This window comes from Parasteatoda tepidariorum, chromosome 8 (assembly GCF_982258835.1).
Source record: "Parasteatoda tepidariorum strain Cologne lab strain chromosome 8, Ptep-v5.0, whole genome shotgun sequence".
Taxonomy (NCBI): Eukaryota; Metazoa; Arthropoda; class Arachnida; order Araneae; family Theridiidae; genus Parasteatoda; species Parasteatoda tepidariorum.
In genome coordinates, this window is record NC_141762.1 from 100544005 (window position 1) to 100665900 (window position 121896).

Consider the following 121896-nt stretch of genomic DNA (forward strand, 5'->3'; position numbering starts at 1 on the left):
GTGAGGCTAAACCTGGTAAGGTTTTATGGTTTTCCTCTCCATGTTACGCAATTGTGGGTTAGTTCTATCAAAAAGTCCTCCTACGGCAATTGTCTCCCAATACTTCATCCAGGAGCTCCCTTGTCTTCTGGATTGGGTTCAAAATGACAAGTCTACGGAGTTGAACAGTAGTAGTCGTAAACCCGAAAAATTGTGTCGGCTATTCAACGACGGTTATAAAATAAATTAAAACAAATTTTGATGCTTCATATACTCAACTGTGAATATGAAATTTCGATTTTCTTTGGTTCAATACTAACTTGTGACCTACAGTATGAATGCTCTTTTCGTTTTAATTTTTGATAAGGATTCTAGAAATACATAGTAACAACGGTATTTTCGTGACGCCCTGCATCTTTTGAAGCTTAAGAATCATGCGTATTAAATTCGTTGGATGTACTGGAAAAAAGTTTGGAGCGCAAACAACAACTGGATGTGCAATCCCTCGAAATTAATCACCCAATTCAAGAAATTTTTATTCAGTGTTTTCAAAAACTAGGAAAACATCTAAAAAAAAATACGCTTTGGATCAATGTTATAAAAATAAATGCATTCAAATCAACCTCTGAAGTCAGTCAACTTAGAAAACCTTAATTTTTTTAATTGCAAATTTGAATTCCACAGAAGAAACTTTTGAAGCATTATTTAAAGGAATTTTGGGAGCATAACGTTATCTGACGACAATTAACAAGAGCAATTAATTTTCTCTACACAAAAGGGAAAATTCTTAATGTAGCACACAAAAAAGAAACACCTGATAACATCCTTAAAAAATGAAAACGACAATTAATACACTGGTTTAAAAAATTAGGAGACTTTGCAGACTGGGTGTCGATTATCTCTAGAACTACTGGAACGATTTTAATGAAATTTAATACATACCTACTTTGATACAATGCAAAATAATAATACAATTGAAACAATACAAATAACCATTCACCAATTGTAATACACACGCATCATCGTGCGTAACATTGCAGAATAAACAAAGAAATGGGTTAATAGGGGACCTCTCTTACAGATATACAGGCCTTACAGCGTGATTTCATACTTGAAATAAGGCAGTTTATCGTTTCCTGTGAAAATTGGATTGAATTGTCCTTTAGCAATTTCATACCTTCCTACTCAATTGAGTGTTACACACGATCATACTTGTGTATTACAATTGTTGAATCTGTTTTGTATTCTATCAATGTATTTACACATCAAATTTCATTAAAATCGGTCCAGTAGTTCTAGAGATAATCGACACCCAGTCTGCAAATTCTATTAATCTCCTACGCCAGTGTATTACATTATGAAAACATTTTTTAACTAAAGCAATTTAGTATTTTGCTACCATAAAAAGCAACCTACGAATTAGCGATATTATTTTAACAAAAAAATAGATTTAAAGTAAGTATTTATTTGTCCATCCTTAAAATAATTTGCAAGCACTTTCTTAAATTTTTTTAAAAATATTTCTGTAAGAAAACGCCATTTTTCTCACTCCTGCTATAAAGAATTGTCAAAAAAAAAAAAAATTAAAAGTACGCAACTCCGATTGTTTAAGATAATCTGATGTTCTAAAATTCAATTAGAAAAAGTATCATACCATTACTTTTATATAAATGGAATAGTATATATAATATAAATATCAATAGCTGCGTTTAAAGTACCTACCATTTGCTCTTTCAGGTGAATGACAAAAAAAAATTTCTTAAATTGGAGATGTTTCAATAAATACACATTGAACCGCGATGGTTCAGGGAATAGAGCGTTCGCCTTCCAATGAGGCGAACCGGGTTCGAATCCCAGTCGATATGAATTCCGGCTTGCACCGACCACAATGCTGACGTGAAATATCTTCAGTGGTAGACGGATCATGGGTTAGAGTCCCCTTGCCGTCAGGCTAACCGTAGGAGTGTAAATAAAAATAAAATTTTTTCCCAGTTTATAATTCAGAAAACGCAGCAATTGCATTTTTCAACTAGAGGCCTTAAACTAGCTTACGTTAAATTGATTCATTTTAAATAAATAAATTTACATTTATATTATTGTTATTATAAATTGTGTTTTTACCAACTAAATAAATTTAGTAAAATTGCAGTTATAATAAATCTTTAAAAACTGTGAAAAAATAATTTCTTCGTCGGCATTTTTCTGAAAATATTGTATTACGAAGTAATAATGTTAAAATATTTTTGTATTCTCATGTATTTTATGGGTCTAGTATAGATCCGTTTCTTATAAATTTATTTTGCACTATTTTATTTTTTCTCGTCGATTTATCATTCATGCAATATCAATTCATTTTCAAAACAAAGACTTAATGGTCTAAATTTTCAATATCTATACAAATATTATAGCAAGGAGCAAAGCTGGATTTTTTTACTACTAAATATTTTCTGTTTTATTTGGGTGTTACAGCAAAGAAAAACAAAAATAAACTTTTTTTTTTACCCATTGACAAAATGGGTATTGTTTTGGGTTTGATGGCGTGCACACTTTATTTGGACGTCATCACACTTTTCAACTGTGTTCAGAGTAATAGTAAACAGTGCGCATGCGTCGTCATTGATACATGCCTTGCTATGGCGATCGCTGCTGTTTGATAATTTTTTTAGAATTCTTTTTTTCACTTTTAATTTTGTTAAGTTGGTGAGTTTATTTTTGAGATATAAGACCAGAGAGATCCCATAAATACTTCTTGAGTTGTGAATAAAAGAGAATTTCATCATTTGAACGGTACTTTTTGTTTTTCATTGTTTTAATTTAGAATCAGAAATTCTAACCTACAGTTGAAACTGGATCGTTTTCAATACTAATTCAGGTGAATATCACAAATAAAGAGGGTAAATAAAAAATAAAATATTTCTAATTGTTATTATTATGAATTTGTTTTTTATTACTTTGCAGGCCATCAGTGTTTGTATATTGTTCGAGCAGCGAGATTAAGTTCATTTTACAAATTATCATTTAGGTTTAAATATCGAAGTTGGTACATTGTTGACTAGGTAAGAAGTGTTTTCTTCACAATTCTTTTTCTTTTCTTCGAACAATTTATTTTCTTAACACTTGAAAAGAAAATACTGAAAGCATTAACGTTAATCGTAATGCGTTCTCCTAATCTTACATCTTGCAAGCGTTTATGGAATCGAAATATATAAAAATAGAACATACTCAGATTTCGCGAGAGTTACTTCATTACGCAAACACAAATGAATAAAAAATAAATGCATTAAAGGCGGAATCTTTGGAGTGGAAAAAAACAGATCCAATTTAGATAAATGAGAAAATTAAGGGAGACATTAGCGAATGTAGGTTATCACACATACCATTTAATCCACATTCAATCCGTCGTTGAACAACCGACCCAATTTTGGGTATACGACTACTAATGTTCAACTCCGTAGCCTTGTAATTTTGAACCCAATCCAGAAGACAAGTAAACTCCTGGATCAGTACCCCCAGAGGTATTGATTTGTTATGTGAACATGAAGGACTTTACAACTCGACAGATTTAACGTGCATCAGTCACCATTTACTACACGGGGAGTCTTCGGCCGGCGGGGATCGAACCCACGAACTCTTGGACATGGGTCCTGTACCCTACCAACCAGGCTATTCCGGCCCTTACATTCATTCACTTGACAAAAATACTTAATTGAGCTGCGATGGTACAGAGGGTAGAGCTTTCGCCTTCCAATAAGGTGAATCGGGTTAAAATCCCAGCGATGGCTGGTCGATACGAATCCGTATCCGGCTTACACCGACCATCAGGCTGACGTGAAATATCCTCAGTGGTAGACGGATCATGGGTTAGAGTCCCTTTGCCGTCAGGCTAACTCTGAGATGTTCTCGTGGTCTTCCTCTCCACGTAACGCAAATGCGGGTTAGTTCCATCAATAGTCCTCTCCAACTGCAAAATTTCTCTCACTACTTGATCCAGGAGTTCCCTTGTCTTCTGGATTGGGTTCAAAATGACAAGGCTACGGCGTTGAATATTAGTAGTCGTAAGCCCAAAAATTGGGTCCGATGTTCAACGACTGTTATTAAAAAAAAAATACTTACTTCAATTGAAGTGTGATGTCTTCTACAGATGGCAACCTAGACAGCAGCCTTCCAGCATTGCAAGCTCTACGCAGACTGCAATCATCTCTTTTGAAATGCGAAGATCTTACACCGTGATGCCACAATCTCTCAGAATGATCTTTCGTAGAAGGTTTTTGATTACCGTTGATTGATCTCTTACGCCGTATGAAGTTGGCTTGATATTTTTGGCCGCGAAGAAAACTTGGCTTATTCCTGTGGCTGCTCAATAAATAGTTTGGGTCATTTATTTCTCGCAGTGGTCGCAAGACGCGTTTGAGGATGCGGTACTTAATAAAATCTTTCAATGCTTGGCGTACTTTTAGAGTGAGCACAAAGTTCTGCATTCCGTCGAAGAGATCCTTGTCTATCAGAGAAGTGAGGTCAATGCCGTTTTCTTTTTCTTCGAAATGTTCCCCGTCTCTTTTATGTCGGCTTTTCAATGCCAACTTATGATTTGCTCTCTCGTCCACTTTTTCCTCTCCCCCAGGAAACACGTATTCCAAGAAAAGATCTAACCAATTATCATTTTCAAGTTCTCCCGCCTCTTTCTTCAACTGATTCATGGATGGCAAGCCGTTACCATCTTTGGATACTTTTGAAAAATCGGCGGATCTGCGCATGCGCTCGACGGACGTGAGGATTGGAAGCTCAGACGGGTTGAATTCGAATGAACCATCAGCTGATCTCCACTTATCCTCTTCGTCTTTGCCAGCAAACATCTTTTCAATTATTTTATCCACGAACTGATCCACCACCATGCGAACCATTTTCATAAACATTGCTTCCCAAGGTGCATCTTCGACCATGCTTTTTATGAATTTTACCATCTTCACGGGTAGCACATCGTGCACAGAAAGTTTTTCATCGACTTCTTTCTGTAAATATGGCACAAATTGTCTGGCAGTTTCTTGTAGATTCTTTCTCAAGCGCTGCTCGCTTGTTAAGAAAGTTCTAGAAAGCTTCTTGCTTTCTAGAAGACTTTTGGAATGTTTGTTAGCATCTCTTATTTCTTCGTCACCGTACGAAAGTTCGTCCGATGAAACACGAATCTCAGTTGTAGTGTCGTTTAATAACTGTCTTTGGTTGAAATTGTTTTCATTGTGGAGCAAAGTCGAATTTCTAACATCAGCAAAACAAAATGTTCCACAGCTCAAAAGCAGTAAAAATGTCGCAGTCAAGTGGACAAACATATTTGGTTATTCCTGTAAATAAAATGATAAATCCTATTAGCAACACATGAATAGGTAGCTACCCTAGATAATGAATTCAAACAAAACGTTTTCTTAATAAAGATAGGATTTTTGAAGAAATAAATTTCAAATGCATGTTTTCTGTTCTCTCGAACTTAGAAACTAAAGAACTCGAGAAACTAAAACATGAAATATCAATAACTAAATTTTGGTGAAAATTTTTTTTATATTCGGCTCATTTTGTATCAAAAGCTTAGAACATTAATATGCAAGATTTTAAGATTTAAATAACATTATGTAAGTGTTAAAAATGTGTTTGAGCAACATAACTACATTTTATAAAAATTTTCAGGATATAATAATAGTTTTGCGTTAATTACTATTTATAAATGTGTATACTTTATAATGCGTAGATATTAAGTGTTTTTTAAAGGCATAATACTTTTTTTTAAATATTTTTTTTCATATCCGTCGTTGAACAACCGACCCAGTTTTGAGTCTTTGGGGATCGAACCCATGACCTTATAGACATGAGCCCAGTGCCCTACCATCCAGGCTATCCCGGCCTTCATAATACTTTTTTGTAACATAGGGGAGATAATATATATTTAAAAAAAATTTCAAAAATCCTCCCCCCCCCCCCGTGTCCAGCCGGGATGATGCCGTTATAGACATTACAAGTAATGTAATGGATGGTCAAATAAACAGTGCCCGTATCTATTTGTCAGATTCATTATTTCTGGAAAATTTATCAAAAATTTAATATTTATTTTCATGGTTTTGATGAATTGTGAACAAACCTAGAAGTTTCCATCTCATAAATTTTGTGATTCATAATGGTAATTAATAATCCTTTAAGCATGTATTTTAAGCTTCGAATGTTTCGTTCGATGTTTTCTTTTAATTTCGTTGTTGAATCCAAATCATTTCTAATTGTTTTTCACTTTTCTTATTTTTTGCTGGTCATTGGAAACCTTGTTTTAAAATGTAATACAGTTAAATTTCTATTTAACGAACTTCCATTTTGCGAACTTCTCTATTTTGCGATTTTTTTTCCCTAGGAACCAAGAACGTTTTGGAAATTTCTTTGTAAAATAACTTCTAAAATAGCGAAGTTAATTTTCTTTTTAACAAACTCTTCTTCGAGATACACTTTCCCTATTTCTCAAAATATTTCAAAACATTTCAAACTTGTTAACGTATTTTATGGAGGAAATAACCTTACATTGATTTTCAAAGCCACTTCAAACTTCACTTTTAGCGAAAGCAGAAAATCCCTTACCTTTTATGTTTGCTTGACAAACTCAGACAAAACGGATTTTTATCAGTAGCAATTGAACTTAAGATCGCATGTGGTCATGCATGTTTAAAATTACTTTTATAACAAATGCAGCTACAATTTTGTACATAAATTTAGCTCTTTTTAGTTGAAAATGTATACAACACTAGATAATGTTTTGCTCCATTCTTTCTTTCCATGCAGATGGCTAAGATTTATAAAATAAATAGTAGATACTAGTTTACAAAATAAAGGGGTATCCATTGCTATTTTAACTATGCCTAGTGTTTTTGAATTTAAAACCTGCTTTTTTATTGTTTAAGTATTTCGAATGGTGATTTTCTAATTCACGAATTTTCCATATAACGAACTTATTATCGGGATTGAGCGACTTCGTTAAATAGAGGTCCGACTGTATTCTGATAGTTTTTTTTAAATTTTTTTCTGCTAAAAAGTCGAAAATGAAGGAACATTTGGATTTATTCACTGCATTTCGTTTCACACATTTATGAATTTATTATTCAAAGGCTGTTGAACTTTGCATAATGATGGGTTGACTGGTCTGCGGTTTGACCTTTTGACGTCATCTTCGATAGCATTGACGTCAGAAGACAATACTTCATTTTGCTTTTAGGTTGGAAATAACTGCCCACCGGGGATGGCAACATTTTGTATTTTGTCAATAAACTCTATACTAGAATCAACAATTTTTCGATACCAGAGACAGGGAGAAAAAAAAAGAAGAATAGAACAATTATTGGTTGGTAGAAAGCATAGGGTAAAATTAGGAAATTTTGCAATCACTCAGTTGTAGCATTTTCAATAGGGACTTTTTTTTAAAAAACATGTGGTTACTTTTTAAAATTTTTTAGCCGATTAAAACTGTTGAAAGTAAGTTATTTCTTTCAAAGCATTTCTTAAAATAGGATGAACATGACAAGTTTCATTACTAAAATGAAAAAAAAAAAAGAGTTAAGAAACAAGGGCAAAACAAAACAAAAATACAAAAAATATCATAAAACATTCATAACGATTCCATATTTACTTAAAAAATAATTCTAAAATGTGGCGGAAAAAGTAGTAAACAGATGGCGACTGACACACAGTTTTTTGCCCCACAGTAGAAAATCATAATTTTGGAAGATAGTACACAATACAGAAATAATGTCTGTAATGATTTATTGATTGATAAATACAAATTTATATTATTTTTAAATAGATAATTCCGTGCGTTTAAAAAAAGTATAAAAATTCCATAAAAAGTCAATGTAGGTATAGAGTTGTGCACTAAGAATCGTATGTTATTTCAGTACTAGTTCATTTACGTAGCACTAATGGGCTGTTGGCGACGGTCTGGGCTTCTGAGGATGATCCGAAGACAAGCCATTAGAATTTTGATTCTCCGCACTTTCTTTACTTCGCATCGAAAACATATTTTAACTGTGACTGCTTCCTCAATAAACAGCGGAGTCACGCTCAACTCCACGAGGATTTTGTTTTCAAATCTATTAAACAAACTTTATCAGCTAATATTAATCTAAGCATTTCTTCTTTTTTTATCTGTTCTTTTTCGATGAATAAAATTTACATTACATCAAGATATTATCTTAAATTATTATTAAAATTAAATTTTTGTTTTTCCATTTTGACTTAGAAGGGAGGTAACCAAAGTGTCACTTGCAAATCAAGCTGAATATTTTTATACAGATAGTTTTCTGTGGTTTCGAGATTTTATGTATATATATAGTTGTAGTTTATTTACTTCGCACTAGAGCGGCATAATGGGATTGGCGACGGTATGGGATTCTGAGAATGATCCTAACAGAGACCATCAAAATTTTTATCCTCTGCAGAGGGAATGGCACCCCCGCTTCGAAGTCGAGCACTTTACGGTAGAACAGTTTAACGAGGACAAATACCGCACACCCTCGGTCCCTTCGTTGACTGATCCAAGTGGTCACTTACCTGCAGATTGAGCGCAGCCAATGACGTTTAACTGGGAACTGTGTCTTAAACGATAATACCACTGTAGGACATGAATCGTATATATAGCATCGTAGAAAAGCACAGTGTCGGACAAAAACAATAAGCGACAGTATATCTCTATATATTAAAAACTCGAAAGCGAAACCATCAATTTTGAGTGTTTAACTTTACGTTACATTTTACTTAGCTAATCGAAACAATAAACATTCGATAATTAGTTCGAGAGAGCCGTGGTGGCTCAGGGGATAGAGCGCTCACCTTCGAATGAGGTGAACCGGGTTCGAATCCAAGTGTTGACTGGTTGATTCGAATTCCGCACCCAGCTCGCACTGAACATTGTGCTGACGTAAAATATTCTCAATTTTAGACGGATCATGGGTTAGAGCCCCCTTGTCATCATAGTGGTTTCGTAGTTTTCCTCTCCATCTAACGCAAATGCAGGTTAGTTTCATCAAAAAGTCTTCAACGAAGGCAAATTTCTCCCAATACTTAATCTAGGAGTTTCCTTGTCTTCTGGATTGGGTTCAAAATTACAAGGGTACGCAGTTGAACCTTGGTAGCCTTTAACCCAAAATTGGGTCTGCTTTTCAACGACGGTTATTAAATAAAATAAAATAAAACTAGTTCAAAAATTAATAACTTTTAGCAAAAAAAAAAAAAAAAAAACTTTTGGGTCACTCTGCAACCTACAGAAATGCAATGAAAGAGTTGAAATTCGACGTGCTGAAATGGGCTCATTTTTAGTTATAAACTGAACGATAGTTTCTTTCGAAATTCTAATTATCTGAAAGTTATTGCCATTAATGCTGAAATTAAGCCTTTTTTCACGGTTAGCTTTTTTCGTGAATTTTTACTCACTGTTTTTCAGAAAATTTCATTTATTTTTTCGATACATTTGTTTTATTTGTTCGAGATGATGTCTTAATTAACTCAGAGAAAGTTAACCTTTACATTTATATTTTTAAAAGTATAAACAGCATTAAATATCTGAAGCTAAGATTAGAGATCTTGGCAGTAGTAAGGCAAAGAAATATATTGAATGATATCGAATTAATTACCAAAGACCACCTCACTTAGTTTCTCACTAAAGCAATGGTCATTGGTCAACTTAGGAAGGTTTCACTGTACTCTTATTTAATTCTATAAATAATTTTTTTTTAAACATCCTTTGGCCTCAGGAAAATAGTTTATAAAGAATAATAATAATTTGAATTTTATATATATATATATATATATATATATATATATATATATATATATATATATATATATATATATATATATATATATATATATATATATATATATATATATATATATATATATATATATATATATATATATATATATATATATATATATATATATATATATATATATACAGTCCCTGGCTAAATTATTAGAGGTATGATAAGATTTTATGTAAAATCTTAATTATCAGGTGATATTATACAGCTTTATTGTTTTCATATGACTGATAACGGTTTGCACTTGTTTACGTTCGTGTATCAATTAGTTAACATTGTAACGCAATACGTTAAAAATAAATATAAATAGGAAGTATATAAAAAAGCTCCTAAACAGAAACCCATTAACAAATATGTTTAAATATAAAAGTATTGCATATAAACTCGTGCAAAACATGTCATTATTAAAAAGTACAGTGTTTCGAATAATTTTATTTAATTATTATATACTAATATAATACCTGATATAAAAAATATTCTATATTTATATAATATATCGTTGAATTTATCCAAGCGTCGAATTTATATTATATATCGCCTAATTTAACTAATTGTTACCAAACGTAAGCAAAGTGCAAACCGGTGTCACTCTCGTAAAAACAATTAAGCTGTGTAGTATCACCTAATAATTAAGATTTTACATAGAACCTTATATTGCGTAGAATAATTTGGCCAGGACCTGTATATATATATCAAAACCAAAAACACTAAAAAAAAACTTCTGTACACAATTACATAATAAAGAATTTTAAAGGATGGAGTAAGATGGTTATAAATAGGAATCTGTCGGATGTTTTTTTTCTTCTGACTCCAGTTTTCAACAAAGATATTGTTTCAGTTAAAAGCTGATTGAATGTCAATTACTAGGAATAAATCAAAACTGGATATTTTGTTATTCAGAATTAACGACAGCTGTGTATAGAAATTTGACATCCTCATTACCATAAGAAAGAATTATTGAGACTTTCGTCAGGTGTTCTTCCTCTTCATAGAACACACATTCTGACCTGATGATCCTTTTTGGTTGAGTGCATTTGTTTGTTAATTACACGGCAGACGATTGTAACAGATACCTTCGTTGATATAACTACTTGAAAACATCTTTTGACTGTGACTGCATCCTCAATAAACAGCGGAGTCACGCTCAACTCCACGAGGATTTTATTTTCGAATCCATTAAACGAACTTTATCAGCTAATATTAATCTAAGAATTTTTTTTATCTGTTCTTTTTTGATGAATAGAATTTACATTACATCTAGATATAATCTTAAATTATTAAGATTATATATTTGGTTTTTCCATTTTGCAAAGGGAGATACTCGAATTGTTACTCGCAAATCAAGCTGAATATTTTTATACAGATAGTTTTCTTTGGTTTCAATAATATATATATATATATATATATATATATATAAATGGGCGGTAAATAATGCATCATGAAAAGTCACTTTTAAAATATGTTATGAAAAATAAGTATAAAAGCAAAATTATGCTCGAGCTTTTGAATGTATAACTCAAAACAGTGGGATTTTTATTCTAATTTGATATTTTAATCTTTTAAATTTAGCCTTTTAAAACGTTATGCGGAGTTTCTCATAAAAAGGAATTCTTAAAATAAGGAAATCTTTTATAGCGCAATGCGCCAACAATGCATTATCGGAAATTGTTAAATAACTATTTCGAAATAGACGAAATAAATTTTATAAGTGATTTTAGACCTGTAAAAATATTCAGCAATTGATATTCGAATTACTGTATGAAAATGGCATTTTTTGATGCTAATTGAGCCCTAATTTTTAAACTAAAACAGTGGTACAAAAATCACAATTGATGTTCGAATTATTGTATGAAAACGATATTTTTTTTACTCTAATTGCGCCTTAATTTTCCAACTAAAACAGTGGTAAAGAAATCACAATTGATGTTCGAATTATTGTACGAAAACGATATTTTTTGCCTCTAATTGAACCTTGATTTTCAAACTAAAAGAGTGGTACAGAATTATTGTATGAAAACGATATTTTATTGATGCTAATTGAGCCTTAATATTCAAGTTAGGAGTGCTTAATAGTACAACAGAACAATATATTTTGAGCTAAATTTCTTGACATCAAAAATGTTAAACTAGTGATCTTTAATTTAATGAGCGAGAAAGTATTAAATAAATCATATTTTGTTTAAAAAGCTCATTTTCAATCTCTAATTTTGTAACAGAGATGAATGATAAAAATGCACATTTTCTATCTTGGTATTTAATGAATTACTCTTAGAATAAAAAGCATATCATTTCATTAATGAAAATGCTCCTTATAGCATAGGAATATTTCTGTACAGCAGTTTAAAACTTCGATTGATGGAAAGCAATCTTAGGAATGAGATTATTCATTTTTATCCCTCAGGATAAGCAGACGAAAGTGGAAATTAGAGAAAGATTCTCCTTTAAAAATGGATGAAATTCAAGTAGTGGGAATATATTTCAAGGAGGAAAAAATAATAGCACAAGGCTGAAATGGTGATAATTACGCTCGGATCTCTCTAAAATAATTAGCTTTTTGTGATACCTCATGATGTCAGTCAATGAAAAGTAATAAAAACCGAAACACCGAAATATTCATTTTTCAGATGATCTATTTTATGATGATCAATTAATGATCTATTTTATGATCTATTTCAGATGATCTGAGATGTATCTATTTTCTTGAGAATTAGTACCTTTTTTCGACCTAAAAAATTTAAGAAAAAAAAAAATATATATGTATAGTTGCTGTTACAATCGTATTTAAGTACTTATTAGTTTAGAACGCTAAAACAGTTAAGACATATAAAAAGTGATTTCGATGTTTGCTTGTTTTTTTCTTTTCTTCAAAAATTACATTTATTCTAAATTTGTTGACGGTACCGCCCTCAAAAGGTAAAAAGTGGAAGTGCAATTAGTTTATTATGAGAATTTTTTTTCTCCCGTTCATAAACTATGACATTTGAATTGTGCTCTGTGTCATTTGCGACTATGACATCGTTCATGAATTATGACATTTCAAATCATACCGTGAGGTTACACAATTTTAAAAACTTAACATACAAGGTAGGTAGATACTTTATTTACGTCATACTGGAGCTGTACAATGGGCTATTGGCGACGGTCTGGGAGACATCCCTGAGGATGATCCGAAGAGATGCCATCGTATCGCAATTTTGATCCTCTGCACAGGGGATGGCACCCCCGCGTCGGTAGCCCGACGACCTGCGAGCGAGGTATAACACTTTACTGTAGAACAGTTTAATGAGGGCCAACACCGCGCACTCTCGGTCCCTACGCAGGCTGATCAAAGTGGTCAACCACCCACTTACTGACCTCAGCGAGTGATGCTTGACTTCGGTGTTCTACTGGGAACGGTGTCTTTAAGATAAGTCGACTGTGGGACACTTTAAACACAAAATAGTGGAATAGTAATGCCACTGCAAATACAATCACAAGTTCGATGAATAAATGATTAAAAAGGTTCGTATCTTTAGTTAATAAAAATATCAAATGACCCTTCATTGGCTGTTCCTAACAAAACAAAGCATTTCTTTTTACATTATTTGTGATAGGGAACGCTTTATTTTTTATGAATGAATCGAGGGCCTGATAATTGCCTAGGCCCGATAGGCATGGGTCAAGGGCCCACAATTTCTGGGTGGCCTCAAAAATTAGTAAAAAGTCTAATGTTAGGTAGGCTAGCTTTATGTTGGTTTAAGTACTAAATAAAAAATAATTACAGCTTGCAATAAAAAATAATTCAGTTAATCAGTGATTTTTAGCAAAAATCACTGATTTCAATTGTTTGTGGTCACCAAACTATTTTTATTTTGGCATAACATTGTTTTGTTGTTTTATATTTTGCTTTAATTTAGAGATACGTAAATTTTATCTTAGAAAAATAATCTTCAACTGTCTGTTTTCAAAATTTGTTAAAATGTTTCTCTTGAATCATGCAGTTTAACAGATTCTTTTTTATTGTTAGGACTACTTTTAAGTAATTTAATTTCAAAATATTTTGTAAGGGGCCCAGAAAGTGTGGTGGTCCTCGGGCCCGAATTTGTCTTAAACGGTCTCTGCATGAATCGTGCAAGAAAATAATGGCGAAAAAAGAAAATAAACAATTCAACGGCGATGCTTTAAATAAAGCAGCCGTTGAAAGATCCATTTCTTTATTGAAGCAATCAAAAGCAATTTATTTGCATATTTTAATGACATTTAATTGCCTATTTTGAAGCAATTTAATTGCATATTTTGAAGATGTTTGGCAGAATACATAAATTATAAAACCTTGACATTCACAATCGCAACTTGAATAATAAGTAAGATGTAAGTTTCGTCAACGCGAATAGTCAATGTAATCACCGAATAGTGGACTGAAATTTCTGTATTATTAGTTATGCTTCCCATCCCGTTTTCTTTTGTAAAAACAACATAGGCTTATTACTATTAAAAACTGGTTTATATCGGGATAGGGGAAAACCCAATAAATAAACACGTATTATCATAGTTTGCAACAAATCGCTCAAAAGATATGTAAATTTGAATTTGATAGCAAAATAGAGTAAACAAAAGAAAATAAAATTAATTAAATTTATCAAATAACTGAACGAAAAATAAATCTATATCAGTTTAAACTTGATAGAAGTAAGTATATGTGAAATGTAAATAAAAAAAAAAACTTTAAAGCAGCAGTTATATATTTAATACCTGTCAGAAACAAAGAACTTAAAAATGGTATGTCGGTTAAAAAAAAAAAAAAAAAAGACACCTTGTTAAAAAAATTACTATTTATCGGAGGCTGTTAAAAAGAAAGTTAGTTAAAAGAAAAAATCTTTGGCACAATGTACAAAATAAAAATAAATCAACAAATTACTGTACAAGACATAAGCTGGTTTAAAATTATTAGTTTTGTCCTTTACAAAGTTTTCACAAAAGTATAAAAAATATAATTGTATTTAAAAAAAACTAATTAAACAATGAAGGATTTTAAAATAAGTATTAATAAAGTTTCAAAGCTGTAAAATAGCTTTTTAAATTACGTAAAAAGATACCAATCAAAAATGGAACAAAAAAAAGGGGGGGGGGAAGAACTGCAATTTATTGAGTAAAACAATTTCAGCTACTAAAAATTTTCAAAGCTCGGTTGAATTAAAAATTTGATTATTATTAAAATTGTTAAGGTAGATCAAAAGAATTGGATTCACTTGATTTTGTATTAAAATTGCTACAGTTATTGAATTTCAGATTAAAATTATTCAATGTTTTTCAAGTCATTAATTACAATGTCAATAAACTAATTCATTCATTTCATCCAAGGATTTAATTAAAATGACTTCAAAAGTTTTATGTATTACTAGAAAAACAACGAAACCAATTCTCCACTCACCTACAAATTTACCACATTTCCGCTTCGATACACGATTAAACTTGGCCTTGACCTTCTGTGGATAAAGAGAGCTCCATGCTGGATGAGAGGCTCGAGCACAACTGGCAGTTCTGTCTACCAAAACCACTAATGCCTTATGAGGAAGCCTCGGGCATCGAAAGGAGATGCTTGCATCTGGGAGCTGCAATGAAATTTAGAATCCTGACCTTTCTTCGGCTCTTTAACAGGTCTTGTGCAGCTATTGTCTTTTTCGCCCTTTTTGCGGAAGGAAAAAATAAATAAATAAATAAAAAGACAGAAATGTCATCTGTGGCAGCTGATCTTCAGGTTCTAAAAAGAATAATTTTTCTGATTCTCCAGTGAGACGTAACAAAGAAAGTGTAATTAAATTTGGGTATAGTATTCTTTTTTGGATCAAAGCTATTTGGATTGAATTATCTTAATGGCTGATGAAACAATAATTCCGAATTTATTTATCTTGTTCGCGTGTTTGTTCGATCACGCCAAAAGCGATACGCACGAAAGGTTTACGATTGATTTTTTTTTGTTCTTTTTTTATTTCAACTCAAGAAGAAGTCGGTCGTGTGATATATTAACGGAAATGATAGTTTTAGTTTTTTAAATACTGGTGTCTTATTACTTTTTTTACTTGATTTTATTGCTTATACGAACAACTTTTATGTTTGAATCGTTCTTGTGGAAAAAACTTGATCTATTTCTAACTGCATGCAAATGTTTTTTATTCTTTATGTTAGATATCCGGTTCAAGCATGTTCTTCCGATTGTTTATTGACAAAACAGATTTTCATTATCCATTCCCTCGCAATTCTAATTGGTATTTTTAGACTGTTGAATGATACGTAAATAACTCATGCCGGGCTGAGAGTGATTGATTGTATTATTCAGTTGCCGGAAATAACGCGCTGATATAAATAACGAAACTATTGTAAACATTACTTTATTTCGTACTTTATTTGTAGTAGTTGATGGTAGTTAGCTGCTTTTTGAAAAAAGCTATATTGAGAGTATTCGATACAGAACGAAAAAAAAAAATTGTGATCGCCTATGAACAAAATAACTAAAATATCGTTCAAATGATAAAATTCTCTTTTATTCACAACTCAATAATTATTTATGTGATCTCTCTGGTCCCTTATCTCAAAAATAAACTCACTAACTCAATGCATAACAAAATTAAAAGTGAAAAAAAGAATTCTAAAAAAATTATCAAACAGCAGCGGTCGTCATAGCAACGCATGTCATGACGACGCATGCGCACTGTTTACTATTACTCTTGAATATACGTAGTTAAAAAGTGTGATGACGTCCAAATAAGGTGCTCACGCTATCAAACCCAAAACAACACCCATTTCGTCACTAGGTATTAAAAAAAAAAACACTTTATAGTAGGGATTTCTGAGATGGAGCCTCAGGAAATAAGGCTCCATCTCAACTGAAGGATTTCACGCAAATCCATCAATAGACGATATGCTCCTGTTATTCCCTTACATAATTTTTATTTTCAGTTAATCACTTCGCTTACCAATTATTTTGTTTAAAAGAAAATTGTAAAAAATCAACATATTTTTTTAAATATTGGTCCTAGATATCAATACCTTTCAATATTGGAACAAGATTCATTCCTATCCAGGACCATTATTACAAAATATGGATATTCTAATTATGTTTCCACTAGTTATCTATGTTACCAATGTTCTTATATGTTCCCACTAGAATCCAACATTATGAGCATTATATATAATTACACTGCAGAGTCTATATCTAGAGAGAGGTTTTAAATTGTTGTCGATTCGGGTGTAAATCTTTATTGAGTACTGAGAAGTGGTCTTGAATTTAAAGGTTTTTTTCTTCCAGTATTCCGTTTAATGTTGTGTTTTAATTTTAGAATTCATTTTGCGTCTCATAAAGTGTCTGACGCATTATCAAACTTAAAAGAAGAAAAAATATTTTTTTACGGGGGGCAAAAAATATGTCACCCCTATATGCTTGTTTTAACAGACTTTTATTTTATTTTATAACCGTCGTCGAAGAGCGGACCCAATTTTTGGATTTACGACAGCTCATGCAGCCTTGTCATTTTGAACCCAATCCAGAAGACAAGGGAACTCCTGGATCAAGTATTGGGTAAACTTTTGCCTTCGTGGGATGATACTTTTTGAGGGAACTAACCCTCATTTGCGTCACATGGCGAGGAAGATTACGAGAACCTCCCACGGTTAGCCTAACGGCAAGGAGACTCTAACCCATGATCCGTCTACCACTGAGGATATTCAAGCCGGAGGCGGATTCGTATCGATCAGCCATCGCTGGGATTCGAACCTGGTTCATCTCAGTGGAAGGTGAACGCTCTATCCCCTCTATCAGTATGCTTGTAAAAAAATAAATATAAAATAATGCCTTTCTTGCCGATTAATAAACCTAATTTTTATTTTATTTTATTTAAAAAAAATAAAGCTCGTTTTGTTCGGTGGAGAACGTTTCAATGTGACCCTCTATCAAAATGTATTTTCAAGCTCCAGTTCCAGACAGGATATATGAGAGCATTAAAATAAATGTGACATGTCGGGGGTTGTCGAATACGACTTTCTCGTCTGTTTTGCTTCATTACCGTCGGATTTATATTTTCTCTCCTTTTTTTTTTAAGTTGTTTGTTATTGAATTTTAGAGATACAAAGTATATAATTTGATGAGAGACTCATTATTGGATGAATAACACATTTGAGGGAGACAGTCTGGCAAACATTAACCTTATTATTTATATCCATTTGCGACTAAAAATCCATCTTTTCAAACCAGGTCATCGTTTCAGTTTTCATGATTCTCTAAAATTGAAAGAACAAAAAATGAGGGAATTTATGAATTGCATCATAAAAAAAAGCATATAAGCAGGGTGCGTAGCCAAATCTTTCAACAAAAAAAAAGTACCTTTTAAGCACTCAAAAATATTTCTAAGCACTATATACGTTAACAAAATGCAAAATAATTTTCAAAGACTTTACATGATGATGATAAAATAACTAGTTTCCGACAAAGAACTTTTTTCTTGATTATATTAGCCACTATGAAAAGATCGAGAGATATTTCGGTGTGATATCAGAGGGTTGAAAATGAAGCCTGAAATGGAGAATATCTTGCAAAATACAGCAGAGTTGCACATGCGAGTGCAATAATCTCACCGAACGCAGCTCAGTCGATGCACACGCGGATTTTAATAGTCATCAAAATTGAAAAAACTGCAATATTTTCCAGTTATGATAAACATTAAACACACTTGAAATTTTATGCATTATGTATAGTCATAATTTCGAATATTAAAAAGCATCCAATTCATCAAAGATAGTTAAAAAAAATTTTTTAATTCATTTAAAAAAGAGTGTTCTGAATAAAAATAAACTGAGCATTTTATAACAAAAAAAGTTTTGAACTGATTTCTGGGACCCCCTCTGCATCAGTTATGAAGAACCAAACTTTATGTAGGTACTTAAATATTTCACCAATATTTAAATCAAATATTTAAATATAGATATGAAACAAGAACTTAGAATATATAACTAGAACCTAAATTAGCTATAAAGCCCCCCCCCCCCACCTCCAATCATCAGGCGAAAGATCGTTCTGTCCATTTTATTGATTTTCTGACAATTTTATGTCCATCATGCGAAGGCAGTTTCCGAAATGCAGTTTTCTGATTGAACTTAGTCATCTGCCTGCGATATCCTTTCTGACATAAGGGCGGAATTGAGCTATATTTTCGCAATTACGCGATAACTCGATTAAGCCAATCAGAAGCACGTATCCTTGTAAACATATCGCATTTTGTGATATGTAAAAATACAGGCTTTTCACTGGCCGAATTTGTCCATTGTAATTGCGAAAATTTAGCTCAATTCCACCCTAGAAAGCCATGGATTTACGGAAGATTCTTTTGTGTTCATAAGATAGATTAATGAAGAAGCCAACAAAAAACTGACGGATTTTACACTGTACTGAACAAGTTCAATGAAGAAGGAAAAGTAAAATAAACTTTCTATTCGATTCGGGAATAGAAAGTGTGATGTGGGGACCCGGGGCATATGCCCCGTATTCCCCTGCCTTAGTCAGGCTCTCAGCATGCTCTAATATATTTATTTCTTAGAATGGCCTTCTCAATAAGACAGATATGATAGGAAAGATCATTACCGTACATTTTTTTTTTGCAATGAAATTGAATAAGGATTATTATTATCAATGATTAGATCAAAAAAACGAATGTCGAATAAATTCAAATCGAAAATTGACTTATGGGTTTTGCTAATCATCATACTTAAACGCTTCATTCAAATTGTTACACAATCACTCACGACACTTTCCCTTTATGGGTCAATTTTATATAAATCATGGTGGAAAATGCATCACGTGTGCCCTGAATGACCTCAAATTCCCAAGGTCATTTATAATTGAAAATTTTGATTGCATATATTTTAAAATGAACGAGATTCAAACAATACAATGAAAAACCATAATTTGATATAATGAGCATTACAGGTAAATACCCTGAATATTTTACTATACTTCTTCAAACTTGAGCTTAAACTGATTAAACTTTTTTTTACGTATTTTAAAATACTCTTTAATAGAGTACTAAAGAATAATATAAGATTGTTTTAGAATATAATTAAAAATGACTCTTCAATTAAGTACTGAAGATTAACATTAAATTTTCGTAGAATCTAATTACTAATGAGTCTATCATTAGGTACTGAAGAATAATATAAGATTGTTTTAGAACATAATTAAAAATGACTCTTCAATTAAGTACTGAAAAGTAATATAAGATTGTTTTAGAATATAATTTAAAATGACTTTTCTATTAAGTACTGAAGAATTACATAAGATTGTTTTATAATCAAAAATGACTCTTCAATTAAGTACTGAAGATTAACATTAAATTTTCGTAGAATATAATTAAAAATGAGTCTATCATTAGGTACTGAAGAATAATATAAGATTGTTTTAGAACATAATTAAAAATGACTCTTCAATTAAGTACTGAAAAGTAATATAAGATTGTTTTAGAATATAATTTAAAATGACTTTTCTATTAAGTACTGAAGAATTACATAAGATTGTTTTAGAATATAATCAAAAATGACTCTTTAATTAAGTACTGAAGAATAACATAAGATTGTTTTGGAACATAATTAAAAATTATTATTAAAAACAAATCTTTAATAGAGTACTGAAGAATAACACGGAATTGTTTTAGAATGAAATTGCAAATGAAATAATCGATTGAGCAAAAGGGGATTTAAAATCGTCAAAACCAGTTTGACTATCGGATTAAAATGAAAGACAAAAACTAAAAATGTATTTTACAAAGTGCGTAGCCAAATCTTTCAACAAAAAATAAGCACCTTTTAAGTACTTTTCAAGCACTCAAAAAATATTTTTAAGCACTATATACATTAACAAACAGCAAAATAATTTTCAAAGACTTTACATGATCGTGATAAAATAATCAGTTTCTGACAAAGATTACATTAGCCACCATAAAAAGAATGAGAGATTTTTTGGTGCGATTTCAGAAGGAGGAAAATGAAGCATGGAATTGAGAATATCTAGCAAAATGCAACAAAGTTGTACATGAGAGTGCAAGAATCTCACCGAACCCAGCTCAGTAGACGCACATGCAGTCCAGCAAGTATTTCATCAAACAAGTAAAATGATTGGCGGTTTTATACGCTATGGACCAACAGTACACCGTAATGGATTGTGGTTGAATGAATTGTGAAAACCACGCTTTCGCATAATATGCGAAATCATAATTTGCGAAAATCGACATGGTAAAGAAAAAAAATCTCATCTTCGAAAAGGGAAATTAAGCACTTTCTAAAAACGCTATGCACCATGTTTTAGTTTGTTCATTCGTCAGTTAAATTAATAACTGAGATCTCATTTCCGTTTTCAATCCCGACTAACCTCAACAATCACTAGTCAAATTTTGATAATTTTTTTCTTCTTCTTCTTCAAACAGTCTAATCCCTAATGCGTTTGTTATTTAAACATCATCTTTTGAGAAAAAAAAAATCATAGAAGTATACATTAATGGTAGTGATTGCAGAACACCCTATCTAAATCGTTTTGACACAGAGTTACACGAGCGGGGAAAAACTGTGGAGTAGATAGTTGAAATGTTCTCATCCGGATTTTTTTTGAAAACTCTATTATTCTGATTTACATTTTACCCAACACTGGCCAAATCAGGGCTCGAAAAAACTCAGAAATTTTACCCGTCCCCGAGGACGGCTTGTCCAACAATGTACCCGTCCTCCTTTGAAACTAACCCGTCGTTTCTAAATAAATAAAAATATAATTTTTCCTTATTTATTACTAACATTTACTATATAAATTGCACAATGAATTAGTAGTTACTACTCCAGTATGCAGTACTCCCAGACAGAGAAAACATCAATTCCACTAATTTCGAGATTAGAGGGTCATTTTAGAGGTGAGGAGCTAGACTCTTGTAAGATAACAAAAATTGAAAATGTATCACGAACATTAATGGGGAGATGGCCGTCCGCGCGGACGTTGGATTCCAGAAATTTGTTGTCCGCGGGGAATTTTTGACCGCCGAGAACGGGCGGTTTTTCGAGCCCTGGGCCAAATACCCGTTCTTCATAAAAAAATTTAAAAAAACTTATTTTTAAAAAAAAAATTTTATTTAGTAGTTTTATTCCAACTGACAAAAGGAAACTAGGTATGTGACCTATTTCTGTGCTTGACTGTATAGTGCAGCAATGGATATGGGTTGTCCATAATTTTATATATACATAAACACAACCTTCGTTGGACAGCTGACCCAATTTTTTTTGGTTTACGATTACTAATGTTCAACTCCGTAGCCTTGTCATTTTGAGCCCAATCCAGAAGACAGGGGAACTCCTAGATCAAGTATCGGGAGAAATTTGAATTCGTGGAGGACTTTTGGATGGAACTAACTCGCCTTTGCGTTACATAGAGAGGAAAACCACGAATGCCTCCCATTGATAGCCTGATGGCAAGGGGACTCTAACCCATGATCCGTCTACCACTGAGGATAATTTACGTCAGCACTGTGATCGGTGCAAGCCGGATGCGGAACTCGTATTGCATGACCAGCCATCGCTGGGATTCGAACCCGGTTAATCTCATTGGAAGGCGAACGTTCTATCCACTAAACCATCACGGCTCTAACACGTTTGCTTTATAAGCATAAAGGGTTAAGATTAAAAAAAGAAAATAAGGTGAAATGATAATCGTTTTTCATTTTTCTGTAATGCATTTTTACATCGCTAAACTAAACATGGGATGTTGTTAAAGAAATTGTGAATTTTCATTTATAAGATCATAATTGTCTTAATGAAATATAATTTAAACAATTCATAATAGTAGCAGACGTAGCAGTCATAATATCGAGCCTGTCGTTCTAAGCTAACGCGCATATTTAATATTAAATTAAAACTCGAGTGCAATAGCTTCAGATTTTATTGATAATATTGAATGTTGGTCATTGATTTAGAAACTTATTGTAATAGTGAATTTTTTGCAATAAGCCGTAATATTGAGCTTTTTCAGTACTGTGGTTTCTGCATTAGTACTAGAAAAAATTATGTTGGTTGAACTAGAAAAAAATTTATTGCTCTTGATTCAGACTTTTTGAGATTAATCCTTCTTGATTCTATAGTTAAATTATCCGTTATTATTGTAAACCCTGAGGTGGAATTTTTTCGAGCTATCTACGACAAAACTCTCTAGCATTAATTTCTTTCTGCAAGATACTTTTAATAATAACAAACATATATGTTACTAATTTAAAGTAACAAAAGCGCTGTGTTTACAAAAAAAAAAAAAAAATACATAATTTTTTTTTAATTGAACATGCAATATTTTTTTACTTTAATATTATGGGTGATATTCCCGCATTTTGTGAGGAGGGGGGGGAGCGAACAAATTATTTCCTTCTTCGATGTTTGTAAATAATCATTTCAATAAAAAATAATTAAAAATCATGAAATCCGTAGTAGTAATTGCCGGAAAAGAAGAAAAAGCGACGACGAAATCACGCGAATCGGACTCCTCAAATGTGTGTTTCGGTTCGAGATTAGATTGTTGTAATAAATAATATCGCATAAAAAATATCGGATTTAAAAACTAAGGAGAAATCAATAGCAATAAAGGCCAAAACTTTGATAGAATTACTGCCTTAAAAAGTAAATATTTCTGTTTGAAATACATCGGGATATTTAAAATCCGAGTGAAAATCAATATCAATTAACTGCCGAAAATACAATCGAAACATTACATCGATTTACGATACTATCGGCGTTAATTGCACCAAAAAGTGATTATTTGAATGCATGATTCGAATATTACGTGTAAATTTCGGGAAAAAAAGTAATTTTTTTTACTTTTCAAAAGAAAATTCTTTCTGCAAGAACTCTGTAACGTTCTGCGACCATGATTCTTCCACGGGGATTATAAGTGAGTCACTTATGCAAGAAATTTTTTTTTCTCAATGAAATCTTTGTGAAATATGTCAGTTTCAAGTCAGATCTGGCAAAATGTTCTCTTAGGAGAAAAAAAAAAACACTAAAGATTATATGCTTATAACGAGTTAAAAATTACTTGTTTTTTTTCGATTATGACAAAATTGTTATCAGAGAAAGTACATTTTCGTGCTGTTTAAGTGAGCAATATTATATGCAAAAGATTTAAATGAAAGACATTTTTATTTATCGCTGGCATCAATACAAAAAAGCTTACGATTTTATTCCATTATTTTAATGAAGCGTAACGCGGGTAAATTATCTTCTTTCCAAGAAAAGCTCTAAGCCCTGCCGTGCACTTAGGAGAGAATGCACCTTTCGTTGACTCTAGCATAAGTTACTCTAGCATAAGCATAGCCCAAGTTACTTTGCTGCTAGGGATTTCTTGTTGTTCAGAAATTTCAGTCTGTCATAAAGTTTAGTGCTACGTAATTCAGTCTACAATCCGTAGAGGGGGGAAAAAAAACCAGCCTACTCTAGATAGGTATTTTAAGTCAAAATAGTTATCCATTATAAAAGAAAAAGAGGTTCGTTATGACTTTCATTATACTTTCTATCGTGAAACATATTTTTTTTTAAAAGACAGATTCATATCCAGAAAGCATGTAACCATACGGCCACCTTGTGGTCGGAATTTTATTTTATTGTAGCGAAAATGTTTGTACTAAAAACCATATTGCAGTTTCAATAATATTGAATTAAAATTATGATCAAGTATTGCAATCATTAAATAATCAAGTAAAAATATTGCAGTTTCAAACCTTTCATCCTAGAAGGATTAAAAAAAGATTTTTTTAAAGCTTTTTTAAAAAGTATTGTCACTTAGGTCCATCATGACGTTTCAGCTGATGTCACACTAGCGATAGGATCAAATTGCATTGTCCATTGAAATTTCATGACAAGGTGGATTTTAGCTGAGCATACAAGACGTTGCGAAAAGATACCTTATAATTACCTACATTTAAGATTATTTTCACCTTGAGCCTAGCACATCCAAGGATTTTTTCACGCTTGAAAACCATAAGTCAACCTCGATTAAAGGTTTTTATATAGAAGGTTATTTTCCAAGGTTTTGGATTAGGGTAATGTGCGTAGAATAGAGCAGATTTTCAAAAATCTCGTTTAAGGTTAAAAGGTTTACACGTAAATCTTATTACAAACCTTTTTAGGTTAACATTAAAAGGTTTTTGTAAAGTGAAAATAAACCTTATTTTGCTATCTGGAATATATACTCATGCTTCTTAGTTTTAATTTTACTTGAGGCATTGTCTCCGTTTCACACAGAATTGAATGAAACCAATCTTGAGACAATCTGATGAATATTTTAGAAGATTTTAGTTTGATAAAGTACAAATTACGCAACTGACATTGCTATCTAAACAAGTGAGGCATTGCTTCCTATTTTATTTTTCACATTGAAACTATGTATAAGTCAATAGAATGAATAGTTGAAAATTTAAAAGGGTTTTTTTCGCATAAAAAAGTACTCCTGACATGAGATATGTGCAGTGTGCAAAATAAAAAAAAACGGTCCACCTGACTAACTTTTTATCTAATGATCAAATTTTCACGTTTTAGGGCTCAATCTTAATGGCTTGAGGGGGTGACCTCAAATATGCAAACAATATTTTTATTTATAAAATCAGACACAAAAACATATCTTCTTTGTATAAACATAGCTTTTTTTGAGGGATTCAGATCCCCAAAATAGTGTTGGGCAAAGTAAAACATGGAAGGAAAAACAAAAAACTTGAGCAAAATCAGTCGAATAGTTCTTGAGAAATCGAATTTCAAAAATACGACATGATTTTAATCATGATCAAAAATTCGATTTGTCAGAAACAATTCGACCGATTTTGCCATTTAAAAAAGCATTCTTTAAAGCGTTAAAAATTTTATACCTTACAATTCGAAAGTTTTTCGACTATAATTAAAGAAAATAACAAATACGTACTAAAAAATTTTCTTTCTGTTTAACAAATTTTATAATTCTGTGCAAAAGTTTTGAATTCACTGAAAAAGTGCTCGAGATATGGTCAAATAAGCAAAAATTAAAATTAGCATTAAGGAGTTCAAACTTTGGACTTCTCTCCTGACGAAACTATTGGGACCATATTTCCAAGACCAGTCGAAAAAAGGAATGTTTATTCAGAGACCAGACGAAAATGTTTTCAAGTAAGTTTTTGTGTCTGATACCGTTACTTAAAACATCATCTTCACTAAGAATACTTAAGGTCAGCCCCTTGAACTTCTAAGATAGAGTCCTAGAACCTGAAGATCCGATCACTAGTTCAAAAGTTATGTAATAACTATCTGAACTTGCATGGTGTATTTTTCGATTTAATTTTTTATGCAGAATTGATTAGATTGAAACAAGAATTGATTACATAAATAATTAAGAAGTTAAAAGAGTTATGTGTACCTTGCTCTTATATGCATTTCATATATATTATTCAACAGATAAGTACTGTTTCCCATATATTTCTCCCCGCTTCATAAAGTGAAAAAAAAGGACTATTATTTCAAACGTTGCAATAGTTTTTTCTATTTTTACATAAAGAGTACTAATAGTACTTATTATGAAAAAATTCCTTATAATTACAAAGCTATATTAACTATATCCTGACTTGAATTTTATTTCATTCAATAGAAGCATGAAAAATTACATGGGTTCCTTACATGTTCCGATAGTCTATAGACAGCAATGCAAAAAGTTTACATAAGTGCATGTTAATAGAAATATTTTTTATACATAAAGCATTTTAAAACTATTCAATCTATTTACTCTTGAATAGTCTAATTCGATTCACTGTAAAAAACTACATAGGAAACAATGCATTATTTGTTTAGATAGTAATGTCAGATGCGTCAATACGAACAAATACAAATTTGTACTTTTTGTACATCACTGGCATATATATATAAAATATACAGTTAAATTATATATATATGCCATAATTTCTGCCGATAACAATGCATGATACAACTCTGTTACTGCTCACTCGGAAGAATGTGACAGATAAAACGTTCCATATTTATCCCCCACTGACAAGGGATGGGGAAAAAAAGAAAGCATTGAGGAAATTTTTTTTTTATCTCACAAGCTGTTACTAAATTTATTGTATTTATTTATTGTGCTGTATATATATATATATATATATATATATATATATATATATATATATATATATAGTCGAACCTGTTTATCTCAAATCTCACGGGAAAGGCAAAAAATTCGAGATAAAGAGGTTTCGAGTTATACAGGTACTTTAAAAAAATTCACTTTAATTAAGAAATTCTATTAAAAGTGCTCTGTTGTTGTTGTTACTTATCCTCTAATTGTCTGACGAGGTCAGACAAGATCCAGTAGTTTGTTGTTGACCCTCAAAAAGTCGATTACAAGAAGTGGAGAAGCATATAAGTCCTCCTTGGAAAGGCCCAAGCAGTCGAGGATATGTTCTGCTGAGGCCTGCTGTGCTTCACATTTAGATCAGACTGCATAAGTCTTTCTTCCTTTAAAGTACGAGAGACTGTTCGTGTGTCCACTTGCCAGTCTGGAAATAGCTGTTTGAGATGCTCTATCACCTATATGAACAAGTGAAGAGCCCGGTTCCTTGGCCGCATACCAATGATCCTCCACTTTTTTGATAGATGGCTTTTGATTTTGGACTGATACTGAGAAAAGGTAAGGGCTGAGGACGAAGATGTTAAATGACTACAGCCCTCCTTGGCTAAGCGATCCGCTTGCTCATTTCCAAAGATGTCAACGTGGGATGGTATCCACTGAAGATGAACGTCGTGGTGCTTTGAAATAAGTTGAAGTTTAAGAAGGATGGAGATGCTTGTTTTGTCTCCAACTTTAGTCCAGTTGTGTAGGTGTTGAAGGGAGCTGCGACTGTCCGACAGGATCCAAAGATCTCCAAAGTCACCCTCGTTGATTATAGCATCGATGCCCTGTTCAATTGCGATTAATTCACTTCGAAAGACTGAAGTGAAATCAGGATTACGAAGACAGATGGAGTAATTTTGCTCAGATTTTTCAATGAAGACGCCGCTACTAGCTAGGTTTCCGAGTCCACTACCATCTGTGTAAATTTTTACGGCGTCACTAAAAGTGCTTTAATTGTTTTTAGTAGAAAAATATGCATGGGTCTTTCTTTAAATAAATTATACCACATACATCTATTTACATAACAGTTTCTTAACATGCATTTAACACTGAAATAATTTTCTCAAGATTTTTGACGTATGACCTTATTTGTTTTGATTATTCTTTTGAGGTTAGAAAGATCACAAATTCCTCATAGCCAACATTTTCCTGGGATTCAAGAGTAGTTAATAAGAATTCTACAGCCTTTTCTACTTCTTTTACATCAATATGATCTTTAGCTTCTTCCTCTTCATCTAATATTCCTTTGACATTATCTATGATTTCAGCATCTGCCAATGCTCCGCATGTTGCCAGGCAGTTGTCCACTTGTAAAAATCTTCAAAATTAAGGTCAATATTAAATCCAGATTTTATTGCATTCCATTCTGGCAAATCTGGCACTGCATTTTCGGTGTTAACATTTTCTTCTTCTTTACTGATGCCTTCAACCTCTCAAAAATCAGCTTTTTAAAACCATTTTGGATAGTTTTTAGAGACACATTTATCCAGGCAAAACAGTAATTCTGATAGCGTCTAACTTTTTTCATCAATGGCATCTACAAGTTTGTGTACCAACTATAGTTCACCAACTATAGTTTTTATAGTTCACTTTAAAACTCTTAATTATTCTTTGATCCATTGGTTGCAATTTTGAGGTCAAAATGAATTTCTATTCTTAGCTTTCTTATCTACGTTGAAAAGCTGACCCCTGATGGTCACTACTCATTAACCCCTCCCTTACTGTCAGAATCACTGTATTCCTTTCCAGTTAAGGAAGTGCAGGGATAGCGATTGAAATTCCAAGAAACATCCCCAACCTGTTCATCCCTACTTCCTGTGGATTCACGAAATTCATCTCTGTCTACGAGTTCTACAGATGAAGAAAGTTTTGACGTTTGTGCTCTATTATTAGAAATTAGAGAAACAGAGTTTTTGAAAAAAATTTTGGCATAAATATGGAAAATACGTTGATTTTAAACAGTAAATGTAAGAAGTTTTAGAAATTTTGAGATAAAGAGGTTTTCGAGATAAAGAGCTTCGAAATAAACACATTCAACTGTATACATATGTACAAAAAAAAAAAAAAAAAACAGGCATATTCCATTTAATAAAATAACAGCTCATATTTAACAAATAGGTTATAATTCCTTTCTAACATCATAAATTAGTGCAACATTTATTTTAATCCACTCTATATACAATTGAATCATTATTTGCATTTTCATAAATAAAATACTCAAAGCTTGTAAGCCGAATGAATGGCTACAATGCCACCCGTTAGATTTTCATACGTTGCACAACTCAGTCCAGCTTCTTTTATCATAGAAAGAAACTCTTCCTGTAAAGACAAGCAACTATTTATTCCTTTCGTACAAGGCACACAATAAGTTTAATGGTCAGATTTTTATGTTTTTTAAACTTAGAGTCATGCAACTTAAATAGGCTAATCAATTAGTGAAAGCAGTAATTCAAGTTCGCTATATAAATTTTGCTTTTTTTTCTCGTCTTATGCGATAGATTTGGATATTTGACACTCAAAATACAGACCTGCCAAGCTAAGGCTACCAAAGTATCTTTCTAGGCTTTTTTATAGAAGGGGTTTGAATTATCGGACCTGTGCATACATTGCATACCCCTCCCCCCCCCCACAAAAAAAAACTTTTCTCCAAATTAGCTATTTTGTAGTTAATCATTAATTTCTTTTTCATACCTTTTTCTTACTTTGAAATGTCTGATAAACAGACTAAAAAACCAATTTTACACATTAATTAAAAAAAAATTTTTTTATGTGTTCATTTTACAAAGATCACTGTTACTCCAAAACATACAGCAATTTGTTTTAAAAAATAAATTAATTGATACCCTTTTCCTACTTTATGAGGATCTTATGGTTGATTTAAACACAATTTTAATTAACCTTCTGAGTTTTCAGTTGAAGCATCAAATAAGATTTCATACATATGCTATCATAGAATACGGTATCATAACATACGGTAAATAACATTTTGAAATGAAGTCAAAATTTATAAATATATATTTTTTAAAGGCTCTAAGATCCATATTATTAAAACAACAACCATAATTTATTTCAAAAAAATGAATATTTCACCATAACTTGAAGAAAATATGAAGAGGAAGAATGGAAATTCATAGTTATAACAATGTACACTATTTAGAATAATATACTTTTTTCCTCAAAACCAAAAAAACAACTTTTAATGAGCTGCTTTGTTCTGATTTATATTTACAGGGTATCTGCTACATTTTAGATATTCAAATCCACGACTTTTTCGGACTAATTCCAAGAATTTTTCATGACTTAACAAAGTTACTATTTTCTCCAACAAAAACACAACAATAAATTTAAAAAAGCATTATAATGACATTAATTGAAATGATAGGTATAACCAGAACTGTTATACTCTGCATCTTCATATTTATTGATTTTAAATTTAAAAAACTGACTAAAGAAAGAGTTGAAGCTATAAAATAGGTGAAAAAATACAAAAGAAAATTTTTTTTCCCTGCAGAATTATATTCTAAAGATACTTTTCTTGTTCATCAGAAAGAGAAGAAATAGTCCGGATTTTTCTGTACTCATTTTGGAATTTAAAAAATTCTCCAATGACTGATTTGCTTCAGCTAGAATTTTAAATTGATGAAATAAAAATAATAAATAATAAAAAAATTCTGAAATCACAGAAATTTAAAAGAGAATTTACTCTAGAAATGATGTTATTATTTTTTTATTTTAAAGAACAAAATAATTTTTAAAGAAAGTTATAAAAACATTATATACCTCAATAAAATATGACTGTGAGAGGGGATTTTGTTAGAAATTCAGATAATTGGAACAGCATGAAATTGGGGGGGGACTCCATTTCAAAAATCATATTTTTTGGCGACCTAAATCCATGATTTTCAAAGATTTTTTTTAAAAATAAACGTTCAAATCATGACAAATTTTGTTAAATACTGAAATTTATGACTTTCCAGGTGCACAGATCTGTATTTAGAATAACCCAAATCTTGATTTTACAATAAAAAACAAAAAAAAAAAAACACTTGTACAGATTAATAAAGAAAATATACCTGTTTAGGAAATTTCTGAATACTTTCAACAAGGTACTGATAGGATTTCCATTCTCCAGCTATAACTTGCCCCAATACTGGTATTATTTCATCAGAGTACCACTTGTAGACACTTAGGACAGAAAAAAAATAATATTGAGTTTCAAACAACAATAAAGTTCAACATATCAGAGAGTATTAAAGAGTTTCTATTTAGCGCTAGAGGGCTTTAAAACTAAAATTTATTGGTAGTTACAGTATAAGAAAATTTCAATGTAAAACAAAATAATTTGTGACACTGGCACAATTGGCAGAGAGGACATGAAAGAATTTTTATAGGATATAAATGTTTAGAAAGACAATTGTGGCCAGTAAGGAGGTGAAAAGTTGCAACAGATTTGTCCCTCGGCCATAACGAAATATGTTTTATATATTTTTTTATAACCGTCGTTGAACAGCCGACCCAGTTGCTTGGGTTTACGACTTCCAATGTTCAACTTCATAGCCTTGTTGTTTTGAACCCAATCCAGCAGACAAGGGAACTCATGAATCAAGTATTGGGAGAAGTTTGTCTTCGTGGTGGACTTCTTGCTAGAACTAACCCGCAGTTTCATTACAGAAAGAATAAAACCACGGAAACCTCCCTTGGTTAGCCTGACGGCAAGGGGACTCTAACCCATGATCTGTCTACCTTAGAGGATATTTTACGTCAGAACTGTGGTCGGTGCAAGTCAGATTCGGCATTCGTATCGACCAGCTATCGTTGGGATTTGAGCCGGGTTCACCTCATTGAAAGGTGAACGCTCTATTCCCTGAGCCATCGCGGCTCTATTTATTTTGATGGTTAAAAAGTGTCTGGAAAAAGAGACCCTTCTGCCTAATGTATGTCCGGATATGGGATATATATATACACACATGCACATATATTCATCACACATATATTTCTATTTGTCATTTATTTTTACTTGCATTTATAATTTAATTCAGGGTGCGTAGCCAGATTTTTCAACAAAAAATAAACACTTTTTAAGTACTCAAAAAATATTTTAATCACTTAAAAAAAATCATAATTAAGCTCTGTGCAGCAATAAAAAGTATTTTTTCTCTATCCTTTAAAGTTCTAAATTTATAAGCATAAAATCAATGAAATTCAAAAACTTTACATAGTTATTATAAAATAACTAATTTCTGTTAAATATTGCAGAGAAAACTGTGAAAATCATCCAATTTTTGTAATTTAGAACGACAATCAGAAAGGCAAAAAAAAAATCTCTTTTTAAAAGATAGAAAATTAAGCATTTTTTACAAACCCTGAATAAAAAAAAAGCACCTTTAAGGTCTTTTAAAAAAAGTAAATCAAAAATAAGTACTCTTTAGAAACGCTACGCACTCAGTAGTTGTTAGTGGCTCTCTCATAGTTTTTTTCATAAAACTGGCAATTCACAAAACTAAAAAGGTTGTGAACCGTTGGGATAGAAAACAAAAAGCAGTCAAATATTTAAACCTGTTTAAGGGATATTGAACTTCACTAAATTCTAAACATAGGAAACGACCGCCAGGTAGTAGAACTCGATGCGCCTCTGATAAAGCCTAAAAAGAAAAAAAAAGGAAAAGATAAATTTAATTTGGCTTCTGTTGATTGATGCAACATTTTACGAAATAAAAAAAATTTCCCTTTTCACATTATTTATCACTTTTTTTCTGTTACCTTATCAATGTGAACAACATTTCGAATTCCAAATGCAATGGTGTAAGCATCAAAAGACTGATCTGGAAAAGGCAACATTTCAGCATTTCCTTGAACGCATGTCAGTTCTAAAAAATAAGAAACAAATATAAAATAAAATGCACAGAGAAATATAAATAAAATATCTAGAAGTAAAAATTAAACAACTGATATTTATTGAAATCAATGAATGCTATGATGACTAGGAATAATTTAATTAATTAAAGTTAATAAAAAGATATTAATTTAAAGTTATTAAATAAAATTAACAATTTCTGATGATAAAATTTAAATATAGGATCCTTTCTAGAAAAACAAAGTTCTTAATCTACAAAGTTCTTAATCTGCAAAATTCTTGTCAGGCCAGTCTTGACATATGCTTCTGAAGTTCGGACAATGACGAAACTGGAGGAAAATGAAAACAATAATTGGAGAAGGAGATTTAACTTTGAACTGTACAAGATTTAGAGACAAACTGATATTATTAAATATATAAAAATAAATAGAAAAAATTGGATGGCCCACGTGATTTGAATGAGTCATGACAATACAATAAAACAAATATTACTTTTTAGACCCACTGGAGCAAGAAAGAGGGAAAGGCCGCGGTTGAAATGGGCTGACTTGGTGGAGTCTGATTTTCTTGCAATTAATGAAAAGAATTGGAGATCAAAGATAAATCAGCAGTCATTATGGAGAAATCTTCAGAGGAAGGCATTGGCCCACATTGGGTTGTCTGGCCAACTATGATGATGATGAATGATAAAATTACTATAAATTTTTTTAACTACTGTTAAGAATCAAAAAATTTAGGTTTAGGTATTTACATAGAAAATAAATTAATCATTTTTCGAAGCATGATTGAGCTTGTCATCATTTAAACATAATTAGAGATTCAATAGGAAACTTTTCCAGTTAGCTATGCATTGGGATATTAATTAGTTTGCATACCTGCCAACATTGGAGAAATAAATTTGCAGAGATTTTACTAGCAACATTTCTTAGGCTACATGCAAAGTTTTCATACATCATGCATAATCATGTATGTCAAAAAGAACAATTCAATATTGGAAATAATATAAGGACTAACATTTAGCGAAGTAAAAAATAGGTATATAATCTTAATTTAAATAAGAGTTTTTAAAACCATTATTTATAAGTACTTAAACTATTTTATTTTATAACCATCGTTGAACAGGTGACCCAATTTTTTGGGCTTACAACTACTAATGTTCAGCTACGTAGCCTTGTAATTTAAAACCCAATCCAGAAAAAAATAGAACTCCTGGATCAAATATTGGGAGAAATTCGCCTCCATGAAGGATTTTTTTATTGAACTAACACGTATTAGCATTACATGGAGAGGAAGACCATGACAACCTCCCACGGTTAGCCTGACAGCAAGGGAACTCTAACCCATGATCCGTCGGCCACTGAGGATATTTTACATCAGCACTGTGGTCAGTGCAAATCGGATGCAGAATTCATATCGACCAGCCATCGCTGGGATGTGAACCCAGTTCACCTCATTTGTAGGCGAACGCTCTATCCCTACAGCCACTTAACTATTAACTCTACTTAAACTATTAACACTCAATATACTGCAGTACTGGCAATAGCACTATCTGTTGAGGAATAAGAGAATTATTTTTGCCATCAGAGGATATTTTATTGGCAAAATTTTATTTTTTAAAAATTTCTTCAACAAATATGGAGAAATTTGAGAATATACGGTCAAAAAGGAGATAGTCGTAAAATATAGGAGTCTTCGTTAAAAAGCAGGTAACTTGGCAAGTATGAGTTTGCAAAAGAGCCGAGTATGTAGTTATGTTGCACCAAACATAAGTTTATAAAACACTTAATCATATTGTCTTGTGCAGAGAGAGATTGAAAAATTCATTTAAAGGCACTAAAATTTAAAATCAATCACTATTATTTAATTATACACAATTTATTTTTTAATAAAAATTACACTGAAGTTTTGGAAAATATTTTATGAAAAATGTGATTTTCAAATAAATTTTATAATAAAATTTTGAAGCATTAAAATACTAAAGAGAAAAATCATCTAAAAAAAAAATATATATATTTTAGTGGAAAAACATAAACTTAACTATAGAATAGTTTCAACATACATTTACACTGTCAAGAACCAAGAATTCTGGGATTGAATAAGCAATCACTGATTAACATTGGTGACGTTTATTTTGAAGACTGTTCTTTAGTTCAATAAAACTGAGAAATATGTTTGTTTGATATGATATATATAAATACAATTTTACGCAGGTTGTAATACGCTTTCATTGTATCATACTTTATGTTTAATAAACATATTGTCAGTTCTACAGGGTGGCCCCTCAACTCATATTTCAAATTTCCCTGATTTTTCCAGGTTTTCTAGCAAAAATCCCGAAATTTCCATTCTCATAAAGTGTAGGTGGGTACAAGAAAAGTGTCAATATGATTAAGTATTCTATTTAAAATGTTATTTATTTAACATATCATCTTGAATATATGTGGAGAAAATAATATGTTTAGCTTGTAGAATATAGTGCTTTTAATGAATAAAAAATATTTTAAAGTTTCAAGTAGTTGTTGCACAAAATGAAGTAAAAAAAAACAGCGTGACTAAAATAAACCTTGGATAAGTACTGTTTAATGTATTTTCATTAAGCAAAAGAAAATAATTCCAGGTGATTATACATCAATAAATGTTTAGATTTATTTATATTTCAATATAGAGCTATTTTATACCATGTTATATCCTAACAGTGCTCTTTATACAATTCATTGATATAATTTTCTTTAAACCAGTATCTACTCAAATGTTTAAAGAATGTTGTTTGTTTTGTATTAGCACTATTATTTTAAGAGACACTCAGTATTTCGCAAAGGCAAAATTATAAAATTACTTGTTGCATACTCTATAGAAAGAAAAAAAAAACTAGACAAAATGCTTCACATTTTACTATTTTTGTGGTTTGCTTTAATTTTCTTATTAAAAATTAGAATATTTAAAGAATTCCAATCTAACAACATGGTTTCTTAGTTTAGATTAGTTAATTGTTTTTGTTTTAATAACTGGGCAATTAAATGGTGTCGGATGTAAAAAATGAACATAAATTTCTTATAAAAACTATCTTATAAAACATAAACTTATAATCATCAAATTTTTATATTAAATATTTAGTACATTAGGGGTGCACAACCTGCAACCTGTGGGCCAAATGCGGCCCTTCGACTACTGAAGTGCAGCCCGCGAGAGCTTCTAAACACAATAAAATTTTTTTAAAAAATGACAATTTTTAATCGCAATTTTAAGTCATCACGTTTTGACACTATCAATTTTAACAGATTCTTTAGTAAATGTACGTTTAACACGCTTTCTTTAAGCTGATTTTATCGTAAATATGAATGAATTTTTTTATACAGTTATTTCCGCTTTTCTACGTGATTTCGAAAATCCCGAATTTTTATTACGACGCGAGTTTCAGATCACATATTTAAATAATCACTTTTTGTGCACTTTATTTCTGACGATTTCATCTTAAATCTAAGTGATTTTTTATCTTTTTTTTGCAATTCCTTTTTTTTTTTCGAAATTTTTTTCGGCAGTTATTGCTATGCGTTCCCACGTATTATAAAATATTCCAATTATTCTATTACGACATGCAAATTTTAAATCATGCATTTGACACGCTTTATTCGTGCTGAGTTCAGCATAAATATATTTTTTCCCAATTATTTCTATACTTTTCCACATGATCTTGACGGTCTCGTTATTTAACTATGATGTTATTATGACATGTGATTGTTAATCGCGCTTTTAAATTATCACTTTTTGATATGGTATTTCGGTACAGTTTTATCGTAAATCCTAGTTATTTTTCCTTCGTTTTTATTTCCACAACGAATATGATTTGGTCGAATGTGGTAATGAATTGTGATTTGATCAAAAACCAAATATTCGGCAAAAAAAAAAAAAAAAATCGACTGAACGCCGTACACTTGGGGACAAATAGCAAAATCTTTTAGCAGAAAAGCAATACTGAAACTAAAATTTCAATGCTCAGAATAATATTTCCTGGAAAAACGTATTCATAAATTAACTCTAAAAAATAAGGCTAATCAAGAACGTTTTTGAAAATGTCGAAAAGCGAAACAGAGAACATAAAAATAAATCTTAATTTTTGAAAAAAAGTTTTAAAGCTGAACATCTCAGTTTTTCAATTACCAGTAAAAGAAAAGAAAAAAGAATTAAGTCAACAGAAATGCTATTAAAAATTACTGCGGTATAATGAAAACGTCTAAAAAAAGTTCGCTTTTTTTTTATTTAAAGAAAATAAAAAGATAGAAAAAACGTTCTTAATTTTTTAAATGAAAATCTTATGCAGAAAATCTCAATTTAAATTTTTCTCATTGCCATGATTTTAGAAGAAAAAAAATTGCTATAAAATAAATTTTATTTGTAACTTTATTTTTTAAAAAAAGGCTGAGTCATAATAAAAATGCCTAAAAAAAAGAAAAACAGAAAAAACAAACTTTTCTTAGTTCCTGAAACAAAACTTTAATACTGAAAATCACACTTTTCTATGTTTCTGGTTATTTATATTACAGTACAGGGAAAGAGTGATAATAAATTAATAGTATGAGACGTTCTGTTAAAATGCTGGGTTATAATAAAAACAGCAAAAAATGGAAAAAAATCCTTCTCAATTCTCAAAGTATCGAAAAAATGACAAAATTGACTTGTCTGATTATAATTTTAAAAAAAATTAATATCTATAAAAATTCAAAAATAAATATACATTTCTAAAAAATATTCTGCCGAATATTTGACTGATCATTCAACCAACTGAATTTTTCACAGAAGGGCCAAATACTTGTTACATCCCTCCCTAATTTAAATGCAATGTTATTGCAACTTGAGAAATTCATAAAATGGCAGAAAACGTGAATTTTTAAACTGCTCACTGTTTGTAGTTTAGATTTCAATTTTTTGTTGCTTAAGTGATCTTTTTTGATAAAAAAAAGGAAAATGTTTACAATATAAAAGAATCTAATAATTAATAAAATAATAAAGTACATTACAAAATAAGCATTGAATTTTATTTTGAACTATCACAGTTTTGTTTTTATTTTAGGCTTTTGTTTAAAACCTATAAATTTTCTTCAATTAAAATATTTAATTTGAATTTATATTACTTAATTATGACTAAACTTTTTCCTACTTTCATTCTGTGGGCATTGCAGTTTTTTTTTTATTCATTAGAATTTAATTCTAAAATGAATTTTCGTATTGCATGATATGATAAAAAAATATATTTCTTTTCTTCAATGTTTATTTATTTTGATAAATCTATTGTTCATATGATAAAAATAGCAAGTTTTTTTTTGTAAGAAGAAAAAAGTATACGTTTTTTTTATTTTTGAATGAATTTTAATAATGGAACACTACTAAGTTATTTATATTACTAAGTTTATTGATAAGAAAAATGGAACACTAATGTTTAAATAAACATTACTACATTTGTCATTAACATGTCTAAAAACATGCGCGGCCCTTCTTTAGCCAACCTGCTGTGCAGGTGGCCCTTCACTCAAAAAGGTTGTGCACCCTTATAGTACATCATAACCTATCAAAAACAATTTGTTTTATAAAAACTGATTAAAATAAGTTCAAATTAAATGGATTAAAGTGTTGGCATATTATGCAAATCCCACGAAAGCAAAAATTGATTAGCCACTTACAAATCGTCTAAACTCTGTGAATTTGTTTGTAATTTAAACGCAAACTTTACTGCATTTTGACGCTGACTTTCAAAAAAAAAAAAAACTCTTTGCAGTTCTTAATTTGTAAAATATGATTTATAATTAATTTGAAATTTTTTACTTCAGTTTCAGACAACATAAGTCAGTGTCAATTCAGTAAAATATTTATATCATTTACATATATATGGTGAAAAATGATTGCTCAAATTTGAAATTCATACATTGTAATATATTGAAACTTGAGTTTTTTAAAATCATGCGGAATTTCATAGCAATTAGCATTGCAAAGGCGATCAAGAAACGAAAAAGACTTACAATGGCAAAATTGCTGTGCAAATTGAAATAATTAAAAAATTATGATTCAAATTTGCAATTCAAAAATGTTAATTTTTTAAGAAAAAAATTCAGTGTGTTCAGAAGCTTCGGCAGGCCGAAGGGTTTTCAACCCAATTTATGCTAAAAATGATTGCTAGGAGTACAGAAAAGTTTCCCAATGGTCTCTTTTTATAAAAATAGTTGATTTTTTGGCTTTTTCAGATTAATTTAGAAAAAAGTTGCCAACTTTATTAACTAACTTTTATTACAAACTAAAAAGCCAAAATTACTTTTTTGTCAACCTAATACTTCTAACTATTATAATAATAATACTTCTAAATTTCAAAAAATCTCTAGGACAAATGAAAACACAAAATTTTTTATTATTAAAAATGATAGAAGCCTTACAGATAAATTTGCTATTATAGCTCTGAGATCATATTGATAACAGGAGAGGTACTCACGATTCTCTAAACCTGATTCTTCTGCTCTCTTCTTGCATATGGACAGCATTTTATCATTGAAATCCAAAACAGTCACATGACTTTGAGTGGCATCACTGCCTTCAGAAGAGGCCTTCAGACATCGAAATGCAATATCACCTAACAAATAAGTATTTCTTTTCAATTGAAACAAAGCAAACATAATAATTGAGTTAAGTATAATTAGAAAATAAATAATGGTAGTATTATAATTGGAATGACAGGGTGCATAGACAAATCTTTCAACAAAAAACAAGCCCGTTTACAGTACTTTTTAAGCAGTCAAAAAATATTTTTAAGCACTATATACATTAACCAAATGCAAAATAATTTTCAAAGACTTCACATGATCATGTTAAAATAACTAGCTTCTGACAAAAAAACTCTTTTCTTGATTATATTAGCCTTTATAAAATGATTTAAAGATTTTTTTGGTTCGATATCAGAGGGTGGAAAATGAAGCCTGAAGTGCAAAACATCTCGCAAAATGCAGCAGAGTTGAACGTGAGAGTGCAGTAATCTCACCGAATCCAGCTCAGTCGACGCACACTCGGATTTGCAAGTATTGCATCAAACATGTAAAACGATGGGCGCTTTCATACACTATGGACCGACGGTACACGGATATAGATTGTGGTTGAATGAATTGTGAATAACGCTGAATAGAACAATGTGAAAAGAATGCTTTTGAGAACACATGGCGAAAATTGACATGGTAAAGAAAAAGAATCTCATTTTCAAAAAGGGAAAATTAAGCACTTTTTAAAAACACCCCATGAAAAAAGCACATTTAAAGGCTAAAAAATGAAAATAAGCACATTTAAGCACTTTTCAAAAATGCCCTGCACCATGCATGAGATATAAATCAAAGTAATGAAACTTTCAAGCATCATTAACATAAAGGTGGAGGTGAAGAAGAAAAACTTTTACAATTTTCGTTGGTGCAATGAATAAGAATCTTAATTAAGCCAAAAAACTATTTCATAATAAAGTGTACAATGATATAAAAAACTGCACTGTTTATTAGAGATCAGCTTAGTCTGAGCCGAAGCTTAATACAGACTTGAAGAATTTAGGCTCAGGGTCATGAAACAATTATATGGTTTAATTATTATGTTTAAGCAATTTAATAGTATCAAATGTCATGGACTTAAAATCAATAGTTTAAACTTATCTTATATTTCCATGCATTTTCGGTGCCATAACTTTTAAGAATCGAGGCCTTTAAATTGTGGGCTCAGATGGGCTTAAAAACCTTTTTTTTTATCAACAACCTTTTTTTTCCTTTCTTTTTTCCTTTTTTTTCTTTCCTTTCTTTAAACAACCTTTTTTTTATATTCGAATTCAGGCAAGCTCAGACCTCTAAAGGCAAGTCTAAGCTCACCTCCACTGTGTCTGGATAAATAATATTTTCCTTTTAATTTTAAGAAAACACTTAAAATATATGAGGACAGACTACATTTTGTAAAAAATTTTTTTTGACCATTTTGAAATGTTATCTTCCTGTTTTGCATAAGAGAAACATTATCAAGTTGTTAGTTATAATATTGATCTTTTCAAAACTAATTTTTCAAATAAAAATGTTTTTATTTTTTATTTTTCGCATACGATTTTGAGTTTAAGTGGATCTAAGACAACTTACTGTAAAAACTAATTTCAAGAAAACAACTTTGAAATAGTTACATTTTAAGATTTATAAGAAACATGTTTGAAGAATTAAAAAAAAAAAAAAAAAAAAAAAAAGCATTTACACTATGCTATCACATATTTCATAATCTCAGATAAAATAGTTCTTCAGAAAAATGAGTTCTATAATTAATGTTTATTAAAACATTTCCTAAATTTAAATCAAAAAGACTCAATACTAGCGTCATTAAAAATTGAAAAAAAATTAAAAACATAGTTTCCTAATCAAAACTTTATAACACTTTATAAAGAGTATTTGATATGAGATAATGAAAAATTTGTCATTTATCTTAAATACTTCTTTGTTAAAATAAAAAATTAAAAGGAAGCAGTCGATTTCTAAATTAGAACTCCATAACATTTTATTATAGTATTTATCAGATTTTTCCAGTAAAAATCTAATTTTTACCTGGTCCTGGAAAGAGAGGAAAAAAAAGCGCATGCCCAGTCATGAGGTTTAAAATTACTGACGTAACAAGCTAATTAACATATTAAGAAAGTAATGCTCTTTAATTGATTTTTTTGCAATTATCTTTAATTAAATGCTTAATCCCACATTTTTATTTTAAGTTTGTGCTTCATATGCAAAGTGGTGAGTCTTTAATGAAGAACAGAGCAACCCCTAGCAGCAAAATAACTTGGGCCCTTATTGAATCAATAGTTACCAATCTTGGCTCAAAGGGCCATTATTTTTTCGGTATTGTCAGATTCACACAATATTTTGCAGCCCCTTTACAACCAATATATAAGCCCTATATAAAATTGTCATATTTACCCGATATTTAATATCCATTTTTCAGCCAATATAAGCTCTATATTGGCCATAAATAGAATTGTCAGATTCAACCCTTATTTAATATTCACTTTTCAGCCAATATAGGCTCTATATTGGCCCCATAAAGGCCGATATTGGCCCTTTATAAGACCAATATTGGTCCCTCAGTGCATGTTCATATAGAACCCACATTTTGGCCAAACCGGAGTCAAGATAAAATTGTTGCTAGGGACACTGCCCTCCCCACAAGTCACATATAATTTGAAATAATTTGCTAGGTTCTCCTGTAGATTTTTTTGAGGATTACCTAAAAACTAAATGCGTATTTATGTATCTTTCTTTTACACTTAAAAGTTTGAGAGTGATTAACAAGGAGCCATAAAGAACATTTAAGACAGAAAAAAATATCGATAATGTCTTCAATTAAATAACAGTAATCTAATAGGTAAATAACTTTAAAAATTTTTACCTGTTCCCCCAGCAACATCTAAAAGTTTGGTGCCTTCAACAGGAGACAAAGTCCGAATAAAATAGTCCTTCCACAGCCTATGTATACCGACACTCATGACATCATTCATTAGGTCATACTTTTCAGCAACACTCGAAAAAGTATTCTGAACTGTCATAAAAATGAAATAAAATTCTTAAAAAAAATACAGGTAAAATAAAATTTCTGGAATTATATACAAAATAAATAAATAAAATATTCTAACTTTAAAATAGTAGTTGCTTACCAAAAATAATAAATAACTTTCACTCAATTAAAACATTTTTGCTACAATGGTAATGAAACAGTTAAAAATAAAGAATTTAATCTTGCAAACTTATTGATTTAGATGATAAAGATAACTGAAGAGTCCAAAATAGGTAACGCAGAAAAAGACACTGGTGTTTAAGGCTGTATTTCATAAACATGAATAATTAAAATGCTAAATTTAATATTTTTTGCTTTACTTAAACTATGCTAAATAATGAAAAATATGTTTAATAAAAACTCTGCGTCAAAGGTCTAAAAATATGGCGTGCCAATCAAACTCAGTGATTTATAAAGTGTATACTAATTCTGTAGCAAGCTTTGCACACCAGTTTTATAATGCAAGAGCTATATATATCAGATACTTATATTGATAAGATTAAACATTTTGGAATGTTAAACATTTTATACAACTGTTATTTCCACATTAGTATCTGTTCCCAGCAACTGACACTGCCCATTTTAGCACTTGGGATAAATTAAAATTTATAAATGATGGCTATAAGTTTACTCAATTCTGTGAGGTGTTTGTTTTAGTTTCTTGTGTGCATTTGCCTAGTTGTAGCTTTGATTTTATGTTTTAAATACAAAAATTAGACAATTTCAGTTGGTACAAATAGGTTCTTTTGTGGAAATACTTCTTTCGAAGAAAAATTTCAAAATGATTAGTAGAAGAAGATTTATTATATATACAATTAGAATTAGTGATACTTTCGGACTTGTCGGGTTCAAGTAATTCCAACTATTTTTTTTTTTAGACACGAAACAAAATGGACTTCAAATGGAGAAAATAATTTAATTTACTTACACCTAATAAACCGAAAAGCACTTAATCAGTTATCACATTTAAGTTGTGATATTCATTCAACTTTTGTAACATAATTTTGCTTTAAATAAAAGCTACAGAAAATAAATTGAACAGCAAAAAAATGGAGAAAAGATAAACTTAGAGATGCAAAAGATTTTCAAAGTGAATTTTCATAATTTTTTATTTCTCAAACCTTTTTCTCGCTTCTCTTTGGGTGATACAGCCTGAAATCCAAATGAATGAGAATGGGTATCTAAAATATCCTGTTTCTGTGAATGCTTTATGCAAAATTTCCGAGAAAAAAATAATTTATTATAAAAGTAACGTGATTTACTGCTTTGCATAAACATGATTTTAAAGCAGAGAAATTTCGAAACAGTCAGCATTTTCCGCAAGATTGCAATTAATAATAATTTTATCTGAACTATATATTACAAAAATGTTATGAACATATTTATTTTGTTTATACTTTAGTTTAATGCGGGGAAAATAAAAAATTATTAATAAAATTCAAGAAGTGCTTTTTTCAATTTGAAGTGCGAAGAGTAAACTTTAATTTATTTATATTTTAAAAACGTTTTTAGTTTTAAAAGCTCTGAGTTGTCTATTTTTGCCCGAAAAATGAGCAACTCTCAGAACTAAATTATACAAATTCACATACGTTTGAAATTAAGTTTAATATTTTGATTTAAATTAAAGCACGTTATTGAGCAAAATATTACTTATTAATACGAAATTAATTGATATCATCATTGAAACTTCATTTCGTTTTTTATTCTTATGAAAAAACAATCTGATGTGAAGAAATAAAAATATCGTCTGGTAACTTTAGTTTCCATTTTACATTGGCGGATCGTTCAAATCATTTAGTTATTGTTCCATTTCTTGAAGATGTTAAGGGCATTTGAAAATAAGTAAACATTTTTTATAATTTTTGTTGCAGTTTTAGCACTGAAAGTTTTGAGTGATTATTCTATTGTAAATGAGTGTTTTTTTTAAAAATTTATATGCAATCATTTTCTTACAAATATCGAATTTTATCTTCAAATTTTTATTCTCTCTTTCGCCCATTCTCTTGATAAAGTTTCACCAGATTAATTTATCCTTACAAAAATGATAATTGCATAAATAAAATGACATGAAACTTAAATTCATGTTGAATAACATCCATTAATTTTAATCTTTGTCTTTCCAATGAACAAAAGGAAATTCTCTTATTTTTTAATTTGTAACTGACTGTAATTTTAATCATAAGAATTATTTTGGATAGCTCCTAATTATATTTTCATTCTAAAATAATAAATCATTCTTTTTTTCCTTTTCTTACCTCATTGTTTATAATTCCTGCTCTTGAAAATAAAACTGGAACAACAATGAGAGAAAGTTCAAACTGTGTGTGTTTAATGTGACCATTGAAACATTCAATTTTATGATACTAAAACTTAAACAAATATTATCCTGTGCGTATTCTAGCGATGTGCATGTGTGAGTTTTATGACTATTTTATAGATTTCTCCAGCACTTTAATTCGATTTCACCTTTTTTTTTTTCATTCATCAAATGTAGAATTATTTTAGATAGTCAAGAACAAAGTTGGAGAATAATGGAATTTTACTGTTTGTTAAACAATCACAATTTTACAAATTTAGTTATAAAAAAGGTGTTAAATTAGATAAAAGAATTGTGATTAGAAAGTAGTTTTTTGTACATAAAATAAGTTATGATATTCAAGAATTCATTTTATGGAATTATTATTTATGATGATTTCTCTTATGTGGTTATTTCTACATAATTCTACATTGTGTTAAAGAATTGTTTATTTTTTAGTATGCTTCCTCTGTTAAGCTTCAGAGGGTTTCAAATTTGTAATATTCGTTGACTTCGTCACAGTGTTGTTGTTTCAGCATCAACTTATGAAAGTGGTAATTTTCAGAAAGTTTTGAAGTTAGTACTTAATAGAATGATGTCTAGTTTTGTCAGTCATTGGTTTTTTTTTTTAATATTTAATTTGATAACTGTGAAAATATTTTTTAATTACAGTAGATAATGAATTAAATTTTTTTTAAAAAAATTTAAACATTATCTAGTGTTTGATTTGTCACTTTGCTCGATCTGTCATAAAGCATAATGTACAATTACTTCCTTTTCTTTTTTCTTTACAGAATAAATGCAAAGCTTTTAATATGTACATACAAGTAAGGCTGATAATGTAATAAATACTCTTCTTTCATTAAGCTAGTTAGTAGGCGTAAGAGTTAATGATGTAATTGTTATTTTCATTTCATATTAAAATATTTTTACACATTTTGTTAAATGACTTAATTCAGGAATTTTGTATACATTATTTAAAAAAATGCAGTCAGATTGATTTTATTGCTCTATTTTAAAGTTTTTTTCCCCCTTGTAAACAGTCCTCTATTTTAAATTCTCAGGAAAGTTATATTGTCTGAAGTTTTTTAATGAAAAAACATTTTTAGTTTTAGAGACATGTTTTCACCCTTTGCTAAAACAACTATAGTGAAACCGCTGCGTGAAAAAAATGACTTTGGAGTGTTACAAAAAGATAATGGCTCTTTGGTATGTCGAAATTTCAATATTTTTTTTTTTATTGTGTTGATCTGAAAAGTTATGTGTATGTGAGTCAAAATAAATAAAGAAATAAAAAGAATGAAATATTGCACTGAAAAAGTTAATCTGATGACTAGATTTTTATGCACTAACATTTAATCTATTTAGTTGGTGCTATCTGTGTATTAAGAATTATGTTATAAAACCAGACAAAAAAAAGAAAAGAAAACAAAGAAGCTTTTTTTTTAATAAACTTAGTTTTTCCTATAGTAAAAATAGTTTTAATAAACTATTTAGAATGTCTGGACTGGACAGTATTAATAGTTTAGTCAGGAGAGAGGTTGAAAGTTTGAAAACTTGAATGTTCTCAGTTATAAAAATCATTTTATCCAAGCGCACTTCAACTAGGAAAACAAAATAATTTAAAAACTATATTTTTTTTAAATTTAAATTACTTAACATTGAAAAAACATTGTAAAGTATAGGTTTTTCAAACTGTGAAATTTTAAAAGATAAAATCTGAAATTCAATAAATCTGTCAAAGTGTTTTTGGAATAATGAATTGAATTTTATTTTTTAAAAACTACAAAAGTGATTTTATTAAAATTTCTGATTATTTATGACATAAATTAAAAGAATGTAGGAATTTGAATTCCTTACTATTCAAAGTGTTTCCGATTAAATATAAAACAAAATAAATATAAAACGAATGAATAATAGTTAAAATGCAATGAATAATAGTTAAATATTAATTTTTGCATGCAATTATCCTGTGGAAAATTCACTTTATAAATCTGTGCGGAGATATTTTGATTCACGTAAATTGTAACCGAATCCGAGTCAATAGCTCTAATGGAGTTTTGAAGAAAAGTCTTCAAAAATTAAAAAATGCATTACACAAGTAAAAACTCTTCTAGCTTCTGAACTATTAGCCCTGTTGACTCGCGTTTGGTTTTATTCAAATCAGCGTAAAAAGATTTCCGCAAAGAACCGATTGATTTTCGTCAAAAATCGATGTGCGAGGTTGTGCAACTTTTAACCATTTACTCATGGAAGGGCATCTAAAATAGAACCTTTTTTTTCTTTTTGCTGGAATGGCTATGTTCGATATTCTTACTTTCACGTTAGTCTAAATCAAACACATCTACAACTATTTTCAATTTTTATTTATTTATTTTTGTTGCAGATTTCTGTGAAAACATGTAAATAATTTTATTGATAAATATATCTTATCTATTATTTGTATAAATGATATATTGCATCTTATAATTTTACAAGTAACAATATTTTTAATGTTGTATGCATTATTTGTAAAAATTTACCCATGTACAACAGAGGTGATCATAACATTGATTTTTTAAAAATTAATAGAAGCTGCGAGGAAAAAAAAAATACTTTTAATCAAGTCTGAATTTTTAAAAAAAATACGATTAATCATAATTAAAGTTAGTAGTGTCATCATATTTGTTTGAACACATTTGTGCAAGCAATCTTTGTATTTAAATTTGTGTTTAATATCTTTTTAAAGGTTAATTATGTAAAACAAAGAAATTTGCGACTTTTTTTAAGTAACTTCGTTTATGTAAAAAAAAAAATTATTGTAGAATATTTTTTTTTCTAATGCTTTTTCAAGTTCTAAAATATATTTTTACATTTTTATTTAGGTTTACCCTTTCAAAAAAAGCAAAGAAAGTATTGGTATGCTTTTGATCTTATTGAAATTAGTTCTTGACATAATAAGTTGTGCTGATTCATGTACTAATTATTTGAACGGAAGTAATCGATCAATTTATGATGAATGTAATTTTCAATTAGGTCCAACTATTTTTCTATTACTTTCATAAATAACACGAATGAATTTAAAGAAATCCTTTAAGGACTACATCAAAGTGTTCATTAATCCTTTACTGTTTACTTTCAGCCACCAATGCTATTTTTTACGTCTGTACTAACTGTACAAATTTTTCATATCATATTGAACAGCACGGTTCCCTTAAGTCAATAGTACATAAAATTCAAAATAATATTTTACAATAAATTGCCTTTAATTTTTGCAATAATTTAATTTTTTTATATTGAAAGTGATATAACTTTTTTCCTTCTTAAGAGATAACTATCATATTTTTTCATAACTATCCGCAAATTATGTTCATCTATCAAATATGAATTTCGAACGTTATGATAACTATCTCCATTAATTTAATTCAACCACAAAGAACTAATTATATTTTATCATAATTTACATGTTTCAATACCAACAAAATTTCTATGAACAGATTTTATAATTGAATATTTTTGCGGTAGTCATTTTCAGTTCTATTTTGAATTATCATAGATAAGGCATACTTAATTTTAATAATTCAAACGCATAAACTTTTGTTTTGAAGTGTTGAATTTTTAAACAATTGCAATATCAAACGCTTCAAAACCGTGTTTCCATGCATTGTTTTGTTCGTGAATTGTCTCATAGAGAAAGAATTTTCCGACATTGATTTACGTATTGATTTCCTCGTAAACACGCATTTTTTTGCTATGTCCATTTTGGTAACTACGCATTTTGCGCTGCGTCCATTCTCGTAAGCACGCATTTCATGCCATGTCTATTCTCGTTAACACGCATTTCAAACTTTGTCCAAATTTCAAAACTCAACGACTATTTATTAAAATTTGTGATAATTCTAAATTTGTGTTCAGAGCAGCGATGGCTCAGGGAATAGAGCACTCGCCTTCCAGTGAGTTGAGCCGGGTTCGAATCCTAGCCATGGCTGGTCGATACGAATCCGCATCCGGCTTGCACCGACCACAGTGCTGATGTGAAATATCATCAGTTTTAGACGGATCATGGGTTAGAGTCTCATTGTCGTCAGGCTAATCGTGCAAGGTTCTCGTGATCTTCCTCTCCATGTAACGCAAATGCGGGTTAGTTCCATCAAAAAGTCCTCCACGAAGGCAATCTTCTCCCAATAGTTGAACAAGGAGTTCTCTTGTCTTCTCTTGTCTTGGGTTCAAAAATACAAGGCTACGGAGTTGAACATTAGTAGTCGTAAACCAAAAAATTGGGTAGGTTGTTCAACGGTTATAATATAAAATAAAATTTATGTTCAATGCATACATTTTTATAGGTTTATCTAAGTTTTCAAAGCACACATTTGAAAAAATTCAGTCGAAATTCAGTGAGGTCAATTCTGTTCCGCATCGTTGAACGTTAAGTAATGCATCGATTTGCTTTGAGGAAATATATATATATTTTTGAATTCATGTCTTAATAATTGATATCTTCTTTAGTTCATCTGATTGAAAGTGATCTTGCTCATTACAGATAAATAAGTAAATCATGATTTTTAATCATTTTAAGAGTTTCAGAATTTCGTTTTGTAATAATCTTACAATAAGTTACAAAATAGTGAATGACATTAATGTTCATTTTAAATTGTACTTTAATTATTTATATTCAAGATCATTTTCATGATACTGAAATTAATCCCATTATAAATATACCAAGATATTAAAGGAATATATAGTTTGTCTTAAGTAAGAACTCCCCTAGCCGTTCGTCTGGAATCATGGCGTTGACTATAGTGGCGAGGTATAACTATTTTGAGTAGAGGGGTTTGGGGTCATTGTATAGTTCGGCGAGAGAAAAGGAATCTTTTTCTTCAATCTACTGTGTCAGCCCTAGAGTGAAGAGAAGCTACCCTACCTTAAATGCGCTATTCTTGTTTCCATAGCAGCAGACGGCCTCAGACTTAGTGGCTGGGGGAGTTCTTATAGTAGACTAACTATAAGTAACAAAGGTTATGAATATAAATGTGAGAACAAGCAAAAAACCTAATTCTCATAGAAAATGAAGTAGAAACTACAGACTCAAATGTCACTTTGCCTTAAACTAAAAATATAAAATTTGCGTAATATTATAAAATTTTTAGACATACTTTTTTATTATTTTCATCAAGTATTACTGTTTTAACATAATTCCGTTGATGCTGTTTAGCTTATAATTTCTTACACTTTCCATCCAATACTAATTATGTTTAGAATATTCTTTAATTGTTACAATTAGATGAGTTAATAGGTACGATTTCTTCGTTTCTTTTGAAAACTGAAATAAAATTACAAGGGGTATTTCATTTGAAAAAATTGTCAAAAACTAGTATTCTAAGGAATTCCAATTTATTTGTCATTGCCAAATTGTACTTTTAGGAATTTATGGTAAACAGAGTGACCTTATTAAAAGTCTGAACGAGGACAAAAAGAAAAAGTTTTCGAAAATTGACTCAGCATATTCTAAATTGCATGCTGAGTTGCAAGAAATTGAAAAATGGAAACTTTTGATTGAGATGGAAAACAAAGAAAAGGTAATTGAATTCTAAAATAATTCACTTTTATTTATTCTAAGTATTTCCGATGGAAACAATATTCCTTAGTATCATATTCTTTCAGAATAAGAAGATAGAAGAGCTCTCACAATCTACTGAAGAGCAACGGAAGATTGCTGTTAACTATCAGTTGGAAAATGAAAATCTAAATTTGCAGCTAGTTGAGGAAATGCAGCAGAGAAGCTTCGTTTCTGAAAAGTATTGACTTTATAAGAGTAGCTATTTCGCCTTTTATACAAATAAAATTTCTGATAAATTGTAACAATTTTTTCTCCCTTCATGTTTACAATATAGATTGCATGCAACGAAAGAAATGTATTCAGCTTTAAAAAAACATTTTAATACACTGCAAGGTCATTTTGAATATCGTAAGTTCAAAATCTCATTCAGTTATGGAATTGCTAAATATCTGACTTTTGGTTAATTGCTATGTTTTTTATTTATATATAAAAGGTAATAGGATTGAAGATATGATTAAAGCAGCTGATAACAAAAGATGTGCAGACGTTGAAGTAAAGTGAAATTTATTGTTTCTTTTATTATTAGAATTGAGAATCAATGTGCAATATTCTGATTTAGATAAATTGCATCAATTATATATATTAAGAAAAACTTGCACCAGTTACACATCTTTTCATCAAGAAAGGTTTCCATTTTTAAAATTAAAATATTTCACTAAATAGAACGAAACTTATACTTACTACGCTACTTAGATTAATTAAAAAATATTTTCAAATTGTATAATCAATTTTGGTAACAATACAATTATATCAACAATATATTCAAATAATATTATAATTGACTAGAATTTTACAACTTAACTAAGTTTAAAAAATAAAAGGAAAACGGGTGTTTTTATGGTTCTAATACTTGTCCAGTCCCATAGTATTTTTCTTATCTCATTTACATATTTAATTTTATTTTATTCATATGTCAGGTCAACACTTCACTTCCTAATAAAAAGTAAGGATTTTACGTTTGCATTATTCTGTCTTTTTTTTCTTCGTGTATGAAACGCTGATTTATTGTGTGAAACGCTTGAACTTCCTTTACCTTCTTACTAACGTCAATGTTTTATCAATTAAAAGTATTCAGCACAATGTCTTACATTAATGTAACAGCAAAATTTAAATTATATTCTGGAATGAATAATTTTAAAACTAACATATTTCAATAATTAAAATCGCGTCTAATATCTTTTTAAAATTGTTCATCCTCTTTGCTTAAATTACGTTTTTGAATGTCGTTTTCACATTTTTAAGTTTTCAGCTACTTTGTTTTTTTCTTGGAGAAAAAAAATAATGCAGAACCTTAAAATCCTTTCCCTTTACTTCAAACAAAAAGAAGATTAATATAATGCATTTCTTTTATAGAATCTAAAGGAGATGTTTAATAAAATGCAATTAGAGCAATCTGATAGAATTGATTATTTGAACTGTGCTTGTAAGTTATAGATTTGTTTTGTTATAAAATGTTTGCTCTTTAAATAATTTAATTAAATAGTTAAAATGTTTCATTTCTTTAACTTGCACTTATAACAATGTTTCTTTTTACATAATTGTTGGCTTTTCTTTTGTTTTGTAATTTTATCGCATTGGTTATCGTTTGCGAAGAATCTGCACAACTTCTTTATAATTTATAGCAAATTTTTATTTTTGTTAAAGTTTATTTTTTTTTTTAAATTCTCGGCCAGTAAGCGGCCAGAGCGCCTGACTGCGAAGCAAATGGTTGTGGGTTCGAATCCCGCTGAGGGCATGGATGTTTTTCACTATGAGTTCTACTCTGTTGTGTGACGTGTGAACAGGTGTCTGTGGCTTGGGTAATGTTGCTCGCCATCGTGAATTAGGTTCACAGGTGCCACCAGGTAGCGTTAAGTGCGCAACACTTCCAGCATCCGAGGCAGATAACGAAAAGTTCAGTACCTGCTGTTAAAAAAAAAAAAAAATTGAAGTTCCTAATAAATTTATTTTTAGTTAAGTTATTGTTGTAGTTGTCGTTCATTTACGTCTCACTAGAGCTGCACAATGGGCTGTTGGCGATGATCTGAGAAACATCCTTGAGGATGATCCGAAGACATGCCATTGCCATTTTGATCCGCTGCAGCGGGGATGGCACCCCCGCTTCGGTAGCCCAGCGACTTGTACACAAAGTTGATCACTTTACGGTAGAACAGTTTAGCGAGGACCCATACCGCACACCCTCGGTCTCTACGCAGATAGATCCAAGTGGTCACCCACCCGCACTCTGAATTCAGCCAGTGATGCTTGACTTTGGTGATTTGCTGGGAACCGTGTCTTAACGATCAGACCAGTGCGGGACTATTTTTAGTTAAAATAAAACAAAAAATAAAGTAATGTTACAGTAGGTTTATTCAAACAATTAATTGAATATTACATGCTTTTTATATGCATGTAAGTTTTTTTTTGCATGATTATGAAAGCCTGCAGTATATCCTTCAATATTCTCTATGTGCTTGATTTTTATTATTATGTATGCGTCGCCTTATGAATACTTTTTTTTGTTTATTATAAAATAGAAATTTTTAATAAATAATATAAGTTACGCTATATATCAGCTACTATAGTGTGCATTATTCTGGTAAAGGCGTTTGTTTCATTCTTGCTGGTTGCTTCATTCCAGTTCTTAAAACAACAATTTAATATTGTAATTTTAGAGATTTATAAATATCATGTCATAGGCTCATCTAAAGTACTTATATCATATTTTGACATGCAACACTTGCATGCTGCATATTTGTTATTTCATAACATAACTTGTCTGAACATGCTTTATAGCATTTATTCATTCTTGCTAATTATAATATAACGCTACTTTTAGTGGAGGCTGAAACAAATAAGCTTTTAGATGTAAGGGAAAGATTCGAACTGAAGCTTGGAGAAATGGAGCACGAGGTATTATTTTAAATATATATATATATATATATATATATATATATATATATATATATATATATATATATATATATATATATATATATATATATATATATATAATATATATATATATATATATATAATATATATATATATATAATATATATATATATATATAATATATATATATATATATATAATATATATATATATATATAATATATATATATATATATATAATATATATATATATATAATATATATATATATATATAATATATATATATATATATATATATAATATATATATATATATAATATATATATATATATATATAATATATATATATATATATATATAATATATATATATATATAATATATATATATATATATATAATATATATATATATATATATAATATATATATATATATATATAATATATATATATATATATATATATATATATATATATATATATATATATATATATATATATATATATATATATATATATATATATTATTTTTTTAATTTATTTTTTTTTCTTCATTGTATTCATTCATTCATATATTCATTGAAGAAATAATATCTTGTAAGATGTGTAAAAGGTAGGTAGATACTTTATATACGTCGCACTAGATCTGCACAATGGGCTATTGGCGACGGTCTGAGATACATCCCTGGGGATGTTCCGAAGACATGTCATCGCAATTTTGATCCCCTGCTTTGGTAGCCCGATGACCTGCACGCGAAGTCAAGCACTTTACGGTAGAACAGTTTAACGGGGACCGATATCTCGCACCCTCGGTCCCTACGCAGGCTGATCAAAGTGGTAACCCACCCGCTTACTGACCGTAGCCAGTGATGCTTGACTTCGGTGTTCTACTGGGAACCGTGTCTTTACGAGCAGTCTACTGTTAATGAGTGCAAAAAAAAAATAACTTGACTTTTGATCTAATGATTGGATTCTCTTGTACCAAAACTCAATTTTAATGCTTCGACAACCAAACCAGAAATTAGTTTGGTAAGACAATTTTTTTAGTTACGAAATCAGATACAAAAACCTACTTAGTATACCTTCTTGTCTACGGATTTCGATATGGGGGAAGAAAATATAGTTACAATAGTTAAAGGCTGGAGAGCAATTGAAAGTCTGAACTTCTAAACGTTTATTTCTTTTTTTGCGAATTTCGCCATATCATGTGAACTTTTTAAAAGAACTAAAACATTTTTGTACACAAATGTAAAATTCGTTTGTCTTAAACTAATTCTGCGCAAAAAATAATTTTTAATATTGAGCATTAGTTCACTATATCCGGGAGCTCACTATAAAAAGTGTTCACTATAGCGGGGTTTGACTGTATATTGCTATGCTTTAAAAAAGTTGTTACTTCTTTCGGCTTTTGTCTAAATATATGAAAGCTTATCAGATATTCAGGTTTTGCTTCTTAAGTTGAAATTCATCATAAAAAATTTCCTAAACTTTTTCTTAAAAAAAATATTTCCTTACAAATATTAAGTGTTCTTATTCTACGTTCTAAATCACTTTAAAAGCACAACTGATGAAATTTTTATCAGATTTCTCAAACAAATCTTCTCTATTCTCTCTCTCTACAAACTCTCTCTCTATTCTTCTTTTTTCTATCACGGATTCTATAGAGGGAAGCTTTGTGCACCATGGTTCGAAATCTGGAAAACGAAATTGGAAATCTTGGACAACAACTCGACACTGAAAAAAATAATGTTCAATTTCTTGAGAAAGAAAAAGGTTTGCTTAAAATTGTAAATTGTGCTTAGTTTAAATTAAATCCTAGTTTAAAATTTGATTTGACAATTAATTGTTTATAATTTTTTTAGAAAAGTTAATGTCTGATTTAACTGAAATGCAGAACTCCAACCAACATTACGATACTCTATTACGAGAACAAAAAGAAGAGTTAAAAAATATTGAAGTAAGGTTATTTACCGTTATGTTCTGTGTGAATTTAAAATGTGTTGTTGAAATTTAGTTTGTATTTTGCTCTTTACAAATGTCACGATAATAATGTCACGACTTTATAAATAACATAAATGTCTTAATAAATGTCACGTAATTTTTATCATCTTATTTGTGTTTTAACGAAAAAGCTATGCCAGCTTATTTTCGAACATTTTATAAATTGTTTTATGATTATTTTATTTATATTATTAACTTGCAACTATAACGTTTACTTGTGTCTATAATGTACAGTGTTATAATTAAGACGAATATCTAGATTCTATTTCACTGTATTTTTTTTCTTGAGAAATCACTATTACTCATGATTTCTTTTTAATAGTTAGAAAGTTAAATCCGATTATGCACGAAGGAAAGTTTAGTAAATACTGTTTCAATATAGCATTTCCGAAATTATAATAAATACACATTTACTTTAATTTATTATTATTGATAAAATTGAAAAATAATTTAATTATTTTCCTGTGATAAATAAATGAGAATTATTTTTCTCCCTTAACAACTGCAGTTGTAAGTTGACTTTTTTTGTACTATTAATTTTATATATTTTATACATATAAAGTTAATATAAATATAACTTTATATAATAATTATAAGATTGAATATATCATATATATTTTATAACTTAATGTATTAGATTTTATGTATATTATTCTTAGCTTTAGAAAAACACACTCGTGTGACTATAAAATTTAGAAATTTTAAAATAGTTAAATATTTATAAATCTATTATAAGTTCTTTGTTGCAAATTCTCTTATGGCTAGAGTGAAAATGATGTTAATTATTGATGTTAATTTAATTCATTTGCACGCGATATTTTGCTTTTTAGGATGTAAACTTTTGCAGACTCTTTTGTGGACTCTGGAAAGGAAATAAAAAAATATTAAACTAACAAGCTATTTGAGTGTTTGGCACAGCAGGGATTCTTTATCAAAAATTTACTGTACTTTATTTTTGACTGGTTCATTTTTTTTCTATTAAAAGTTAGGACATTTCTAAGAATTACCTAAGCAATGATAGAGTGGATTGCGTAATCTCCAAACATTGACATTGGTTGTTTTTGCATTAAGTTAGGAAAACTATTGTGATATTTATAAATTGTTATTAGTTACCCATTAATCATTTAGAGAAAATTCTCAGATTTTTAAAAAAAAATTTCTCTATTTTTTTAACTGAAAACATAAGAAATTGAACTGAAATATTTTCACAAAATTTTTAGGTTTCAAGAGAGGAGAAAGAAAAACAGCTTGGCTTTCAATCATCAATTATTAAAGATTTGGAAGCGAAATGCAAAGAATTATTAGAAACTAATGCAACGCTTAACACGGAAGCGAGTGCTGTTCACAGTTTGAAACAAGCGAATGAACAGCTCAAAAGCGAAATTGTTGATTTGGAAAAAAGGTTCTACTCTATGTTTTATAATTAGAAACCTTACCTTTATTATCAAGAGATTAATCTAAATAGAACCGTAGTTTGAATTTGATAGACTTGGAATTAGCTCTGAGCTGGGTTCGGTGAGATTCTTGTACTTTCATATGCAACTCTGCTGCATTTTGCAAGATATTCTCCGTTTCAGGCTTCATTTTCACCCCTCTGATATCGAACCGAAAAATCTCTCTATCTTCTTATGGTGGCTAATATAATCAAGAAAAGAGTTCGTTGTCAAAAACTAGTTATTTTATCATGATCATGTAAAGTCTGAAAATTATTTTGCAATTTGGTAGTGCTTAAAATATTTTTGAGTGCTTAAAAAATACTTAAAAGGTGCTTATTTTTTGTTGAAAGATTTGGCTTCGCACCCTGTAATTATAATTTTTGGGGAATTATATAAATAAAATATTATTAAAATAATAATTTTGGGCAATTTATATTATATATATATATAATCGACGAGAAAAGAATGCACAGCGAATTACGTTTTTTCATTTCTGTGTGAAAGAATCAATTATTAATTACCTATATTTATAAATTCTAACTTTAATAAGTATAAATTGTCTTTCCTAAGATGCCTAATAAAAATTTAATAACTTTAAAATATTTAATGCTTAATACCCATTTAGTAATTATTAAATTAGCTGAATTTCATTAATGAAAATCAAATGTTCTATTTTTAAAAATATTTTTATGTTTATAGATGATTTCATTTTTATTTATTAATAAATTTTTATTCAGCCTCCATTAGATAATAAAATGTTTTACCTTTTAAATCTCCTATTTTCTAAATAAAAAACAAATTCTCCTCTAATGATAAAGATACATTACTTTTTTTCAATTATTTAATATAAAGTGAAAAGCAGGCAATGTTTATTAGTGTATTTTCTATTGTTGATAATGAACAATAAGTTCAATAAGAACAATAAAAACAATTCAATTAGTTCTATAAAAACAATATCATATTGTTGATAATGAACTATAAAAAACTATCTATCATTAGAAAAATTATAACTATTTAATTTAATGACCTATTTTATTCTCTCTTTCTTGTTAGAAAAAATGGATGGACATTTATATAGTTTTCTTAAATTTCGTTCGAATTATTTTTATATTTTGAATTAGAAATAATATTATTTTAAAAACATAATTTAATACAGTGCACTTAATAGTTTTAATCACAGTAATAAATTGTAATTTTCATGAGTTACAGCTTACGTTTGCAGCCCCGAAACTCCCGTGATTCTTCTTTTTTTTTTTGACACCAGCTAGCATGAGATAACTTTATAAGCTAGGGGAAGGCAAACATTTACTTCGAGGTTTGGAAGAGATAAAGATTAAAAATCGAGCGAGAAAAATTTTTTTTTTTAGCTGATAAAGTACGGGTTTTATATTGAGTCATGCCTTGAAATTTTTAGATTGAAGGAAGAAGAGGTTAAAAGTCTTGAGTTGCTCTCTTCTCTACAGACTATGCAAAATCAACATGGTAAGTGGCTATTTTAAAATCAACAGAATGTTTATTTTTGACTCGTTCTTATGTTTCCTCAATCTGAAATAAATTTTGTTATTTTTGTAGCCCATCTTGAGAAGAAAATTAGTGAAGAAGTAATGGAATTGGAGGCTTTTAAGGATTTACAAGTAACCTTAACACTTGCTTAATTTCGATTATCTGATAATAGCTTCTCTTATTTATACTATATTGTAGTGCTTCTACCAATACAAAAATACAATTCCAATAAGCTATTATATAAGGCATGTTGACTCGATACTATGTTGGGGTATATTTTCATTGATCACAAATTCGTATTTTCATAGATCACAAATAACGTCGGCCTGTATGAACGACTGCTAATGGCAGCACAGGAGCGACCACGACCGTGAACTTAATACAGCTCTCACGATCAGCATTTAAGAAAGATACGGTGATCTTAATACAGCTCTCCCGACTTCTCACAAAAACAGCAATGAATGAAGTAATGGTATCCGTTCATCAAATTCTATCACAGATGTAATTCTGGTGGGGGAGTACTGTAGTGCGTCTACCACTGCATAAATACAATTCCAATTCACTAGTATATTAAGCATGTTAACTCGATTTTATGTTGGGGTACCTTGTCGTAGATGAAGGTTGATATGGTCGATAACTATTATATATATATATATATTCATAAATTAGTATAGGGTCCTCTTATCATTGTCCTTTTATGATAGTTAGTAAAATGTTATTGTATCTAATTAACTAAGAAAATACTTTTTTTTCCCTCCTTCTTCTTTTCAAGTGTTATCAAAATTACTCTCTGAACCATTGTTAATCATTGCTTTTAATTTCTTGTTAATTGCATAATTTTCAGTGCAATCTTGGCACACAGCTAGTGACTAAGAAATGTACAAATTTAAAACATCATAAAAAGTAAATAAAACATTGAGATGAAATAGGACTCGATTAAATAATAAAATATCTATAAAAATTAATAAATCAGAAAATTAGAATACTAAGTAAAAATGGGTGTATATATATATATATATATATATATATATATATATATATATATATATATATATATATATATATATATATATATATATATATATATATATATATATATATATATATATATATATATATATATGTTGCACAGTTACATTTTTTTTTAATAGTTTTGAGTAGATTTTGCAAAATACTTCTTAACAAATTATAATTTCGTGCAATGGCGTGCGAATTTTTTTTTTAATGTTTCACAAATTTTTCTTTTAATTCACAGCGAAATATTTTTTTAATGATAGTTCATGTACATAAGTATTGAAGCATTAAACTACAATGCTATATACAATGATGTGAAACATTGTATATTATTAATTTCATATTTACCATTATGTACTCGAATCATATAATTTAAAAATATTAATAGTTTTGATGATGCAATAAGTGTTGCTACAATTATTGTTAACATTAAATTGAATCGGATGTTCAACGACAGTTATAAAATAAAATATAAAGTGACTTAGCAAGTAATTTCACATAATTTTAAAATCATTGGGAATGATCCCAAAACAAGGAAGTTGGGTTTCGCCAAGAGACATTGAACGTCGATTTTGCTATTTGGAAACACTTCAATGGGAAGTTCTACTCCGCCTGCAGTATTCACCAGACATTGCCCCTTCAGATTATCACCTAATCCGGTCGATGGCTCGTGGTCTCTCTGAGCAGAAATTGACATCATTTGAAGAAATCAAGGAATGGATCGATTCGTGGACATCCTCGAAAGATGAAGAATTCTTCCGACATGGTATCCAAATGCTCCCAGATAAAAGTAGTGTCTAGTAAAGGAGAATACTTTGAATAAAAGATAATATACGGATTTTTCACGATAAACTGTTAATTTTTGATAGAAAATAGCGGAAACTTATTTGTACTCCTAATAAAAATGAACGTTCACTTAATTTTTAAACAAACGAAGTACATTATTCTTGGTCTGATAATTAGATTTCTAATTAAAATATTTTATAAATTTGTTATGACAAATTCCTAATTAGCATGTCTTTGTTAGGTAAAATACAATGAGTTAAATGAATCCAATGCAGCATTGCTAAATGAGAAAGCCAAACTTGAGACGAAACTGAAAGATTTATCATCCTATTTATCCGAGCTCGAGTAAGTTTAAATTTTTTTTTTTAACTCATCAAAATCATTTGCTGAAATGTATGTTCAGCTAAAACATAGATAATGCGAATATTTTACATTTTAAATTAAAAAAAAAAAAATGTAGTATTGATGTTAAGATTGTTTTGGCAAAAATATATTCTGTAGTTACTGTTGTATCAAAAAAATTTTAATTTCCATGTGATAATTTATTGTTTTAAAGTAAACTAATTAACAAATTTTAAGCTGTTCAATCTATTTTTATATTTTTACATGCAATAATTTAAATCCTAAACTATTTTGTTTGTAGTTCATGTGGTTTTTTTTTATCATCTTGGAAATGTTTTTTTAATTCTTTATTCAATTCCTACAATTAGTTCACACTCTTCCTATATCTTGTTCAAATTTTCAATCGTTAAGAAAATACTTTTTATTCACCCACTTAAGTTCAAATACATTTTTTTAAAACTTGTATAACACTTGGTGTTAATAACAGTTTTTTACAAATATTAATTTATTAGTTAAATTTAATTCATTAATTTCAGTTATACATGGGGGAAAAATTGTCATTATTTTATAGAAAGTAATAAAAATTTTCTTCGTTAACCTAAGTAGGAATTGACTTTAATTTTTTTTTTATATTACTTGTATTAATCATAGTATATTTTGTTGAAAAAGAAACTATTTGTAATATCAGTTCTCTAAATGTGCCACTATATAATTTTTTTACACTCTGAAGATAAAATTTATAGACATTTTTATTTTATTTTGAATACATTTTTTCCCGTTTATACTTTATTATTTAAATTTCTTAATTTATTTCTCTAGAGCTGATAAAGAAAAATTGTCAATGCTATGCGAAGAAAATTCAGAACTCATTGTTAATATTAAAAACGATTGTGAGGAAAAATTGGTGAATATATAGTCAATTTCTTTATTTCATTACTACCAGTAAAAATGATCGATATAGAAAATTAATTCTTTTCAAATTGTTCGTGTCTTACTGGTAATGATTCAAATTAATTTAAAATCAATTAATTAACTTTCATTGTATTATTAGTCTCAGTAAACTTATTATTATTTTACTCAGTAAACAAAGAAGCTTTATTTTTTAATCTTCATATGGATCCAATATTTATGTGTTGTAAATTATATTTTACAATTGTATTGTAAGCTTTCTTATCGGTAAATTATAGAATCAATCATGAGTACTGATGAAAGCTACTACTGTTATTGATCTAAAAGTTTATTATTATTATTATTATTAAAATTCACTTTTAAAGTACTGTTTCTCACGAATTCTCTAATTGATTTATTTGAATTTTGGAATTTCCAATTGTAAAATTATATTTTAAAAATGCTTTATTAACCTAAATTATTATCATTATTCAATGTAAGTATTTGGATAGCCTGATTTTGTAATTTAAATTATTAACTGCACCTGTTTAATATACTTAAGGTGTGCCATCCCCTTTGAATAATCAAGATTTTATCTAAGATTACATTAAAATTTATAAAGGGAGTTTGAGGGACTCAACAATTATTATTGTTGTTCCCCTTCTGTGTCACTCAACAATTCTTAGTCAATCGTAAAATTTAACAGTTTATTATTATCACTGTACTATACTTTTTAACAAAAAATATTTGTTTAACTTAGCTATTTATGTAGATTTTTCACACAAAGAAAAATGTTGGAGACAATATTCTAACGAAATTATCATTAATTTAACCATGATAATTTTTTTAGCTGGAAAAAATAGTTCTTAACATTTGATGCATATTTATTTTTATACCTGGAGGAATAGCCGTGTTATTTTTTCAAACTTTTAATTTAATGAGTGTCATTTTTTTAGCATAAATTTTAAATTGTTTTGATCAATGTGAAATTATATTGTTTTTATCATTGTAAACTAAAACTATTATTATTATTTTTTTAGTGTGAATTTAAAAGTATTATTTATTTTAAAATACATTAAAAAAAATGCTGCTCATAAATTGGTTTGCAAGAAAATGTTGTTTACTTTTTTTAATAATTGATTTTTTCTTATATTTTGATCGTTAAACTTTCAAACAATGACAACTATAAGCATAAAAACAAAATCTAGATGCAATTAAGTGGCTATAATCTATCTGACAGTTGCTATTATAAGGCTTCATATAAAGATGACGGGCATCATTAAAAAAAAACGCACCCTGAGTACGCATAAGACCTATATTTTTTACTAGTCAGAGAGGTAGTGCCATAAAATATCAGTGACTTTGAGTGTTAAAACACAAACATTTTGAAATCATTTTAAGCAGTGGCGATTAATAATTGTGAAACATTAATTTTGACTAATTAAAAAGTCAATTAGCCATTGCACCAATGTAATAATCTTAGTTTACAGAATTTTAAAATGACTAAAACTAACAATTAAATGATTTCCTACGACTCCATTTACTGTCGGAGGGATACTAAAACCCAGTTTTTATCAAATGTAAAATTGTTTTTATACTTTACACTTAGTTTGCCATTATTGAATTTTTTTTTTTTTCCTTAACCTTTCAAATTTTAATCTTTTACTCGCAGGCCAACTGTGGCTGACTGGAAGGTTTTATCTGGCCCGAGGATAAAATTTTAACTTGCCGATCCGTGGCGAATATAACCAATATACTTGTACATCCATTTTTAACAAAGTACTGATGACCACTTTACTTTCTCTATTTTTGTTGTACAAAACATAAATTGATGGAAATAGCTAGCACAAACATCTTCAATTGGTAAAATGTTGAAAGCAGAAGTTTTTTTTATAGAATAGCCGTATATTGGTGCCATCTGAAGCAATTTCTAAATATACCAAAGTTTGAGTCTTACAAATAATTACCCAAAGCTAGTTTCCCAAATTTAATATTTTCTGCCCAAAAAACCAGTGCTATGTTCGCTTCATCTTGTATATGTGAACAGGTCTTTTCAATTATGAACCTTAGAAAAAATCATTTCAGAAGTAAACTAACAGGCAAACATTTAGCTTCGTTCTTTAAAATAAGTGCATCTCACTGGGAACCTCAATATAAGGAACTTTTAAAAATGAAATCGTTATTTCATTCATCGCATTAAATATTTAAATTAAAACTTATATGTCGTTTTTTATTTTTTTATTTTAGAAGTTTTTACTTAGCCCACCAAACTTTTTTTTTCTTAGACTTTTTGCGCTGGATCAAAAAAGTTTGCCCGTCCCTGTTTTAAATTATAGACCTTACACATTATAGATAACTGAAAGAAAAAAGAAGAAAAAATCTCTCAAAATTGTAAACACTGAGAAAAATTATTAGATATCATCTTTCAAACCAGAAAATAGTAGCATGACAGTAAAAAGTAAAGAATAAAATTTTTTATTATTATTCCAGTATTTTAACGCTATTCGAAAGTTAAAGGGGGGGGGCTTAACGATGCTCACCTGTTTATTATCCTCTCATTATTTATTAGTTTAAATTATTTTTATAATTATTTTTGGATCTTTTACTTTGTTAGGCTAGTGAAGCAAATAAATTAAACAATGTTAAAAGTGAATATGAGCAGTTGCTGAGCGAGTTAGAAACAACTAAAGGATGTTTGGCAGAAAATTCCAAAACTCTTGCTGAAATGGAAGAAAAGGTATAAAATTTAATTGATAGTTTTTACTCTTTCTTTTTCAAAATGAATTATATTTTTGAGCTTTATCCTTGAAAATAAAAATAAAAACTTTTTATTTTAAAAAAAGGTTCAAAGAAGAAATATATTTTGAAATTTGATTTTTGTTTTATTTTCCCCCTCTTTTTCTTAATAAAGTAGTAAGATATTTTGTTTTACTAAAAATGGTATTACGGTACAACCTCAGAAAAATCGGTTCAACGTTAATCCATACTCTCAATACTTTTTACCAAAATGTGGTGAAAATTGACAGCGACCTTACTACCCAGATAGGAAGATAAGGTTTATTCTTTCTCAGCAAAATCTTTAAATATCAACCTAAAAAGGTTTTTTATGCGGTTTCCGTGTAAACCTTCGAATCTTAAAGCGAGATCCGTGACAATCTGCTCTATTCTACGCACATTACTCTAATCCAAAACCTTAAAAAGCAACCTTTTATATAAAAACCTTAAATGGAGGTTCTCTTAAGATTTTCAAGCGTTTAAAAATCCTTGAATAAAAGCTAGTCTTAAGGTGAAAATAATATTAATCTTAAATCAATGTAATTATAAGGTTTCTTTTCACAACGTCTTGTATGCTCAGCTAAAATCCACCTTGTCATGAAATTTTAATGGATGATGCAATTTGATCTTATTTCTAGTGTGACGTCATCTAAAACGTCATGATGAACCTAAGTGGCAATACTTTTTTAAAAAAAGCTTTTAAAAATAATTTTTAATCCACTTAGGATGAAAGGTTTGAAACTGCAATATTTTTGCTTTATTGAAAAACTGTTTTTAGTACAAACATTTTCGTGGCAATAAAAAGAAAATTCCAACACAAGGTTGCATGCTTTCTGGATATGGTGTTAAATTAAACCACGTTTCAATTCTAGGTGAACCGTAATTTCGTATCATCAAATTTAAGAAGTTAGGTTATAAAGTTTAATTAGGCACCTTATTAAGATAGATGCAAATGTGAACTATATCCATGCTTAAAACGCACCAAAATTTCTAACATTGATAGTTTTAATTATTTTATTGGAGCAGATTTAAGAAATTTTGAACTTTTACGAAGGTTGCTATTTATATTTCTGGCCTAATAATGAAAAAACAAATATGTAGGATCGAAATTGGTTTTATTGTTTTTCAAAATATTCTCCATGATGATCAATACACTTCTGCATGCGTTTGAACCAATTTTCAAAGCACTTTTTCCAGTCCGATTGAGGTCACTCCAAAACATGCGTTTTGAATGCATCAACCACTTCTTCGGGGGTCGAAAATCGTTGTCCACGTAATTTATTTTTGATGTGTGGGAATAAGAAGAAGTCAATGGGTGCCAAATCAGGGCTGTACGGCGGATGACCCATCAGTTCGATCTTTCGCTCCGTCAGAAATGCCTTTGTTTGAGTCGATGTGTGAGAGCTCGCATTGTATGATGAAGAATGATTCGCCTGTTCTTCTGCTTTTTTCGAATTTCTCCGATGACTTCTGGCAAACAAATGGTCGTGTACCATTCAGAATTGACCGTTCTGCGTTGCTCTAACGCCACTGTTGCCACATGACCGTTAATGCCGAAGAAACAGACAATCATTTGTTTCGATGTGCTTCTTCCTCGAACAACTTTTGTTGGCTTTGCCTCGTCTTGGAAGACCCATACAGTTGATTGCTGTTTTGTTTCCGGCTCATATGCATAGATCCATGATTCGTCACCTGTGTAGATGTTATACACAGCCTTTGATGTACCTTGAACGTATTTTTCCAACATTTCCTTGCACCAATCGACACGAGCCTTTTTTTGAGCGTTTGTCAGATTATGCGATATCCAACGCGAACAAATTTTTTTTACGCTCAAATGTTCATGCAATATTTTATTGATGCTAGTCATACTAATGTCCAAAGACGCCTCTATCTCACGGTATGTCACATGACGATCCTGCTTTATCAGTTCACGCACAGCATCGATCTTTTCTGGCACAACAACGGATGTTGGACGACCTGCACGGGATTCGTCCTGGATCGAACATCGACCACGATTAAATTCGTTATACCAATTTTTTATAGTGCTGTAGGATGGCGCTTTATCGCTGAATAAAGAATTAAGTTCATCGAAGCACCCTTGTCTTGACAATCCACGTCGAAAGTTATGAAAAATAATGGCACGAAAATGTTCACGATTCAATTCCATTTTTTGAAAGAGAAGAACTTTTCAATTTACTGTCAACAACGCAAATGAAGCTATAATGGTAAATCGTCTACTGAATTTATGTTTAAAAATATCAAACTTTCGATTAAAATCGTCTGCGGTCGCCTAGCAACACTTACTGTTGCCAAGGCCAGAAATATAAATAGCAACCCTCGTACGTGACTTATATTATTAATTTTATTTCTTCTTAGACACATGAAGTAGACAACTTGAGAACTTCTTTGACAAAAGCAGAAGAGGATCTGAATTGGCAAAAGCAGTCAACATTTAACGTTTTAAAACTTCTCCAGGATACTGAAGTAATAGCTGTTTCTGGATTTTTCATCTCAAATATTATTTTTTAAAGCACTTTTGAATTCTTAGAAAATGTAGTTGGTATTTAGTGAGGAATTTCCTTGAGAGTTTAAGAAAAGAAATATTTACTTGTTGTTTAATCAAATGAAATTTCTTAAATCTATTCATTTTCTAACGATGTATCATTTCTTTCCTTATTTTTTAGAATTTTAAATTTGCAGCTATCTAACACAAGTGTCTGCAAATGTTCTAGATATTTAAAGCATTCCATTTTATTTGCTTATTTTTTGCATGCAGCAACCTATTAAAACATTTTAATTAAATTTCCAATTCTTTTAGAGTTTCTTAAAAGTTTTTTTTCTTTATAGGCGAAATATAACCAGGATAGATTGGCAAAAGAAACTGAAATAATAAGCTATAAAAGACAAATTGAAAAACTGGAATTTGACACAAAAATGTTGAAGTGCGAGGTGAAAATTCTCTTTCTAATTAATGTTTAAAAATACAAGTTATCACAAGCCTAAATATTTACAAGCTATTTGTAAATAATTGTTTTTTAATTTTATTTCTGTGATTTTTCAAGGATTACTATAACTTATGATGTTTGAAGCCGTAATCTTTAGTAACATGCATTGCTGGTTTGAAGTATATATATTAAGTGATAACTTCTTTAGAACTTGAAAAATGTATCATTCACTAAGCTAGAGGTTGCTTTCTTCTGTATAAGCTAGCTGATCTGATTAAGCTAAAGGTTCTGTATTCTGATGATCCACTCTTGTAAGTGGATCACAGGAATTGGTGACCTATGCCAGTTTACTTGAAGATTTAATACGACTCTTCGCAGTTTAATATATATTTATATGTTACTATGAATGATCGAAATCGGTGGTTGTTGACTTCCAAATGTGAATGTTGACAATCACATAGTCACTTTGGTAAATGTATGAAATATATACTAGGCCTAGTTAAGTGCCACTTGCCCGTATGCCCTACATCAATTTTTTTTAAGGTTCAGTGCCACTCACCGGTATGCCCTACATCAATGTTTTTTTAAGGTTCTGTGCCACTTCCCGGTATGCCAAACATCAATGTTTTTAAGGTTCGGTGCCACTGCCTGGTATGCCCTACATCTCTGTTTTTTTTAAGGTTTGGTGCCACTTCCCGGTATGCCCTACATCGATGTTTTTTAAGGCTCTGCACCACTTCCCGGTATGCCCTACATCAATGTTTTTTAAGGTTCTGTGCCACTTCCCTGTATGCCCTACCTCAATGTTTATTGCAAGGTTATGTGCCCTTGCCTGGTATGCTCTCATATGCTCAATGTTTTTTTTTGAAGTCAAGAGCCACTGCTCAGTGTGTAGTACTGTGAACACTGATGTTTCTCCTAATCTATCCTCAGCAGATGTTAAAATATCGAATAAATATAATAACGAATAAATTAATGTCAAATCGGATATAGCAAATATTTCGGACATTCACCAAAGCGACTCTGTGATTGTTGACATTCACAGGTGAAAGTCGACATTCTCTTGATTTCGGTCATTCACAGTAATGTATATACATGGTATATCACCTATCTACAGAATTTCAAGTCATTTTTCTCCTTTGGCTACCTTTGTCTCTTTGACTGCCACGGTTTTCCACCAGTTTCCTCTCCCCCATTATATATTAAGTAGCAAGTTATGCGCTATCTTGTTTTTCATACTCTATGTTTTTTCCTGGAGAAGAGCGTTCCTTTTTGGGTGCTTGCAGCAATCTAGTTAAGAACGACTGATTCTGGAGTTAGCACCCCCACATTGTTAGAATTTTCATTCTAAGATTATGGTAAAATAACCGGCAGCAGTCTGATGTCCATCCGATTAACCGCAAAGTTTACGGTAAAGGATATTTTTCACCGTTATGGTTTTGAAACCGTTTACAACTGGTAGGGTTATAAAATCATGAATACGAAACTAAACGGTTTTTTAACCATTCACAGTCAGCATGATTTCGAAACTGTAAAAAGGGAAATTTAACAGGACATAAGAGCTAGGCTTCTCGTTAGATAATGAGCATCGGGGAGTGCAGGACACTGAAAATTCTTCATGTGTGGAATGTAAGTGTCAACGCTGGGACTCGAACCCCAGTTCTGTCGATCATGAGTCAATAAAATTCTTATTTCTTAACCGTTTTAGAAAAAAATAGTTAATAAACGACTCACTGTTAATAGTTTCATTACCATCTTATTTATGATTATTTGGCTGCTTTGTTTAAGTACGGTAACATAACAATTGAATAGATTGTTATTTAACCATTTTTTTCGAGAAATTTCTAACCGTGCAGTAAATCAGAACAAGAACTATGAGGCTTCTGCTGTTTTTGGCACAAATCCCATTCAAAATGAACCATCCTTTCAAAGGAAAGCAGCTGGCGTGAATTGATTGAGTCCTTAGTTTAATATACGAATTGGATCATTTTTCTTCTTTTTCTTTAGGTTGAAAATCTTGAAAAGCTGGAATCAGAAAACGTGAAATTAAAGGAAGATATAGAAAATTTGAAATTGGAAATTGCTGATCTTGTATGAATGAACTGTCGTTTTTATTTTTCTTAAATGATTCTTATGAAAAAGTAACATACTTTGCTAAAAATTAAAGTTATTGAAACGAGGGTGGATTGAAAAAAAAAATCCCAGTTGTAATTTAGTAAAACTCGTAATGTTGTTCGTAATGAAATAACCTACTAAAGCAATAATAATTTATTTTTATTAAAATTAAACTGAAATTAGACTGAATTGATTTTATTAAAATTAAACTGGAATTAAAGATTTTGTGTTACACAGAAAAGAAAACTGCGAATATTTTTTTCAGATTGCTTGGCTGTTATAGGAGTCCAGTTAAATGTTTGTTATCTCTATGAAATAATTTTTTTTATAATCAATGATTTATTTTATTATCCTTCATAGATAGCATATCATCTTTGTGAATATAACGAAATGCTCTTCTTATTTTTTAATTCAATCTAGAAATTAAAGAAACTCGCAATTTAAGTATCGGAGTACAATCATATTTATGAAAGTTATAAGAATAACTTATTTTAATTAAGATGACATTAAAATTAAAATAATCACATTCTGTGTTGCCCACAAAGGAAAACCTCGAAAACATTTTTCAGATTGCTTGGCGGTTATAAGATTCCAGCTATATTCTCAGCATTATCTCAATGAAATTGTTTTTTATGATCAATCTTTTTTATTATTATTATTATCCTTGATGGATAGCTTATGGCCGGGATAGCCTGGCTGGTAAGGTTGTGGACTCGTGTTCCTGATAATGGGAGTTCGAATTCAGCCTGGCAAAGAATCTCCGTTTATGAAACGGTGACTGGTGCTCGTTAAATATATCGGTGTCACAAAGTCCTTCAGGTTCCCAAAACAAATCAATATCTCTAGTGGTACTGATCCAAGAGTTCCTTGTCTTCTGGATTAGATTCAAAATAACAAGACTACGGAGCTGAACATTTTTAACTGTAAACTCTAACTTAGATCGACTGTTCAACGACGGTTATAGAATAAAATAAAATAAAAAAATCATAAAAGATTTCTATTTTTAAAAACAACTAAAAAAAACGGGATTTAGAGGATCTGTATAAAAACCTCATACGTTGAAATCGGCTATGAGTGTTAAGGCTTAAAATCAAACATAAATGTAAAAGGAAAGAATTGAGGCCACCGCATTATTATTATTTAAATAATTAAAGACAAAAAAAGACTCTAAATTTATAAGTGATTACTGAAATATTGCTTTTATTTTCTTCTTTAATGAAGCTTTGCAACGTAATTTGTTTGAAATTCTATTATATTTTTTTTTTATTGTTAATAAGTTTTTTTGCTATTAAGTTGAAAATGAAAAGAAAAAATTCAATAGTCGAATAAATCCGCATGAAATAATTTTTTTTTCTTTTTCAAATTAGGTTCGGAAAAACGATGAATTAAAGAGTGGGATGCGAACGTTTGGTGAAATGTGCGTTGAAACTACACTTGATACGGTAAAAAATAAAATTTTCGATTTCTAAAAATATTTTAAATTGCTGCTAATCGGAGCAACTTTTCTACGCATAATTTTGCAGACTTGTCTCCTCTATTTTTCTGGTGCAAAAACTTGACGAGCATACCAGAAATTATGTTTTTTATAAAAAAGAAAGAAAAAAAAAAGCTGGCTAAGCTGCTCCGATTCAGAATGTGATAATTTTTAGTAAAAATTTTTAATTATTTTAGCATTTTTCTTAAAGATTTATTATTTTTAATAGTGTGTCGAAGAAAAAATGCAAAATGCTGCTGCATACACTAAGGAGGATTATCCCAAAAGATCTGAAATTCAACGAAAAGTAAATATTTCCTTAAAAAATCTAAGAATGACTTTTTGGGCATTTCCTTAAAAAAATTATACTATGCAATCACTATTACCCTTTGGGAAAATGGATCTTTTTATAGATTTTATTTTGATGGTGTACGCATTTAATTTGGACGTCATCGCACTTTTCAACTGTGTTCAAGAGGAATTGTAAACAGTGCGCATGCGTCGTCATTGCTTGCGTTCCTATGGCGACCACTGCTATTTGATAATTTTTTTTGAATTCTTTTTTTCTTTTTATTTTCACCAGCAGTCATTCTTAATGTATTTACATAATAATAATTTAAAGTATTTTTATATTATTTTTATTATTAACTTATAATGACTGTCTTGACGTTGATTTTAATATGAATGTTAATACTGAAGAAGGAAAAGTATTTTGTGACATCTTGAAACACGTATATAGGCAGGATTTGAAGACCAATCCTACGACAAGCATCCATTGAGACAGTTTTTGCAACCCATGATTTGGAATGTTGTGCCGTTTATCGATGTCAAACCAGAAAAAAAAGCATTTGGCCGATGGGTAACCAGTGATTGTAATAAAGCAATCACAATTTTATTTCTTTATTTTGTTTCTTTTATTTTAATGTTTTGCTATCGTGTTTCAGAAATTTTAAATTTACGTTTGAGGGGACAGCTAATTAATTACAGCTTTCATTAACTTTTTTAAAGCTTTAAAGAAAATTCATCGATATCATTTTTAAATAAACTTTGCATACAGGTTTAAAATAATAAACTATGTGTTTATATTAAGTTGACAACTGAATCCCGAACCTTTTTTATACGTTTGAGCTGTGAAGTCATTTGATTTGCTCAGGCAGTTTCCTTCTAGTTAGACGCAAATTTTCGCACAAAAATCGCTCTCAAGCTCTCAGATAACTCTTCATCGAGCACAACTTAATGGCCACTCATTAAGATTCCATTTCTAAATTTTGCATTTTAATGACAAGTTCTATTAGCTGTAACAGCCTCTCTATACGCAGCACAATTGTCACGAGTAGCTTTTTTTTGTTGCCTTAGAATTGAGATTGAAAGCAAAAAAAAGGAGCTGTCGAAAATGACCAGTAAAACGGAAAACTTAATGACTTAGGTTGAACATAACATCTTCTTTCGAATGATTTGAAACATCATGCTTACAACGTTTCATGGCATTCCAAGTCAAGAAGGAAAGTATAAGGAAATTTTGAAAGTTCTTGATGGTCCCATCAAAACATTTTGATGGTTTATGTTGGTATCAGTGTGATTTATGATGGTCCAACATCATTTGACGGTCACCATCATCCAACATATTCCATTACGTGTTTATAGTTTTGATATGCCAACAAACTTCCATTATTCCATGATGGAAAGGCTACTTTAATACTATGAAGGTCAACCATCAAGAGAAGTTTATCTCTCATGGACAAACAATCCATGATGGTTCCAACTATACATTTCCATGATGATTTAATGGGAATTCTTGTTGGTTCTTATGAATATACCATCAGAACAATTTCATTTTTTTTGTTGGACCATCATAAATCAATCCGAATTCCTACGTTGGGATATTGGTTGTTCATGATCGTTCCAACATTTGATTTCTTAGATACTATGATGGAAATTCGTAATGGTTAGACATGAACAAACCATCAAAACAAGTTGCTATTCTTATGGTGTACCATCCTAAATCAGTCCGAATTTCTACATTAAGATGATGATTACTTATGTTGGTTACCATCAAAAATATAATGGTTCATGATGGAATTATGGATAGTTATCATCAAGATTATGTTGGTCCATCAATGAATAACCATCAAAAATTTTAACTAGGGATGCAAATTGTTATTATTTATTTTTTAAAAAAGAGAAAGAAAAATGCAGAAACTTAATACATTTTAATGTCCATTTCATCAGAGCTGCCCGCATGGTCCTTTTTTATGAACTTCAGCAAGCCTCCACTTTTATAAGACAAACATGATATTCATTTCTGTATTAAATAGTGATTATTTAATTCTAATTTAAATTAAATATTCTCTTTAAAAACTGAATTTTAAAAGGAAATTTCTACTCTTGATTATCTAGTAGATTTGCGAAAATTATTTTATTCCAGATGAAATTTTAAAACGAGTATATTTTTAATGGATTATAAAAAAATATTGAAGTAACTTGGAAAAGTATTAAAGTAACTTTAAAGATAAATTGTAATCTGTAAAAACTCTCAATAACTTTTTTTTCCTCAACAGAATTGTGGCAGTGTTCCTTCCAAGATGTATAATGGAAACGACAATGAATCGAGTCTTTTCGTTAAAGATAAAAAGCACGAGGTTTGTTCGATTTTTATTCCCTTAATTTTTTATTTTTTCTGGCAAAATCCCAAACTATTAATAAATATTAATCAAATCTCATTTATAATAGCTATATTTAATTTTTCTTATTGAGGTAATCTTGATGTAATAATATATATTGAGTTGAAGGCCGTTGTTTACTGGACTGGCTGATTGATTGAATATTGTGTAAGAATTAAAGAAATAAAGGAATTAAAATAAATTAAAGAATTAAAAGAAATAAAAGAATTAAAAGAAATAAAAAAAGAAATTTGCTACCTTTAGAATTAGTTACAATTTCATGTTTTTAGAAAAACGTATCAGGAAAATGTCATGTCAATGGCATTAATAATGAGTTAGTTTTTGAGTTGTTTAATAGAAAATTTTTAAATTTCTTATTTTTTCTTTCCTTTTTGTGCCACGCAATGCAATTTAGCTAAAACTATTTATTGTTGAATTATGATTTGTTACAGCGACTTACAATTATTTCTGTAAACATGCAATAAGTATCTTTTTGTTTTGCTGTTTTGTATTTATTTTGGAGTTTTGCGTTTTCCTTTTAATTTCTCAACAAAAAATAAAACTAAATGCAGTAAAATCATTTATTTTTTTTAGTCATGTTCTCTTAGGTCTGAACATAGGAAAGCCTATATTTCAAATTAGTTTTGAAGTAATTAAATTATTTTCCTCTCATTTTAACGACGAACGGTGATTCTTTTTTTCAAAAAGAAATTATGCAAATGAAGTCAAAATATGGGAAAACTAAATTTAATTTTTTTTTCTTCTCAATTTTGATTTATCTGAAAATTTCTGAATATCTCAATTTTGAAAGCACAATGTATGACTATGCTGTCTTCCAAAAAATGCGAAAACAAAGGTAGTACATGATTAAAAGAATTCATTGACAAAAATATGCATATAGAAATAAATTCAACATGATTCAAGCTCTCAAAAATAGGCGCCCATCCTCAAGACTTGTTAGACGTCTGGAATCTGGACAGCGTCAGAAAATTTCTTTTCACTTTTTTTTTCTTTCAAATTCAATTGGTAGGATTCTCTGTTGCCTTTATAAAGGGTTAATTTTCAATTTTCTCAAAGAAACTAATTAGTAACATAATTTAGCAGTGTTTTTTAATTTGATAACATAAGTTTGCATTAATAAAAAGTAAATCATTTTTCAAGCTGAATAAATAATTTTAGGCATCTGAAATCACTAATTTTTCATTAGAAACCATTTGATTAAGATCATGATTTAAACAAGGAAAATACATAGATTTAAATTCTGTAGTGATTTAAAATCGCTCATGATAAATCAACTGATTCAAATCGATATAAATTCCTGCTTATAAGAGGTTTAAATGTTAATAAAATGGTAAATAAATATTTTTGATAATCTTATTGATTAAAGTTTAAGTTTGCACACGCATTTATCAAATTTCTGACAACATTAAATGTTATTTTGTATTAGGTTGGTAACTAAATTCCCACAATCCTTTTTTAAATCAAGATTTTTTATATTTTGCATGTCATTAAAAGCTTTTCAATATCATAAAAATGAAATGTCAAGTCAAGAAAAAAGAACTTTTTCGATATCGCCTTCTTTTTGCTATTAATCAAGATTGGTAAAGCCGTAATAGCTGCTGATGACATTTGTGCAGCGTGTTGGGAGGAAGTCATAGTTAGAAGAATGAACGAGCATAAATTGCGCTAAAGGGGGAAAGTGTGATATGAATAATGACCTTTGACCTCCTCCACACTTAGAGCTGCTGAAGAGTGAGTCTGTCAAATAGCATGAAGTGAGGACAGTTCCTAACCGTAAACTTTCAATTAATCCTTATGAATTTATTAAATTTTTAAAAAATAAATCTAATATCTTTCAAATACTAAAATTTTTTTCAATGTTTAATTAAATTAAATTTTGATGCATCATCCTGAATTCTACCAGCAGTTAAATCCATATAATTATTAACAAGGTAATATTTCCTGGTGGTTCCTTTTGGTGTTTTTTATATTTTATTTTACATTTTGTTTTTTTTGAACCAACAAATGAGGGACCCCATACACAATTACTTAGCAAAAAACTACATCGACTTAGAAGATAACATGCCGTATATTATATGTGCTTGGAAAAAAAATCTTTGATTCTAAATTATGAAAATAAGTGTCTATCAATATCATGCTTATGTTAACAATCGGAAAAATTTTTAAAAAAAGAAAGGAACGAGAGAATATTGAGAAAGAATATCTGTTGGCGAAAAACAGTCATTTTTATTTCCTACTTTCTTTCCCCTCCCATGACGAATTTTGGTGAGGAGGAGAGTTCGATAATTGATGTCACTGATTGAAGGGGGTAGAAAATTTTGCGCAGTTCAGGTCGACCCAGAAGGAACCACTCGTGATGAATATGCTAAATTTGAAAATAAAAATTTTGGCTTTAAAAGAACGCCTCGTTTTAGCCACCTAATTGAATTCTATGGAAAGCGATTAAACTAACTTTTGCATAAGAATTTGGTATCAAACGACTGATAAAGAAGTTCGAATGCTTCTGTGGGGAAAGAAGTTATTGGCAACGTTAACATTCATCTATGAGAAGGTACCCCAACACAGAATTACGTTAACATATTTTATATACTAGTGAATTGGAATTATATTTTTGTAGTGGTAGACACATTACAGCACTCCCCCACCAGAACTATATCTGTGATAGAATTCGATGAACGGATACCACTAGTTCATTCATTGCTGTTTTGCGAGAAGCTGGGAGAGCTGTATTAAGATCACCGTACTATTAGATGTTGATCGTGTGAGTGGTATTAAGTTCTTGGTCGTGGTTATTCCTGTGTTGCCATTAGCTGTCGAGTGTGCACAGGCAGACGTTGTGTGTGATCGAGACTGAGTAGCAACAGCGCAAAGAGGTAGATAATGTCGCAGTTACAAGCAGCAAGTCTACTGTTCATTGTGGACCATCCATCGAAGTAGGCGTTTCTATCAAGGTAGGCATGGGCATGGCAGATCGTGTCTAGGTCACCAATGTGGGAAGAGAAGTTATCGACAATGTCTATGAAAAGGTACCCCAACATAGAATCGTGTTAACATGTCTTATATACTAGTAAATTGGAATTGAATTTTTGTAGTGGTAGACACACTACACTTCCATACTAAAAAAAGAAAAGAAAAAAAGCGGCAGTGGAACTTGGTTACCCATTATAAGCACTTCTAAATTAAGTTGTTATTTTTAACTGCATATAAAGTTTATTTTAAAAATTGAAGCACTCAAAAACTCTAAAATTATCCTTAATTAAATAAAATGTCTTATTAGCAACCAGTGAATGAAAATATAATGCCAATGCCTCACGACGATAAAAAATGGGATATTAAGTCTTCAGGACGCTTGGAGAAAGTGTATGATCAGGTAATGTATTCCTTTTTTTCCTTTCAAAATTTATAAAACTAAATATTTTATAATTTTATGAAATGTAATGACAAGTGCACACAGATCCTAGAAATTAATTGGAAAAATAAATTGAAAAATATATATTTGATAATTTGTTTTAACATTTTATTTTTTTACTTATTTAACCGAGTCACTATTAATTTGTTCACATATTTCAGTACTTCACCATACTAGGTATATGTTTAAACATGATCAAAGCTAGAGGTATAGTGACTAAATTTTTTGTATCAGTGTATCAAATTAATAAAAGATCTAACAGTTTTCTATCTATAAAATTCTTACAAGTATTGACGTTTCTTAATTTCGCTGGCATAAATGATTGAAGACTTACGATTGGTTAGGAGGTAGACTAAGTTTCGTAAAGCTGGCTCTTATAGTTAAACCACTGTGTCTTTTCAAGCATTATTGTAACTTTAATCTTAATTTAAATGCTTAACTCTTTCATTTATAGGTTAACTCGTAAGACATACTTAAAATAATGCGATTTGGCGATGTAGTCTCAAAATGGGGTGCGATTTCAATACCATTCTATAATTTATTTTTTAAATTAATTTTCAAGCACGTTTTATTAATTAAATTAAATAAAAATCTAGATTTAAGTTTAAAGAAATCTGAATATTCTGAATATATAAAATTTTTCAAACCTCACAATTCAACTTGTTTTTCATTATCAACAAATTAATTAATAAAATTTATTTAATTCATTAAAATTGCCCGTTATCTTTCGTGTTTGTTTTTGGGTTGACAGCTTATAACTTATCTATATATTACGTATATGTTGTTAAATGTGTATTACTGTACTTAATCATCATGTAGGTAATAATTATTATGTATATATTATATCAGGGCTAAAGAGAATAGAAGGGCTAGTTCACTCCGCTCTTAGAGCTGAAGCTACGATTTCCCTCCACATGACGTCACTGTGTCCACGGATCTCGGAAGATCGCACGCAAAGATATTATGATAACTTTGCTTATTTCTCTTTGTAAAAATAAGTTAGACTTTTACTGGTTATTAGCTTTCAAACTTCACGTAATTAACACATTATTTCCATTCATAAACATAGTTTAAAAAAACTTTCTTTGCCATTATATTAAAAAAATACCATTTTAAACTTATAAAAATATTTTACTAGTTAGCGAAATTGACACTATAAATACTTTATTTTGAAAAGTTCAGTTTTAACTTTAATTATTAAGAAAAATGAAAGCATATATCGACACTTTTTTATCTACATATTCTTTTATGACAATAAGTTGAGTTAAATTTAGAATCCCCGATTTTAAAATATGCCGCTAATAGCAATTTGTTCATACTTAATCATTAGGAAACATCAACCTTAAACGCTAATTACTGAACCAAAATAATAATTTAGGTTCATAATGACATTAGAAATTTTACAATTGCTTATAGATATTTAAAATTAACGTGATATAATTTGTAGATATTTAAATTCAAGAGAATATAATTTTTAAAAGAATCATAAATATTTAGAATGACTACATTAAAAAAATAAGTTATGGAATTAGGAGAATTTCAACTGTACACTATATATTTTATTTTCTATCAGAATTTTTGCAAGTTACAATCGCGCAAACTGTCATTTCGTTAATAGTCTTAAAATTTTGTAAATTCACGGCAAAAACTGAGAAAAGTCATTATAGAAAATAACAAATGTCTTAGAATATGTTACAAAAAGAAATGCTCCAATATTAGTTAGAGCTAGTAAGGCCGAACGCTCTGTTCTTGAAGTTAAAGTGCGAGCTTTGCGCCAAAGTAACGTCACTAGAGAAAATCGGAGGATTGGTGCGGCGAGAGTTTCTTCAAAGGAGTGAACCAGCCCTTCTATTCTCTTTAGCCCTGATACTATATAGCATTACATATTAATACTCTAAATCATTTAGCAATTATCGTGATGCAATTCTTAATGCTTATATTTCCATTTTAAAGGTAGTAATTGTAATGCCCATATTTTTATAGAAAGCAAAGATCTGCGATAAAAGAGTGATCGATCTCAAACCTAGAGCGAGAGATCTAGATTCCTCTGGATCTGAATATTTAGAACTAGTGTATGATGAGGTATTTGTTTAACTCTATTCTTTCCTCAAACAAATTATGAATGATTTATAACTTAAAAATGAAATGAAATTTAAGAAATATTTTCCAAAATAATTACACGTTTCATGCAGTGCCGGATTAAGCGTTGGGGCCCTAGGCCATTCAAATTTTTGGGGCCCTTAGATTAAATTTTTTTCTCGAATATTTTTTATTTATTCAAATATAAAAGTATTTATATATCTTTTCATTTTAGAAAGCATATTTAAAATTAAAATAAATAATAATAAATTGAATTTTACTTTATTTTGTTAAATTAGAACTAAAAAATAATCATGGCATATATATTTAGAATAGATTTTTTTAAATAATTGTTTTTCTTAATTTTTTAAAATTTATTTTCTAAAAATCCATTGAAAGGGGGCCCCTAATCATTGGGGGCCCCATGCCATGGCCTAGTCTGGCCTAATGGGTAATCCGGCACTGGTTTCATGTATATCAATTTGACTATTAAATGTCGTCGTAGACTAACTGGGAAACTCCGGCCTGCATTTTTCAGTGACTAAATATTAAAACCTTCCAATCTGCTTTATATTCATCACCCTATATAAGAATCCCTATAAAGGCTGGAGAGGATTCGGTTTATTGATCTTTACGCTACTCAAGAAAGACTTATCCAATTAGAGTGGATTTTCTTAAACTTATTACAATAATCCTTAAATAAGGCGATTTAAAATAAAGTTTCAATAGACAACATGACTACAAACTGAGCGACTAATTGAGCCAAGGATGATATTTTCTTATTCATCTTAGAGAGCCGTGGTGGTTCAGAGGATAGAGCGTTCCCCTTTCAATTAGGTAAGAATCACAGCGATGGCTGGCCGATACGAATTTTGCACCCAGCTCGAACCGACCACTGAGCTAACATAAAATATCCTCAGTGGTAGGGTTAGAGTCCTCTTGCAGGCATGTTAACCGTATGAGGTTTCACTCACCATATAACGCAAAATATATTATTGCATATAATAAAAAAAAAGGATGATTATCAAATTAGTAATAGACAACCAATGTAACAAATTAATAAAAGATCTAACAGTTTTTTATTTACAAAATTTTTACAAATATTGACGCTTTCTAATTTCACATATTTAAATGACTGTCCGCCACGCTATGTTTCTGGGACCCTAGCACTGCTAGTAGAGACACGATCCTCTTAAAATCTTTTTTGATGTTTCTCAGGTGTTTCTCAGGCCCTAACACTGCTAGTTGAGACACGATCCTCTTCTAATCTTCTTTGACGTTTCTCAGGCCCTAACACTGCTAGTTGAGACACGATCCTCTTCCAATCTTCTTTGACGTTTCTCAGGTGTTTCTCAGGCCCTAACACTGCTAGTTGAGACACAATCCTCTTCTAATCTTCTTTGACGTTTCTCTGATACTTCTTGGTCTCTAGAATTGCTTGTCGAAATTCGGTCATGTTCCATCCTTCTTCGACATTCCACAGACGTTTCTTGGGCCCTTCTTCTTCTTTGAGAATCTCTTAATATCTTTTTCCTTGACAAAATACAATGTTTTTTGGGAGGCGGTTCTGCCATGTCAGTAATCGGGTTTTTAAGAAGTCAACGAATACTTTAGAACAACAATTACTATGAAAGCAAATCATGAAACTTCAATATTAAAATCTAAGTGCTTACCTGCAAACTGAAACTTTCTGAAAATAACTAATTACATTTAATAAAAAACTGTTAAAATAATGAATAGAAAAACCAAAGAGATCCAAGGTAAGTGTGATCGTTCCTTCAAAAGCAATTGGGTATAATATAGCCTACGTCACAGGTTGTGTTGTTCCTACTAAATTTAACCCATGAACGGCATTTTCTGCGAGCCTAGCTTCAAGCCGCAAATAAACAAACGAAGTGTTCGATCGTTTAAATAGCTGCGCGCCAGATTTTATTGCATTATAAAGAAAAGTTATTGAAACTAAATACAACTAAATAAACAACAACAACAACTACTAATAACAATAACTAAATAAACAACAACTAAATTCCATTCGTTTAGCATTGCGTCATATGTTGTTCCTACTAAATCGAAGTAGTTGTGTTTTTTTCATATTATACCCAATTAAATTCCTATTTTATATATTATATAGCTGCAACGCTTAAGAAAAAAAACTAAAATGCTAAATACATGAAAATTATAATTATTTAATGTTTCTGTTCTTCAAACCATTCATTACGCTTCAAGAACACGAAAACGAATTAATTTTTTATGGTATCAATTTCTATTTCTATATAATTTTTTACGGTATCAATTTCTATTTCTATATCGCTACAAAATTTATCGTTTTCGCTTAAGAAAAAAAAATAGAGCGTGGAAAGAAGAAGAAAAACTTATTATAACAATTATGAACAGCAACAAATATATTAAAGCGAAGCGTTCTATTTACGTATCGAATATGTTGCCACATTTTTAATACAAAAGTTAAACTTTTCTCCACTTTGATAAATGTAAACTAATGCGAACCTTACAATTAAATTATTAATTCCTTCGTATATTATTGGTTTAAGTTGTCGAAAATTAATATTTCAATTGTAAGGTTCGCATTAGCATACATTTATAAGAGTGGAGAAAAGTATATGCATTTTTTAATAGTTTTTTGAATATGGCTTTTTGAAAACGAAAAAGCATAGATTTTCTGACAAAATGACTGATAACTAAAAAACTAATCCAAATTTTTGAAAAAGAAAAAAAAAATATTTCTTCATTATGTCAAAACACAATTATGTGCCGAGTTTCGTGCCTGGGCGAGGCTTCTTGGGCGATATATTGTGATTACAGACACACACAGCCGCGTTTATTATTATGTATAGATTAAAGACTCAATCAAATTGTTTTTCATTATTAAATTGTTTTACAACTCACATTGTTTTTCATTATTGACTAATTAATTAATAAAATTTATTTAATTCATCAAAATTTCCTCTTATATTTCATGTTTGTTTTTGTGTTGACAGCTTATGACTTCTCTATACACTACGTATATGTTGTTAAATGTGTATTATTGTACTTGGTCATTATATAGGTAATGATCCCTGTGGTAAAATTTTTTCGAGCCATCTGCAATAAAACTCTCTAGCACTAATATCTTTCTGCAAGATACTTTTAATAGCAAACATATATGTTACTAATTTGAAATAACAAAAGCGCTGTGTTTACAAAAGAACTTTTTTTATTTTTAATAACGGCAGGCATTGAACTTTTGCTCTTCTCCTTAGAAGATGCCGGAAGTGTTGCTCATTTATCGTTACCCAGTGGGCACCTGTGAACCAAAGTCACGGAAGCGCGCAACATTACCCTCTACACTGCCACAAATACCCGTTCATACGGTGGGCCAAATTCACACATCGGAAGACAATTCCGAGAGAGAGAAACATCCATGCCCAGAGCGGGGTTCGAACCCGCAACCATTGACTTCGCAGTCAGGCATGCTAACCACTCGGCCACCTGGCCGGCTTTACAAAAGAACTATGTAATAATTTTTTATTCTAATATGAGTGATATTCTCGCATTTAGTTGGGGAGGAAGCTCAAATTATTTCCTTCTTCGCATTTTGTAAATACTTATCACAAAAAAATAAAATTAGAAATCATGAAATTCGTAGTAGTAATTGCTGAAAAAAAGATCGACGCCGAAATCACGTGAATCAGACTCCTCAAATGCGTGTTTCGTTTCGAGATTATCGAATTTAAAAACTATGGAGAAGTCAAAAGCCATAACTGCCGAAAATTCGGTAGAATTATTGCCTTAAAAAGTAAATACTCAAATGCACGATTCGAATTTTCCATATTGTTCGAAATATATCGGGATCTTTAAAATCCACGGGAAAATCAATATCAAGAACTGCCGAAAATACAATCGAAACATTACATCGATTCGCGATACTATCGACGCAAATTAAGAGTGTCAAAACGTGATTACTTAAATGCATGATTCAAATATTGCGTGTGAATTTTTGTAGAAAAGAAAAGAATTTTTTTTTAAACTTTTTAAATGAAAAATCTTTCTGTAAGAACTCTGTGCCGTTCTGCGACAATGTCGCTGTGATTCTGCTACGGGGGTAATGATTATTATATATATACTATATAGCATTTCATGTATTACTCTTAATCATTCAGCGATTATCGCGATGCAATTCTTAATGCTTATATTTCCATTTTAAAGGTAGTAATTGTAATGCCCATATTTTTATAGCAAGCAAAGATCTGTGGTAAAAGAGTGATCGATCCCAAGCCTAGAGCGAGAGATCTAGATTCCTCTGGATCTGAATGTTTAGAACCAGTGTATGATGAGGTATTTGTTCCTATTTTTATGATTATGAATGATTCATAACTTAGAAATGAAATGAAATATTTTCCAAAATAATTACTATTTGCAACTATTTTCGACCTGAGGCGACTATGGCAGCTTTTTTTTTGCCTGAAAAGGCTAAAAATCAACTATTTTCAGGAAAAAGATACTATTGGGAGACTTTTCTGTGATCCTAGCGTTGTTTTTTTAGCCTAAATTTTCTTGACAACCTGAACCTTGACTTCTGAACACAATGAATATTTTTTTCTTAAAAAAAAAGAAAAAGAAAAAAAATTGAATTGCAAATTTGAGTCATCACTTTTCTCAATTTTCTCTCACTTTACACCACTATTGAATCTGAATCTATTTTGCTTCTCAATCGCATTTTGAACAGTTATTGCTACGAAATTCTGCATGATTTAAAAAACCCCAATTTTTAATACGATATTATGATGCTTGAATTTTGAATTTGAATAATCATTTTAATATACACAGAAGAGCTATTGCATTATGACCACCCTCCATCTATGACAGTGGGCTCGCCCAGGTTTTCATGGTTTCTCGCCCAGGAACAATGTTTTCATGGGGCACATAAGGACCCATAATCCTCATAGAACAATCCCTGACGTCTGTAAGCTACTTGAACATAGTTGCAGACTAGGTTCACCCATTCATGGCAACAGTTTTTCCTGCTGGGGAGGGTGTTTACCAACAGGATAATGCACCATGTCATAAGGGTCGAATCGTCATGGATAGGTTCGAGGAACATTCCAGTGACTTTTAAGTCATGTCTTGGCCCCCAAATTCACCTGACCTTAATCCAATAGAGCATTTGTGGTCCTACTTGGAAAACCAAATTCGTTCTGCCACGCTATCCCCTCGCAATGTGAGGAAATTGCGGGACCAGTTGGTGAGCGCTTGGTGCCAGATACCTCAGACTACCTATCAGCACCTTGTGGAATCAATGCCACGGCGGGTACTAGCAGTTTTGAAGACTAAAGGTGGTCCTACGTGTTTTATAGCAGGGTGGTCATAATGTAATGGCTCTTCGGTGTATATATATTTGCTAAATCAATTATTGGTTAAACTGAAAATTTTTTAGAAAAAGTATGTTTTTTTTTAATGAAAAAATATTTTTTTGAATGATTTCTAGCAATTAAAGGTATTTAATTTTCTGCAAATATACTTATTTTTTTTAATGAAAATGTAGTGCTAGAACACTAATGTTTAAAAAAAATTTATCATATTGGCCACCAACTTGACTAAACGGATCATGGTATATGACAATTAAGTCATTTTATAATATTTTAGTCATATTTTTGTTCTTATTTAGACAACTATTTGGATAGTTTTCGGCAACTGTTTTCATACATTAGGCTACTAAAAGCAACTATATTGATCATTTTATTCTGTGGCAACCCTGATGTCAGATTGACTGCTAAATGTTGTCGTAGACTAACTGGGAAACTCCGTCCTGCATTTTGCAGTGACTGAATATTAAAACCTTCTAATCTGTTTTATATTCATCACCCTATATAGGAATCCCTATAAAGGCTAGAGAGGAATCTGTTTATTCATCTTTACGCTACTTAAGAAAGAATTATCCAATCAGAGTGAATTTTCTTAAGCTTATTACAATAATCCTTAAATAAGGCGATTTAAAATAAAGTTTCAATAGACAACATGACTACAAACTGCCCGACTAACTGAGCCAAGGATGATATTTTCTTATTAAGCTAAGAGAGCCGTGGTGGCTCACGGGATAGAGCGTTCGACTTCCGATTAGGTGAAGCGGTTTCAAATCCCAGCGATTTCTAGTCGCTACGAATTCTGCACCGGCTCACACCGGCCACAGTGCTAATATAAAATATCCTCAGTGGTAGGGTTAGAGTTCTCTGGCAGTCAGGCGAACCATGGGAGGTTTCATTCTCTATGTAACGCAAAATGTAATAATGCATATAATTAAAAAAAAAAAGATGATTATCAAATTGGTAGCAAATGTAACAAATTAATAAAAGATCTAACAAATTAATAAAACAGTGTAACAAATTAATAAAAGATCTAGCAGTTTTTTATTTACAAAATTCTTACAAATATTGACGTTTCCTAATTTCACAGGAATAAATGATTAAAGACTTACAATTCATAAGGAGGTAGACAAAGTTACGCAAAGCTGGCTCTTATAGTTCAACCACTGTGACTTTTCAAAAATTTGTTACTCTCATGTTAATTCAAATGATTAAATCTTTCATTTATTGGCTAACTCGTGATATAAAGTAATGCAATTTGGCTATGTAATTTCAAAATGAGGTGCCATTTCAATACCATTCTATAATTTATTTTTTAAATTAGTTTTTAAGCACTTTTTATTCATCAAATGAAATAAAAAATCTAGATTTAAGTTTTTAAAAAATCTGAAAATTCTGAAAATATAAAATTTTTTTAAACCTCACAATTCAGACTGTTTTCCATTATTAACAAATTAATTAATAAAATTTATTTAATTCATCGAAATTGCTTGTTATATTTCATGTTTGTTTTTGGGTCGACAGTTTATAACTTCTCTATACACTACGTATACTCGTACGTAGTTAAATGTGTATAATTGTACTTAGTCATTATATTAGTAATGATTATTATATATATACTATATAGCACTTCATATAATTCTTTTAATCATCCAGCTATTATTGCGATGCTATTCTTAATGCTTATATTTCCATTTAAAAGGTAGTAATTGTAATGCCCATATTCTTATAGCAAGCAAAGATCTGTGATAAGAGAGTGATCGAGCCCAAACCTAGAGCGAGAGATCTAGATTCCTCTGGATCTGAGTGTTTAGAACTAGTGTATGATGAGGTATTTGTTTGACTTTATTCTTTCCTCAAACAAATTATGAATGATTTATAACTTAGAAAACGAAGCGAAATTTAAGAAATATTTTTCCAAAATAATTACACATTTCATGTATGTCAGATTGACTGCTAAATGTCGCCGTATACTAACTGGGAAATTTGGGCCGGCATTTTTCAGTGACTGAATATTAAAGCTTTCACTATTTTCTAATCTGCTTTATATTCATCACCCTATATAGGAATCCCTATACAGGCTGGAGAGGAATCAGTTTAGTGATCTTTACGCTACTTAAGAAAGAATTATCCAATCAGGGTGGATTTTCTTAAGTTTATTACTATAATCCTTAAATAAGGAGATTTAAAATAAGCATTCAATACACTACGCGACTAATTGAGACAGGGATCACATTTTCTTATTAATCTTAGAGAGCCGTGATGGTTAAGGGGATAGAGCGTTCTCCTTTGAATTAGGTAAACCCGGCTCGAATCCCAGCGATGGCTGGTCGATACGAATTTTGCACACGGCTCGCACTGACCACAGTGCTAACATAAAATAGTCTCAGTGGTAGGGTTGTCCTCTTGCAGTCAGGCTAACTGTGGGAGGTTTCACTCTCCATGTAACGCAAATGCGGGTTAGTTCCTTCAAAAGTCTTCCACGAAGGCAAATATCCCCCAATAGTTGTTCCAAGAAATCCCTTATCTTCTGGATTGGGTTAAAAATTTACGAGGCTATGGAGTTGAACAATAGTAGTCGTAAGTCCAAAAGATTAGGTCGACTGTTTAACGACGGTTAGAAAATAAAATATTAGTCTAAGAGTAAGCGGGTTTACTGCGTTAAGCCTAAAAAATTTCAAGACTAATTAGAAAATAAGGGAGACTTTTCCAATTAGTCTGGAGTATTGCATACATGATTGCTGGCAAAAAAAAAAAAATAGCCACATTTATTTTGGCAATGTAAAGAGTCAACTACCAAACTATTTATTTTAATTCTGAGTATTTTTGTTTGAAGTATAGATATTTTTTGACCAAGCCTTTTGTTAAATATGCAATTAAAATAAATTGTTGAATTTATCTAAAATAAAACATAAATACTTTTTACGGTAATAAGAAATCTTGATATTTTTAAACGGTGTTTTTAATTAAAAATAATTTCATTTTTCTTTTTTTGGGGGGGGGGGGTGCTCTCCTTTTTCTATATTTTACTTCAATGGATTGTAGATTTTTGTTAATTTCCTTGTAAAAATTTGCAACAATCCATTTTGTTCCTTAGTATTTTTATTAGTGTTTAGTAGAATGCGTTGACATTTAATTTATTTCTTTAGAAATCGCATGAACCTATAGGATTGAGTACAACTGGCACAAAATTGGGAAAGAATAAGTTATCAGCCACTTCGAATGCGGAACCTAAGTTGCTCCCTTTCAAGACAAAGCGAAAGAGGGAAGTCCAGAATGTTACTCAAGAGGTTTTAGACTCATTTATGATTCAGTGAAATTTTATTCATAAAATTTATTGTATGACATAAAATTTATTATAATACCCAACAAGACTATTAAGTGCTAGATTTTACAAATAAAATTTTTAATAAACTTGATTTGAGCACTATCCTTAATAAAAAATAAAAACCTTCTCCCTATTCAGCTGAATTGCAAATCTAATATCAGATATATAAAAATTTTTAATTCTTTAATTATAGGGATTTAGTTACAGATAATATGAGCTATCTTTATAAATGTGTTGAATATGTAAGCTTTATTTTTTTGTAAACTTATTGTTACCGAAAATTTAGATATTATTAATAGTGATAAATTTAAAAAATTAAGTCTTTAGATTTTAAATTTAGACCATCTTTTCCTATTTCTAAAAATAAGGTTATTTCCATTTTTATTGAAAATCTTATTTCAAAATTATCATGTAAACATTTTCCAATAGAAGAATTTTATGAATGAAATGATTTTAAAATTAATTTGAAAAGGAATAAATTACTTTTTCATGAGATTTAAGTTTTAAGTTTGAACTGAAACAAGAAATTAAAAATATTCAAAACAATTTCCATATTATCACTAATTTTAAGCTAGTAATAATTTTAGTATTATTTGGAAACTTATTATACAAACAACTTTTTCTGATGAACTAAACAGCAGTATTACATACAAAAAACGCAAACACCAGTATTGATATTATCATTAATAAAACGAATGCTATCTATAAAAAACTTAGAATTAAACCAAATAATATTAACAATTTTCCTTTCTCTTTCTTTTTTTTTTCTTCTTTTTTTTTTTTTTTTTTTTTTTTTTTTTTGCTAACCCAAAATTCCATAGAACCCCCAACTAAATTCAGGTTTATTGCTAGTGGCGTACATGAAAAAAATTGGCATTTACTTTGAAAATATTTTAACAAGAGTAAAAAATAAAATTATCAAACACACTAAAAATATTAATCACGTAACTGGAATATCAATAACAGTACAAAAGTTTTAAAAAGCAGTAAAATCTTGAAATACAATAGGTTCTCTAAGTTGTTTTGATTTCGAAAACTTATATACCCCCTCCTAACTAATAAAATTCTCGATGGCCTTCTTAAAATTCATGGCCTATTTAATTTTAATGGCATTATTGATAAAGAAAGCTGGTAATTTCTCATTCATATTAACCTAAACAACAATTATAGTTTATTTAATGACAAACAAAACTTTTTCAACAAAATTATAGTATTCCTGTAGACAATGATTTTAGTACTAATGTTTGCAATCTCTTTTGTCTTCTTTAAAAAAATATAGATCAGTTAAATCATTTGGTAATCTTAATCTTCCTACAAATTCCTTTTTTCTCAGATTTATTGATGATCTTTTGGTTTTTAATTTTGATGTTTTTAAAATTTTAGTTTTTAAAATTTTGATATTTTTAAAATTTAAATTTTTTATTAAGCAAATTTATCCAAGTGAATTAATTATTAATAAAACTAATATTTGAAATTCTTCAGCAAGTTTTCTAGTTTTAACTCTTAAAATTAACGACGATAAATAAATTTCCTTTAAAATTTTTGACAGGAGAAATGATTTTAACTTTCCACTTTAAAAAAGTATCGATTTTGATTACAACTTAGCCAATAAGGTTTTTTCCAATATCCAATCAGATTTTCAGGTTTTGCAGAAATAATTCCAATTTTCCAATTATAAAGAGACTGATAATTTTAAAAGTGATCTAATTAATAATCATTTTCCTAATTCATTTCTTCAATTTCAATAATAATAAAAATAAATATGACTTTGAACACTATTTTTTTTCTGATCATAGTATTAGCTAATTTTTTAAGGTGGAAACTAATTATGATATACCACTCCTAAAGCCACTGGATGAAACAGTTTGGATGCATGACCTTTTATGTTAGAACAATTTAATAAGTAAACTTCTAAATTGTAGCCTTTGTAAGATAATTTTAACTGTCCAGTGTTACATATTTTTTTATTATTTTGTTAGTAAGTATGGATAAGGGGTTCTTAACCTATAAACGGACACCCCCGATGAATTCTGGTAATACTCTTGTGAAAGAATGTATGAATTAAAAATAACGTCTATAAACTGCTTCCTATCCATTTATGAAGGCTCTGCCTTATGAACAATCACCCTCACAATCAAAAGAAGGGAAACAAATAAAATCGTTTATTCCTAGTTTGCGTTTGTCCTACAAATATTACTAATATGAATGTTTTTTTTAATGATTTTACAATTTTAATTCTATAATTTATTGAATTTTCTATAACTTCTTATCCTATTTTCCATTCTTAAAGAACTATTTTGAAGTGTTTATTCCATAGATGGCAGCACTGAATTTTTGTTTATTTTTTTTTATCAATTATTTATACGATAAAACCTATAGCAAATGCATTATTTTTTCTCTCCTTTCTTAGCAATTTTTATTAACTGTTAGATTAGTCAACCTAATTTTAACGATTTTTTTAAAAAATTTTACTCTATTTTGGTAAGTTTGTTTTCTGCTTTTCTTTTTTCTATTACAGCTCATTTACAGTGACTAAATTTTTTTCCCGAGGCATAAAAACGTATTATAGAGTAATTTTTATCTGAACATAATTATTCTTCCTTTGAAATGCTTCTCGTAAAGGAATGCATCCTGAAGATATATATATATACATATATTCAGAAATATCGCATTTATCGTAGAGGATGTGTCCTGATGAACACCTGTACGTTTTCCCATTAAAAGTTTTTCGATTTTATTTCATTTTATTATTATTCTTTGTGTCTATATATATATATATATATATATATAAACACAAAGAATAATAATAAAATATATATGAGTTCAAAATGTAGAGAAAACAAGGGAAAAATTACAGAACAATGAAAAAAGGGGAAAGAAGAAAAATAATAATAAAAATAACAAAAAACCGGGAAAAAAGGAACAAAAAATTTTAAAAAAATCCGGAAAATAAAAGGTATAATCTTTTCATAAGCTCACACGATTATATCCACAAAACAGAGTGTTTTCTAATATTGCATCAATATAGCCAAAGCAAAATATATCAATACAAAAGTGTGAGAAGCACTCAAAAAATTTTACAAAAAAATTACACCAAATAAAATAGAACACAATAAGTAAAAACAGAAATTAAAATATAAAGAAAAAACAGAATAAAACATGAAATGAAATCTATAAAGCGAGTAGCGAATTAAAATGAACTTCGAGTTTTTTTTAATTTTTATTTATTTATTATGCTATATATATATATGTATATATAGAGAGAGTCATAGATAGATTGTTTTTCAGGATATGGTACGTAGGAAATTCGGACTACCACCTCGTAAAAAGATGGACAATTTCCATGAATCTCCTTCGTTGAAACCTCAGTTATCGAAGAATCTTGGAAAACATCATGACTTCTCGAATGCAAAGGTTAGTGCTGTTTGAATTTAAATAACCTTAAGTTAAAGTTATTTAAAACGAGTGCTTTTATAAAATGTTGTTATATTCAATACTCAGGTTAGGCTAGAGAATTCTCCTTGGAAATTAACCACTGACTCACCTGCTCCTGCTCAGAGAAAATTTTTTACGAAACGTTCTGAGGAAAGGAACACTCATAAGTCATCTGACACTCGTAAACCTTGGTTTTGAAAATGAGACATTTCGAATATATCTTCCTCTATTAAATATTCTAATTCATGGTTCCACTTTTCAACAAGTATATTGTAAAAGTATATTTGTAATGAATTTTTGACATTCTGAAATAAAATTGAATAAAATAATGCGATTGTTCTATGCTACATTCTCGAACAGAGCATAAAACTATAGTTTTCATTTGAAAAAAGAAACAATTGGAACGTTTATTGTGAAATACTGTGTTGTGCAACAAAAAATATAATTATATATATTAACAAAGATGTTTAGAAATAGAGTTTCATAGTTTCGAAAAATTATAATTATGATGCATATTTTTATTTGTACATTTTAATATTTTCCCCGATTTGTGAATTGTATTCAGCAGAAATATATGTGCATAAAAACTATGCCTGAATTTTTTTTTTCATATTTCATTTAGCATTTTTAGCTTATTTTTTATATTATCAATAAAAAAATATTTTTGTATTTTAAATCTAGACTTTTCCAAAAAGCTATCTTAAATTACTGGTTTCATTTCATCATTCTCAAGTCGAGAATTTTTGGCTAAGAGCTAGATAAAAAAGATGGCTTAAAAATATTCATTCATAAGAGGTATTTTAAGCCATCAATGTTCTAATTTTTATTTTCCAGTTTTAATAGACTGTTTTATGCTTAGGGTCTTTTTTTTTCTTCTTTAACGTTGACGCGATTTTAATATTTTTATGATGCTTAAAAAATTATTATTAAATAAATTATTATTAAAAATTTAGTAAACTTGAACATTTAGTCAAGTCAATTTTACTTCCTGTTATGACCAGTTTGGTTGTGGTTTGCCATCTTGTAGTGTGGCTCCTTCATCACATCAAACGATAAAACTATTTTTGCAATAACCTGTGTTACCGTTGTCTTAATAAGAATATTTTTAAAAAAATATGTGTGGCCTATTATTATCGTAAAATCACAGTCAGTTCTTCAAATATTATATTCGAATAGGGATAATATTTCTGATTGATCTAAGTTATGTGGCAAAGCCCCTACCTTCGTGTTTAAAGTTATTTGAAATTAGCAAAAGAAACTCGTTTTTATTTTTATTTTTTAAAATTTTTTTTAAAGGACGCGTTTTTATTGTTCACTATACTATACCGTGCAATAGCGCTTCTTCATTTTTCGTAGATGTGTGGTTATTCCTGGGATCAGCCGTTTTACTACAAATTTTGCAGACTTCAAGAAGTAGCATAATTTTAATCTAGTGCTTACAAAATATTCAGACCAATAAAATAAGACCAGTTAAATTGATTATAATAAAATTATTTCTAGTTCCTAATTTAGATTGGATTTATTCCCTCTTTTCGATTCTTCAGATTAAAATAAGACATTTGCAACAATAAAAAGACTTTTTATTGTAATATTTTAATAAAATAAAAAAAGTACGTGTATGAAAAAATTAAAAACTACCAGCAGTTCTTAAACATGTGCGTATACACAACAATAAATATACATTCAATAAATTAAGTCCAAGAGAGCACACAATTGCGTGATGCATTTCTTTTGTGGGCCACAGAAAAGGATGAGTTGTTGGGAATGAACACATTAGAAGTCACTTTTTATCACCGTATAATCCACACTTAAAAAAATCAATCTTTCTTAAGTCATCAGGATAACACCATATCAAATGAAGAGCTTAGTCTATTTCAGTTCAGTAACACAATTGTCGAAGGAATGAAATATCCCGAAATTGAAATTCAATGACTCATGGTGATCTCTGAATTGGTGCTATCGTCAGAGTTATGGACCACTACTATCATCACCAATTATCAATTGTTAGCAGTCTTCATCAGATTCCTTGAAGTAACGGGTGATTCTTTTATTAACAAATAATTGTCTCTGGAATGAGTTCTTGAGGTCAGTTGAGTCCGATGGATTTGAGCAATGTTTGTCCGAGTGAGTAGGGGCACGCTGAAAAAGCATAGCTGCAGTCTTCATTGGCGATTCCTCTATACGCAGCGTCAATGTATCTTTCCATGCCGGTGATTTTTTTACTGAAAAATATTGACATTGCACCAATCACTCAAAATTAGAAAAAAAAATCTATGTGGTCTTAACAGCTATTAAGTTTATCAAATAAGCAAATCAATATTAATAAATGTATCAAATATATCAAACATTTTATATCAAAAAAAGGCTAGATTAAATGAAGAAAACTAAGAAACGTTTTTTTTCCGTAAATCTTCGTGTATTTTCCTATTTTTTCCCTTAATCTACTGGTAACTCATGAAATCATATATACCCTAACATGACGTCACGTAAAGCGACATCACGTAATATTCAAACTTTCTAGGAGGGTAAGATTTAGGGGGGGTATTGGTTCGAAGCAATCAACTGATTTTCTAAATCGCACCACTAACAGACATTTTGGAAATAATTAATTTTCAGTACTTATTGCACAAATATTATTATCAAAAATATGATTTTAGAAGCTGAATAATTGTATTTAATTATTAAAATCTTTCTAATGCAATTCTCAGTTATTTGTGACATAAGCAGGGTATTCACGCACCTGGAAAGTCATGGATTTCGGTATTGAACAAAATTTTTCATGAAATGTCATGATTTTAATTATTTTTAAAAAAAAAATCATGTAAGGTCATAGATTTAGGTCACCGAAATATCTACCCCCCCCCCCCCCAATTTCACGATGTTCCGAATACCTGAATTTGTAACAAAATCCCCACTCACAGTCATATTTTATTAAAATTTAAAATGTTTTTATCGTGTTCTTTAAAAATTATGGTGTTCTTTCAAAAAATGAAAGAAAGGACATTATTTCTAAAGCAAATTATCTTTTAAACTTCAGTGATTTCATCATTTTTATTTCATTTATTTATTATTTTTTTTTTTTATCAATTTAAAATTCTAGCTGAATCAAGCCAGTCGTCGGCCAATTTTTTTAATTCCGCAATGAGCAAGAGAAGTATCTTTAGAATATAATTCTGCAGAAAAAAAAAGAAACAAAAAAATTGATTTTGTATTTTTTTCATCTATTATATTGCTTCGACTCTTTCTATACGCTGTTTTCTAAATTTAAAATCTAAAAATATGAAGATTCAGAGTATAACAGTTCTGGTGATACCTATCATTTCCATTAATGTTATTATAATGCCTTTTTAAATTTATTGTTGTGTTTTTGTCTGAGAAAATAGTAACTTCGTCATGAAAAATTCTTGGAATTAGTCATGGATTTGAAAATCTAAAATGTAGCTGATACCCTGTATAAAAATTAAAGTGTAAAAAGTGATTCGATTAAGCTTAATTAAGAGTAGAAACAATCTTAAATGCCGGGGTTTAAAAAAACAGTTTCATCATCATAAAAATATAATCATGGAAGCTTTACCTGACTCCTTTAAGAATGACCGAGGCAACGCCTTTCTTGGCTAGATATCTTTCGAATTCACAAACTGCTCTCTGTTTACAAGCCTCGTCTTTCACTCTCAACATTTTGAAAGCCCCTTCCGGATAGTTGAAGTTGGTCACAGACTGGAACATCTTGCCGAGATCGTACGACCCAAAGTAAAGACTGCTACTGTCCGATTGTCTTCTGTTGTAGCCAGCTGCTCCTCCTGCTGCGGATGGTACGCCGTGGATGTTGAGATGTTGAGGAGGAGGTGCGTACTGATGCGGAGGTGCAGAATAAGCATGCTGGTAGGCAGCATTGTTTGGATCCATCATGCTTCCGAATAGAGCCACCATGCTGACATATGTGAGGTATCCACCGCCAACGGCTGCCAAAAGACCCGTCAGAGTAGCCATGGTATCGGACACTCCACGGAAAGAAAAGGGTGCCCCCATCACATTTTGGAATCTGGATATGAACTTCTGGATATTCTGGATGCCTTTGAGACCCTGAGTAATACTCAGAGCGGGGCTATTCGTGCCCCCAGTTGCGGAACTTCCCTGGCTGCCTCCACTGCTGCCTCCTCCTCCACCTCCGAGAAGTCCAATCAATCCTCCTCCAAGATTGCTCAGGACGTTCAGTCTCTCTTTTCTGTTGGAAACTTCTTCCTTTGTGGCGGAAATTGTTTCGTTAGTGGATTTTTGAGGTTTTTCGTTTGCCTGTACGAGCAATGTTGTTGACAGCAGGAAAATGAAAAAGAGGTGTTTCTTCATTGTACTGAAAAACAATGACACGATTAGAATAATTTGGAAAATTATAAGTTTAATTAGTTATAAGATTGTAGTGTATCTACCATCACAAATATATAATTCCAATTCACTAGTCTTAAGACATGTTAACTCGATTCTATGGTGGAGTACCTTTTCATAGATGAAGGTTGACATGGTCGATGACTACTCATTCCCCACAAGATAATTAATTATAAAATCATTCTATGTTTAATTAGTTATAAGATCATTCAATAACTTATAGATCATTTTCAAGAATTTTTTTCCTCCATGTAAGAAAAGGCGTTTCTTACATGGATGTGGAGCTTTATATAAACAAAAGGATTATAAAATATCTAAAACTTCCGGTTGGAAAAAATGTAATATAACCAACCCTTCGCTAATTAGAAGAAGAAAAAATTTTTTTTGCTTACTTATTTTGGTAGTAGAATTATATTAAATTAGAAAATTAACAAATAATTATAATAAAATTTTTTTCAAATCGCAATAACTAAGCTGAATCAACGAAGCTTTATTCAACAGATGGTACAAATTTTCTTTAGATTCACGTTTACCAAATGCATAGCTACCAACTCTACTGGATTTTCCAGTAGACTACTGGATTTCAGCCAGTTTCACCTGGTCTACTGGTTTAATTAAAATTCTCGTAGTGTTTGCACATTTTAGAAAATTCCGTAAAATTGAGTAATTTTCTTAAAAAAGTCCCTATTGAAATAAAATTTTTGTGCAGATCATTGCTGGCTTGCTTGAATAGTTAAATAAGTAATACACAAGGAAACGAACTTCACTTATAGAAATCAGCTCAAAACTTTTTTTTCTTCTAGAATGTTCAGATTATTTTTATTCAGAACTCACTTTTTAAATTAATTAAAAATATTTTAACTATCTTTGATGAATTAAATGCCTATTACTATTTGAAATTATTAGTAAACATAATACATAACATTTAAAGTTCATTTAATGTTAATCATAACTGGAAAATATTGCAAATTTTCTAAAGGCTATATGATTCTTGATGACTATAAGGATATATAAAGGATATATATAAGGACTTAAAGGATATATATTCTTGATGACTATAAAAATCCCTTAGTACATTATGAAATAATTATCATTAAACTTATCTTATTTTGTAAAATCTACAGGATTTTTTCCTATCCATGTTGGCAGCTATGCAAATGTATTAATCATGAAACGTCGTTACCAGTTTTGACTTTCCTTAGCAATTGCGTTGGGAATAAATCTTGTTTTTATAGTGTACCAGTTTCGTAGTGGATTCAAACGACCCTGCCTCTAATCGTGGGCTTGTTTTTCGCATATATAGATACTAATTTTATTTTTCAAAGCATGAAGAAAAAGATAAGACCACTCACTCGGTTGATTTCTAACTGTGGATTTAACCCTTTTATAGCGGATTCAGCTCTAGCTAAACTTAACCTAAATGTCCATTTTCTTCTAATCCTTACAGAGAACTTGATACTTTACCACCCCCCCCCCAGTTCGTTTATAAAAAATTGCTAACATCTTCTCCCGTATTGGGTTTTTTTTTTTTTTAAAAATTCGAATGATTAATTTCAACTAGAATTCAGCTATTCTGTTTGTAAGTTACATATTGAAATTCATATCGTGATCTTACAATTATAAAATTTTATTATGCGGTTTGTCATCTTAAAGTAATGAAGGGATAACCTACGTATATATTATTTGAGAATAAAATTTCCAAACGAAGAACAATTCATGTTGGAATTCTCTGGATTTAAAAAGAGTGCTATGATTTTTACAATAAAAAATTTGCTTGTAAATATTTTTTTCTTATTTGATGATAGATCTCTACGGAATGGTTTTCTACGTCTGATTAAGAACTTTAAGACAAAAAAACAAAATTTTTAAACCTTAATATAGAATTTTAATTTTAATATAGAATTTTTAAAATAATTTTTTTCCATCTTAAGCATTCTTTATTTTAAGTTTTTTAGTTTATAAATAATATAATGATTTTTGATTGAAACTTAAAATTTTTCGATAAAAATTGTTGTTAAAAAACTTTTTTTAGCAAAATTAAACTATATAACACTATGTGTTTCTGTAGACGTTTTGTGTATTTTAATGTAATATGATTCAGAAAAGTATTGAATTTAAAGTTTAAATAGACCTTTCATATTAGATTATTAAATTTAGTATTGCAATTTCGCGGGCATTAAATTTTAACTCTAATAGGAAGATGAGATTCACGATAGACGTGCTGTTTATTTACAAATATTTTTCCGATGTGTTTTGGGTGTTCCTTCTCTAAAAAAAAGAGATTCTGTTTTGTTTAATCTTGCATATGAAAGAATATCAAAAAATTTTCTTTTTTCAATGTAACAAGTCACAAACAAAATCTCAACGAAACAAAATCTCAACGATAAAAATGTTCTGAGTGGGATTAATACAGAACATAAACTAGGAAACTTATTTAAAATTGTTTCTAAATTGGAAGCAACACATAAAACATGGTGCGTACCGTTTTTTAAAAAGTGCTTAAAGGTGCTTATTTTCGATAGACGTTTCTTAAAAGCCCTTAAAGATTTTTTTTTATTGGACGTTTTTAAAAGGTGCTTAATTTTCCCTTTTCGAAAATTAGATTGCTTTTCTTTACCATGTCGATTTTCGCCACGTATTATGCTAAAGCGTGCTTTTCACATAGTTCATTCAACCTTTTTACAATTCATTCAACTACAATCTATTTCGGCGTATCGTCGGTCCATAGTGTATGAAAGCGCCAATCATTTTACAAGTTTGATGAAATACTTGCGAGTCCGCATGTGCGTCTACTGAGCTGGGTTCGGTGAGATTCTTGCACTCTCATGCGCAACTCTGCTGCATTTTGCAAGATATTCCCCACTTCAGGCTTCATTTTCCACCCTCTGATATCGAACCGAAAAATCTCTCGATCATTTTATTATGGCTAATATAATCAAGAAAAAGAGTTATTTTTATCAGAAACTAGCTATTTTCTCATGATTACATAAAGTTTGTGAAAATTAATTTGCATTTTGTTGATGCATATAGTGCTTAAAAAGAGCTTATTTTTTGTTGAAAGAACTGGCAACGCACCCTGTTAAAATCGAATGGTCATGTGTGTTGACACATTCATTGCTTGTCCCTTGTGTATTTTCCTAAAATGAAATGAATATTTTCGAAATAGAAAATAAATTTTGATTGGGCTCCGAGGCATACATTCTGACGAGAAAGGTAAATTTAGTACATACCACTTGCCAATCAAATATTTTTCAGTTAAGTTAAGAATTGAGAAATTTTTTTTTTGGTCCATTACTTCTTGGATGCAGAAAAGTAGATTTTTAAAAATCAAAATATTGACAAAAATTTAAAAAAAAAAAAAAAAAAAAATTTCCTTTCCTAGTCGATTTTCCTTTACTTTTTTAGGGATTCCTTTTTATTCGACAAAAATTCAAATTTGAAATCGTTAAAAATCAAAATAAATCGATAAAAATTCATTATTTGAATTATTTTAAGGATATTGCGAGCTCTTTTGACATTGTTGTTATTGTAATTCATTTACGTCGCACTAGAACTGCACAATGGGCTATTGGCGACTGTCTGGGAAACATCCCTGGGGATGATCCGAAGACATGCCATCACAATTTTGATCCTCTGCAGAGGGGGTGGCACCGCCGCTTCGGTAGCCCGATGACCTGCACGTGAAGTGGAGCACTTTACGGTAGAACAGTTTAACGAGGACCAATACCACACACCCTCGGTCCCTACACTGACTTATCGAAGTGGTCACCCATCCGCACACTGACTGCAGCCAGTGATGATCGGTGATATGTTGGGAACCGTGTCTTAACGGGGGTCACTGCGGGACCTTTTGACATAGTAATTCCAACGTAATGGAATGACCTGTTTCAACAAAGAGATCAACGTTCTTATTATTCTATCGAATTAAAAATGAATTTGGTAATTAAATAATCTGCTGAATATTATTTGAATAACAATGTTCATTTATGGTTTCTTCTGAATAGCATTAAAATCTGTTTTTAGATAAAAATTTAGAAAAAAATTTTGAAAATGCATCTTTAAATGTTTACTATAAATTCATTTATTTATTTTTAGGCTATCGGTATTTTTTGAAAAACGGTACTAAAACCGCATAAATAAATTTTTTTTTTAAAAATAGTAATTTAATTATAGCCAATAGCGTTCACTCCGTTGTTAGAAATGAAAATTGTCGTCATATTTGAAGTAACAATTAAAGTTTAAAAAAACTTGCATTTTTGTAATTTTTTTCCGAAATTGACGTAATTGAAACAAAACAAAAAACACCCACACACATTATTTTCTAGATTTTAAATTTGTTTTCAGTCTAAGTTCCCGTTCGATTAGGAAAAGACATTTCTTTTTGTTGTAGGTTTCGGGAACAAATTTTTCCTGAAAAGGTCATTGATTTATTTTATTTACAGTCCCTGGCCAAAATATTAGACGCACTATAAGATTCTACGTAAAATCTTAATTATCAGGTGATACTATAGGGGAGAGTGGGGTCAATTGTAACAGGTTACGATTGTAACAGAGCAAAAATTTCGAGTGTCGGGTTCTAGATTTGGTTCCTAGGTGGCGCACAAGGTGTATTTAATAAATTTACATGTATACCCCTGATGGCAACCATTTTTATGTACTTTTGAAAGAGTTACATAACAAAAGATATTTTCACGCCACGCAAGTACTTTTTTTGGTATTAGAATATTATATTGTAGCAAAGTAATTTTGTTTAAACAAATAAAAATTAGTAACCGAATATGTAAGTGGACACCTTAATTAACATTTCAATAAAAAAAAAATATTAGTTTTGTCAATTAACTAGCATTGTTTTTAACAAATGAAGCTGAAATGGCGTCTTGGGGACAATTGTAACAATAAGTAAAGGGACGATTGTAACAGCTGAAAATAAATAATCTTATGTTTACAAACCATTACTTAACCCTTTAAGAACCACCAATAGTTTCCTATATCATTTATATTATGTTGCATGCGCATTATTTTATTTGTCACTTTTCACAGCATAAATTAAAATTTTTAACCCCTTAAAGTTAAAAGTTTAACCCTTTAGGTCTCTGCTCATTATTATTTTTATTCCTAAAATATCACTACTATTTTGATCAATAAAAAAATATATCACAACTATGATAATATGTATAATTAACTATGTTTTAGTTGAATTTATGAACTGTTACAACTGACCCCGTAAGTGGGGACAATTGTAACAAGTGCACGACTGTCAAAAATTGTTAATAACTAATATAATAACATTTAAAATCAGGTATTTGTTTTTTTTCTAGTAGAGGATAGTCTACTTTACTTGTCTGTCAATTAATACTAATAATATATTGGATATTTTGTTAGTTAAAAATAGTTAAGTAAAAAATGTTACAATTGACCCCACTCTCCCCTACAGCTTTATTGTTTTTATGCGACTGGAACCGTCTTGTACTTGTGTATCAATTGGTTAAATTACACGATATGTAATATAATTTTGATGATTGGATAAATTAGACGATATGTTATATAAATATAGAATACGTATTATATCAGGTAATATGATAGTATATTAAAATAATTAGACCATATTATTCGACTCACTGTAGTGTTTTAATAATTAGCATGTTTTGCACGAGTTTATATCCAATACTTTTATATTTAAACATACATGTAATGGGTTTTTATTCAGGAAAATTTCTGCATACTTCCTATTTGTATTTATTTTTAATATATTGCATTCCAATGTTAACCCATTGATATGCGAACGTAAACAAGTGCAAAATGGTTTCAGTCGCATAAAAACTATAAAGCTGTATAATTAAGATTTTACACAGAATCTTTTAGTGTGTCTAATAATTTGGCCAGGTGCTGTAGTTAAGAACGTAAGTGGTAGCTTTAATGGCATGTGTTCTGTATCTCTAAAAAATAAAGCATTTTGTTCCAATTCGGATATTGAAAGAAGTTGTTTCTTTATTGCTTCGCGACGAATATTTGCGGGGTTTAAACACAGCTGAAAGCTCCTTTCGATATCCGGCTCCCTACTGCATTATAGCTGGAAAAAGTTAACGATTGACCTGTTACACCCAGCAAGAGGTTATAAAAACATAAAAGCTAGGAACGCAAAAAAATATTTTCGCTTCTTCCGTTATCCCTCAAATGAATTAGCATTTTTACAAGATTACGTTTTCGAACGAAAGGTTAGTTGAGAACATCGACTCATTGCGTAAGTCAGGAAATATAGGGTGAAGCGAAATAAATAGTTCGATGAATAAACACATTTAATAAATGCTATTCACTTTTATTTACAATTTATGCAATATGTGTTTTAGTTAAATTTGGGGTCAAACATCCACAATGCTTGTAGCACGAAAACGAAATAAAAAGATCAACGAGAAGTGCAATTCCAAGCGATTTTTATCCAAAGAAAACGATATAAATATTTGGCAAAATAAAGCGATTTTTTAAACAATGAATCATATTGATGAATTTTTAAGCATGCGATTTTTTAAACAATGAATCAATATGCAACATATTATTTCAATATGTCATTCTTAAACGTAACATATATTTATATTTTTAAAAATTCCGCTTAGCATTTAGCAATTCCTTCAGTTATAGAAAAAAGAAATGTCGTAAACTATATAAAACCTCGTGAATGTGCATTAGAATTACTATACAATCAAGCTGAAAGATTGTCTATTGTTTAGAAACTTCGAGATGTTTTCTATTAACTATTAATAAATAAATCTCTCCGAGCAATCACAGAACATTATTTAAATTTTATTTTTTTATTGTCTGAACTTGGTTGCTCAGCAACGGAGTAAAATTAGGTATTTCTCTCTTGAATTAGTCTATGGGTCAGCTTAAAACATTGAATTGATGACTTTGTTTGGCTGCTTTTTAGGACTATCGCCAAATATATCAAACTTGTTAGCCTCCAATTTATGATTCATTTATATGTTTATTATATATTTATATAATAATATGTTTACATAAAAAATATATGTTTATTCAGAAAAAGTGCGTTTTTGTGTCTAATTTCGTAACTTAATTAATAGTTAGCACCAATTAATTAGTATATTTGAAGTCACACCCAGAAACTATTAAGATCGACACTTAGTACGCGAAAATCCGATCATTAGATCGAAAGTTATACAGGGCGATAAATAATAAATATTGTGGCACAACGCAGGTCGTTAAAAATAATTTCCCCAAAACATAATCTTGAATAAATGCAATTGAGATTTCTAGAATGCGAGAAAGAGAGAACTTGGTCAAAAAAGTGGGCGGTTTCTGTGTGACGATAACCCTAAGCGAGGTTCAAGGTCCTGACACACATTTGGGAGGGAAACATTTTTATGTCATTGACATAGCAGTGGGTGATAAAAAATAATAAAAAAAATTCTGTTTCATTTCACTTTAACGGTGCTTTCCTCCACATTTTTCTTTTTTGCATTCCTTTGAAACAAGTAATATGAATTTAAAAAAAAAAAAAAAATCAATTCCTACTTAGGTCAACAAAGAACAATTTTATTTCAGTTACTTTTACAATTACAATTTTAACTACAATTAAGTTTAATTACAAGTTTTATTTAATTAATTAATTAATATTAGAAAAAACTGCATTAGCATCAAGAGTGATTTACTACAAGTTTTAAAAAAAATGTATTTGAATTTGAATGGATGAATAAAAACTATTTTATTAACGGTTGAAAATTTGAACAAGATATAGGGAGAGGGTGAACTAATAGTGGGAATTGGAAGGGGGGGGGAAAGGGTGCGTGGTATCAGACAACTATAAAAGTATAAATTGGGTGACGTCGACAACACTTGCTACCACGTAATGTTCTTTCTGGAATTTATCTGATACCGAGAATTTATCTGACCCCCAAAATATAGGATGCAGCAGAAACCTGGGAAATATGGTCCCCATAGTTTGGTCAGGAGAGCTATCCAAAGTTTGAAACCCTTAATGTTAATTTTATTTTTGGCGTGTTTCGCCATATCACGAGAACTTCTTAAGCAAGTTTTTTAAAAATAAAAAAAGAAACTTTGAACACAACTCTAAAATTTGCTTGTTTAATGATAAAACCAAGCAAAATAAAAATTTTATTAAATATTTATTATTTTAATCAATAATGGCCACAAAGATTATGAACTGTAAGACATAAAATTTTTTACATAATTTTAAAGAATGCAATTTCATATTGCAAAATACAAAGAAAGGCGAAAGCGGTCGAGTATTTCCTGAGAAATCGAATTTTAAAAATATGACTTTTTTAAAATTTGATTTTTCAGGAACTAATCGACCGATTTCGCTCAAAGTTTGTCTTTTGCGATGTGAAATTGTATCCTTTAAAATGGTGCAAAAAATTGTATGTCTTACAGATAAAAATTTTTTGATTATTATTAAAGAAAATAATAAAAAAAATAAAGTAATAAAAATTATAAATATTTAAATTATTTTTTCCATAAAATTGTCTTTAAATAAATGAATTTTATATAATTGTGTGCAAAAAATTTTCCAATTCGCTTAAAAAGTAGATATGGTGAAATACGTAAGAAGTAAAATTAAAATTAACGAGTCCAAACTTTTATCCATTTTCCTGATTAAACTATTGAACCATATTTCCCAAATGTCTGCAACATCCTATATTTTGGTGGTCAAAATTCCGAATCTGTCGGGGGGAAAAAAAGGGTTTGTTTATACAGAACATGTGCGTTTTCGTGTCTGATTTTTTTAGCTTAAAATATCGTCTTGTTCATCATAAATAAATTTATGTATTATGTATAAAAGCAATTAGTGTATTTGAGGTCACTCCCTTGAACCATTAAGATTGAGTTTTGAAACACGAAGTTCACATTTTGAACTGATAAAGGAAATAAGTTTTATTTCTATTTGTTTGCTAAATTTTTTAAGTTCAAAGCTTCAAAATGAAACTTACAAATAATTAAAAAAATATGTTACGTTTATTTATTTCTTAAATAACGTTTAACCATCAGTTTTTTATGGCAATTATTTCATTTTCTTTGACCCCCCCCCCGGAGAAAACTAGAACCAGCCATTTTTCAGTGTGTGCGTGTGTGTGTGTGTATATATATATATATATATATATATATATATATATATATATATATATTTGTTAAAATTTCAGATCACTTTATAGGTATTATAACGGTTTTTCTAAATAAATATTTACTTGGCCGGAAAAAGGTTAAAAGTTCGTGCCTGGACCGAAGCCTTGATATTTATAGGGTTCTTTATTTAAATAGCCTTTTGTAATGGTTTTTTAAAAAGAATTCTGAAACTAATCACTCAGAGGGTTGTTGAGAAAACGTCGGTTGATAAATATTGATTACTTTAACACAAGTGTTCTGTTTCACTCAAAACCAAACAACACGCTTTCTTTTAACGTTAAACATATCATAACCGGTCAAATGACCGCTTAAGAACTTTTTCATCGAAAACGCGCTTATCATCTTATCGTTTTGGCACATTTGACATCATGACTTTTTCTAACAATTATATACAGTTAATAGTCTATTATTATTATTATTATTTGTAATTTGTTTGCTTCGAATACCTATATATATACCTATTATGCCTATTTCGTATACCTATTTCTGTAACTACCGGTCATTTGACCGGGAGAACAATTTATAAGGTTATCGGATCAGAAATGACGATGTAATACGTGTTCAATGTATTACATTCGATGAGTTGCACATTTCTTCAAAGACTGTTGCGTAATTAGTTCCATCAAAATAACTGTGAATTCAAATTTGAAGAAAGTACCTAAAATTTTAGATTTACCTTTTTATGCATGAAAAAGTGACAAAAACTAAATGGTTTGGTAAGTAGCTTATATTTTATTTTGATAGCTATACTTCATAGCTATACTTTCAACCGTTAGTTTTTACCCAGAAAAATATCGAAACAATCAAGGCAGCACAGGCTGTTAGAAGAAATGACATTAATTATAAGAATTATTATTCTTATATATTCTTATAATTATAAGAATTATAGAAATAATAATAATTAGAAGAAATATGTTTGCTGAAAATGTACAATGGAAACACCCGGTATATGTAAAAACTGCGTTGAGCAATGAATTAAAAATTCTTATTCTTTGTGTTTGTACTACATGAAAATTGGCACTATACAATTTTGGTTAATTATAATAAAGTTATTTTTTTTAAGTTTATTTCCTTCCTAACTTTCATACTTCCTACATTCAATCAAGAAACTAAAAGTCTGGTCATTTGACTGGCTATGGTAAAAATAGGTATACATTAAGTGTTAAAAAAGCTTTAAAAAAATAAATAAAAACTCAGTGAGTTGTACAGTTGCGTGAGCAAGCTTTTGTTCTTCCGCATATATCATCTTAAAAATGTGACGGCTTTAATCACGTGTTGAAATGTAAATAACTTTGCGCTCGTCTGCCATGAAATCTTCAAGTGATGTTTATTTATTTATTTATTTTTTGCAATTTTTAAAACATTCAGAGCAGAGAAATTCGATCAAATGTGTGGACTTGAGGTTAATTCTTGGCATAAAACATTCCATTCAAACGATACAAAATTCAAGAAATTTAAAGGAGGAAAAAAAAAATAGATTCGAACAACGGTTCATCGCACTTGTGAAAGAAAATGCCAAGTTTCCACACTCAATTAACCACGCTTTAAAAAAAAGATGAATGGGGGATACTTTTAGTAAAATGGCGATAGATAGAGTAACTGATGAAGTTGTGCTCTTTGGAACGTTGTTGTGTTCAATAATCGTTTTCAGTTTAAATCAGGGTTATTCCTTAAAGCGGAAGCGATAAAAAATAGTTTTAGTTAATGTCCATATCGTGTAAAAACTATAAATTACATATAAACTATCATTTCCGACCAGTGACGTAGTTTCAATGTATGCTCGAGGGCGTTATCTCCTTCTAATATATACATATATATAGTGAAAGATAGGGAGAACACACACAATATAGTACAATAAAGAAAAGAGAGAAAAACGAAGAAAAATAAGAGAATATGTTTTACTAACTGCGCATAAACTAAAAGCATATAGTACTCATAAAATAAGTTAAAATATAGAGAAAACAGGGAAAATAATAAAAATTAATGAAAAGAGAAGACAAATTATTAATATAAAATACTTTTTAAAATATTTAAAAAAAATTTTTATTTATTTATTTCAAAAAACATGAAAACAAAATAAAGAAAAGATATCTTTTCATCAGCTCACACGATTATATATCCTTGAGCACTCCTTTCTGCTGCTATAATCGTGTGATCAAATGAAGTTATTATATCTTTTCTTTATTTTGTTTTTTTTTTTGGCTTTTTTAAATAAATAAATAATAAAATTTTTTTAAGTATTTTAAAAAATATTTTATTTCAATAATTTTTCTTCTGCTCTTTTCGTTAATTTTTATTATATTCCATGCTTTCTCCGTATTTTAACTTTATATATATTTAACAATAATGAAATTATAACGCAATTTATTTCAAAATTACTGAACGTCTGGACAAATAGTTTCTCTTGAGTTACTTAGGCTAAGTTTGGTAGTACTTTCAAAATGTTTGACTAAATTTAGGGCAGCATTAAGTAACACCTAAATTTTGATTAAAAAAGGGTGATAATACTTAAGAAAAAAAAAGTTGACACTCACACAGCATAAAGAGTAAATTGTTAAGTTCCAACATTTTTAACTTTTTCTAGATAACTATATTTCAAGTTTTATTAGGAAAAGTCAAATTTATGCAAAATATTTACAAAGTATTTAAGTTTCATTTTATTGAATTAATTTAAATTTGTGCTTATTTATTCATCCTATTTTTTTTTTCTTTCGGATTTCTTAACTTTTAAATTCATGAAAGAATATATTTGACTTTTTAAAGCTTGCACAGTAAAAAAATTCATGAGTTATTAAATTTTAAAAAACAATTAATTTTTTAAATAGCAAAATTTAAAGCTCAAAAAATTTGTATAACATATACAGAGGGTAGAAAAAATAATGGAAACACTTCTGAGCATATTTTCATATTTCTCAATAAGTAATTAAATAATCATTTTATAACTTCGGAAGTGTTTAGATCATGCAATTTCTCGTACTTCTCTTTGAAATTTAAAGCTTTTAGAGGTTTGTGGAACAGACAGTAAATTACAACACTATATGCCAAAAAATGTAGGTATAGATTTGTAACTTGTAACAATTATTTTGGTTATTTTATGCAATAATTGCGCAAAATTGAGTAATCCTAGCTTAGTTATTTATGGAGATATGAACAGTTTTAAGAAAGCTATTTTTTTTTTTTTTAATCCATTGGCAAAAGGGATCTTGTTTTGGGTTTTATGGCGTGCGCACTTTATTTGGACGTCATCACACTTTTCAACTATGTTCAAGAGTAATAGTAAGCAGTGCGCATGCGTCGTCATTGCATGCGTTGCTATGGCTACCGCATATTTGATAATTTTCTTAGAATTCTTTATTTTTTTTTTTATTTTCACCAACAGTCATTCTTAATGTATTTAATAATAATTTAAAGTATTTTTGTATTCTTTTTATTATTAACCCTAGATTGCCCAAGGAAGTCATTTTGACTGCTTTTTCATTTGCAGATAATAACTGTACAGATAATGTACATACAGATAACTGTACAGATAATAATGCATTAATTATTTTTTTCCAAGTGAAGTAAATTTTTTTATTGTTAATATTTACTAATAACTTGTTACAAAACTGTAAATAATATACAGAATATTAAAAATTAATTAAACAAATTTCTTTACACATTCGTTATTTTTTCACAATCCTGTCATTTTGACTGCTTTTGGGCAATATAGGTATAGACTAAGTTTCAGTCTTTCTAGTGTTAACTTACAATATCTTGCTTGACGTTGATTTCGATGTAAATATGAATGCTGAAGAAGGGAAAGTATTTTGGGACGTCTTGAAACACGTATATAGCCAGGATATGAAAGCGAATCCGACGACAAACATCAACAGTTTTGCAACCCATGATTTGAAATGTTGTGGCGTTTAACGCAGTCAAACCAGAAAGAAAAAATTATTTGACTAATGGGTAACCAGTGATCGTAAAAAAGCGATCACAATTTTTTTTTTGTTTTTTTTTTTTGTCTTAGGTTTTTTTGCTATAACTTTATTTTGTATCATGAGACAGAGTTAAATAGCAAATGACAACTCCTTACAATATAATGTTAATACACCAAAATATTGTGCAAGAAAGGAAAACTTTCTAAAGAAAAGATGCTTTTATGGGGGATGATTCCCACCGATACCAGTGTCATTTTTAATAAATCTTGTTTAATAATTTTAAAGTAAATTTGTGGAGAATCCTTATTATTTTGAGCCTTTTTTTAAAAAAAAAAAAGTACGAACATTACTTAAAAAATTGCTTGAAATTATTTAAATTTTTAAGAAATTCAAATAGGACTCTTTTTTATGATAACAAATACCCAGCAGAGGCATGCATGAATGAAAGGGGTGTGCAGTTCTTTAACCTCATCGAAATAAAATAAAATATTCGATACCAGTTAAAATCCGCACCTATAGTCTAAATGTATCATTTGCAAGATCATTTTTTCGGGTAAAATTAAGCATACAAAATTGTTCGACGTCATTTTCACGTGTATAAAAATAAAGCTAAAGCAAGTAGAATAGTTAGATAGTAAAGAACGGTAATATGGAAGAAATATTATTTTATTTATTTCACTGCTAATATCTTATTTCGAGCCGTGGTGGTTCAGGGGATAGAGTGCTCGAATCCAATCAGAATTATCCAATCAGAGTGGATTTCCATAAGCTGATTACAATAATCCTTAAGTAGGGCGATTTAAAAGAAAGATATTTTGAAGAAGATATTTTGTTAATAATTTAAGAGAGCCGTGGTGGTTCATGGGATTGAGCGTTCTCCTTCAAATGAGGTGAACCGGGTTCGAATCCCAGTAATGGCTGGTCGATTCGAATTCCGCACCTGGCTGGTACCGACCACAATGCTGACGTGAAATATCCTCAGTGGTAGACGGATCATGGGTAAAAGTCCCCTTGCCGTCAGGCTAACCGTGGGAGGTTCTCGTGGTTTTTCTCTCCATGTAACGCAAATGCTGGTTAACTCCATCAATAATGTCCTCCGTGAAGGCAAATTTCTACCAATACTCGATCCAAGAGTTCCCTTGTCTTCTGGATTGAGCTCAAAATGACAAGGCTACGGAGTTGAACATTAGTAGTCGTAAACCCAAAAAATTGAGTCGGATGTTCAACGACAGTTATAAAATAAAATATAAAGTGACTTAGCACATAGTTTTCAGATCATTGGGTTAGCACATAGTTTTCAATTTCACATAGTTATAAAATCATTGGGAATGATCCCAAAACAAGGAAGTTGGGTTTCGCCAAGAGACATTGAACGTCGATTTTGTTATTTGGAAACACTTCAATGGGAAGTTCTACTCCGCCTGCAGTATTCACCAGACATTGCCGCCTCAGATTATCACCTAATCCGGTCGATGGCACGTAGTCTCTCTGAGCAGAAATTTACATCATTTGAAGAAACCAAGGATGTAATGCAAATGCTGGTTAGTTCCATCGAAAAAAGTCCTCCATGAAGACAAATTTCTCCCAATACTTTATCCAGGAGTTCCCTTGTCTTCTGGATTGGGTTCAAAATGACAAGTCTACGGAGTTTAACATTAGTAGTCGTAAACCCGAAAATTGGGTCGGCTGTTCGACGACGATTATAAAATATGTTATAATAAGGCATATTTTTTATGAATTTCAAAAGAAAGACTCAAAAAATATTATTTTAAAAAGAATAAAAATGAAATATATTCTTAAGATTTTCCGGAAAACCGTTTGTTGCGTTGATGAGTTTTTGAGGATTTTACAGAAAAGTTATAAAATAAATAAAACAAGCATAATATTACGCTTAAATTGTAAAACCCGCTTTGATAATTCAATTTAATAAAGATCGTAATTTTTTTAAATCAATTTTTGCGGAAAATATAGAGCAAAATACGGTAAGAGTTTTATTTTTTTTTAAAAATCTAAATAAAAATTCTGTAATTTAAAATAATGTCTATGTAATAATAAGGCATATTTCTTATGAATTTCAAAATAAAAACGCACAAAATATGATTTTAAAAACAATAAACATTAAATATTTTTGTAAAGATTTTTAGGAAACCCTTTTTTTTTTTGCATCGATGAGTTATTAAGGATTTTGCAGAAAAGTTATAAAACAAGCATAATATTATGCTTGAATTGTAAAACCCGCTTTGACAATTCAATTTAATAAAGAGCGCAATTTTTTTTATCAATTTCTGAGGAAATATAGCGCAAAATACTGTAAAAGTTTTAATTTTTTTAAAGAAAATCTAAATAAAAATTATCAAATTTTTAGGATATATTTGATATTTTCAAACGTTTATAATAAACCGTTGGTGTATTTTAGCATAATAACGAAAAATTAAAAAAATTACCACATAAGAAAAATTCCGTAAATTTTTCGAACTATTCAACAATGTGCTATATTTGTTGCACGTTAAAAAATACACGCAGAGATGCCAACTTGCTCCGCTTTATAAAATAGTAGTACTTTCTGGTGGTAGCGAAATTTAAGTTACTTTTAGTTTAGAATTTTTCATTTTAAGTAATTTTTTCCTCACCAAGTATCAAAAATTATAAGTATCATATAAACGTTAAAGCATCCATCTACTGGTTACTCTATTAAAAAGCAGGCGTAACTATCCTTCCTTGACGAATTTTACTATATAATTTGCTACCACTTTATTAAAAAACAATTCCATGAAGCGGAGCAGTTGGCATCCGTGTACACGGTAAAAACATAAACAATGCATGTTTGATTATGAATTAATTAATTTTTAATTACAATTGGAAACATTGTTTGAACTTACCTTCCCATATTCAATCCAATTAAGAGAGAGAAAAGACCTTGACTTGAAAGGTATTGACACTACAAATGAATTTTGGGGGACAAGGTCAGCTTCCTTTATAGTTTCTGTCACGCCTCATTCCCTCTACCTACATCTCTTCTCTTTTGCATCTTCTTCTTCTTCCACCTACGCACGCCACATTTGGCTGATTATCCCGCTTAAGATGCAAATCTTTCCTTCATGAGCATTGGCTTCATTAAAACTAGGAATGTGTTTTAAATGGCCCTTCTTAAATGTTCCAAATGTTTTTCTTTCGTTTTTTTTTTAAAAAAGATAAAATTTTTGCAAATTATTGATCTCATATTTTGTTCGCAACTGCCTACTTTTAAGTCGAACTTCTTTTTTTTTTAGCACTAGAATGTCCACAGGTCGTTTTGACTGCTTTTCAGTTGCTTTTTCATTTGCAAAAAATGTACTAATAATAATGCATAAATTATTTATTTTTCCAAGTGCAGTAAATTTTTTTATTCATGATATATATTAGTAACTTGTTATATAATTGTAAATAAAATTAAAAAAATATTTAAAATTAATTAAACAAATTTCTTTACACATTAGTTATTCTTCCACGATGCAGTCATTTTGACTGCTTTTGGGCAATATAGGTACTATATACTAAGTTTCAGTCTTTCTAGCGCTAAAGTAATTAATTGAATTTTGGATAAAATTTTGTCGCCAAAACAATTTTTTCTTAAAAATGGAATAAGTCCATTTCTAATAATCAAATTTAGAAAAACTTTCCAGTGTTAAAAAAAAAAAAAAAAAAAAACCATACACTATGCAAATTTAATGATTCTCCAAAAAAAAAAAAAAAAACAGGTCTTAAAAATTTATTGCTCAGTTTCTTTCTAAATTATACTTCGTTAGTAGGAAAAATTAATTAAAAAAATTTTGATCGCCGAAAGGCGATCACAGGTTACCCTCAGGCAAAATGGTCTTTGCCTATATGATTTTTGTTGTTGTTGCTTTTTTTGTGATATTCACCTGAATTAGCATTGAAAACGATCTAGTTTGAACTGTAGGTTAGAATTTCTGATTCTTAATTAAAACAATAAAAACAAAAATATCGTTCAAATGATGAAATTATCTTTTATTCACAACTCAAGAAATATTTATGGGATCTCTCTGGTCCCATATCTCAAAAGTAAACTCACCCCACTTAACAAAGTTAAAAGTGAAAAAAAGAATTTTAAAAAATTATCAAACAGCAGCGGTCGCCATAGCAACGCATGCAATGACGGCGCGGGCGCACTGTTTACTATTACTCTTGAACACAGTTGAAAAGTGTGATGAAGTACAAATAAGGTGCGCAAGCCATCAAAGGTACTAAAATAGATATTTTTATCTGAAATTTACGGAAGCAAATTTTTCGTAGAAGTTTCAGTACAACAATGTCGCTTACTATAGACAATGGGTTTCCAACACTTTAAATAATTCACCACTGATTTTAAAAATTTAGACTGTTTTAATTTTTTTTCTTCAAATTTAATTCAAAATAAGTTTTTGGCCCGTCACTCTGCTGTTAAGACTACAGGTCAACCTGCACTGCAACCCCTGCATTTTTTAGTGCAGATAATATCAACGCCGGGAAAAGTGAAAATACTGGTACGGGAAAAGAGAAAATACTAGTTGAAGAACTATTTCAATACTAGATAATATTCGGGAGGAGTTAATCTATTCTAAACAATAACAATTCACTCTAAGGAAATTTATCACGGTGAAGAAGCAATTCAATATAAAAATTGCATCCGTTAAAAATAATTGGTAGTTATGGATTTTTATTATTCCCGGAAAAAAACAAAAAAATGAAATTTATTTGTTACTAGTTTTTACTCCGGTGCGCTGCCAAGATGAGACAATCTAGCGTGACCCACCGGTGGTCACCCCGGCGTGAACGTGTTAATAAACAGTATAGGATATCCGAAATTAATTATATTTTGTTAATATCTCTTTGAATATTTAAATAAAAGAGAAAACGTACATAAGTTAACTTAAAAATATATTAGAAGTTAAAACTACGAGAAAAAAAGAACAAAATTTAAATTATGTTCTCAAATCCTAAATTTCTCGATTTTCATTGCATATTTACTTAAATTAAAGAATATATCAACCTTTTAAGTGAAATTTAGGAAAGTCACGAGGGTAGAAGAGTTTTAACATTAAAATCGTCAAGTTAGTATTGTCTTCATCTTTTTTCGGGCAACACACAATTTTAAAGACATAGCAGTTTTAATAATAAATATTATATGGCGAGTTAGAATCTTAAATAATTCTTCGATACTGAACCAAAATATCTATGATTTTTAATGTGCACTGAATCATTTAACGATTCTCTCAAACTCCCCTCAGTAAGGGCCGGGATAGCCTGGTCGGTAGGACACTGGGCCCATGTCCAAGAGGTCGTGGGTTCGATCCTCGCCGGCCGTCTAGTAAATGGTGACTGAAGCACGTTAAATCTGTTCAATCGCAAAGTCATCCATTTTCCCATTACAAATCAATACCTCTGGGGGTACTGATCCGTCCAGGAGTTTCCTTCTCTTCTGGATTGGGTTCAAAATTACACGGCTGCGGAGTTGAACATTAGTAGTCGTAAACCCATACATTGGATCGGCTGTTCAACGACGGTTATAAACTATAAAATAAAACTCTCCTCATTGAGCAGCAATGGCTCAGGGGATAGAGCGTTCGCCTTCCAATGCGGCGAACCGGGTTCGAATCCCAGTCGATGCGAATTCCGCATCCGGCTTGCGCCGACCACAGTACTGACGTGAAATATACTCAGTGGTAGACGGATCATGGGTTAGACTCCCCTTGCCGTCAGGCTAACTCCACGAAAGCAAATTTCTCCCAATACTCGATCCAGGAGTTCCCTTGACTTCGGGATTTTGTTTAAAATGACAAGGCTTCGGAGTTGAACATTAGTGGTAGTAAACCCAAAAAACTGGGTCGGCTGTTCAACGACGGTTATAAAATTTAAAAAAATAGTGCGTGGAGTCCCTCCGCGCGGAAGAAGTTAAACTTCGCAACCTGCGACGTTAATTGTAGAAAAATCAGCAGTCGTAGAAGAATCACTAGTTCTATTCAACGACTCTTTTTCTTGCTCCACTCCCTTCCGTGCTCTGTAATCACGGTAATATTGTGCATTTTTCCCTCGTCGACCTCTTGAACCAGTGGAAGAGCTTGTGGTTGCCTCATCGTCTCGCCCTGGAAAATGTATTTGTATTAATAATGTATGTGAATGCGTCATAAGGTAATTTCAGAAGAGAAAATCTAACAATCAATTGATATTCACAAGAGACGTACCTTGATATACCCTTAAATCAGTCGCATTGTCCGTGGGATTGTTTTCACTCATTTTTTACAATTGTTATCCACTAAGTTTGAAAATAAAAAATACTACCCTGTTAAATTATATGCGTATCAAAACAAACTAAAAAAATATTTATAGAAAAACAATACTTTTATGACTTTTATTATTTTTATGCTAGTGAGAGCCAAAACAATATGGAAATGAATGAGGGAAAACTGGATCCTACCACGCGATTTCCCGGCCAATAAAAATGTTGCGTTAAACGTTTAACGCAACTTTGTTGGAAGTCGCATAAGAAGTATAACTTCAATAAAACTCTCCTCAGTACTTTCTTCCTCTGAAAATCTGAATCGCGTACTCTGGGGGAAGGGGACACTCACTATTTGAACCTACGCTATAGATAAAAATGCTGAAACCAATTGTTATAAATTGGAATAGAGAAAATAGTTATTTGAAAAAAAGGTGAAGACTTAATCTGACAAAGAATAAAATCAAACATGCATGTGTTATCAGTATAATAATTTTTAAATTTTTTTTTTATGTGCATTTTGGTGCAGTTTGGATAACACATTAAGCTACTAACGCAATCTAGTATCCCTTTCTCTCTTCTTAGACAGCGATGCTAAAATAATTAAAATAAATTCCTATACAATTCAGCCTTTAGTCAAATAACAGAAGAAAAAATCTTTAGTTTTTGTGTTTTTAAAACAAGTTTAGAAATGTTTAAAATGGAGTTTCAGTAATTTCACTCTTGCATTTCTTTGTTTGCTTTTTTTAAAATAAGGAAAAATTTTACATAAAAAAATAAATAATCTGCATGGGTAATAATAATTTGCAGCTGCTGGGAATGTTTCTGCTAGAGGGGTAGTTACCCTCTATCTAACGTTTTCTTGGAAGCAGTGTTATTTGTGAAAAAAAGTAATTATCCATCTTATTTTCTCTTCCTGATAATCCTGAGGGTATTGATGCTACTTTATTGTTAGTTTGGTTTCCTGTGGCTAACATTTTCATGAAAACAGGATTACCCGGAGAAAAAAAACAGTAGTTATGCCTATTTTCAGTGGTGGAAAGAAACAAATTTAAAACAATTGAGATTAGTAGGTCTAAAGGAATGGAAGACGAATAAAAACGTTCGTTTTCATGCGGAAACAGAAAAAGTTGCGTCACTTAGACTTCCGATTTTTCGCTTCGCTGATCAAGTTTTTTTCCTTGAATGTGACTCTAAAATTAGAAAAATAAAAAGATGGAATAATAAAGATGGATGATGGATAAAAGATGGAATTTCTTTTTTTGAAACATATCAAATGTAAGAAGTTGCAATATACACTCGTATATATAGTGTTCAGTCCTAAATGAATATTTTTAAGAATCTTGTCAAAAACAAACGCTGGTCCCGCAGTGGACTGATCGTTAAGACACGGTTCCCAGCAGATCACTGAAGTCAAGCATCACTGGCTTCCGTCAGTGTGCGGGTGGGTGACCACTTGGATCACTTTGCGTGGGGACAGAGGGTGTGCGGTATGGGTCCTCGTTAAACTGTTCTACCGTAAAGTGCTCGACTTCGCGCGCAGGTCGTTGGGCTACCGAATGCGGGGGTGCCATCCCCTCTCCAGATTATTCGGTAGATTATTTTATTTTAACAAGAATAAGTATATTTATGCTCAGAAATACCCGTGGCTGTTAAAAATGGTATTTTTTTTAAAAAAAAAAAAATTTCTTTAAGTACATTTAATTTATCCTCGTCTACTTCTCATTTTCGCAAACGATACCTTTTCCATGATCCCCCCCCCCCTTACATTCAATAAAAATCTAAATTATCGCACCTCATTTAATGCGAGTGAAAAAAAATTTCATACAACCAAATTTATAAATTTAAGAGCGCTCTGTAAAAGGAGTGACAAACGAAATTTTCTATCTAAATTCAGACCCTCCATTGACGCTTCTAACTCAATAAATTTGTTTCAGAAATTTCAGTAAGTGTCTCCTAAAAGATTCGACTCCGCTCTTGAAAACTATAAGAGAGAGAAAATATAAAATTTACAACAGGGTGGTCCGCCGTGTAAAAATGAAAATATTTTTCATTTCACGCATGAACGAAAACAATGTCTTTATTTATTTTATTCGCCTATTTACAACAATCGTCATGCTCCCAACACTATATTAGGTATCATCCAGAAAAATACGGTATATCAAGATTACATTTCAGTTTCTTCTTTTTCCAAAAAGTAGTTTTATTTCAAGTGTTCTATTTTCGGCGGAGAAAGAGGTGGACACATAACCCAGTTGTCCATTTCTACTCTCTTTCAAATGAGGTTATCTTTATATGAAAGCGGGAGTTGTTGGTCAGCAGCCCTGGGACGAGAATTTATTCATATCGTTTAGAGCAGTGGTGCGACACCTCCAGAAGAGGATTTAGCTCATTGCCGCCTTTGGCACCATTTCGAACGCCATCTTCTTTTGACCACGCAATGGAACATTCATTAAATCCGACGACCCCATTACAATTTCGAGATTTTCATTATCCGCAAATCCTCTTTTTCTTCTTCTATTTTTGCCTAATTTTAGCTTAATATTACAAACCGGATACAACGCTGTTTTAAAACGTATTTTTATTTTTACCCGAAGAAAGGTTTTAAAAAGGAATAATTATTTTAATTCCTAGTTGTAATCTAATTTTTTCTAGTTAAATTGAGTTATAAACTTAATTCCTAATTCTAAAAAAATTTATTATGGAACACACACAACACACGTGTCATAATCATATTGATATACTTCAATTCAAAATTGCTGGTAGCCGTCCCCACTTAATTACATATCGGATAATCGAATAACCGGTTTATAGGAATAAAATTTAACGGAACCAAATCATTATGCATGAAACTAACGTTAAATTTCCTCGTTTAAACGGATGCTTGTCGTTTCTAGTCCCTGCTTAATTGCATAAAGAGTTACTGAAAAGAAGAAATTTTTTTTTTTTTTTTTTAAGAAATGTTTCACCTGTTAGAATGGAATTTCCATTTTTCAGTTAAGAAGATAAGAATACTAGGTGGTCACTTCAACAAGGACTTCCTGTTTGTTTGTTGCTCTATATAGGTATTATGGTTGCTCTACATGGGTACATAGGTATCTGTATAGGTAGGTACATCTACATAGGTATTAGGGGATATACATTGAAGTAAATGAAGGAGGTTTTACCCTTCTTTTTTTGGCTTACTACACTCACACATCATTAAGAATGTAAAAAAGGTACAGAGTGATTTATTCTGTAGTCAAGACTTGCGGTCTCCTCCTGGTGCGCTATTAGCTTTGATAGGGAAGCTTAAAAGCTTGAGCTATTAGTTTTAATAGACTAGTGCGCAATCAAGGGTCTGTTTAGAAGAAATTTGAACCTTTCACAAAATATCTTTTTCATAAAAGCGGACCCTTCACAAATTAATTTATCTTTTAATCGGACCCTTCACAAATTTGTCTATCTTCATTATTGTTTTGCTAATCGAATATACCCTTCCCGGGGGGGGGAGAAAGACGGTTCGAAACGAACAAAGTTTTCCAAGTTTCCCTAAGTTTGAATTCCAAATGTAGTATTCTAAGAAAATATTACTATATTTACAAACATCGTGCTCACATTCTTATTGATATTAAATGATAAATTTTTTTTTGTAAAAAAATAATGGATCGATTTATAATTGTTCATAAAATAAATTAATAGAATATTATGTAAATAAAAATTAATTTCTGGCAATATTTAAATTAAAATATTATAAACTTAAGAATTGTTTAAATTTACTTAATGCGTAACACATTAAAAGTGATGCATTACTATGTTGTGTTATTTAAAATATGTCAATTGAAACTATTAAAAATGTGAGTGATTTTGTTTCCATTATTCGTCCGAAATGAATATTCTGTGTTGAGCAGTATAGGCTAAATACCAAGTATTTGTATCTTGCATCTCGAATTTAGTAGCAGCAATTGTTGAGCATAACCTTGTATCTATTTACAGTTTAAAAACTTCTTGAAAAGGTTTTCAGCAATTTTTGCAGTAACAGGACCCTATTTGCACACATTCACAAAAGCAGGACCCTGGTTGAAAGAATGACGCATACTTTATATTCATAAATTATGAGTAGTTTTTTTTCAAAATTTTATAAAAACGGGACCTTTCACAAAATGTCTGGACAGACCCCTGACAGTGTATTTTTTTCTTAAGTAGAATAATCATTGCTTACTCCCATGAACTCTTATGACATTTATATTTTATGATGGTAACACAGGCAGTTTTAATTACAACTGTTTATCGATCATAAAATAGAGTTTATTTAATCAAAACACTACACTACACATTAAATATTATTAAAAAGTAAAATTTCTCATAAATGTATAATTTAAGATTGAATAAAGCACTCCCCTTTTAATCGAATAACCCGCTTAATTGAAAAAGTTGGCTGCAACCAATGGTATTCCTTTAACCCTCTCGCGCCGACTGTCACAAATACGTGCCAGCATAAAACCGTATCAACCAGGGTAAAAAGATAAAACTGGTAATCAAAGTAATTCTTTAGCAGTTTATTTGTGGGCGGAGTTATAATTGTTTGATTTATTTAATTCACCATTACTTTGTTCAAAATAAAACTATTTAGTTATACTTTGAATTAACATTGATTATATGTATGATTAAACTAACAATAATTAAAGTAAAAGCAAAGTAAGTCTGTCAAATTAGAAACTACATTTAAGTTACCGTTTTTTATTTAATTACGTCCTCATCCTGATTTTGTACGAATGCTTTTCTGAATCACCCGTCCCCAAGGGGTTGAGCAGGGTTGATTGTACTTCAATTCAAGATTGTTACTATCTTAATTACAGCCAATAGAATTTCTATCAATGGTTCATTTTATTAATTAATTCATTTATTAATTCAAGAAAACGTTAATGAATAAATTTAATATTTATTTGTTTTTTAGGAGGATGTTACAACCTGTGGATATTTTACGATCTTCGGGATAAAAATGCAAACTTAGTCGAAATTGTTATAACCTATATTTAGCGCAATTTGCAAATATTATGATGTTGATTCAATTTCATTTTATATAATCATTATTTAGATTTGCTCAGAAAGAGAAAAGAGTTGATACTCAGAAAAAAAGAAATCAGAAAAAATGTTATTAAAATAGGGTATTTTTTATTTTAACGGAATTGTAATTTATGATGATTTGTGCATGGGCGTCATCAGGAAGAAGGGGGGGGGGCTACAGTCCCTGGTCAGTTTATTAGGCGCACTCTAAGATTCCATGTAAAATCTTAATTATCAGGTGATACTATACAGCTTTATTGTTTTTACACGACTGAAACAGGTTTGCACTTGTTTACGTTCTTGTATCAATTGGTTAAATTAGATAACATAATATAAATTAGATGATTGAATAAATTAGACGATATATTATATAATTATAGAATATTTATTATATCAGGTATTATATGAGTATATAAAAATAATTAGATCAAATGATTAGATGCGCTGTAGTTGTTTTAATAATGACATGTTTTGCGCGAGTTTATAGGCAATACTTTTATATTTAAATATCCATGCGATGGATTTTTATTCGGGAGATTTTTCATGCACTTTCTATTTGTGTTTATTTGTAACGTATTACATTACAATGTTAACCAATTGATACACAAACTTAAACAAGTGGAAACTGTCTTATAAAAACAATAAAGCTGTATAGTATCGCCTGCTAATTATTTTACATGGAATCTTATAGTGCGTCTAATAATTTGGCCAGGGACTGCAAATGTTAGTTTGTGCAGAAATAGTCACCACTTTTCAGACAGCTAACAAACAGAAATAGAAACAAGCTGAAAGAACTGATTTAAAAAAAAGATATGGTTAAGTTTAATCCTAACTTGAAAAGGAAGAGGAAAAGATGCGAGGGATAAATATTTCTCTAAAAAATAAATTATTATTTTTCTGACATTAGTTAAGAGAAGCATTCTCAGCTTATTGAAAAGAAAATATTTCGTTACGCTCTGCTTTGTTTTAGTGAAGTGTAGGTGAATTGGGGCTATTCCATGAGGTCGCATCTCATCTCTCTCTTTAAACCCATCTTTTATTTCATTCTAATTGCAGCTGCTTTCGAATTCAGAACAAACCACAAAAGTTTACCCTTTCTCTCTCTCAGATTGTTCGCTTCAATCATAATTTACAAATGGCTGGCGAACCTTTATAAGCTGGAATTACTCTTAGTTTATGACTATTTTTTATTACAACATTTGTAATTAACCGTGATGTAACTCTTTCGATCGTTCTTTAGGAACGATTTCTGCTCATTAGCCAAAATGGTCGCCATTTGGCCATAAATAGTTAGAAGCATGGTAATGCAATTTAATACAGTAAAACCTCGCTACAACAATATTTTTAGGACCCAATAAATATACTGTTGTAGAGGGATGTATTGTTATATATAGTTTGTCTGAAAGAACTCCTCCCGCCACAAAGTCTGAGACCGTCTGGTGCTATGGAAACGAGAATGGTGCATTTTAAGGAGGGTAGCTTCACTCTAGGACTAACACAATAGACAGAAGAAAGAGATTCCCTTTCTCTCGTAGATCTGAGCCGAAACCACTCCAAAACAGTGACCCCGTACCCCCACTTGAAATAGTCATACCTCGTTACCATAGTCACCGCCACAGTTCCAGATGGATGTCTGGGGGAGTTCTTATTTCAGACAAACTATAGAGGGCCTACATACTTTGGGGACGGACTAAGATTTTTTTTAAAAATTTTAATACTATATAAGTATTAACTATAAATGTATATATTAATTTGCAGATAGGTTAATTATGGTAAAATATTAAAAACAATTGAAATAAAATAATATTGCAAACATACCTGAAAACTGTTTTTATTGAAAATAATCCGATATTTTTGTTTGTTTGTTTATTCTTCTGACTGTTAAATCGACCCAAAAAGTATGCATTGAGTTCAAAGTACGAAAATGATTTTCGTTTGTGAATGGTGATCCACCCACTCTCTACGGAAAAAATTCTCTTTCAGGTGTTAATGCGATGCTTGTGTGTGACTCATGATCAGCTTTTAACATGAAGGAAATGAAATCAGATAGGAACTCATTCTTAAGAAATGTGACTCATTCTTAAGAAATAAAATTCTAAGAAAGAATGCTCTTTTGGTGGTCAGCAGTGAGTCTTCTCTTGTCAGAAAAAAAATGGCAAAAGAAGATAAAATAAGATTTTTTACACTATTTGAAAACCAATAATAAATCGAGAAAATAAGGTTGAACTTGGAAAAAAAATCATTTTACAGAGATTTATTGCTTCAGAGAATATCGTAATATTGAGAGGAGGATAACATTAATTCATATGCAAGTTCGTCGGGACCACGAAACAGTATTGTTATAGAGGGAGTTGTTGTTGTTGTATCGGATATCGTG

The 121896-nt window shown here is 30.1% G+C and overlaps 4 protein-coding genes across 8 annotated transcripts in view; 1 reads left to right on the forward strand and 3 right to left on the reverse strand.

Moving 5' to 3' along the window:
* The window catches only part of LOC107456502 (uncharacterized), a 17174-nt gene extending 1713 nt beyond the window's left edge, over positions 1–15461 (reverse strand). Inside the window, exons 1-2 of the mRNA XM_016074373.5 lie at positions 15226–15461; positions 4093–5315 (exon numbers count right to left, since the gene is read on the reverse strand). Of these exons, the coding sequence (XP_015929859.2) occupies positions 4093–5303 (1211 nt within the window). The 5' untranslated portion in view covers positions 5304–5315; positions 15226–15461. The remainder of the gene's footprint in view (positions 1–4092; positions 5316–15225) is intronic.
* Positions 15462–29051: 13590 nt separating this feature from the next.
* Positions 29052–43958, reverse strand: Coq5 (ubiquinone biosynthesis protein COQ3, mitochondrial). The gene is made up of 7 exons (XM_043048672.3): positions 43546–43958; positions 42260–42409; positions 39312–39449; positions 32743–32849; positions 32539–32624; positions 31056–31167; positions 29052–29301 (listed from the first exon to the last, which is right to left on the reverse strand). Exons 1-7 carry the CDS (start codon positions 43736–43738, stop codon positions 29200–29202), a joined length of 888 nt encoding a protein of 295 aa, XP_042904606.1. The 5' UTR covers positions 43739–43958; the 3' UTR covers positions 29052–29199.
* Positions 43959–44084: 126 nt separating this feature from the next.
* Positions 44085–91087, forward strand: LOC107456498 (uncharacterized). Of its 4 annotated transcripts, XM_043048671.3 has the most exons (30): positions 44085–44266; positions 45830–45929; positions 47585–47618; positions 50121–50275; positions 50361–50494; positions 50591–50664; positions 50750–50808; positions 51670–51739; positions 53135–53208; positions 54855–54963; positions 55053–55147; positions 56412–56593; positions 58042–58109; positions 58200–58261; positions 60172–60275; positions 61092–61176; positions 63775–63897; positions 66312–66419; positions 66783–66884; positions 68888–68971; positions 70363–70437; positions 70699–70776; positions 73028–73108; positions 76428–76520; positions 78543–78641; positions 82872–82970; positions 85728–85826; positions 87145–87285; positions 90612–90737; positions 90825–91087. In XM_043048671.3, the coding sequence occupies exons 1-30, from the start codon at positions 44244–44246 to the stop codon at positions 90954–90956; spliced, it is 2868 nt and encodes a 955-aa protein (XP_042904605.3). In that variant the 5' UTR covers positions 44085–44243; the 3' UTR covers positions 90957–91087. The 4 variants fall into 4 exon arrangements, with proteins under 4 accessions (XP_042904605.3, XP_087025629.1, XP_087025630.1 ...); XM_087169503.1 differs by lacking the exon at positions 85728–85826 and having other exon boundaries at positions 44120–44266; XM_087169504.1 differs by lacking the exon at positions 78543–78641 and having other exon boundaries at positions 44120–44266.
* Positions 91088–92316: 1229 nt separating this feature from the next.
* Positions 92317–121468, reverse strand: LOC107456501 (uncharacterized). Of its 2 annotated transcripts, none has more exons than XM_087149453.1 (3): positions 121338–121468; positions 94333–95109; positions 92317–92980 (listed from the first exon to the last, which is right to left on the reverse strand). In XM_087149453.1, exons 2-3 carry the CDS (start codon positions 95103–95105, stop codon positions 92845–92847), a joined length of 909 nt encoding a protein of 302 aa, XP_087005579.1. In that variant the 5' UTR covers positions 95106–95109; positions 121338–121468; the 3' UTR covers positions 92317–92844. The 2 variants fall into 2 exon arrangements, with proteins under 2 accessions (XP_087005579.1, XP_015929858.1); XM_016074372.4 differs by lacking the exon at positions 121338–121468 and adding an exon at positions 111097–111253.
* Positions 121469–121896: the final 428 nt, after the last annotated feature.

Coding starts and splice junctions, on each gene's coding strand:
- LOC107456501 (XM_016074372.4), bottom strand. Junction 92,981..94,332: donor GTCATTCTTAAAGGAGTCAG/GTAAAGCTTCCA, acceptor AATATTTTTCAG/TAAAAAAATCACCGGCATGG.
- LOC107456498 (XM_043048671.3), top strand. CDS start 44,244: ATGTTAAGGGCATTTGAAAATAA. Junction 55,148..56,411: donor AAGAGTTAAAAAATATTGAA/GTAAGGTTATTT, acceptor CAAAATTTTTAG/GTTTCAAGAGAGGAGAAAGA. Junction 70,777..73,027: donor GATCTGAAATTCAACGAAAA/GTAAATATTTCC, acceptor TTTCCTCAACAG/AATTGTGGCAGTGTTCCTTC.
- Coq5 (XM_043048672.3), bottom strand. CDS start 43,738: ATGCTGACTGTTTCGAAATTTCTCTGCTTTAAAATCATGTTTATGCAA. Junction 42,410..43,545: donor CAAAGAGAAGCGAGAAAAAG/GTTTGAGAAATA, acceptor TTTTTATGACAG/TTCAGAATACTTTTTCGAGT. Junction 29,302..31,055: donor TTCAGAAATTTCCTAAACAG/GTATATTTTCTT, acceptor TTGTCTTTACAG/GAAGAGTTTCTTTCTATGAT.